The sequence below is a fragment of the Typha angustifolia genome, chromosome 3 (genome assembly GCF_048772165.1).
Source record: "Typha angustifolia cultivar Huaian chromosome 3, ASM4877216v1, whole genome shotgun sequence".
Taxonomy (NCBI): Eukaryota; Viridiplantae; Streptophyta; class Magnoliopsida; order Poales; family Typhaceae; genus Typha; species Typha angustifolia.
The window spans coordinates 6,729,305-6,849,545 of NC_133241.1; the positions used below are offsets into that span (position 1 = coordinate 6,729,305).

The 120,241-nt window shown below is 35.2% G+C and overlaps 16 protein-coding genes and 1 pseudogene across 25 annotated transcripts; 11 read left to right on the forward strand and 6 right to left on the reverse strand.

Annotated features, from left to right (window-relative positions):
• Nucleotides 1-1,219: 1,219 nt before the first annotated feature.
• On the reverse strand, nt 1,220-11,685 carry LOC140758369 (MLO-like protein 1). The gene is made up of 14 exons (XM_073094498.1): nt 4,790-11,685; nt 4,645-4,702; nt 4,334-4,569; nt 4,135-4,251; nt 3,983-4,034; nt 3,803-3,894; nt 3,647-3,721; nt 3,478-3,566; nt 3,312-3,361; nt 2,725-2,765; nt 2,365-2,574; nt 2,158-2,225; nt 2,003-2,063; nt 1,220-1,616 (listed from the first exon to the last, which is right to left on the reverse strand). Exons 1-14 carry the CDS (start codon nt 4,934-4,936, stop codon nt 1,389-1,391), a joined length of 1,524 nt encoding a protein of 507 aa, XP_072950599.1. The 5' UTR covers nt 4,937-11,685; the 3' UTR covers nt 1,220-1,388.
• Nucleotides 11,686-11,874: 189 nt separating this feature from the next.
• On the forward strand, nt 11,875-13,423 carry LOC140758370 (F-box/kelch-repeat protein SKIP20-like). The gene has a single exon (XM_073094499.1). It carries the CDS (start codon nt 12,024-12,026, stop codon nt 13,143-13,145), a length of 1,122 nt encoding a protein of 373 aa, XP_072950600.1. The 5' UTR covers nt 11,875-12,023; the 3' UTR covers nt 13,146-13,423.
• Nucleotides 13,424-13,598: 175 nt separating this feature from the next.
• Nucleotides 13,599-17,077, forward strand: LOC140758371 (uncharacterized; annotated as a pseudogene).
• A 2,147-nt stretch (nt 17,078-19,224) lies between these two features.
• Nucleotides 19,225-21,975, forward strand: LOC140758289 (uncharacterized). Of its 2 annotated transcripts, none has more exons than XM_073094389.1 (5): nt 19,225-19,557; nt 19,656-19,917; nt 20,857-21,015; nt 21,128-21,277; nt 21,596-21,975. In XM_073094389.1, the coding sequence occupies exons 1-5, from the start codon at nt 19,484-19,486 to the stop codon at nt 21,713-21,715; spliced, it is 765 nt and encodes a 254-aa protein (XP_072950490.1). In that variant the 5' UTR covers nt 19,225-19,483; the 3' UTR covers nt 21,716-21,975. The 2 variants fall into 2 exon arrangements, with proteins under 2 accessions (XP_072950490.1, XP_072950491.1); XM_073094390.1 differs by having other exon boundaries at nt 20,860-21,015.
• A 3,417-nt stretch (nt 21,976-25,392) lies between these two features.
• LOC140758543 (E3 ubiquitin-protein ligase CHIP-like) lies at nt 25,393-30,071 on the reverse strand. The gene is made up of 8 exons (XM_073094757.1): nt 29,677-30,071; nt 29,425-29,492; nt 29,287-29,350; nt 27,446-27,517; nt 26,315-26,448; nt 26,033-26,186; nt 25,830-25,940; nt 25,393-25,733 (listed from the first exon to the last, which is right to left on the reverse strand). The coding sequence occupies exons 1-8, from the start codon at nt 29,791-29,793 to the stop codon at nt 25,608-25,610; spliced, it is 846 nt and encodes a 281-aa protein (XP_072950858.1). The 5' UTR covers nt 29,794-30,071; the 3' UTR covers nt 25,393-25,607.
• A 601-nt stretch (nt 30,072-30,672) lies between these two features.
• Nucleotides 30,673-35,974, reverse strand: LOC140758544 (glutathione S-transferase zeta class-like). Its single transcript, XM_073094758.1, has 10 exons — nt 35,901-35,974; nt 35,710-35,794; nt 35,537-35,593; nt 35,378-35,463; nt 35,197-35,268; nt 34,491-34,544; nt 34,301-34,376; nt 32,839-32,900; nt 31,420-31,479; nt 30,673-31,071 (listed from the first exon to the last, which is right to left on the reverse strand). The coding sequence occupies exons 1-10, from the start codon at nt 35,916-35,918 to the stop codon at nt 30,967-30,969; spliced, it is 675 nt and encodes a 224-aa protein (XP_072950859.1). The 5' UTR covers nt 35,919-35,974; the 3' UTR covers nt 30,673-30,966.
• Nucleotides 35,975-37,505: 1,531 nt separating this feature from the next.
• Nucleotides 37,506-42,636, reverse strand: LOC140758545 (glutathione S-transferase zeta class-like). The gene is made up of 10 exons (XM_073094759.1): nt 42,562-42,636; nt 42,380-42,446; nt 42,204-42,260; nt 42,044-42,129; nt 41,862-41,933; nt 41,162-41,215; nt 40,971-41,046; nt 39,522-39,583; nt 38,242-38,301; nt 37,506-37,900 (listed from the first exon to the last, which is right to left on the reverse strand). Exons 1-10 carry the CDS (start codon nt 42,577-42,579, stop codon nt 37,796-37,798), a joined length of 657 nt encoding a protein of 218 aa, XP_072950860.1. The 5' UTR covers nt 42,580-42,636; the 3' UTR covers nt 37,506-37,795.
• A 3,495-nt stretch (nt 42,637-46,131) lies between these two features.
• On the forward strand, nt 46,132-50,052 carry LOC140758503 (ferric reduction oxidase 7, chloroplastic). Its single transcript, XM_073094698.1, has 9 exons — nt 46,132-46,398; nt 46,485-46,575; nt 46,658-46,855; nt 46,977-47,211; nt 47,463-47,790; nt 47,877-48,123; nt 48,574-48,829; nt 48,946-49,378; nt 49,691-50,052. Exons 1-9 carry the CDS (start codon nt 46,167-46,169, stop codon nt 49,858-49,860), a joined length of 2,190 nt encoding a protein of 729 aa, XP_072950799.1. The 5' UTR covers nt 46,132-46,166; the 3' UTR covers nt 49,861-50,052.
• A 594-nt stretch (nt 50,053-50,646) lies between these two features.
• LOC140758172 (protein FAR1-RELATED SEQUENCE 5-like) lies at nt 50,647-54,313 on the forward strand. 2 transcript variants are annotated; one of them, XM_073094257.1, is made up of 3 exons: nt 50,647-52,869; nt 53,152-53,397; nt 53,668-54,313. In XM_073094257.1, the coding sequence occupies exon 1, from the start codon at nt 50,889-50,891 to the stop codon at nt 52,863-52,865; it is 1,977 nt and encodes a 658-aa protein (XP_072950358.1). In that variant the 5' UTR covers nt 50,647-50,888; the 3' UTR covers nt 52,866-52,869; nt 53,152-53,397; nt 53,668-54,313. The 2 variants fall into 2 exon arrangements, with proteins under 2 accessions (XP_072950358.1, XP_072950357.1); XM_073094256.1 differs by having other exon boundaries at nt 53,300-53,397.
• A 2,032-nt stretch (nt 54,314-56,345) lies between these two features.
• Nucleotides 56,346-61,531, forward strand: LOC140758395 (PHD finger protein ALFIN-LIKE 8-like). Of its 4 annotated transcripts, XR_012104102.1 has the most exons (7): nt 56,346-56,648; nt 56,756-56,788; nt 57,077-57,305; nt 58,984-59,107; nt 59,197-59,581; nt 60,379-60,491; nt 61,483-61,531. XR_012104102.1 is itself a non-coding variant. In XM_073094534.1 (5 exons), exons 1-5 carry the CDS (start codon nt 56,546-56,548, stop codon nt 59,470-59,472), a joined length of 765 nt encoding a protein of 254 aa, XP_072950635.1. In that variant the 5' UTR covers nt 56,346-56,545; the 3' UTR covers nt 59,473-60,072. The 4 variants fall into 4 exon arrangements, 1 of the variants encoding a protein (XP_072950635.1); XR_012104101.1 differs by having other exon boundaries at nt 60,379-61,531; XR_012104103.1 differs by lacking the exons at nt 60,379-60,491; nt 61,483-61,531 and adding an exon at nt 59,801-60,072.
• Nucleotides 61,532-61,598: 67 nt separating this feature from the next.
• LOC140758394 (putative clathrin assembly protein At1g33340) lies at nt 61,599-63,279 on the reverse strand. 3 transcript variants are annotated; one of them, XM_073094531.1, is made up of 2 exons: nt 62,963-63,279; nt 61,599-62,800 (listed from the first exon to the last, which is right to left on the reverse strand). In XM_073094531.1, exon 2 carries the CDS (start codon nt 62,772-62,774, stop codon nt 61,599-61,601), a length of 1,176 nt encoding a protein of 391 aa, XP_072950632.1. In that variant the 5' UTR covers nt 62,775-62,800; nt 62,963-63,279. The 3 variants fall into 3 exon arrangements, with proteins under 3 accessions (XP_072950632.1, XP_072950633.1, XP_072950634.1); XM_073094532.1 differs by having other exon boundaries at nt 61,599-62,841; XM_073094533.1 differs by having other exon boundaries at nt 61,599-62,556; nt 62,656-63,279.
• A 5,094-nt stretch (nt 63,280-68,373) lies between these two features.
• LOC140758513 (protein STICHEL-like) lies at nt 68,374-77,266 on the forward strand. 2 transcript variants are annotated; one of them, XM_073094710.1, is made up of 8 exons: nt 68,374-68,487; nt 68,578-68,711; nt 69,199-71,263; nt 71,707-71,926; nt 72,768-73,340; nt 75,143-75,938; nt 76,522-76,591; nt 76,679-77,266. In XM_073094710.1, exons 3-8 carry the CDS (start codon nt 69,287-69,289, stop codon nt 76,775-76,777), a joined length of 3,735 nt encoding a protein of 1,244 aa, XP_072950811.1. In that variant the 5' UTR covers nt 68,374-68,487; nt 68,578-68,711; nt 69,199-69,286; the 3' UTR covers nt 76,778-77,266. The 2 variants fall into 2 exon arrangements, with proteins under 2 accessions (XP_072950811.1, XP_072950813.1); XM_073094712.1 differs by having other exon boundaries at nt 69,284-71,263.
• Nucleotides 77,267-82,582: 5,316 nt separating this feature from the next.
• LOC140758089 (GDSL esterase/lipase At3g26430-like) lies at nt 82,583-84,500 on the forward strand. Its single transcript, XM_073094115.1, has 5 exons — nt 82,583-82,846; nt 83,085-83,294; nt 83,389-83,549; nt 83,616-83,886; nt 84,099-84,500. Exons 1-5 carry the CDS (start codon nt 82,609-82,611, stop codon nt 84,359-84,361), a joined length of 1,143 nt encoding a protein of 380 aa, XP_072950216.1. The 5' UTR covers nt 82,583-82,608; the 3' UTR covers nt 84,362-84,500.
• Nucleotides 84,501-85,776: 1,276 nt separating this feature from the next.
• Nucleotides 85,777-89,624, forward strand: LOC140758411 (NADH dehydrogenase [ubiquinone] 1 beta subcomplex subunit 3-B-like). The gene is made up of 2 exons (XM_073094560.1): nt 85,777-86,077; nt 89,304-89,624. The coding sequence occupies exon 1, from the start codon at nt 85,855-85,857 to the stop codon at nt 86,050-86,052; it is 198 nt and encodes a 65-aa protein (XP_072950661.1). The 5' UTR covers nt 85,777-85,854; the 3' UTR covers nt 86,053-86,077; nt 89,304-89,624.
• Nucleotides 89,625-95,912: 6,288 nt separating this feature from the next.
• LOC140758256 (methionine S-methyltransferase) lies at nt 95,913-105,682 on the forward strand. The gene is made up of 12 exons (XM_073094351.1): nt 95,913-96,262; nt 97,125-97,318; nt 97,827-98,033; nt 98,182-98,277; nt 99,136-99,324; nt 99,543-99,731; nt 99,823-100,059; nt 101,506-101,640; nt 101,803-102,123; nt 102,458-102,637; nt 103,518-104,489; nt 104,981-105,682. The coding sequence occupies exons 1-12, from the start codon at nt 96,028-96,030 to the stop codon at nt 105,269-105,271; spliced, it is 3,246 nt and encodes a 1,081-aa protein (XP_072950452.1). The 5' UTR covers nt 95,913-96,027; the 3' UTR covers nt 105,272-105,682.
• A 453-nt stretch (nt 105,683-106,135) lies between these two features.
• LOC140758346 (B-box zinc finger protein 23-like) lies at nt 106,136-109,222 on the reverse strand. 2 transcript variants are annotated; one of them, XM_073094473.1, is made up of 3 exons: nt 109,060-109,222; nt 108,718-108,937; nt 106,136-106,747 (listed from the first exon to the last, which is right to left on the reverse strand). In XM_073094473.1, exons 2-3 carry the CDS (start codon nt 108,916-108,918, stop codon nt 106,343-106,345), a joined length of 606 nt encoding a protein of 201 aa, XP_072950574.1. In that variant the 5' UTR covers nt 108,919-108,937; nt 109,060-109,222; the 3' UTR covers nt 106,136-106,342. The 2 variants fall into 2 exon arrangements, with proteins under 2 accessions (XP_072950574.1, XP_072950573.1); XM_073094472.1 differs by having other exon boundaries at nt 108,718-108,941.
• Nucleotides 109,223-115,683: 6,461 nt separating this feature from the next.
• On the forward strand, nt 115,684-116,720 carry LOC140758329 (22.7 kDa class IV heat shock protein-like). The gene is made up of 2 exons (XM_073094443.1): nt 115,684-115,974; nt 116,310-116,720. The coding sequence occupies exons 1-2, from the start codon at nt 115,740-115,742 to the stop codon at nt 116,618-116,620; spliced, it is 546 nt and encodes a 181-aa protein (XP_072950544.1). The 5' UTR covers nt 115,684-115,739; the 3' UTR covers nt 116,621-116,720.
• Nucleotides 116,721-120,241: the final 3,521 nt, after the last annotated feature.

Sequence of the window (120,241 nt, forward strand, 5' to 3'; positions counted from 1 at the left end):
GGCTCAAACATAATCTCCAACAAATACCATAATCTCTTTCTAATAGATCACGAAGCATAGGTTAAGCAATTATAGACTAATTATAGGCAAGACAATAACTCTAGTACTTCCCAGTACCATAGATTAAGCAATTGAATCAACCACTGTAAGTACGTATAGCAACATCCAATAAAAGATCTACAGAATATCAACTACAACATCTATGAAGGGAATCAAATCCGTGACATCTATTACGGGCTATTAAGACTCGACTACTTGGCTACAATGATGATCTTAAATATCATACTTTTGTCTAAACAAATCTGACCAACTATATTCTATATTCTTGGAAGCATATAAGGTCCAAATGCCAAGGCCAAGGGCAAGGGAGAGAGAGGACAAAGTCTCTTGAGCCATTCTTGAAATTATTTGATCAACTACTTGGATTGGGTTGGGTCCAGCCATGTTAACCTCCTTTGTGGTGTTGGACCTAATTAACCTTGGTGGGGAATAGGTTGGTTGGTTCACCATCATAATGGTATCTTTCCAATGATTGAAGCCTGAGATGGATTCTTCTCAACAAATTGGAGATCATGTCCAAATCTAACAACCAGGGTAGATAGACTAGGCAAAATATATGACTCACCCCTTTTCTAGTGAAAAATTTAATGTTACTCCTCCTACATTGCATTCAATGAGTTGGACCTTATTCTACATGAAGGGATGCCCTAAATATATCTAATAGGGTTATTATGCTTAAATGGGGGGAGGCTCTTAGGTGGTCTAAGCTTGTTAAGAGAATCCACTTCACAATGAACTCAATGGAAACTATTAGAATATTACTAAATTACTTCAAATTCTATGACCTACATATCTAATAAGGCGATCAAATTGACCCACACCGAATCGGCACTGCAGTCTTTGGTATTACCTCATTAAAAAGAAAAGCATACAGTCTACCTCCTAACTATCTAAAACATTACAATCTCTACTTGTTTGTATTGGTGTAGATTATTACATTATTAATAGTATAACCAATGAATTATGCATTTTATTCATGGGTGTAATGTGGTGAGACCCGGTACCAGGGTAAAATTATAATTTAGCCATTGTAATGTTGTGTTCTCCGACAAAAAATTTGTTATCATAATGAAATATTAGCCGTTTATGATTATAAGTAAAATGACTAATATACCTATGTTTGATATCTTTCAGACTCCTCCGCTCTATTAAACCATACGAGAGTAATTTTGTCCATCCAAAAAGATTGTATGTAACAATTTTTTCGCTATGTAAATATCATTTCCCCCATTCATTTAGGCCTAATGTGAAATTAAGAAAAAAAAAGTTATATAATTACATCAAGAATGAAGAAAAACATGAGACTTTTGTTGTAGTTGAAATCCATATCAAGTGCTTGATGAATTGCCCTCAATGAGCTTAGCCTCTTCCAGTGAGGAATCCTTCTCCACTGCTAGATTTCCCATCTGAACTCCACTGCTTGGTTGTGTGGTGCTTGATCCACCCTCTCCATTGATCACTCTCTTCCCCTTGCGTTTCTTCGCCTTCTGAGCCCAATCCACAAGCCCTTCTTGCACATTCTCCTCAAATACAGTTCTCTTGAAGGAACTCCCCATCTATATTTCACATATTAGAATAAACATGGATTTATTCAAGAAATAAGAATATTATTTGCAATCCGGGCATTCCGGCCCTTTTCTGTTAGCATACTAAGTTTACATTTTGAAATACCTATAATACTATTGTTTTCTCTTTTCCTTTTTTTACCTTAATTTCTAAACGTTCTCTGGTCTAAAGTACTAGAGTATTTTTCTCAACAATATGTGATTTCAGTTGTACAACTAAATATACATTATTCGAAGGTTATGGATAGTTAGTCAAAGTAACAGCAGAGTGATACAAAAATTATAGGCAAACTGCTCAAAGACTGGGTATTAATCATAAAACCGCTAAATATCGGTAAGAAATAAAACATAGCTAATTATGGAGCAATGGAACTCACCTGAGTCACAATGGCATAGAGTGGCAGAGTGCTGTAACTGCAGAGTATCTGAATGAACACACTGAAATCAACAAGAAAGCATAAGAGATGAATCCCTTTAATCATATACTTTTTGTCATTTTTTCTTTTTTGTGTGGAATAAGTTGCTCTTTTACCTGATAATTATTCGAGGAATTACAAACTCTGCTCTTCCCATGATGCAGGAATTAAAACCATATGTGGACTGCATGAAACAATTTAGCACCAAATGATGGTTGTATGGAAGCCATTCAATTTATGGACTGGAAAAAGCAGAGGATTTGCAAAAAGAAAAACCAACATAGGAAGTGATAAAAGAGGATGATATAAGTGGCAATGCATACCAATATCCAGAAGAAAAATGCAATCTCAAATGCATTTTGGAAAAGGATGAAGTGGATGAAGAAGAGGACAACTCGAGGTCGGCGAAACCAAAAGAGACTGTCTGAAGGAGTAACTACTAATTCGCCTTCGATTGCAGAGTGCTTCTCTGCAACCTCATGAGCCAACTGAGTGAAGATATGCTCCAACTTAGTCCCAAGAACAAGCAGAAGCTGTAATTATATAGTTAATTAGCACCTTTTTAAGGGATAACAGGAAAATAATAATAATAATAATGTAGGTATTAATTATACATATGTAAATTCATTGTTCTATATAATGAAGTGAAAGATCTCGAAAAACATTTACTAATATGTACTTACAGTTAGAGGAATGAAAGATATCCAAAAATATGAATGCCATCCTGCATCAAGAATATAGGTTAGTCAATTAAGGTGTAAATTTTAAAATAAAATTACAAGACTGTGATGAGATAGACGTTAATAGAAGTAGTACAAATATGACAATAAAAGAAGTCTTAATCCAAGCAAATGTTCTTGAGACCTCACTGTCCTTAATTGGGCAATAAGAAAGGAAGCTAAGTTGGGAATGGAAGGAAGGATTAAGAAGGCTAAATGAGCTCAATATGAACAAAGGATCATCATAGAGGGAACTCAGTAGATCAAGTTGATTCAGATAGTTTCCTAAATACAGCTTCAGATCTTTCAAAAGATACCTAGTAGAAGAAATGAATGAAAAGGGTAATAGAAAACAAGGTGATTGTGATGAAGCAATACATCAAGGATACAAGTAATCAAGAACAATTGATGTGATAAGCTACCAATTTGCTATCCTTATCTTCATGTAGACTACTTTGCAAGATAACTCTACACATCTGATTTTTCTAACTAAAGTTTTTGATTTTCTTCATCTAAAGAAAGGAAACCACAAGCAGGGAATGGAAACATACCATCAACATTCAGCAGCAAGAATACCATCACAAAAACCCAAAGGTACCAACTGCAGTGAGACAAAGTCTGCCGCTATGAGAACACAAAATTTGAAGCCTATTCTTTATAACATATATATCCTAGTTGTTAATTCCAAAAAAGATTGAGACGTATAGCAATAATCACCTTATACCCACAACTTTCTTAAAATCAGCTTCAAGGGTTCTTATCATATACTTGTGAAAGTTGAATTTTGGATTTGTCCTGCAGTGAGTCTGCAAAAACGACACATTTACACGCATGTCAATGCAAATGGAAGCACTGAAAAAGAATAAGAGAAGGGTGTCATGCTTACCATGATAAAACCAATCCTCATTGTAGTGTAATCTGATTTGCTCACTGGTTCATAGAACTGCTTGACAAAGGAATGCTGAAAAGAATGATAATAATGTAATAAGTGTATGATGTTGTCAGTGTAATGCATGCTCAAAAGCAATTGCATTATACTTACCAACCAACGTAGTATCGACGAACATCTATTGATCCCTTTGAAACGATCCTGAATGAATTCAAATTGCCCGACATGCATGATCTTCTTAGGAACTGCAACATTTATTATGTATGAGTTACCACCTCATGTTTAAAGCAATTAATGTATTAGCTCAAAAGAGGCTAGAAAAAATAATCATACCACTTCCCTCCTCTTCTTGGATTGCATTCTCCCAATGCTTCCATATGCGCATCTAAGATTGGCGAAGATGAAATAAAATAAGCTGGAATGACACTGCTAGTATACAGAGAGAAAAAAAATGAATTAAAGATGAGAGATTTGTTCTCCATTACCTGTGCACTTCCTAAAAGCACAGTGAGTAGGCTGAGAACTACATGAGTGACTGCCAAAACAAAGATAAAGATGTGTATTTCGTGTATTGCATGAAGCGAAAGCAATGGGACTTTTCCCTGAAATCATTGTAAATATGACAATGGCATCATGAAAAACTTACAATTGTACTCATGAACCATATGGAAATGATCAATTTACCTTCTTCTGACAGTGATCTGATCCTCCTCCTCCCCCGGCCAGCAGCCGCCGGCGACTACCGAGGACCCCGGAGGAGAAGCCGACGCTGTAATGCTGCTCGGCGGCGGCGGCGACGTTGGGATCCTTCTTGCAAGGCAGCATGTGGTGAGTGAAACTCACTGGTATGCATATCTTCTCTATTATTGCACCCTGGAATACGGTGAGCCAGAGCGATATGAATCCCAGCAGCATCAACTCTGCCAAGAAAAATAGGAAGTTTTATCTCCACAAAATTCAAAAATGTCAGGGTGTGATGTTCAAATTTGCCGTACCTTCTTTCACTTTGAGGAGGGCTTCGAACAGCGGCTTCTGGTTCTTCCTCTTCAAAATCTACACGTAAAGAACATAATATATGTAGACATTCTTGGATGTTTCTTCTAAGAAATAAAAATTTAATTAGAGTAATTCGCGTCCAACCTTGCCAAGGTGATGGAGGCCGCGTTCGAAGAAGAGAGAGATGAAGACGATGAAGGAGCAAACGACGGCGACGATCCACGTCGGCGTGTACTCGAAATTCAGCTCCGTCGTCGGTACCGCCTCCGTTCCTCCTTCTCCGCCGGCCATCTTTTACTCTCTCTCTCTCTCTCTCTCTCTCGGTATGGAGAGCAAGAAGAAGAAGAAGTTGGCGACGTGCTTAATTAGTCCAAAGATTTGTGCTGGTGGAATGCTACTTATGAAATATTAATATGTTTCATTTTCGTTTAATTTTTCAAATAGAGATCTTTTCTCCTTTAATTTTTCAAATACTTTGAGACAAATAAGATAATTTAAAAGGGTGGTATACATAGAAAAAAACACCCATAATAATACATGGGAAAATGGTGGTTTTTATTAAAGAAAAGAGTGACATCAAATTCAAATGAGCACACCAGATACAAGAAAGGATAGAAGAGAAAATTAAATCGGAGACGAAGGATTCAGGCAACTGGTGCCCACGTTTCTCTTTATACATTTTATTTTTTATTTTTTATTTTTTTTCTTGTTTTGAGATAATCGTTGACATTGCACTTGTACCAATTTTTTTTTTAAAAAAAAAATTAAAAAATCTAAGAAAAAGGCATCATGCAGGAATCAGGATGGGCTTCAATATTCCAAACCTTGCTATTCCATTGGAGTGGATGATAATTTATTTTTCGAAGTTGGATTATCTTTAGCAACCTCTGTAATGGGTTGACCAAATCATGTACTGCTGAAGTAAAAGTTTAAAAGCTAAAACTAATTTATAGAGGCTTAAGCTTAGAGGCCGAGTAATTTAAATCCTCCTGAGGCTTTTAATTGTTGGGCTTGGGTTAAAATGGGCCTAATTTCTTGGGCCCAGAGGCCGAGTAATTTATTAAATCCTCTATCCTGCTAAACATTCATATGTTTCTTTCAGCTCCATAGAAACATCCACTCATGGAATACATTGCTTAAATAGAAGAGGGCAATAATTTGATTTAATGAGGGAAATGTCCTTTATCTATTTCTTATTTATTTAGCACTAAAGACAATTAGGAAATAAGATTAAGAATCCCATCAAGTCACCAAAAAAGTCTCTGTCATTAACTTGATTGATGAAGTATTCCCCACCATTATTAATGTATCATGTCAATAAACTTTACCATCTATTAGCTTTGATCATTTTCTAGGTCACATCAGCTTAACTATTTTGGTACCAATAAATCTGTGGTCTCTCTGTCTCTCTCTCTCTATTTATTTTTCCCAAGCGTCAAACTTTGGTACATATTTGTTCTGTTCCTATTTACTTCATGGCATGCCATTTAATTTCCAATGGCTCGTCACCATCAGCGAAGCTTGCAAACATTAGCTTCCTAGTCACAATTATCAATTAAATATTTGGTAAGTAAATGAATATTAATTTGTTATTATTGGAATGTAGTATTTTTAGAAGTCCGATAATCCTAACTTTTGTCCATTGTTTTCTTTTTTCCATCTTTCGTTGATAATAAGTTCAGTCAAATAATGTTTAAACTATATATACTTGCCCAAATTATAATATCTATTCACACATAGAATGTCCTATGTGATCCTAAACTACAAGAAAAGCAAGAGTATTTTTAATACCATACTTTTATTCCTATTTGCATACTCAACTGTGCCCAGAGAATTAAATACTCGTTAAGTGGAAAAGAGAATGCTTCTCATCTTAATTGAGATTAAAAAAAGAAGAAGTGTTTCCATAAACTAAGAGGATTTGCAAAAATACCCACTACTTATCTTAAAAAGAAAAGAAAAACATTTGCAAATACAGATCCTCATCTTATTCCTTTTAAAAAAAAAATTGCAAAGATGGTTCCTTGCACTCAAAGATTGCAAATTTGCAACTATATATAGCTAATGATGCAGGCAAAATTCTAACAGACCATTAAAAAGAAAAATCTTTTGCAATACCTCTGAAAGTTATATACAAACACCCTAGTTAATGAATCCTCATAACAGCATGCAAAAATTATTATCATGTATATGTAACATCCTAGTTTGGGGCTTTGAGCTTTCTGTAGTATTAAATCTTTTATCATTATGAGTTATGCCTTGAAGCTCAATCATACTCCAAACTAAAAGACAAATGAGTTACTGCAAGATTTCTAGAAGATTAGCACCGACCTTTGTCCTGAGACCTCCTTTTCTAAATCTCATCATCATCACTAGCTATCAACCAACAGTGAGAGGTGATGCAAAACATAACTAGACACTGCATAAGATGAGCTTCTAGAGTTTTTCTTTTCTTTGTTGGAAAAGTGAACAAGTCTTTTTCTCCATGACTCCCCACCCTTTCTTTACCCCATATTTAAGAAGTGGAATGAAGTGCTCCTACTATGCAATTAACTGCCCTAAGAGCCAAAACTCCATGAGGTAGCCAAATAGAATTTTAATTAGAAACACCACCATAGCCTTTTGAGTCACACTCACATAGTACCCACTAAGGATACATATTGTGGGACAAAAATGATACACATGGCATTGATAAATATCCCCTTTGTCATCTTCCATGGCATCCAATTCTATGCATGCCATCAAGTAGGACCTCCTCTTCCTTTTTACAAAGAGGAGGGGGGGTGTGTGGCTCTGGAAATATGGTAGTAGAAAAAAGGTTAAAAGAGGTGACAACAACATCTCAAAAGTCCAATAGGGGCATGCACAAATATTTCACATCCATATTATCATAAATTTATGATTCACACCTTCGAGAAAATTCAAATATCGAGCCCCATAGTCTAGACTTTATTCTTCGAAAAATTGTGTAAGTTAACCATAACAAATAGAAAAATACCCTATCCTATCTTTCGAAAATAGAAATCATAATTATGAAAACAGTATTCTGATTTTTGGTATTTTAATATTCAAACTACGAAGTTTATAATGTAAAACACTAATAAAAGAATTGTGCAGACAATAAATTCAATAAAATACAGGTTGTAAAATGTTATCCCAAGAAAGAAAGAAAAAACAAAGTAAGCATGGGTGCAGGCCGGCCACAGGAACAGAGAATCTCAAACAATAAAATGGAATAAAATTTTCTTTTAGAAAAAGAAATCTCTCCTCTAGTGGCTATTGTCCTAGCTCTTGGCCCTACAATGATCTGCACCATTAGCCTTATCTTCTAGAAGGTCATATGGAGAGCTTTTCTAGATGGATTCTTTGGCACAACCTTTTTGTTTCACCCTACTACTTATCTCCAATTTCTATTTTTCTGGTTGTGAATAATCATGAATACTTTATCAAGAGATAACTATGCTGGTGTAGACAATTGAATTTTATATAGCTTCAATTATGACTAAACATATTATAAATTGGGACCATACAAGAATTAAATGTACAGTAGTATAGTTCTATATGTTTTTATATAGAACTCAAAGTTGGGACCACATTACAGTTCTCAAATGGAAGAGACTGAAGAGTAATACTGAAAGTAAAATTCATCTAAACTAGTAATAACAAAGTCGTAAGAAGGTAAAAAATAGAGTTTTACCTTGTAAAACAATAGCAAATCACAAGTTCTCAATTGAAATATAAGTCCAATAGAGGACCCAACTATCCAAAAAGATACTAGTGGAGATTGAAGTAAAGCTACGATATTCAATTAGATTTCTCTGGTAATTATTGAGGCAAAGGGGCCAGTCTAGTCAAAAACATGTGCATTTCTCTAGTGGATCCAGGTCATTGTTAGGTCACTACTTTTGTACTAACACATTTGGATAGAAGACTCATAACTCACTAGGACATATTCCTGCAAAATAAATTATTTATTTATTTATTGGGAGAATACGAGAGTTTCCAAGCTTTTTTCTATAATAGGTTGATCCACTTTTGATGAAAGCAAATCGCTCTCAAGATCATTGGTTTTTAATAGTTACAATTGGATAATGACATTGATAGAATACCCAACTAAAGAATCACCAATTTTAATAGAAATTCGCTTTCATTGAAAACAGTTACCCTGTTCCTTTAGAAAGTTCGGAAATTCTTCAATAAAACATAAATGGGCTTCGCCCACTTTTCTCAATAAAAAAAAGTTCAGAAACCCAACCATCACTTCAATAAGGTAGAAAAAGAAAGCTTCCAGAGAAAAAGTCCTTTGGATTGAGCTTCCCTCATAGGACTAGGGGTTTCTAGCCAAATTGGGTATGAATATTGAAGAGCACTAATTACTTAATTATATACACATTACTTTAATCTAACATTGGATGAATTATACATTTATACTCCACAATGGGCATGGACATGGACAGATGGAAAAGGAATGATGCTTGTTTGACAATATTTTGTAAGTAATAATTATACTCTTCATAAACATCATTGAATAGTTCTTGACTACCATATTAGTCTGACAGTTATCCACTCACTACCTATTAATCCTCAATCTCCATTATTCATATACTGTATCTATGTACCAATGTACATCATCTACAAGCCCACTTTCTCTTATCAATCTAAAATAAATTTGATAAAATAAAGAGATTTGAAGTTTCAAGAGTCAATAGATACATTTTGACACTAATAAAGAGGTGCATCTGCAGCTCTCTATTCACTATAAAGAATTAAATTAAAATACTGAATCTATATGCACATAATTACGAGATGATTTTCAGAAGACAACAGTTTCTACAGAAAAATTCCAAAGTGATATTGTTAACAAAGAAATCCAGCATAATTTAAACATTACATTTGAACTTTCCAGTAAAAACGCCCTGAACTTTCTTTTGACGTCGGGAACAGAAGGATAAGAATGATATATTAGATAAAAACAACTTATTAATGTTTAATTGTGATAGTTACTACAATAAAAGATAAAAATGATCAAATTGACCTTATTATCTTTTCTTTTGGTTTGATGTAAATACAAAATTATAATTTTATTTAACTACTATTATACTTGGTTATGATTATTTTTGGAATTCCTGCTTGAAAATTGATTTGACTGAATTCACTACAATTTACACAATAAAAAAAATACATCACAAATGGAAAGCACATATCAATACATTTCCATTACATACATATTGTAAAATATTACTAAGTAAATTACAATATTCGACATAGATGGAACCTTCAAAATGTGGTACAATATATCACCGTAAATAGTACATAAATAAATATTCAAGAAACGACGTGATAGAAATCCCTATATTAGGTGCCAAAATGTTTTTAGAAGGGCAAAGTTGTTATTTGCCAAAATGAGATCACCCCTTTATCTCAGCCGAGAGCCAAGATAAAGAATACATAATAAACCTCACTTATCACATGTTTAGTTTTAGTTTCTCTTTTTGCGGGTGGGGGCAGAAACAGATCTATGGATCTACTTTTGCTTCCACAACCCATTAACACAATCTATTTGGCTTAAACTCTTGTGATCGGCAACATAAAAGATATAGGACCCATTTAATTATTTTTTATCTTTTTCATTAATTTTTAATTCTCATCATCTCCTTTTTTTTTAAGTTCGTTCCAAATCCACGATCTCTCTGATATATAAATAAAGCGAGTTATTAAAAGCTCTCAAATCTCATGAAAGAAATTAAGAGCTCTCTCAACCCCTCTCCCTTTCTCCAAACTATTGCCCTCCTCGATCCATAATAATTATTGATTTATTTCTTCATTATATATGAGTAATAGATTTAATTGCAATATATCTTAATTTCTATCATTTTTAAATTTTACGATATTTTTCTTAAATTTCCTGCTAGTTTTCAGAATTTCCTAGAGTTTTTTTATTTAAAAAAGACAAAAAAAATCAGAAATCTAATCCAAAACTCTGAAACTTCGAAACATTTCATTTTTCTCATAACCAAAATCAAAACTTCAAAGAACTATAATCTCAACCGCCAAACAGGGAATAAGCAATTACCATATAAATAAGCTAAATTAATCACATACAAAATGAACTGAATACCCTGAGTAAGTTTGTAAGGTTAAAGAATTTGTTATAAGATCAAACGAGAGATATCTTATAAATATCAATTATGTTTATATTCAAAATTAATATAATATTTTATAAGATAAATCTCAAACTATCTACTTGTAGGTTATGTCTAAAATCAAACCACCCGACTAAGCTTTCATCTGTATCACTTTACTTTCATGCGTTTAAATTAATGTGAAATTATTAACTTTTTTATCTAGACTAATTGAGAAAGTGTAAATTACCATAATACTTCTATAATATTAATAATCTCATTGTCTAAATAAATATAAATTTTTAATCTAAAATTTTAAGATGATTGAAATTTTTTATTCCATGATCATATATTCAAAAGAATATACATTGTGATAGTTAGATAATAACTAAGTCGTGGGACTTGTAATTTTAGATTGGAGAAGATAAAGGTCAAAAGTGAATTTAATTTAAAATTTGAAGAACAGGATATGGTTGGTAAGTTAATTTAATTGAAGGAGAAGGACAATTTTGATATAATTATGGTAGAAAAATTCCCTCTCATAATTTATATATTTTTTGTACTTTTATTATAAAATTTGAATAAAAAAAATGAACAGTTTCATATTGATATAAGCCATGGAAGGGGCAACATGATATAAATCAGGAGGAGATTGATTAGACAAATCCACTAGAGAGGAAATCAATTTGTAAGTTACCTTATTCTAATAATAAGTGACCAAATTATAGGGTGTGACTGATAATAAAGGCAAATTACAAGGTGTTTTCAATAATCTTTTTTAAATATTAATTTATTATTTGATTTTGGAATATAATTTGAACATAAAAAATGGTCTCTCTTCCTCCATAATCTTATCTTCTTCTAGAAGCAATTGAGATGTACACAATTTTGGATTTTATGGCCCACTTGGACACCTAAGGGTGATCAATTGTGAGAAATTTGCATATGACACCCAAACATTAAACAATTTGCTAACTATGGTCCTTCTTCTCCAATAATTACTATCCATGAGGTCAACAAGAAGTCTATTTGCCCCAAATGGGCACTGCCACCCTTATCCATATCCATCGTTATCCCCCCAAACACCTCTCATGCCATCTAATATCCCATGAACGCTTATCCCCAGATTGGTTTTAAAATTAAGATAACTCACTGTTCGCAGTCCGCTCCCTACTTATACCCCCATCTATTACCCAACCTTAGTCACACACATCAGAATAGATAAGAATAAGAATAAGAATAAGAATAAGAAAGAGATGCAAAAGAGAGAGAAACTTGCAGCGATGGGAGACGAGAGGGTTCTCATACCGGGCTTACCTGATGACGTGGCCATCGACTGCCTCGCACGTGTCCCTCACCGGTTCCATTCGTGCCTCCGCCACGTGAGCCGCGGGTGGCGGGATCTGGTAACCGCCCGAGCTTTCTTCCAACACCGCGACCGGATCGGCGCGGCGGAGGACCTGATCTTCCTCGTCCAAGCCGAGGATGAAGGATACGGAGGCGGCCGTGTCGCCTCTGGCGAGGGTGGTAAGGCCGCCGAGAGCCTTCCGCCGGTTTACGGCGTCACGCTCTACAACGCCACCGACGGAGAGTGGCGGCGCTCCCCGGCGCCCGTGCCGCTTTTCGCGCAGTGCGCGGCGGCGGGGGGCAAGCTGGTTGTCGCCGGCGGGTGGGACCCGGCAACGCTGGAGCCGGTCGCGGAGGTCCGGATCCACGACCTCTTCTCCGGGATCTGGCGGCGCGGCGCGCCGATGTCGTCCCCGCGATCCTTCTTCGCGATCGCCGCTGCCGGGAGCACCCTCTTCGTCGCCGGCGGCCACGACGGGGCCAAGAACGCGCTTCGGACGGCGGAGGCCTACGACGTCGCTGGCGACCAGTGGACGCCGCTGCCGGAGATGGCGGAGGAGAGGGACGAATGCCAAGGGGCGGTGGTCGGGACGGGAGGGTTCATGGCGGTAAGCGGATACGCCACCGAGAGGCAGGGGCAATTTGGGGAAACAGCAGAGTGGTACGACGAAAGTGGAGGTGAGTGGAGGAAAGTGGAAGGGGTGTGGGAAAGCGGAGGCGGAGGCGGCGTCGTGTGCGGGGATGGGGTTAGGGTTTGGAGAGTGGAGAAGGGAGGCGTGAGCGAGTACGACGTGTCGGGGAAAGGGTGGCGGAAGGTTGCCGCGGCGCCGACCGAGTGCATGACGGCAACTGCGGCGGCGGCAGCGCGCGGCGATGGCGGGGAGGTTAGGGTTTTGGTGGTGGGGAAGGAGGGTGAGGAGGGGGGTAATGGGGTTTGGGTGATGGAAGCCGGCAGTGGGAAGTGGAGGAGGGTTGAGATGCCGCCGGGTTTCCGTGGGTTCGTCTTCTCCGCCGCCGCGATTCGCCTTTAAATAAAATTACCATCGTAATTGGGTAAAAAACCCCCCGGAATCTTATTAATTTCCGGGGCCTATTTTAGATTATCGTATAACTTTGGGTTCCTAGTGTATATTTTGCGGATAAGAGAGTAATTGGGGCAGAGAGAGAGAGAGAGAGAGAGAGAGAGAGAGAGAGAGATAGTATCCAGATCCTCTACCTCTACCCTCTCGTCTCGTGTGAGTAAGGATTAAAAAGTAAATATTTAATGCTACTACTTTTTTTGTGAATTATATGGGTGCCTTTTTGTAAAGTTTATTTGCTTAATTGTGGAAGATATTTATCTGCTAATGAAAAATTAGCCATGATTAAATCCATGAAGCCAACCATATGAACTCATTTTCAGGACAGAGACACCTAATCTAAATAAAAATGCACCTAAATATATCAATCGCCTTTTTCAGTTTTCAGGACAGAGACACCTAATCTAAACAAATTTGCACCCCAATAAATTATACAATTTATTATATTTTATTTTGATTACGATTAGAACTATTAAATCTACATGATTGATAACATATATTAAATATATATCTAATAAATAATAAAATAATTTCCTTATCGTGCAACCAACGGTGCGTGTGTAGTACTTCAAATCTCTCGTGATTTATTTATCCACATCAATTAAATTAATATCCCAAAAGATTAGGAGTCAAATGAAGCCTACACTAATAATGTTTAGATATTAAGCCGGCTCTGTCTATATCTCTCGTCTTCTTCCTCGTACTCGGAAACAAATGGCAAGAATCTCGAATATTATGTACTACTTTTTTCTCTACATGGAGAAGCTATTAATATGCTCTATGTTTAAAACCTCCCACTCTTAAGATTCTTCTGGTCGATAAGCTGAGCTATAGCTGGAGAATGGAGGAGGGGAATGAGAGAGAGATTATTATGGCAGCTAAAGAGAGAGAGCATGCAATTAATATAGGAGGTGATCAGGAGGAGAGCAAAGGAGAGCAAGTAGTGGAGGCTCCAAGGAGGAGCAAGAAGAGGGTGGGCATGTTTGGATGCCTTTAGAGGACTCACCATAGTTGTATGCTATTCTAAATATAGTCTTCTTTTTTGCATGATATGGTTTTGGTTATATATAATTATATATATATGGATTTAGATAATGATATTGGTTGACGATGCGGGGGAGGCGTATCAGAGGATCGATCATTCACCATGGAACGGTTGCGCGCTCGCAGATTTTGTCATGCCTTTCTTCCTCTTCATTGTTGGAGTTGCCATCGCGCTCGCTCTTAAAGTTCGAAAAATAATAAATAGAACATATTAATAGAATTTTAAAAAAATATTGAACTAATTTATATTTTTATAATTTATAAATGAATATTCTCTTTTTATGCCATATACTTGAATTGAACTAAGCTCAACCTAATTAGCTTGTGTATTTGTAGCTCATTTGCAAAATTTACCTTCCCTCTTGGAACTCTTTTGAACCTCTTTCTTTGATGCAGAGGGTCTCAAGAATCACTGATGCAATCAAAAAGATTGTTCTCAGAACACTGAAACTTCTCTTCTGGGGTCTACTCCTCCAAGGTGAGTCTATAGAAGTTTAAATGCATCATGGTAAATTAATAGAATATAGCTTTCTTCTATTTGTACTACTTTGATGCAATACCGAATTTAAAGTTGTTTTTGTAATGCTATGTTGCATTTGGGTCTTGATGCAATAATAAAGGTGGATACTCTCATGCTCCTGATGACCTCTCTTATGGTGTGGACATGAAGTGGATAAGATGGTGTGGCATCCTCCAGGTTTTGCCTCTTCATTCATGAAATAATTCTTTTTGCAGATTTTTGACATAATTATCATTGAATTTTTTTTCAGATAATATAGTTACACCTATATTATAAAAAAATATGATATCATACTCTGTTGTTGTAACCATTTAGTTAAATAACTTTCTTTCTCAAAGTTTAGAATGTTAAATATGTGTCACAGACTTGTTTTTCTTCTATAAGATATATTGAAGAATGTGACAAAAATTGTGATTTTGAGAACTTTTGAGCCACAATTATGTGAAAACTCCCTTTCTCTGTCTTTGATAAATCACTTCCTGGTTAAATGTTGGATAAGCAGAGAATTGCATTGGTTTACTTAGTGGTGGCTCTGATAGAGGCTCTGACAACAAAATACCAACCGATCACCGTCAAATTGGGTCCTTTTGCCATCTTCAATGTGTATCGTTGGCAATGGTACAGACCCAATTCACATATTAGCAAATATTTGCTTATACACGACCAGTTTCTTGAACTACTAATCCTTACTAGATGTGTTGTTTATGGTTGACTGGTATGCCAGGACTGGTGGGTTGATTGCATTTGTCATATACATGGTCACCACTTTCTCACTTTATGTTCCAGATTGGAGTTTCGTTTTCCACAGTGATGGAGATGTGACTGATGGAAAGAGATTTGTAGTATGTTAGATCACATTATCTCTCCTTATTTGATGTCTACTGTAATAGATTGTTTGTAGTTATTTTTCTAACTGATGTTATATTTTGATCTCAGGTCAAGTGTGGTGTTAGAGGACATCTGGGTACTGCTTGCAATGCAGTTGGTTATGTAGATAGGCAAGTTTGGGGGATAAACCATCTCTATTCACAACCTGTTTGGATTAGATCAAAGGTAGGGCTTGTTTGAGCTAGAGTAGCGATAAATAAAGTATTCTGTATCGGAAAATTTATATCTGTGATCACCTCTTGTCTAGGCATGCACGCATAGTTCACCGAGAATGGGGCCACTTAGAGAGGATGCTGCTAGTTGGTGTCTTGCTCCATTTGAGCCAGAAGGCTTGTTAAGGTTTTTATAAATATCTGCAGTATATATTCAACTCCATGTTCATCTTGCACTGAAAGTAGTATGCACTTTGTTTTCAGCACTATATCAGCAATCCTTTCAGGAACCATTGGAATTCACTATGGTCATGTGTTGATTCACTTCAAGGTTATCCTGCAACACTAGAAGAAGTTATGCAGAATTTTTTTTCCTATACGATGGCAATGATGATCTAAATTGAACAGAGTTCATATTTAATTTTCTGAATATTAATAGACTCATTTTGAGAGACTTAAGCATTGGATGTTGATGGGGCTTGCTCTGATCATTTGCGGCATCATACTGCATCTTACAAATGGTATTCTTGTCATCGTTTCGACTAATGTTTTATAATATCTTATCACTTACTGATAGTAGTAATCTTCTTGCAGCAATTCCTATCAATAAGCAGCTCTATAGCTTGAGCTATGTTTGTTTCACTGGTGGAGCAGCAGGAATAGTTCTATCAGCATTCTATATAGTGGTACTTTCTCAATTCGTATCACATTATTTGGATTTATCTTTCGCATATATAAAAGTTACTAATTTGTTGCATTTATATTGTGATAGATTGATGTCTGGGGTTTAAGAATACCATTCTTGCTTCTCGAGTGGATAAGAATGAATGCAATGCTTGTTTTTGTAATGGCGGCTCAAGGCTTATTCCCTGCGTTCGTCAATGGATGGTACTACAAAACTCCTAATAGATCACTGGTAAGTAATTTGTCATCTTATCGAACACTTAATATTGTCAGAAATATCGATATTGTAATACTGAAAGCCTATGATTCTATCTGCAGGTCCACTGGGTCCATAAGCATGTGTTTGTAAATGTATGGCATTCTGAAAGACTAGGGACTCTTTTGTATGTATTCTTTGCTGAGATTCTCTTTTGGGGAGTCATAGCAGGGATCTTGCACAAATTGGGAATCTACTGGAAACTCTGAAACATAGATTTGTGTTACAGAATGTAATCAAATCATAAAATTAGGACTCTCATTGAAGAACTTTGGAAACAAGTTCATTTTCAACTTCTCTTGTACTTGTAAGTAGTAAACTAAAGGTGGATCATGTTCATTCTGATCATAACTCTTGAGTAATTAAAAAATCCAGAACTAATTATTAGTATATATATCACTCTTGAAGAACTAATTGATCAAGAAAGAAATAAAAAATACATGAGGGAAAAAGAGAACATTACTGTGTATGTCATATACTTGGTAAAATTATTTCTCCCTTGGTGAATCAAATTGAAATGAAGGAATGGTTGTGAAATAGAATATCGAAAACAGAAACCTATGACAGAATTGACATTCTACCAGACAGCATCGAGCACTTATCATCCGCGATATTCATACAAGATTCATGTGAAGACATCTAAATAATGAGAAAAAACAACAACCTTAGACAGGAAAAGGTTGACTCATTTGGAGCTTTCTGCAGATCTACAGACAAGCTTGCCTGTAACCACAGGCAGAGCTTTGAATGCCACAAGACTAGATCTAGCATGTCGAAACATTGACTAGAACCGGCCGACAACGTGCCAATCATTATTCTTATCCTACCTCTTGCATCCAGAAAGGAGTAGTACTTGGATCTCAAGCAAAGCAAGTAGCAGATGAAGGTGGCATTCTTATCCTTCAAGATACAGACATTCGTATACTCTTATCCCATCTACGTAAACCGAACTTTCTATACAGAAACATTCAGTGTATAAATCTGAATAATACCTCTGCTTATATTCAGATTTCAGGTTCTTTTTTGTTCGTTTCGACGAATTAGAAGTAGGGCATAGTTAAATGATAGCTCTCAAGTTATTTTAGTGGATGCAATTATACTAGCTAGCTACATTATTGCAGTCAGAAATGAATTTGATCACATACTGTGCTATCATGATAAGAACAATAACAGCTAGCATTTTGTTCAGATCTTGCAGTGACAGTTAGATCACATCAAATTTAATGGTATGTATTCATCTAGCATCTAGTTGACTCATATATATATATATATATATATATATATATATGAATCCTATGGAATTCTTCTGATATCTTACTGTTAAACTTAAAATTAACAATCTAGTGGGTTTTTTAATCCTCTATAGTACAATAAAAAGTCTTTTTTCTAAAAAAAATTTTCCTATCCTTTTTTATTTTTCTTGTTTCAAAAAGGGAGGTTGGTGTTTAGCTTTCTCTTTCACCAGAGATTGGAATCCTTCTGTGCAAGTGTGGGGTATAAAGTTAGAGAGACATCTTTCATAATTTAGCTTCAGTCATAAGTTTCAAGGACCTTTAAAGCTCAAAGGAACAGATGCAAAGTAATTGCAATGAAATTAGTATCAACTTTCTTCCATTCTTTTAACACAAAATTGAATTCTCAACTAAAGAGAATAGTAAAAGAACAGTGGGGCTGACCTAGATTATAATCTCCTCTAATTAATTGTGCATGATATGAATAACTTCACCTTTGATTTGGTAATTTCGGACCAAAAACAATTGCCAATTGCACAATGGATCAGAATATTCCTCTGTTCTCTTTTTCCACTTTGCATATATTTTTACCTGCAATGCATATTTTCTGAAAGCAGTGTGTGCTCTTGCAAAAGTAAACCCCAACTTGGCCTGCTTTCCTGTTTTTGCAATAAAAAAAAAGATATACTTTTTTATTATTCTGTAAATATATTTGCAAAATTTGATGCCACCTTGTGAGAATTGGCATATGATTATTAAGAGCTAGGCTTATATAAGAAATAATTTGTAGATTAATTCCACTTTATATTCTCATCAGCAAACAAGGTCTACTAGATGCAATTATATGCATTAATATGCATTCCATATAAATAAATAATAAAGTGCATTGCCAGTAAAAACAATTGCATTACTCATTAAAGGTACATATTTATTAATGTGATTATAATCTCAGCTGGGCTTATCTTGTCAATTATTTTATTTTTTTCAAAAAATTTACCCTCCACTTATTTTATTTTTCTCTATAATTTTTACATCCTCAAAAAGTAAAAGTAATAAATTAAGTCTCTCAATTCACGAAACTTTCCGAGAGTTAGGGTTCCACATAGGTGAACTAAAAGATACCGTTTTCTAACAGCTAGCTTAAGCTTTTAGAGTAATTAACGACGAAAAGAGGCATAGTTTAACCTTCTTTCTTTTCTAATTTCTTCTCTTTTATCTTTCTCTCTATCCATTCTTTCCTTGTGGGTGCAACCAACAATCCATGTGCTTCCCCTTCCCCTCTCTTTCTCTTTCTCTCTCTCTCTCAAAGAAAAAAAGAATCTCTTCTTTTTAATCCCTCTTTCTTTAAGATATCACATGCACTTCCAATCATGGAAGCTCTTCCTGTAGCCCACTTCATGTGCTCCACTCTCTACTCCAATGCCCACTTCTTCATCTATATGTGTGTGCGTGTATATATATATATATATATATATATATAAATCACTACTCCTGCATGCTCGATCTCTTCTCAGATGCCCAAAGAAACTCCTACGACATTCGATATCATGAGCAATACTCGGATTTCTCCTGCATGCACTCGCTCTTGGTAATTATTCAAACAATTCCTATCTAAGTAGATATGTTATTGGAAGAAGAAGAAGAAGAAATGAAAGATATTTTGTGTGTGTGTGTGTGTGTGTGAAGGTCTATTAGTGAGGACTCGTTGAGGAGGTATGTGAGCTACGCCAGTGAGAGCTGCATACAGGAGCTGCTGGCCGCGTCGGCGACGGACTCGAGCCGCGGCGGCGGTGGGGATGATGGGTGGAAGGCGGTGGGGTTGGAGAACGGCGCAGAGATATCGAGGCGTTGCTCGGGGTCGCTGCACGTGTTCAGAAGCCGGTGGCGCCTCCGGTCGGTCTCGCCGGAGCAGTTCATCACTGTCGCCAATGCCATTGATGCTGCTAAGGTAATCTAATCTAATGCGTGTAACAAATTGTCAGTGTTTTCTCTACTTTTATTTTAAATATTTTTACATAATTATTGCTATTTTCTTTTCCCAAAAGATAAATAATTTAATAAAAACTATTAATATCTATTAAATAATACTAAATAAAATTAATCGAAGTACGGGTCAATTGTAAGGATAAATTAGTCATATTTTAATTTCTCCCTTTAGCTATATACTTTTTTATAAAAGATAAAAATAATAATAAATTAGTAAAAGGTGACCCTCCAGAAAATAGTTATAAGGATAAACAATAAAAAAATACTTAAATTCCAATCTTTTTAGTCAGTTAATCTAGTCACAGATATAAAATATCTTATATACTCTTTAATTTATTAACAAATAAAAATTAATTTTTTATAACTAATTGATTAGTATCGAATCATTCCTCTATAGTTACTATAAGCCAGTTTAAATTAATTTAAACTAATATGGTGTTAAGATGTAAATCCATATAGTGGAATAATATTATGTTTAATGTGACACAAAAAACTAATAATTTCTCTAATTATAATTACTTTAAAAAGTATAAGTTATTAGAAAACAATAATTTGTGTTCTTTTTATATTCTAAAATTACATCCACTTTACGAGCCGTTATATTTGGATTTCGACCGTACGCATTGGTAGTTGGTGGAATTAGTTAGTGGTCTGGTTGAACTGCTGTTCCAATCATGCTGGTCGGAAACAATAGAATGATTACAACCGATGGTTTGACGGCTCAAAAGGACAAAGCTAAAATAAATTTTAGTATTTCAACTAATAGATTATTCTGCAAAATAGGTTTTTTTATTTTTTTTTTAAAAAAAGTTATGAGAAATGGATGAAAAATCCTAATTAGAGAGTAAAAATTACCAAAGAATATTATGACCAATGCTCTGTTTTGATTTCATCTTTTCAGCAGTGGGATTCTGACCTTATTGAAGCAAAATATATCAAAGATCTCGATGACAACCTTAATATTATCCAACTTAAATTTGGCGACGCATCAAAGCCGCTCTTCAAGAAACGAGAATTCATCGTCTACGAGCGGCGGGAGACGATGAACGATGGAACACTGGTAAATCTACTCTCTTTTATACAGGTTGAAAAAATTCAACCTGTAGATATTACAATCTTATACAATAATGTGAACAAATGATTGATTCTATGTAACATTTGTGTATGGTTAGGTTGTTGCTGTGGCTTCTCTGCCCAAGGAGATTGCTGCAGGATTGCTGCCTAAGAAGAGCAACTCAATCCGTGGGCTTCTCCTGCAGTCTGGATGGGTGGTTGAGAAGCTTGAGGATGATTCATCATGCATGGTGACTTATGTTGTTCAGGTGATTGATTACTTTGTTGTGCAACTAATCTGGTTAGTTACCTGTGGTTCAAAATTTCGGTTTCGGTTTCGATTGATTTCTATTTCAACTCTGAGAAAAAAAATTGAAAATTTTGAATCAGATTTTAGTCGATAACGGTCCAAACAAAGGTCAAAACAAACAATCTTTGCTGGTTTCAGTCTCAGCCATACTGTTCTATCATGTTAATAAATATTGTGAGAAAATTATCCAGTAAAATTTATCTGGTTATTTGAGATATATATATATAAGCAACAAAAGAAGAACTAACATTCTTCTTGTAAATTTTTTTTGCTACAGTTAGATCCTGCAGGATGGTTGCCAAAGTGCTTCGTCAATCGACTCAACACGAAGCTCGTCATGATCATCGATAACTTGAAAAAATTAGCACAAACTTGTCCAATGAATGCTGCAATATGAGCATGTAAATAGGGCAGCAAAACAGAAAAGAAAAAAAGAAATCTTATATGCGAGTGATATATATTATTTGTATATGATGATAACAAAGATGATCTAATTGCTGGATTCATTGCATGCTTTCTTATCACAAACAGAGCACATCAGAAGGAAGTAAATAGCAAAGAGTATATGATAGTATAGTCAAAATGTAAATGTAGCGTGTTATTTGTAATTTTTCTCGCAAATATATTATCATTCCCCTGTTTCATTCATAAAAGAGAAGGAAAAAAATGACACATTCTTTACTTACTGCCAATCCATAGATTATTCATATTGAAGGATAAAGTTTTGTTTCAGAATAAACACATCAAAAGTACCTCATATAACATTCTGGATCCAAATATCCCTGTAATAAGCATATGAATTATTCAGTTATCGGAGAAGCACATTTGAAAATTATCAAAGCTAGATATGAATGTTCTCAAAGGATTGATGTCAATTCTTTTGTTGCTCTTTTCTCCGTTTCAGCCAAGGGATAACAAATGTTCATTTGGACAACAAATAACCTTATGTTCAAGTAAAGGATGCTGTTACATACAAGTGCTTGCAATTAGTTAGCATATCCAGACCAAGATTAGTTTGGTCAGATAAGGGGATTGGTCCAGAAATCTCATTGCCAGTGATATCTAGCCAAATTAGTGTTGACAGATTGCCAAGAGAACCAGGTAGATAACCATGGAAGTGATTCGAGTTCAGAGATCCTTTTAGGGATAATACTATTTTTACTCTCTGAACCATCACTAATTTTCATAATGATCCCCTGAACTATTACTCATTTTTTATATACTATGACCCCCTGAATTATCAGAAATATCTCACTTAACCCTTTCATTAGGTTCCATTATTTATTTCCGTCCATAAGTTGTTATGTGCTGGTCACGTGACAACTAAATGGCCAGAATACTAATATGTGCTAACTCAAAATAGACTTTTATGATAACGAAAATACCCCTAGTTTGTCATACAAAACCCTTTGCCCTCCTCTTCATCTCTTCTCTTGAACCAATCCTCCAAGGGGTTAATGTCGGTTGGACCATGAGGACAGTGTAAACTCACCACCATATGATACTAAATTTATCTCATCTTATTAGAATTAAAAAGAAAAAAAAGAGTCACCATCACACTCATTAAGAGTTCCTACCAAAGTTAGATAAGTTCGCTCTTGATTCCTCTCTTCTACTGTTCTTTTACTTTTTCTTCTTTCATTGTGTGTGTGCTTTCATTCTTTTTCTTTATGTTTGTGTGTGTCTGTGTCTGTGGAAAGTCCTTACCTGCCTGATAAAAACGGTTCTAATAGCACTAACGGCAGATATTGCCAGTGTATGACAAGAAGATTGTGCATAGATGAAGGACATATGTACCTTAGGTTGGCAGTGCCATTAGGAAGAATGATAGTTAAATGGTAATAGCAGACACAATGACTGGCATATCAAGCTTTGTGAAGTATGAAATTTAATGATTTTTCTCCATGTATGAAGTTAGTATTGTAAAAGTAGTGGATGGCATCTTATTGATGACAACTCTGATAATGAAGTTGCTTACTGTAGAACTAGTTCCAGCATAACAGTTTTGTCTTTCAAGTGAATTATTGGTTTATTACCTTAGTGAAAATTAGATTCGGAAGGCTTTGTTACTGTAAAGCAAGTGAAGCATAACACCAGTTGACGCTGGAAAAAACAATCATACTGAACACAAAATAGTAAGTGATGAATGTAAGACCAAATCATTATTGGACAAGTCAGAAAGACAAGGAAGAATTCAGAGAATGTTGAGTATCAGATGTAATGCAATCTAATTAAGCGCTTGCTGACATGAAACAAAATGATTTATGTGATATTGCTTGAAACCTTATATGATATATATATATATATATATATATATATATATATATATATATATATATATATATATATATATTGCTGTTATTCAATTAATTCATGAAAACAATTACTTTGGCTATTTACTTCAACCAACTGGATTACTTTAGAATTTAGATTATACAAATTCTAGGCATCCCAGAGGTACCAAGATATTATATTCTGCAGTCTGCACCTCGGTACCAATTTTTATATCAAAAGTACTATTTCATTTTCTTTTAATTGAGAAAAAAAATAGGCCAGCAGAGTTGAGAGTTGAACATAATAGATAGAAAAGAATATGTATCAAGCCTTTGCCAGGAGTAGATCTGGATAATCTAGTTTTACCATCCTTGGTGATCGAGATTAATATTTTCTACTCAAAACGATACTACAAAGTTTGTGTCTTGAAATTAGAGGGGTAACGGCTTTCATGCATTTTTCCTCTGATGCCTATCTCTTGTGAGTTGTGAGCTATAAGCATGTTACATTTCAGTCAATCTTCTCCTCAAGGCTGAAAGAGCTATAAGCCTGTCATACTATGAAGTTTTGCATGTTACTTCTATTTCATTTTGAACTGCATACACTTTCAATAATTAAATAACACTTTGATAACAGGATCACATTCAAGGCACACTTGAAGAACAAAAGAAGAGAATGAAATAAAATCCTCAAGCAGGAGGCTGATCAAGAATCTCCTAAAAGTATGAGTGCTAGTACAAACCATATTTGTCAAGTTGCACAAATCAACCACATATTGGCTAGGATTTAAATGTTCTCAATTCCCCCAGCTATAACACTGACTGTCAAGTCAAATCTTAATATTATAATGGCAAGTGCACTCCAGTAAAATATATAGGATTTGGAAAGTGTTCAGCAGTTGAATTTGCCCGAATGAGAACCCATACTAGGTCTGAGGGAACTCTAAGAATCAGGAAAGAGCAGATGAAATCAACTGAATTCCAACTGAAACTCATACCTTAGGTATGAGTTTGGTCCTCAGAGAACTATTGCTGCATATCAACCAGCTTCAACTGGCCCCAAACAGCTATCCAAGATATCCAATCTGGAACTGTCAAATTGAGAGTAGTGATGAGTGATACAGGGAAAATAAGGTCCTGGATAAAAGCTTGTAAAAAAGGAACTCATTTATCATCCCTCCAAGCTGGGTACCCACCAACTCAATGGCCACCAGAGGTGGTCATTACTTCAGAATCCTAGGGCCTGTCCGCAGCCTAGTGGTAGACGATGAACTGATCAAATCAACTGCACATAAATAAGACCATTTAAATTGTAAACCATTCGTATGCACAACTGCAGTTGAGTAAGAAGGCAGAATGTGTAAGCTTTCTAAATCAAAGTTAGCAACCTTGTTAGGTGCTATCATAGGAAGATCAAAACAAGGATTACTTTTACATATTTGCCAATGAAAATAAAATCAGATGTTCTGAAAAATATTAAGCTTACCTTCCAAAAAATTGGAGTTTTTCAGAGGCAAATTATTATCATTAAAACCTAACAATAGTAAGTTCAGCTTAGATTCTCAGTGATCTACTTAACAAAATTATAGCAAGATGCAGGGGGGAAATAGCTTAATTTAGAAAAATAATAAAGATTCTCAATTAAGTGATTAACTCAGCGCCAAAATGGCATCAACTTGATCTGAATAATGAAGAGAAATTGCTGTAAGATAGATTAAATAAAGAGCCCATCAAATACCATTAGCAAATCGAGCTTCTTGAGCATCTATTCATTCATATGTACAAAATGAAGTGTCTCAAGTAACCAAATCAAACTGTACACTTAGAATATATATTTATCCATTACAATTGATCATATAGTAAGAACTTCTCATGAAAAATGTGAGAGTTCAAATGCAGATAAAATAAAAACATCATTCTGACCAAAGCCCAGAATAGCATTAGAAGAATGCAAAGGTACAAATCATCTACAGCTTGATAACGCAGTTTGCAGAACCCATTTCTGTGTGCTGACCATCAGCTCGTCTTGTAAGCCCAGCCATGCTCTTTCAGGTAGGTATGGACTGCTCCCTTGATTGCCAGGTTTGGCACTAAATGGTGTTCTTCGAGAGGCTCTCGTGTTAATGGATCAAACTTCCCCACCTATGATGCATGTTTTACAATCAGCTGCAAAGGATGTACATCTAGAAAAAGAAAGAAGCAGAAGATCCAATATAATGAGATGAAACAGAGAATCACCTTGTGAAGATGCTGAAGAAGCACTGCCCTTTCGTATGTAACACCACTTGGAGTGATCACAGGATCCCGGAAGATATCAAGAGTAATCTTGCAGCATAGGTAGTCAGGCACCTAAAATGTAAATAATTACAACATCTTAACAGAAGAAAAGACAAGGGCACAAAAGGAATTATTCAAGTTGATGTATTAACACAAGCTCTCACATCTGTTGGTGTATCAGCTTGAGTAACTCTATTAAAGACTTCCTCTAGAAGTTTGAGTTGCTCAGAGTGGTCATTTGCCGCACCTTCTAAACCTTCTTCCAAATGAGAGCCATCAAGAAAATGATGTTCTTGCAGAGCATTTTCACATGCCTCCCTAATGTATATGCACTATTTTGTAAGGTTAAGACAGAAGAATAGGCACTTACACTTAAAAACTACTTTCTATCCTTTTCCATCTGAAAAAAGTTGGTAATAGTTCACTAAGTGAAAAAAGTAACCCACTTCAAATTCTGCAGTCTCCAGGATCGTTTACTAGATGAATGTTCCCATTCCATGTATTTTGCTTTAGCAAGAATCTGCCAGATCTCTTCCACCATGTAGCCCGCAGGATCCGCACCCCTACCAAGATCGATTGCCTATTTCAAAAGTAAATTAACTCATGTATCATGACATACTTATATATGTGTATATGTGTGTGTATACTTTATATGAGAAACAAAATCAGTATTGCTTTCTTTCTTCATATTTATAGTTACACGCGTGCGCACACATACACAGTTAGAGTACAAACTTCATTATAAAACTTTAAAAACGTTTACCACTTTTGGTGGCCATTGAGTACATAATAGGATTCAGAAAACCTCATTCCCGAGGTGAGAAATGTTGAGAATAATTTTCTGTCACCATCTTAGTGTTAGTTTCTACAATGCCGAGGCACAATGAAAGGCTATAAAAATGTTAAAGATTTTTTTCTGAACTTTTAGTATGAACTTTGTACTTTGTACTTGTACTACAACTCATATATGCATACATATAGTGGGAAGGTAGTCTAGAGCATCACCTTTGATATACCAAAATGTAACGGAACTTTTGTTTTCTAGGTCAATTCAGTTGCCTACATTATTCTTTTTCCTCAAAAAGATGCCTGAGATTGAAACTACTAAAACTGTTGAAACAGTTACAACCAAAACTCAATAAGCTGAGTTGAAGCCAATGCTGAAATCAATACATCAAGACTTGCCTGACACAATGTGGTCAAAAGATTACGAACCTTACTGTAATGTTTCATTACTCTTTCTACAAATTGCAATGCTTAAAGAGCATAAATTTAAACCTCCAAATTATGATACTATATTATCATCAAAGTCCAAGTTACAGAAATCTGGTTACCAGTTACATCAATCAAAAGTTATGCCATGTCGTATCTCCAGCAAAAATTAAGGAGCAAGAGGAAGTAATTCAGAAGATTTTCTTTGTTAAACCTGAGTAGCTAGAAAAAGCGATTAGCATTGTACTGGAATTAAGCAACAGCTAAATGCCATGAAACCTCATAAAAGATATTTATGTAGCAACTGACCCTTTAATTTACTTAGTGGGAATAGAAGAGGGAGACTACAGTAAAATGATAATAACCTTCTCCAATTCTTTAATTCCCCCAGCATATTCTTGCCTCTCAAGCAGTGCAAGCCCCAGCATATAGTGAGCCTGCAAACACAAAGAAAATAATTTGCTTATGAATGATCATAGGTGAGAAAATGCCAGCATGCTTCATCATAAGATTCATAACACACAAATAGACAACATTCATTAATAAGAATACTTATAACAAGAAGCTGAAGCTTAGAAGTTCTCAATACAAATATATGTTTCAACGGAGAAAAAAACCATAGACCTTCGAATACATCAACTTCAATAAAATTGCAACTACAATAACAAAATTCTGCTAATACATAGTATCCCTCAGCAATTAGTAATAGTGTATCACAAATAAGAAGCAATTGCATTAGGAAACATCACATGCTGAATTAGCAAAGCTCCTGGTATCAACAATTGATATGCTCATGTCTTAACAAAGTCCTAACTCCTAAGTATAAGATTCCGTCTCTCCTAGTTAGGGCAACTTCAGTGCTCAAAATTGGGAATACTAGATGGGCTAACAAATGGAGGAACTCATGTTAGGCTCTTGTATCAGTTAGTGAGTTATAGAAGTCAGAGAAGAGCAGCTTAAATATTTTGAATTTGGGAATTCATAGAAGATTAGCATTGATTGGAACAGCTAATACAAAATCATAGTTATACTTATAAATAGAGTTGGACTACAAACATCACATTAAATCTTTGGAAGAGGTTTGGACTTTTGACACTTCTCTAGCCTTTGGTTGCTCCTTGAGATCGTAAAGAAACAATCCCAAGGTGAAGAGAGAAAAGATACACTCAATTTTTTGTATCATGGGGTAAGAATTTTCAAATTCTGAGTTGTACTCAATGGCTGCACAAGTGTTAAAACTTGGTTCCAAGTTTTAATATAAGATGTCTAGTATTTCAGTGCATAATTGTTAAAAGTTGGCTATAAATAATGTTTCTTATAATTTAACTATATCTTGGGCTTATGGATCGGTGTGGAACCTTCTTCGAGAACATTTTATAGTTTCAGTATATAAGTCTAAAGAAGTTCAGATTACACTTACATGAACAAACTTCAAATTAAAGATATTCCAGCTATTGTTTTGTTTTTAAAAGTTGAAATTCTACCACAAAATACTCAGCTCAGATGCCTCCTAAATAACACAATGATGTTACATATAAAGAATGTTTGTTAATAAAGGAAAACTAATGAAAGACAAAGATACATTTTCTTCTATATTATATATTATGGTCCCCATTCAACCAAGCTTGGCCACATTAAGAAGACAACATCTTACAAAGACCTTACCAGCCTATATCAAACTATAGCCAATTAAAGTGCAGTTAGCTTGGGGACTGATTCAGAATTATAGCTTACATACACCGACCTGACATTGTGTTACTGACGTTGACTGATGAAAATTCATAATGAAGCAACCAACTACATTGAGTACACAATTCATGCTCTGGAGATATTAATCGATTTTCCTTATTCCAGCAAAGTTAACAAGCACAGTATAGAAATGTACAGCCATATGGCAAATTTGTATGATGCAATTATACATGTGCAGTTCATGAAGTGTCATCCCTCTGAAGAACTCCACATGCCAGGAATTAAAAGAAGAGTGTGTAAGATGTGAAATCAAGATTGCAAAATTCAGACAGAGTCTGCAACTGCCACCCTATATGAAATTTCTGATAGTGAGCACCAGGGCTAGATTTCAAAACAATCTTCACTCACAAGAGGCCAAAACAGATTTAATAATTCTCCAAAGAAATATAAATATTATATCAAGAATTAGATGCAAAGCATTGAAAAAATGAAATCATCTGGCAACATTAAACAGCACCTTAACCGAACCACTGTCAAGTTCGAGAGCTTTTCTGCAATCTTCTTCAACTCTTGCCCACTCCCTAATAAAAAAATAAAATAAAATCCCATCAAACAATCACACGAAACAATACCAAAATAAAATTAGTAGACGTACTTCCGCTTCCGGAAACAGAGAGCTCGATTGGTCCAGTACACCGCAACATTCGGACATAGCGTAATCGCCTGACAAGATAAGACCAAGAACTCAACTTCGACGAACATGTCCACAATTGACTCGGTCAAGAACAAGAAAAGAAGGGATTGACTGCGGATTGACTTGGAGAGCGAATTAAATCAGACATTTCCACATAATCGAGAAACGGATCGCCAAGAAGTTAGGGACAAAAGTTAGGGTTCTTAGAATTGCCTCGGTGTAGGCGTCGATGGCGGCGCCGAGTCGCTCCTTCTTGAAGTAGGTGTTGCCGTCGAGCCTCCGGAGCTCCGCTTGCTTCGCGACGATATCCGGCACCGGCTTCGCCTCCATCGCGAGTCGTTCTTCTCTCCTTCCTTCTAACCTTCTCTATCTCTCTTCTTCTCGAGTTAATTCTCGACGAGGGAAATGGAGGATGGAAGAGATCGCACGAATTCGGGCACTACCTTCGCGCTAGGGTTTGGAATTCTTCTTCCCTTCTTCTGTATATCGAATCGAAGGGTGGGAGAGAGAGAGAGCGGAGACGAGGGAGGGAGGAGACGAGAGCGTCTGGCTTTTCGCATAAAAATAATAAAAGGAAGGTGAAAGTGGGGGAAGACGAAAACTTCGGTTCCTTTTATTGAAAAAGAAAGAAGGATAGAAAAAATGGGGGGGGGGGGGGGGGGGGGGGGAATTTGCATTTAACGTCCTTTCTTTTCACCTATTTGCGATTTACACCCTATATTTATAATATTTTTATCGAATATTATAAGTCAAGTTAACTACCTAACCCAAAATACCTTATCCAGTCTTATTAACATACCCCCTTATTAAAATATCTTACCCAAAATACCTTACTCAAGCTAAGGACAAAAAAGATTAGAAAAATTACTTCTATTTTTATTTAAGTATAAGTCGTTTTCTAGTTCGGCGAGTTATAGACTATGTGATTAGGTGAAATAAAATTCCCCGAATACTTAGAAGCGATTTTCAATTTTTCATATAAATGACTGAACTGAACGACGACTTATATATTATTGTCTAATATGGCGGTTTTGATGACACAGAAACACTCACATAATAGTCTTGAATTTAAGTTGTAATATACTTGCTCAGCACTTAAAAAGTAAGAAACAGCCACAAGAGAGTAGATTTTGTAGCACAAATGCTTTTGTCACAAGAATATGTAGATGTAGATGCCATGCAAATGGCAATCCAATAGGATCATGGATGTAGATGTCAGAAGAGAAGAATTTTATTATAGAAGTTCCAAAAACACTGTTTCATATGGGAAGAGATCAGTGCTAGTATCTCTAATTTAGATATATATGACCTGCATACATAACCTGAACAGATCTAAGCAGCAGTAAAGGGTCTTTGGTTGGCTTAGTAGTTCTTTCTCTAGATTTGATACAAATAAATCCATAACTATAAGAACAAAAGCAAAGCCAACAACAAAGAGAGCAGAAGCAGCATTTGCTTCTCTTTTATTATCGATCACCTACGAGAGTAAGTGATCTTGACCTCTTAGGACGATGAGGGTGCATCTGGCTGTCTCTCCGGGAGCGCAGCTTGAAATGCAGGAATCTCCATGTATGCCTCATGTAGTCGTTTTAAAGTAGGATATTTGGACTGCAAGAAAGCAAGGAATTCACAAGATTTAATGAAGAGACTTCATGCAAAAGAAGAAAAAGAAATTTTTTTTAACTATGACTAGTTTTAGTATGGAGTTCCACAGAAGGATTAAAACACAGGTCTGCGGAATCTTTTGTTATTTCAAGAACAATGAAACAACTAATGTGTGACAGTAGTGCATAATTCCTCGGTTTCTTAACCTTGTAATGGAAGCCATTTTTCTCACTTCTAGGACTATTGAATGAAACGAATTGCATCATATTCTAATTGGTGGGACTCTTGATTAATATTCTTACCAGGTAAGAGAAGTCAAGAATTTGATACAACAGAAACAAGCAATCTTACCATGTCAATTTGGAAGCGCGTCACTCCTGAATAGATTTGGGGCTCCAGAAACACATCTCCCTGTATATGACATAAATCAAGTTGCGAGCTTTCATTACCTCAGTATAATACTGGTAAACTTACCAGTCAATTAAGATACCAATTGATTTGTACCAGTGAAATATTAACAGTTGACTTGTACCATTGAAAAATTCTTCTTTGACCCCTCCAATATAGGATTAACCATGCCTAGAAACTAATGATGAAATATGGGAAAAGAAATAATCTGGTGAGCTTTGAGAAAGCAAAGTCTATGTAGATATACAAGGCTCATGTTAGAATATAAAATATGAAAATTATCGTTATCTAGTAGCTTAAACTTTTAGAGTTAGTTAATTAACATGATATTAAAGTAAAGTCCTGAGTTCAAATTTTACTAGGCTCATTTGTCATCTAAAATATAAAACCTTCACCCATTTAAAATAAGTCTACTTCTTGTGCTTATCAATATATCTCAGAAAGTGGGTGGAAGTGTTAGAAATACAAAATATAAAAATTATTATTCTCTAATAGTTTAAGCCTTTAAAGTAATTGACTAATTGGTAAGTTCACAGCTCATACTATACCATCATTTTGCTAATTGTGGCCTGACCAACGAGTTTCGGTTATGGCCATATATATAGAGAGAGAGCTCATACTATAACATATTTTTTGTAAATGATAAATGAACCTAATTTCCGAGAAGAAATGTCTATCAAATATCAGTGTCAGATATATGACTAATCATTTCATCAAAAAGAGAACTTCAGCACACTATGATATTGAAAAGATTTTGACTGATCAAATCTATAAGAAGTTTTAAAATCTGCCAACAAGCTACAAACAAGATATATAATACAAACAGAATGTACAGAGCTATGAAAAAGTGAAGTCTATATAGACGATCAGGAGCTAGCAAAATGTACATTCCTTTATCTAGTATTGAATGGAAAGATAGTTCAAGCTTATATGTACCAAAAAAGATCTTGATGGAGTAGGTGATTTCAGATGTTATGCGGATAATATAGAACAAAATAAGATGAGTGTTTCTTATCAGAGTGTTGAGATAGCATGTGGTATAACCCATGAAGCAATAAATATACTACATACAGAATTCTAGGTTTGCATCAACAAACGTCAAAGAGTTGTAGAACTGATTTAGATAGCAAGGATCTGGATGAGCTGCGGTAAATATAAGGCTTTGATGAAGGTTGTCAGAATGAAACTAAATGCTTGAATAGCATGATGGTGGCTATTGGAAATGGTGGACAAGAACAAACAACATTGGGAAGGACATCTTCAAATGTTGAGTTTTTCTCCAGATGACTCTTTTGTTGTTAATGTTCCCCAGAAATAGAAACATGTCTTAAGAAGGAAACAAGCTAAGCTTAATATACGAACCATTTGGACTTCATCTCCTGTAGCATATTTCCCAGCAGAATCTTTCACCAAGTTCTCAAGAGCTGAACCAGAAGTAAATAAAAAAGGATATGATTAGAAAGCTGAATGTAAAGATAGATAAAATCAAAGTAATCTTGAGCAGCCACGACATCAAGAAACAAGGAAGAACAATATGGCTACAAATGACTGCAAAAACAAGAAAGTGCACCAATCCAGTACTGAACCAGCAGAATTGGGACCTAATTTTGGAATATGTGTGCATGGGAAGCACAAAAAAGAAAAGAAACAAAATAAATTTAGCCTAAGAGAGAATGCAGGACAGATTTCAGAGTGCTAATGGAGCAGGTACTGAACCTAACTGAAGCTAGTATGTATAGCATCAACTGATGCTCCAAATAGGCAGAACATGCAATCTGGCAAAAGATTATACGTGGGAGAAAAATAAAATTGGATAACCATTTTATAACGATATCCAAGGTTAGGAGTTAGTCCTCGTGCTCTTTTGTTTTAATATATTCCAAAATATCCTAAACTTTATAGGATGGAGAAAAGAGGATGATTTTACTATTATTTAGAGGAACTTTTACACCAGTAGAATGCCTTCTGATTTGTAGAAAGTAGATTGTTCTCAGCTGCTATAAGTTCGTAAATTGTAATGTTGTAGGCCAAGGAGCAGTTAGGAATCTACAAACAGACAACTTTCACCATCTCTAGCAAGAGATAAATCATGTGAATTTGGTGATTTGTGAAATTATGCGAAATATCCTAGAGCTCGGACAAAGGATCATAGTAGAATTGCATTTTGGAAGGCTGAAAAAAATTCATCTAGGCATTTCACTAGTGCTGGAATAGATGGAACCTAACGTTAGGATGAAACATGGGAGAACACCATATTAACACCAAATAATGATTATCAAAAAGACAAATGAAAGCATAGGCATAGAAAAAGGAGGCCAAGTTCTATGAACCTAGAATAAACAAGACATGGAACAATATGTCTGCTTTGTAGCGCCTTCAAGTTAGGACAATATATGAGTTACTCAGACTTACTCTCTTACTATTTTTCTCTCAGGACTTGAATTCTGGATGACAAGATCCTTGTGGACAGCTAGTACACCTTCAGGCATACATGGATGATGGAACGTGCTAATTCACCACAAATACAGCATTCTGTTAACTACTTTAACCATTCTTATTCTTTTCTATAAAGAGATAAGATAGCTCACCTATCTCCGAGAATGGTTTCTAGTAACTGCACCAGTTTGTATATATTACTTTTTCGCAAGAATAATCATGCATATCAATGTAGTCTATATGAATGTGTAAAGGGCAAGTTCTGGACCAATTACTATGAGATACATTTCTAACTAAGACAATACTGAGCAACAGTAGGATTACATATATTATGACTCTAATTCTTTATAAAATAATATTCAATTAGTAAATTTATAATAAACCTAACCGGCGAAGCCTTTGTTGACATGACGTTGAGCCCATGCAAGTTTTTCATTTGGGCCAAACTTTTCATCAATGAAACTCTGCAAAGAAGCAATGTAAAGAAAGCAGAGTCTTGTATGACATCTCCCAAACAAGAGTACTTGTTCTTGGAAATGAAATAACTATTTCAAGCAGTACTTAAATCCATTACGCACCAGGACAGGAAGATTTTGAAGAGGTTGAATGCTTGAACTAACAATACTTGCAATCTGCGACAAGAAATTCAATATAAATACTCAAGACTACTTTGAAACATAGATTAATTTACTTAAATAAACAGAAAAAAAAAAGCATGCTCATCAAGAGGAAAGACAACAACAAGATAAGGAAAAGATTTAAAGAATCCATGTGTGCGATTTCAGTGGTCATTAGACTCAACACCAATGTCCTAGGCTTCATAAACAACTCTCAAATTTCTAAAGCATACTAATGTTTACAATAAGGTAAACAGAAAGCTATAAATTAATTCAATTGCCAACTTTCTAAATCACTCAACAGATACTCAACAAATAAAAGATGCTGATAATTTTGGATCCTTCTTCATTTTCAAATGGAGCAAACACAAATTCAGGCTCGACTTTGCGTTGTGCAAATAATTTAATGTATTTGTATTTTGTAAAGAAAATTTGAAAGAAACAGCCTATGTAAGATACCATTTCTGAAATGAACTTCCTGCTCTTTGAAAAGGCATTGCTTTTCCTATTAATTAATACATAGTGATTCGAGAGTAGCTAACTAAAATTTTGCAGAAATGTACGACTTGTTTGACTATTAATTAATTACCTCATATGAAGAGGCAATCTTTTTCTGTTCTAAAAGTAAAGGGGTTCACTAGAATGATTTGCAGCACCATATTTTTACCTGGAGATTCAAAGCTTTCTTTTTAAGATCCTGAGGTAACAGAGGATGCTGAGGATACTTGTCTTCCAGGTACTGCTCGTAACAAACCAAAGAAAAATTATTTTACTAACAGATACTGAAGAGGAAAAAATGCACAGGTACCATCACACGTAAGTTACAATAAAATCTCAAGCTATATTACCAATATAATTGCGAAAGAGTCCGCAATTACTGCATCTCCATCAACCAACACAGGGACGTATTTAATCGGATTAATCTTCACAAATTCTACAGTTCAAAATAAAGTTTTAATCACCATATTCCACATGTATTAAGTTCATAAAACATGTAATCCTCCTACCCGGATTAGACTGCTCGCCCTTCAAAAGATTCACAGCCTTGTACTCGTAATCCAACCCTTTGACACACAGAAACTATTATTAGCGCGATTTCGGCCATACCCAATAAAAAAAATTCCATCTTTTGAACGAACCATGTCTAATTTGATTAAAAAGGAGGGAAAAAAAATCGGACCTTTAAGATTAAGAGCTATTCGCACGCGCTGTGAGCAGGAGCTACGCCAGTAGCTGTAGAGTGTGAGCTTAGGCAACGAGAGGATCTGCCAAAAGGAAGAGAGGAATGTAAAACATTGCAGAACAAAGGAGCTCAAAGAGATCAAAAGAGAGAGGAGACTGGGATTTGGGGAAGGAGATTAGCGTGACTACCTTCGATGGGGACGCCATGACTTGGGAGGGGGGAACTTGTGAGCGGCGTTGGATGTTAGTTTGTTATCATTTATATATGGGTTTCTTTTTGGCGTGTATACTCTTCAATAGATCTTTTATTTACTTGTATATCCCTCAATACATATGGATACCATCAATTACTTTTCAAATTAAGAAAATATTATAAAAACACTTCATTTATTTTAATGTCTAAATTATTTAAATTTTATCCTTTATGTTAAAAGTGGGAGGCATAAGAAAGGATTGAAAAATATTATAATTGAAATTAATTCTAAAAATTTTGGTTAAAGTCTTAAACATTATGACTATTTTTTTTCTCTTTTTTGACTCTTGTATTCTTTTATGCTATTTTAGGGAAGCTAATTATGGAGCTAACTGGTTAGTAATGAAAAAAAGGAAACAGAGTTTTGCGGTTCATTAGGTGGGTTCTCTACCATCTGAACTTTATAGTTTGGGTGTATAGAGATGATTCATGTATCGTATTAGATACTTGAAGTTTTGAGCGAGGTGAGATATTAGTTGCCAAATTTATCCACAAAAAGAAAAGTTATACATGCAAATATGACATTTAATGGGGGGGTATATAAGCAAATATAGGATTTTTGAAGGGTATATGTGTATATATGTTATAAAAAAAACCCTTCATATATCATTTTTGACTTGTTTTTAATTGCATCACGAGTTAATGGTAATAAGGTTAAAATGTACCCTTATTAAACGAACCAACTATAGTAGAGTTTATAAGTACATTTCCCATAATTAAGGAGATTATGGATTCAACTCCAATACCAAACAATATTGCGAAGAAATTATTTAGTTGTTTGGTGGCTTGGCTCGATTCGATTGATAACTCTGCAATGTGGTTAGCTCTGTTGAATAGCTTGGCAATGCAACGATTTGAGGCAAATCTTGACGGCGTTTGATTTGGGACAATTATGTGACAACGCATATGATTTGAAGTCTAAACTAGACAACTAAAAGTTTGGTAAGACTTAAATGCATCTATATCTAGAGGGGTTAGTCTTTTGTCTAGCAACCCAAATCTAACTTTTGAGCTCATGAATGATAAAAGTAAAAAAATACCCTTATTAATATATCTTACCCGAAATACCTTGCTCAAGTCAAGGACAGAGAAGATTGGAGGAGAAAAAATCTTCTTTATTTTTGGCGATTTTATTCAATGAAGAAAATGAAATTGCATTAGCATATTTAGTATTTTAAAAAGAAGGAATTAGCATTTTTAAGTCTGCCAAATTTTTTCATGTATTTAATTTACCTCAAAATTAATATACTATGGCTGATTCAATGTTTTATGGGAAAAAAGTATTCCCCCTAATACTTAACAGCAATTCTTAATTTCTCATATTAGTGACTAAATCGAAAAGCAACTTCTTGTCTGATTCAGTAATTTTTGCTGACATGGCAAAACTCACATAATAATTTCATATTTAAGTTTTAATATACTTACTTAGCACACTAACAAAGTAAGAAACAGCCACAAGAGAGTAGATTTTATAGCACACAAAGAGTATGTAGATGTAGAAGCCATGCAAATGTGCAATCCAATAGGATCATGGATGTAGATGCCAGAAGAGAAGATTTTTATTATAGAAGTTCCAAAAACACTGTTTCATATGGGCAGAGATCAGTGCTAGCATCTCGAATTTAGATATATATGACCTGCATACATAACCTGAACAGATCTAAGCAGCAGTAAAGGGTCTTTGGTTGGCTTAGTAGTTCTTTCTCTAGATTTGATACAAATAAATCCATAACTATAAGAACAAAAGAAAAGACAACAACAAAGAGAGCAGAAGCAGCATTTGCCTCTCTTTTATTATCGATCACCTATGAGAGTAAGTGATCTTGACCTCTTAGGACGATGCGGGTGCATCTGGCTGTCTCTCCGGGAGCGCAGCTTGAAATGCAGGAATCTCCATGTATGCCTCATGTAGTCGTTTTAGAGTAGGATATTTGGACTGCAAGAAATCAAGGAGTTCACAAGATTTAATGAATCGACTTCGTGCAAAAGAAAAAGAAAATTTAACTATGACTATTTTTAGTATTGAGTTCCACAGGAGGATTAAAACACAGGTCTGCAGAATCTTTTGTTATTTCAAGAACAACGAAACAACTAATGTGTGACAATAGTGCATAATTCCTTGTTTCCATAACCTAGTAATGGAAGCCATTTTTCTCACTTCCAGGACTATTGGATGAAACGAATTGCATCTTATTCTAATTGATGGGACTCTAGATTAATATTCTTACCAGGCAAAAGAAGTCAAGAATTTGACACAGCAGAAACAAGCAATCTTACCATGTCAATTTGGAAGCGCGTCACTCCTGCATAGATTTGGGGTTCCAGAAACACATCGCTCTGTATACGGCAAAAATCAAGTTGCAAATTTTACCAGTCAATTAAGATGACAACTGCATACTTTGATAATCAAATAGGAAATGAATGTGTATGTATCAATTTGATCAGACAGAAATATTAACAGTTAATTTGTACCAGTGAAAAATTCATCTTTGACCCCTAAAATATAGGATTAACCATGCCAAGAAGTTAATGATGAAATATGGGAAAAGAAAAATCGGTGAGCTTTTAGAAAGAAAAGTATATATAGATATACTAGGCATTTAGAATATAAAATATAAAAATTATTATGCTCTAATAGCTTAAATCTTTAGAGTAATTGGTGAGTTAACAATATCAGAACAGAGGTCATAAATTCAAACCCTATTAGGCTCATTTATCATCTAAAATATAAAATCTCCACTCATTTAAATAAGTCAACTTCTTGTGCTCATCAAAATATTTCAATCCAAAAGTGATGAGAAGTGTTAGAATTTAAAATATAAAAACTATCGTTCTCTAATAGCTTCAACTTTTAAAATAATTCATGAGTTAACAGCTCATATCATACCATCCTTTTGCTAATTGTAGTCTGACCAACGAGTTTCTGGTTATGGCCATACATATAGAGCTCATTCTATAACATCTTTTTGGTAAATCATAAATGAACCTAATTTCTGAGAAGAAATGTCTGTCAAATATTGTTTTCAGATATATGAGTAATCATTTCATCAAAAAGAGAACTTCAGCACACTATGATATTGAAAAGATTTTGACTGATCAAATCTATGAGAAGTTTTAGAATCTTACAACAAGCTACAAACAAGATATATACTACAAACAGAATGTATGGAGCTAAGAAAAAGTGGTCTATATAGATGGTCAGGAGCTAGCAAAATGTACAGTCCTTAGAGATAGATCAAGCTATATATACCAAAGTTAGATCCTGGTGGAGTAGGTGATTTTAGATGTTATGCGGATAATATATAACAAAATAAGATGAATGTTTATGTTATGTTTTTTAGTGTTGGCAAATGTGTATAAAATATTCTAAATTTTTTTATTCATGTATATGAGTATATCTACACGTTTTGATAAAGTTCAGATTAAAAAATTTTGAGTTTTTGAAGATTTTAAGTTGTGCGTTCAAACTTCAAAGGGCGTTTGAAAATAAATAGATAAGTTATTCGAACGCAGCCTGCAGGTGTTCTTAAGAAGGAAACAAGATTTAATACACAAACCATTTGGACTTCATCTCCTGTAGCAAATTTCCCAGCAGAATCTTTTACCAATAACTCAAGAGCTGAACCAGAAATAAATAAAAAGAAGGATATGATTAGAAAGCTGAATATAAAGATGGATAAAATCAAAGTATTCTTGAGCAGCCAAGATAATCATAAAGTAATATCAAGAAACAAGAACCAACAATACGGCTACAAATGACCGCAAAAACAAGAAAGTGCACCAATCCAGTACTTAACAAGCAAAATTGGGACCTAATTTTAGAGTATGTGTGCATGGGAAGCACGAAAAAGAAAAGAAACAAAAGAAACTAAGCCTAAGAGTGAGTGTCAGGCAGATTTCAGGGTGCTAATGGAGCAGGTCCTGAAGCTAATATGTATAGCATTAACCCATGCTCCAAGTTGGCAGAACATGAAATCTGACAAAGACTATCCTTGGGAGAAAATTAAAATTGGATTACCAATTTATAACAATGATATCCATGTTAGGAGTTAGTCCTTGTGCTTTTTTTGCTTTAATATATTCCAAAATATCCTAAATTTATAGGATGGAGAAAAGAGGATGATTTTACTATTATTTAGAGGAACTTTTACGCCAGTAGAATGCCTTTTGATTTTACAGTGCTTTTGTAGAACAGGGAGTAGTTACAAACCTACAAACAGATACAGCTTTCACCATCTCCAGCAAGTGATAAATTATGTGAATTGTTGATTGTTGATTGGTGATTGGTGATTGTAAAGCTTCTCATGCCAAATAGGACAAGCGGATCCCAGAGCTAGCACAAAGGATCATAATAGAATTGCATTTTGAAAGGCTGAAAAAGGTCACCCAAGCATTTCACTAGTGCTGGAACAGAACATAGATGGAACCTGACTTTCGGATGAAACGTGGGAGAACGCCATATTAACACCAAATAATAATTATCAAAAAGCCAAATGAAAGCATAGGCATAGAAAAATGAGGCCAAGTTCCATGAGCCTAGAACAAGCAAAACATGGAACAATATGTCTACTGCGGCGCCTTCAAGTTAGACCTATATATGAGTTACTCTCTTATTGCTTTCTTTCAGGACTTGAATTTCTGGATGATCCTTCTGGATGGCTAATACCCCTTCAGACATACATGGATGATGGAACATGCTAATCCACCCACAATACCGTGTTCTGTTAACTACTTTAACCATTCTTATCCTTTTCTATATAGAGATCAGATAACTCATCTATCTCCAAGAATGGATTCTAGTAACAGCACTGCACCAGTTTGGACATATAACTTTTTCACAAGAATAAGTGTATGTATATGAATGTGTAAAGGGCAAGTTCTGGACCAATCATTATGAGATGCATTTCTAAATAAGATGATATTGGGCAACAGTAGAATTACAGATAGTATGACTCTAATTTTCTACAAAAATATTATTCAATTAGTAAACTTATAATAAACCTAACCTGCAAAGCCTTTGTTGACATGATGTTGAGTCCATGCAAGTTTTTCATTCGGGTCAAACTTCTCATTAATGAAACTCTGCAAAGAAGGGACACAAAGAAGGCCAGTCTTGCATGATATCTCCCAAACAAGATTACTTGTTCTTGGCAATGAAAAAACTATTGCTGAAGCAGTACTTAAATCCATTACTCACCAGGGCAGGAAGATTTTGAAGAGGTTGAATGCTTGAACTAACAATGCTTGCAATCTGCAACAAGAAATTTAAAGAGAAACTTACGCTATTAATATAAATACTCAGCACTATTCTGAAACATAGATTAATTTACTTAAATAAATAAAAAAACCATGCTCATCAAGAGGAAAGACAACAAGAAGATAAGGAAACGACTTAAAGAATCCCTGCATGTGATTCCAGTGGTCATTAGACTCAACACCAATGACCTGGGCTTCATAAACAACCCTCAAGTTTCTAAATCATACTAATGTTTACAATACGGCAAACAGAAAGCAATAAACTAATTGCCAACTTTCTAAATCAATCAACAGATATTCAACAAATAAAGATATTGATAATTTTGGATCCTTCTTCATTATCAAATGGAGCAAACACAGAATCACGACTTTGTGTTGTGCAAATAATTTAATGTATTTGTAAAGAAAATTCAAAAGAGAGTCTACATAAGATGCCATTTCTGAAATGAACTTCCTGCTCTTTGAAAAGGCATTTCTTTTCCTATTAATTACTACATAGTGAATTGAGAGTAGCCAATTAAATTTTGCAGAAATGTACGATCTGTTTGACCATTAATTAATTACCTCATATGAAGAGGCAATCCTTTTCTGTTCTAAAGTAAAGAAATTCACTAGAATGATTTGCAGCACCATATTTTTACCTGGATATTCAAAGCTTTCTTTTTAAGATCCTGAGGTAACAGAGGATGCTGAGGATACTTGTCTTCCAGATACTGCTCGTACCAAACCAAAGAAAAACTATTTTATCAACAGATACTGAAGAGGTAAAAAATGCACAGGTATCATCACTCGTAAGTTACAATCAAATCTCAAGCTATATTACCAATATAATTGCGAAAGAGTCCGCAATTACTGCATCTCCATCAACCAACGCAGGGACGTATTTAATCGGATTAATCTTCACAAATTCTAGAGTTCAAAATAAAGTTTTAATCACCATATTCCACATGTATTCAGTTCATAAAACATGAAATCTCCCCTACCCGGATTAGACTGCTCGCCCTTCAAAAGATTCACCGCCTTGTACTCGTAATCCAACCCTTCGACACACAGAAACTAATATCAGCGCGATTTCGGCGATACCCAACACGAAAAATTCGATCTTTTGAACGAATCATGTCTAATTTGATTAAAAAAAAGGGAGGGGAAAGAATCGGACCTTTGAGGTTAAGAGCTATTCGCACACGCTGTGCGCAGGAGCTACGCCAGTAGCTGTAGAGTGTGATCTTAGGCGCCGAGAAAAAGAAGAGAGGAATGTAAAAAGATTATAGAAGAAAGTAGCTCAAAGAGATCAAAAGAGAGATGACAGTGGGATTCTGGGAAGGAGATTAGCGTGATTACCTTCAACTCGGACGCCATGAACTTGGGGGAAAGCTTGGGACCGGTGTTCGTTGGATCTACAAGCTTATATAATTCGTGATCATTTATACGTACAGTTTTTTAATATTTTTTATAAGCTTCAACTTTTCTTTATTTACTTATAAACCCCTCGATACATATGTTTTTTTACATAAAGACCATCAAATACTTTTCAAATTGTCTGAATAATAAAAATTAATATTAAATAAAAATAAACTTAACAAATAAAAATTTATAAAAACATTTTATCTTCTTATGTCTAAATTATTTAAATTTTAATGATTAATTAAATTTAAAGATATCCATGTAAAAAATAAAAAAATTAAAAATATATATATACTCGTGTTTTGAAAGTTGTAGATGCAAATATGACATTTTAGAGGGATGTACAAGTAAATATGAGAATTTTGAAGGGTATATATATATATAATTTTTTTTAAAAAAAAACCCCTTTGTATATTCTTTTTTGACTTATTTTTATTGCATCGTGAGTTTACGGTAATAAAGTCAAAATGTAGGGAATTATTCACAAAGTTTCCTGAGTTTTAAACTAAAAGTAGTACTCGTCTGCTGTCCCGAATGTAGAAATGTACTACAACAGATCATCCAGGAGATAAAACACTGAAAAAACCTCCGTGGCAGAGAGCAAATAACAGCCTGCCAAGTACTCGACTGTACCGAATTCCTGCATTCTGTTCTGCAGTTAATCGTACTGGGCATGGCCCAGCGGGGCCCAAAATCCGGCTTAAGTGGAAAACAACTTCCACTTAACTTCCCCAATGTTTTGCTAGATAACAAAGGATAGTTATTCACTTATTTGTATATATTAATTCTTAAAAACAATCTAATATAAAGGAGTCAAATATTTCAATACCCCTTTTTTTAATTCTAAATATTAATTCTAAATTTTTAAAAAAAGAGCTATGTTTTATTTTTGTGTTTGGTTGTAGTATTATTATTCATAATATTAGTAATACGGTAGGAAAGTTAACCACAATAAAAGATCTTTAATTCTTGAATAAATTTACTTATTAGTCATCCAAATTGGAGCTTAGTGTTACGAATGGGCCTAATCTGATTCACAATGGTTCTGAAGCTTAGATCCTAGCTTGATAGCCATCTAATGGTTAGATGGATGCTAGGGTTAGTTCTTGGTGTGAAATGAGAGAAGTTGTTGTGGAAAATGGAGGATAAAGGCTAGAAGAGGCCGATAAAGACTTGGACGGTAGAAGAAGGGAGATGGGAGAGAGCGTCAATGGCTAGAGATAAGTAAAGAATGAGACAAGGCTAAAGTCAATTCCAATTATCATCATCATACTTCAATTAGGTTTCCTCCACATATATATAGAAGCTCACCTTAGAGACTCATCAACTAAATTAAACAACTCTAACAAATCTAAACAAATCAACAACTAAGTTAAAACCCTAACAAACCAATAAAACCAGTCTTGCTTATCTTCTTGGATTAACCCTTCGTTTGGACAAGACATGAATATAAAGTCGTAGATCTCGAGGTTGGTGAACTTATTCAACTGGTTTGATATTATTTGGATATGTATAGAATATTCTGCGAATATTTTTTTAAAACTGTGTATAGCTGAATTTAGCTAATTAAATAAAATCCTAACATATTAAGACTCTAACTAAACCAAATAACGAAATAAAATAATTAGATTTAATCTATTGAGCCCAATCTCCCTTCGATGTGATCCAATCTAACTCAGTTCGCATCACTTAGTTTATAAGATTCAAATATAATAAATTGATTCTTTCTTAGTATTTATAACAATATTTGAAATAGCGGTATTTCTCTAGTTAAGCACTCACATAACTCTTATAAATTCCTAGCGAGTTTTGTTGATAATAAATTGAGAAATAAAGTGATTTCTAATAAGTAATTATGATTTATTAGTGAATAATGAAAGTATTAAATGAAAAGAGGATAAAAAAAGGCGATTAATAATAATATTCGATATATATAAAGTTGTGAAGAGAAACTCACTTTCCAAAATTGCCCTTTTATCATCAGACTTACCTTTGCCTTCCTTGAACCCAAACCTAATTTAGTCAAATCAATTTGGCACCTTTTTTTACCGAAGTAAGTTTATGGCCAAATGAATATAACATATAAGTAAATTATATAATATTTATCAGAGTAGGTGGGTTATATATATATATATATATATATGCACACCATGATATATGATACATGAGAAAAATAAGTATATTAGTTCATCAAAAATTATTAATTAAACCATTGTAGAGACCGAGTGATTTAACTTCTTATTTTTTCAGCCATGAATATTAAAATTTACTTATAGAATTAGATATTTATATTAAATATATCTATTAGTTTTATAGTGTGGGCTGACTCTTTGTGGGTTAGTATAAGCACATCGTCAGATATGCGCTAACGCATCGATTATGTGCATTTGATTATTATTATATTTTTTTAATCAAAATTATCAAATGAGTTGTTGGATACGTTGGAGTGTATCTGACGGTGTGCCTAAACTGACCCATATAAGTTAACCCACATCAAATCCCTATCCCTATATTTATGATTATCTATATTTCTGTCTTATAAGTTACAAATCATTTTCTCTCATACATATATATATATATATATATATATATATATGAGTTAAATTTTTTAGATAATTCTACTTAGAATTTTTAAGTAGTGCTCATTTCAATTATCAACATTATTTTGCACATGACAACCTAAACTTTTAAAAAGCCTCCGGTCCCCATTAAAGTATGCTCCTCTAAGAATAGGTTTATAATGAATATTTCAACATTACTTTTTTCTTTTAAAAAAATTAAAAGTATAAAATTACAATCTCCTGAGTTATGTGACAACTAATATAAGAACAAACGGAAGAAAGATTTAAGAAATACGTAGCCAAGAAAAAGTTATCTCTAAACAGTAAATAAGTGGTCCAAGAATTTCTCCACAATAGTGTGGCCTCCGTTCTTGCAACCAATCTGGCATCAGGTCGTCTGCTTTCCCTGTTCGCGCCAATTCCTTACAACCAGCTTCTGGTCCTTGCAGCTCTCCCTAGTTTGGTCTGTAATACTTCCACGCGTCCAAATGTAGAAAATTCACGCATCCGTTGCCGCATGCCATCCCCTAGCTTCCAATCACATCTCTCTTTCAGTCACCTATGTTGGCATTTAATTTTCCATTTTGGTCCCGCTCCCCTTTAATTTTTCTTGCGCCTTTACCAAAATGAAATGCCAACCACCCACTGTTGAACGGACTACCGTTCACGCCATCCTCCACTCCACACCATTTGAATCCTAGAGGACGATGAATTTTTGTGGCAGCTTTTATCTTGGAAGAAGAAATTTAACTGATGCAAGCATCTGCGATCAAGATGGTCAGCTTGAAATCATAGGGTGTTGCATGAATGTTTACCTTTTTATTCTTTTATCTTTATCCATATATTTTGTGGCAATTAATAATCTCGGCCATTCCAACTAATTAGATTGTGACAGAACTGACAAGATTCTTTCACCAGGGGTTTTCTGCTATAAGAAAAGGAACATAGTTGTTGGAACGTGTAAGCGTTGGAGAAGAAACCATGGCTGAGCTCTCCACTAACAGACCACTTCTAGCTGAAGAACTCCAAGAGAAGGACTACTCTGGCAAAACACCTCTCTTGCCATCTTTGTCCAAATGGGTGCTCAAATCTTTGATCTGGGCTCTTTTCTTAACTTGGGCCGCAGCTATCTTCTTCTACGCCAGTGAGTTTGTGAAGGACTTGCAGAAGAAATGGATAAATCTCACCGAAGGAACTGTTTTTGGGATCACAGGTACCAATTAGCCGACTATTTAAACCAAACTCTTCGTTGATGTAGTAAAGAATTTGTACTCAGATTGTTGAATTTGATACATGCAGGAAGTATATTTCTTGCTTTCAGTGCGCCAATTCTGGTAGTTGCATTTCTGGCATTCATATATGTTGCTGCCTTCTCAGGAGACAATTTCAAGTATGGAAAATTTTATATCTTTTCTTGTATTATGTTAGATTGTCATGCCATTTAACTATGTGGATGATCGTTCTGATAACAGGAAGAAGAATTTGAAGTCTTTGTGGTTTCGCCTTTGGACATTCCCAGTTCTTGTTGATGGACCGTTTGGTGTTGTCTCTGCTGCAGAATTTTTCGGCATACTGCTGTTTGTCATATATGTTATCTGGACAATTACTGCTTATACTTTAGAAACCAGTAGCTTGATTTCAAAATTTCCATTGCCCCCAAAAGGAAAATGGTAGGCAATCCTATTCTATATCAATGGAAAAATATTCTATATTGATCTCTTGACATATACTCACTCATCTCTATGTTGAGTTATTTTTCTCTTTGGTTCTAATACTAATACAAACTTGCAGGTATTTGATGCTAGAGTTGACTGGGCTTCGCTTCGGCTCAATTGGACTATTCTGTATGATATTCTTATTTCTGCCAGTCGCAAGGGGCTCAATTCTGCTTCGATTAATAGATATTCCATTCGAGCATGCCACCAGATACCATGTCTGGCTTGGACATCTTACGATGATTATCTTTACACTCCATGGACTGTGTTACATGATCTCGTGGTCGCTGCAGCATCGCTTCAAGCAAGAAGTAAGTTCGCATAAATCTATATGGTTGTTTATTATCCTTTGACATATAACCAAAATAGTATCTGATTCTCTAGACATCAAAATTCCAAAATTTTCTGTCAGACATCAATTGTATGTATAGTTATCGGTAGTGTAGATCATTGATCTCCTAGACCCAGATATGCATATCATGGAGTTATATATAAACAAGAACCCATTTGCAAAGTTTATTGCCAATATTTATCATTTAAAAGAGCGAAAATTTTCATGCAGATGTTAGATTGGAAGGATATTGGTGTGGCTAATCTTCCTGGAGTAATTAGCTTGATAGCAGGTCTATTGATGTGGGTAACATCACTGCATCCTGTAAGGAAGAATTACTTCGAGCTCTTCTTCTACACCCATCAACTATATGTGATCTTCGTAGTATTCTTAGCACTGCATGTTGGAGACTTCATTTTCAGCATTGCTGCCGGAGCAATTTTCCTGTTCATTCTTGATCGCTTTGTGAGATTTTGCCAATCTAGAACTAAAGTTGATATCGTTTCAGCAGCGTGCCGTCCATGTGGAACAGTGGAGCTGATTCTTTCTAAGCCACCAAGTATGAATTCTTCTCCAATATAATTGTGTTTTATATTGTCATATAATTATAACTCTGCAATCCAACAATTGTTTCATTTTCTGCAGATCTTCGATATAATGCTCTCAGTTTTATTTTCCTTCAAGTACGGGAGTTGTCATGGTTACAGTGGCATCCCTTCAGTGTATCATCCAGTCCTTTGGATGGAAAATACCACCTCTCGGTTCTTATTAAGGTGCTCGGGACATGGACCAGTAAACTGCGGGATATCATCTCTAATTTCACTGAGAATCCTGGTAAAATAACAGCCTCTGTTGAAGGGCCATATGGGCACGAATCACCTTACCACTTGATGTAAGTCTTTCCTTTGTAGCTGCCTGTAGGCAATTTAGAAATATATGCTTTAATTGATTGCTTCAATCATGGTTACGATCACGAAGGAAAGGATTCTTTCCACCTTCATCACATCAGAAACCATAACATGGACACAGTATTGTGTAAATTATATTTTTAATAAAGCCTAATTGAACCAATATTAATATACGTAGGCAAAGATCCACGTAAAATCTAGAACATAAATACTGTTTAAGATCAAATCAATTATACAATTCTGTTAAGAATTCCCCCTTTTCTCAAACTATAGTTGAATTTTACATGAGATCTTCTCATCCTCAAAGAGAATTGCAGATTCTGACAAAATGATACTTTGTTCTATGGCATGTTAATTCAGGATATGTTGATTTGTTGCCCTTGCTGTGAGATTTCTCATCTTGTCATCTTTTCCTTCACCTTTTGTCCTCTCAGGTATGAAAATCTTATTCTAGTAGCAGGGGGCATTGGTGTATCGCCATTCTTGGCCATATTGAGCGACATACTTCACCGGATCAGCGAAGGGAAACCATGTCTGCCAAAAAATATCTTAGTTGTTTGGGCCGTCAAAAAATCTAAGGAGCTCTCTCTCCTTTCAGCGGTCGATTTTCAGATGAGTTGGCACTCTTTCTCTGATAAATTGCATCTTGACATCCAGTCTTATGTAACTCAAGAATCAGAGCCATCATTGGTAGGCATACATTGTTCCAGCATTAACTATCCATTTTCTTTCAAGTTTCAGTCTTTTTTTTATCTTTTCTTTTCAGAAAGAACATCTGAACTCTGATAATGTTGTATTAATTTCAGGAAGAGGGTAAGGTTGATGGCAGCATGAAGTCTCCTTCTATCTTCATAACAAATGGAAGTAGTATGTCATGCTTGGTTGGCACAGGGAATAATATCTGGGCAGGAATTTATGTTGTTGTATCTACTCTTGGCTTCATTATCTTATTTGGCATGGTGGAAGTTTACTACATTCAACGCTTCAACATATATGCGTGGTGGTATCGCGGTCTCCTATTCATCTTATGCATGGTTGCAGGAGTTGTTGTCTTTGGTGGAGTTGTTGTTTTCTTGTGGCATAAGTTGGAAAATAGGAGTTCAAGCTATGAAGAATGTCCATTTGACGATGAGAAAAGCTCAGGGCGACGAAAAGAACAAACAGCAGATAATGAGACTACTAAGACAGATCTTGCAAGTTTTCAGACAATTCAATATGGATACAGACCTGATTTCCGAGGTAATTTTCCTTTTTCCAAGTTCTTCCATGCAAAAGACAGCTTAACCTCTCCATGATATGTTCTTCTGCCGAAAACTAACCAGTAAGAGTTTCAATAAAGCTGAAATCTGACACACTTGGATCTTTCAATTTTGTTGGACTGACACTTAACTCATCCATTAGGTGCCATTGATTGCCAATGGTATTCAATCTAACAATTTACTACGAAACCGCAAGAACAAACAAATTTAACTTTTTATGCTTCTTTCTTGTATCTATCTATTCTCTGATCTTATGAGATGACCCATTAATATGTTTCATATTTTTCTTCAGCAATATTTGATTCCTTCTCGGAACAAATAGGGCGCACCGATGTCGGTGTCATTGTATGTGGACCACCAAGCCTTCAGTCCAGTGTTGCAAGAGAGTGCAGATCACAGAACCTAAGAGGAAGAAGGAACAACTCAGTCTTCCACTTCAACAGCCACAGCTTTGATCTATAAAAATCTCAATTTGGTGTACTGTAATTAAATCTTTCCATGGCAAATATCTTCTATAAGTTTAGCATGTGGAAGATATATTATTAATTGTATATATCAAACTACTCTCTCTCTCTCTCTCTCCCTCTCTCATGTATAAATATTGATACATATATGTTCCCAAATATTTCAGCTTATAAGCATAAATTCTAAACATATCGATGAGAGCCCGTGCACTAAAATGCCCTTAAAAATGATCAAAACTTCGATTCCCCAATTGATATCTTCGACTTGCGGATATCAAACTACTCTCTCTCACTCTATCATTTATAAATATAGATAAATATATGTTTATAAATATTTACAAGCATAAATTATGAATATCCGTAAAATGATCGAAGGATTTTAAGGTTGACGTCTAAAAACAAATATCAAGTGCGGAATTCATAATCACATTTTTAGTAGGATTAAAATTGTGAGTTATTATACGGGAAATCAAAATGTCAACGTATTGAAAAGATGAAAATTAAAATTCGTGACCATAGATATATGAAAATTAAAATTGGGTTATTTATAATTTAAAAAAAGGGATTTTTGTGTTTTTTCTTACAATTTTCTAACAAATAGTACCTTCTTCTTTTGATCCGCGACGAATGATAGAGAAAGTTGGGTTATCGGATTACCTCGATCGTGGCCGTCCAAAGTGTGGGCTCCTCTACTGGGCGGCCAAGATCCGTCCTCCTTTGAAGCCGGCACTGGTTAGTTAACTCCAAGTAGCGGAGCACGTGCCTACTCTCACAGTCTCCGCCATCGTTCTAGGGTTCCAACTCCTCCGCCCCCAAATCGATGGTGAAAGGCGCAAAAATCTCCCCAATTTGATCGGAAATTTTCATCGGAAGATCGCATTTGATAGAAGAGCTCGGGAGATAAGTACAATCCTATATTCTTCTCGTTTTGCCCCAATAATTTTGCTTTGATTTGCTCGCGAATTCCAAGATTTGAGTGGTAAAAAGAGGAGCTTTGTTTAGCTTCCGTTTGGTCTTCTAAGATCCATGGAGAATGTCACAACCCTAACCCCAACCATGGCCTTCGACTCCTCCGAAGTCGAAACCCTAATCCCAATCCAACCCCAAGAATCTCACCTCGATCAATCCATCACCGTCGAATCCACCTCCTCTCTGCTCGCCGTCCAATCGGATCCGGCGTTAGTATCTGCTCCGCCGGCGGATTACACCGGTGATCACCGGGATCCGGAGGTCGGCATGGAATTCGAGTCCCCAGACGCTGCCCGCGCCTTCTACTCCGCCTACGCAGACCGCATCGGCTTCCGCGTCCGCAACAGCAAGTCGTTCACCTCCCGAGTCGACGACACCGTGATCATGCGCCGCTTCGTGTGCTCGAAGCAAGGCCGGCCGACGAAAAAGGACCCCTTTGACCTCTCCAAGAAGCGCCGCAATCGCCTTTCCTCAAGGGAAGGCTGCAAAGCCATGCTCCAGGTCAACCGCCGGGAGAACGGCTCCTGGGGAGTGTCAAGATGTGTTCTTGAGCATTGCCACCCTCTCGGCGTAATGCAGAAGCCGTCCGTCACCACCCAGAAGAAGCTGACCAAGAAGCCATGGGAGCTTCTCGTTAGCTCTACTGTTGAAGTTCATCAAAACGGCCTTGGACCTGGCGGTGGTGTCGCACAGAGCTTGTTGGAGTACTTCAAACGGATGCAGGCAGAGAATCCGGCATTCTTTTATGCAATTCAGCTCGATCAGAGTAATTGTGTAGCCAATGTGTTTTGGGCGGACGCTAGGGCGAGGATGGCATATAGCTATTTTGGGGATGCAGTTGTGTTTGACATGACTTGCAAGAGAAATAAACGCATGGTGCCATTTGCGGTGTTCACTGGCATGAACCATCACAGACAGGTGATTGTGTTTGGGTGTGCTTTCATGACTGATGAGAGCGAGGATTCATTTTCTTGGCTTTTTGAAACATGGATGGCGCTGATGAGCAGGCGGAAGCCGGTGTCATTCACCACTGCCTATGATCATGTCCTGGAGGCGGCCGCACTGAATGTGTTCCCTGATGTGAGACATAGGTTCTGTAAAAGGGATATCTTTAGCAAGTGTAAGGAGAAGTTGAGTAATGTATACTCTGCGCACCCGTTGTTTAAGGTTGAGTTGAAAAAATGTGTAAATGAATCACAAAGCTTTGAAGAGTTTGAGTCAAGTTGGAAGATGTTGATGAATAGATATAATCTGGTAGACAATGGTTGGTTGCGAACACTATATGAGATTCGCCATAAATGGGTTCCTCTGTACCTTAAGGACAAGTTTTTTGGTGAACTCTTTGGGGCTCCGAAATTGGAAACAATGTACAAGTTCTTCCAACGGAATTCCATTACGACAACTACTCTGCGTGATCTGGTTACTCAGTTTGATAAGGCCATGGCAGGGCAATATGAGAAAGAAATTCAGGCTGACTTCACATCCAGTAATACTAGACCTGTTCTAAAGACTCCATTGCCAATAGAAAAACAAGCATCAGAAATATACACGAGAACAATGTTCTCCTTTTTTCAGGATGAACTGGCTGAGTCCTCAAGCTTTATGACAGAGAAACTTGAGGATGGTGTGACCAGCAAATTTCGTGTGACTAAAGTTGAGAATGCTAGTAAAACATACATGATCCAATATAATGCTGAAGAGAAGAGCATAATTTGTAACTGTTGCCAGTTTGAGTATACAGGCATTCTGTGCAGGCATGTGTGCAGAGTTTTGACAGTACTTGGCTTTCTTTCACTTCCTGACAGTTATATTTTAAAAAGGTGGACAAAGAATGCCAAGAGTAGTATCTTGTCAATAGTTCCAAGCAATAGTAAAAAACCCTTAAATTGGAGGTGCAATGATCTTTGTCGTGATGCCATTAGATTTGCTGAAGAGGGTGCAACTTCTGCGGTGATATATAAGGTTGCTAAGGGAGCATTACAGAAGGCTTTTGCAGAAGTTTTTTCTGCAAAGAGAGGTTCTTCATTATTATGACCAGGTATGATGATGTTTCCAGCTAGATGGCCATATTCTATTTTGTAGCTGCTATATATGGGAGTATTATTGTGAGGTTTGAGAATTTATAGAGCCGAAGCATAATAGTTTGGCAATGACTTCATAGTTTAGCTGATATAGCATTAAACTCAGAAGTTTCCTTTATCATCTAACGTTAGCCATACTCTTTTTAAAGGATTTGATTGCCATGTAACCTTAATCTCTATGATTAAGTTTTCTAGGCAATGCATTAATGGGTGTTTAAGCATGTACTGTTCTATGCCAGTGATGAGGAGTTTGCTGGTGCAGAATGGTACGCCTGTGGGATGACTGGTGTTGGGGATCACAATATCTTACTACATACACTTCTTATTTAGCAGTTAGTTATGACTGCTTATATATGTTTCTGAAGTTCTTCCAGGAAATTTCTGCAGGTAGTTGAGACCTTTTCCATATTTCCTGGTTATGAAGATGTAGCTTCCAATGGTCACCTGGTCGTGTTTGCGTGCACCTGAATACTGGAGTTAATCATGTAAGATTATAACTGAACATGCATTGTCAGATGAATCTTTTCCTTTTAATAATTCCGTCCACGTAAAACAGTCTTCATCAGCACTTGTTTGTTACCTACCTGATTGCCAATTTATTGAAGATTTTGTTTTTAGGATTGACGTTCTTTACCCAGGGAACCTGAGTCTGTTCATTTCTTCATATTGATATATGGACCCATTTGTATGTACATGTGTTTTTATCCACACATCAATATATATGTATAAGTATTGATTATTTTCTATTCATTCAGTGATCTTTTTCAACTTGCAAATGGCTGTTATTGACGCATAACTTGAAATTTGTGGAGACCCATGGGTGAAGACTAAAGAAGAGGCAGTCGGCTGTAAATATCAGAACCTCAAAATTTTACTGTTAATGGTTCCAGCTTCAGTCCCCGTGGCCCAACTGTCTGATGCTGAATTGCCGATACCCCAGAGGCACATGCAAGTAACGGCAAATGATAGCATGGAAAGTTGCAATTCCTCATATTCAGAATGGAGATTCATAGTCCTCATAGCCACCGACTCTTTGGGGATGGCTTCTAAAGAATCTAAACTACTAATCTTTTGACACTGGGTGCCTCTGAAGCTGTGGCTTGTTCGATTGGGTTTACAGAGGACCATAACATCTAAAAAATTGCAGATTCACCAAATTATGGTAATGGAACATCAAAATTTGTGGCTTCAGATCAAAATTCAGGGGCATTATCTGGAGTACTCTGGATTCTTTTCTGATAGATATAAAGGCCGCCGTCAGAGTGGTCTACTCTATATTCTTGATATTCAACAGTGCACTAAGGATCCTCTAGTGAATTTTTATTTGGATTATATATTGTATGTTCTGAACCCTACACAATGAGATATCTGAAGGACTTGAAAGTAACTGTTATCTTCTCATGCTTACAGTCCTTTGGTGTGCAATCATCAATTTTCGTTTCTAAGTTTTGAATTTTCACTTTTTTTATTATCCTCGGTTCTTTCGAGACTTATTTAGAAGAAGATTCAGTATTTAGATTACTGATTACTTCCCTCTTTCTTTGTTATGACATAAATCCTGGAATGTGTTCGAGCATGAAGTGTTGTAGATTTCAGAGTAGTAAAAATTATAAGTACTCCTCTTGCAGCTTGATCTTGATCATTAAGCACAGTTTTTGACATAGTAAAAGCTCGAGGGCTCGTGGGTTATGTTTGTTTAAAGCTCGGCTCGATTAGACTCGATTAAGCTCGATATTATAGTAGACTAGCAGTATATATCAATATAAAATATAAAATATGTTATATATGGTCACATGAATTATTAGAATTTTATGTTAATTATTTATTTGTATCATTGTATGCATGTATGAGCTAAGTGTACCTTATAGAATTTATATTTTTCTTATTGTTTCGCTTTCAAAATTTCTTTTAATCAATATTAGTCTTCAGGACATCAAGCCCTAGTGAGCCGATTGAGCTATCGAGCCGAGCTTGAGCCTTATCGAGCTGAAGGTGAGCCTAGCCGAGTCATATTTTCAACCTTTAGATGGAAAATTTTCTAATCGAGCCGAGCAGAGCTAATTCCTGATGCCTGCATGTTTACACCCCTAATAATAGGTATGATTAATTGTGGGGATATTTCAAACGAGACATTCCATTTTTTTAGCAATTTTCTAATTAATACCCCATATTTAAGGATTTTATAACTTGTACTCTTCATTTCCAATATAACTTTCATATAGCACTTTACTGGTATTTGACTAATTACTATTAACTACAGTATATGATTTATGTAACTGTACTAATTAAATTCGTAAAATGCTCTTAGAAATTTTTTAATTTAAACCCAAATTTTAAAGTCATATCTCACCTGAATAAGAAGCAATTTTGTGAATCTAACCACCCTATCCATCCCAGCTTTGTCAATTACTATTCTACTCTTAAAATTTATCACTTCAATTGACTATAATTTTAATTATTTTCTCTCTTTTCTTTATCCTTTTTATCTATTCATTAGAAAAAGTATTTCAATAATCACATCAAGTGTAATAATTGTACCACTATATTAGTTTACAACCACAATAGCAGCACTCTTATGCAACTTTAATTAATAAGCATAACTAAACTAAGCATGAAAGGTACTTAGTAATCATAAATGAGTACCCCCTAACAGAACAATCACTGGGTTGATACATTTTTATTTGAAAAAGGTTAGATTTTACTTAATTTAAAGTGTTATTATTTAAAATTAGAGTGAAAAATAAGAGTTCAAATTTCAAAATCTTCAAAGGTCAAGGTAAGTGTTAATACAAAAAATAACCAAAAAAAGGGTGTTATTTGAAAAAAAATCCTCTATTTATTTATTTATTAATGCTGGCATAACTATAAGCCAGTGATGTTTGACTTCAGACTTCATAGGCATTGGATAGACCCCATTTGTGGGGCCCTCTCTGCGCTGACCTGGTACTCCCCCCTATCCAATTTTATTCCTCGTTCTGGTCTCAGCCAATCCCACACTGCCACGCAATCTTCGAAGGGCGAACATACTATATTTAAGCAAATTTATCATTCGAACCCTGTCCTTTTTCATTATTTAGAAACTATGCTCTGCCTTCTTCGTAAAGCCAGCAGAAGAAATTTGTTTGAATTATTGTAGGGTTTAATTTGAAATAAGTTACCTATTTTAGAAATGTCAGGGTTGTATGGGTTAAATTCCAAGAGATTTCCGGAGCGGTGAGCAGACCGCCATTGCCTAGTAGGCGTTCCTTTAGCGTAGTATAGCAAAACGTGATCCCCTCACCGTCCGTAAGCATACACTCCGCTTTGTGGAGTTTGTTCACAGATCGAACCAGGTCACGTGACCAAACGACACGGGCACACGACAACGAACGGCAACCGTCGAAACTAATAAAAAATAAAACCGAAGGAAAGAAGAAATAAAAGGGGGGGAAAATTTAGAGGAAAAGAAATCCTTTAAAAACCCTCTCTTTTCTCGTCCCTCCCAGCTCCTACTTCTAATCTATCTCTTTCTCCTTCCTCCATTCTCCAATTCGTTGGAGAAAACCCTGTATCTAACTCTAATCTCGCTCTTTTCTAGGGTTTCGAGGGCGAATTCTGTGCGCTCTCTCACTTTCTTGCTTCTTGCAGTGGGACATGGATGGGGGTGGGGGTGGTGGCTACAATCCGCGGACGCCGGAGGAGGTCTTTAGGGATTTCAGAGCAAGAAGAGCTGGAATGATCAAAGCCCTCACTACTGGTTACTACATCTCTCTCTCTCTCTCTCTTGGTTGTTGGATTTTTTTGAGGTTTTGTTGGTTTGTTTTGGTTCGTAAGGGTTTCTTTTGGTTGTTAATCTTGGTGCAGATGTCGAGAAGTTCTACCAGCAGTGCGATCCCGGTGAGTTTTATCCTTCTCTCTCTCTATTTCCTTAGTTCTTGGAAATAAAAATATAAAAATGTGATTTTGGAGTGCTCTCTGTCTTCCTTTGGAAAGTGGCTTTCCTTGCTGGAAGTAAACTATGTAGGAGTTTGTGAGTAGTGAGATGGTTGGTAATTGATTAAAGGATCATTCTTTCCTTTTTTTTGCTGTTCATTTAATTTACTCAAAAGTTACTTTATTGTGATCTGTGATGATTCCTGTCGTGGTTGTGCCATTGGATTGCTGAGGGAATTTTACTGCTTGTAGAGAAGGAGAATTTGTGTCTGTACGGACTTCCTAATGAGACTTGGGAAGTGAACTTGCCTGCGGAGGAAGTGCCTCCTGAGCTTCCAGAGCCGGCATTAGGGATTAATTTTGCTCGTGACGGGATGGATGAAAAAGATTGGTTGTCACTAGTTGCAGTTCACAGTGATGCTTGGTTACTGGCTGTTGCCTTTTACTTTGGAGCACGTTTTGGATTTGATAAGGAATCCAGGTACTTCTTTTGTTATTTTGTGTTATTAAGGAGATAAATTGCCCTTCTTTGAGAAGCACATACTTATTTAGCTTATGTTACCGTTTGTGTATCAATGCTTTTGTTAGGTACACTTGGTAATGCAATATGTTGACTACAAAAGTTATGCAGATGGATATAACTTTAATTCACTATCCTTATTTCTTGATTAGATAATATGGTTGAATTGTTCCCTCTGTTGAACTTAGTGCTAGTTGCCAACAATTCACGATGAGACTTTGCATTAGTTTGTTTCTTGATGGTTCCTTTTTCTGGTTGCTTCTGTTGTTTTAGGTTTCGGTTGACTACTTATTCCATGGGCCATAAGCTGATATGTGATTGATTGTTCAAATAGTTATTAACTTTATATTTGAGCATGTGATGTGAGATAAAACTTGTACACTTTGTTCTTTTGTATTATTAGACTAATTAGGATGGCTGCCCATAAAATAGTGAATCCTGAAAATTATGTGGGAAATGATAATACTGGAAGTGAACAATGATTATTTTTCTATCCTGTAATAAAGATGGGTGTAATTTCTTCAAGTATGGGCTAACTTGCACCCCGTGCTTGCCTGCGAGGTGGCAGCAAGATGGACTAATTAGCACCCATGCTTTCCACTGATATATTGAATGCTTTAGCATGGTTTGAAGTTTAGTCCAAAACCAAGATGCTTTGCTGAGATGTTTCGCTGGAACATTTCACATTTCGGTCCTATCCAATCCAAAACAAGCATGACAACCTAGTAAAATTTTTTTAATGTATGTTTCTATTTTAAGTTGGATTTGACTTGAATCCAAATTGTACTAACTCAATATAAATCTGATTACTTAAATGCTATTAGATTTTGTGTGATGCATTGAAAAATAAGATAAATGAGACTATTTATTAAAAGAAGTCCGAAACACATACAATTAAACTGACTAAAAAGTTTCATTTCTTAACCAAGATGAAATCAAAACTGAAACTGAAACTTTGAACTATGACTATTAGTGATAGTTCTCACTTGATGTACTGTTAACTAGCATTTTGTTCTCCCAGTTTTTTATGTGTCCTAATAGTTAATAATCCCTGCTTTTGCGGCTTTCCTATGCTGTTGATCTGTAGTGCTGTTTGTGCATTCTAAAGAACAAGTAATTTCCTTACTAATTGAATGTTGATTTGTAGTTAATCTTTAATATCTATGGTGCAATGCATAGTTATCACTACTAAAATGCTAGTCTCTTAAGTAATTGGGAATTGAAATATGAGATGACAATCACAGAGGTTCATTTGGAGGTGAGCAATCTTCCCATGAGTGTCAACTGCTATGTTGCATCAGATCTGGCTAAAGATTCAACAATTGCAGTTGCATCAATCCGGATGTTATAGTACTGTTCCACAAATAGTATCCCTTCTGCCTATTTATAACCTCATTTGAATCTTAAAATTTCAATATGATGCTATTCACCGCGAGATGTAGTGGTTTTATCTGCCTGCACAACTCTTATATAAAGCCAGATGATGACATTGCTTAAAGGAGAGTCCTATTTATCTGCATTGTTGCCAAAAAGCATTATTGGAGCAGCAAATATATTCTTCTTTAATATCCGAGTGCCAAGAGGCATAGATTTAGACTCAGATGCTTTACTTGTTTTACCTTGTGATCTATAATTGCAGGAAGCGTCTCTTCAACATGATTAATGGTCTTCCCACCATATATGAGGTTGTGACGGGAACTTCTAGGAAGCAGTCAAAAGAAAAAACCCCTAATAGCAGCAAGAGCAACAAATCAGGCTCCAAAGTTAGTAGTTTACAACTTATTTTTATCCACTTTCAAATACTGTATCAATTAACATTTTATCTGCTTTTGTTGAACAATTTTACTTTTAGCAATCACGGCAGTTAGATTCCCACCCTAAGGCCTCAAAGTTGCCACCAAAAGAGGAGGAAGAGAGTCAAGGAGAGGATGAGGAGGATGAGGAAGAGCACGGGAATACTTTGTGCGGTGCTTGTGGAGACAATTATGCAAATGATGAGTTCTGGATTTGCTGTGATATATGTGAAAAATGGTTCCATGGTAAATGTGTAAAGATCACTCCTGCCAGGGCAGAGCATATCAAGCAATACAAGTGTCCTGGTTGCAGTAACAAGAGGGCCAGAGCTTGAAATGTCTGGAGAGCTTGTGGTTTATGCCTTAACTATGGATCTTAAGAAACTTAAGGGAGGAGAACCATTTTGGATGCTGCAGCCTTGGAGTCTGCATGCGTGTCATCATGTCAGTTTAAAACTAGTTTAGAGTTTAGTTTGTGTTTTATTGGACTTACTTTTTTGTTGACTGATGATGTCTATTTAGTTTATTGTGTCTCCTTGACGTTAACAAACTGTAACAGGTGCTTTAGCTCCCTCAGCTTTTCTAATAGGCTGCTTCTTTAGTACACCACTATGTGCTGTGTCTGGATCAGTGATCTTAAGTCAGCTATCTGTAATGTTGTAGGATAGCGATCGAAGGAAGTGAATCAAAAGAACCCCAGTGGCTGCACCTTGATGTTTTGGATATTCCTTTAAATGCTTTGATCTACTTGTGGTGTAAAGATGTCTCTTTGTGAAGGAGCAGGGACATGGAAGATAATTTAGCGTCACTTCCATTAGGCATTACAGATCTCATTGTCAAGTTGTTCCTTTTATTGTTTTATTGTATACTAGTACAAGGGATTGAGCTGATAGTATATGTGTTGATATCATGAAAGCAATGTATTCATTTTCTTTTAGATCTGTAAAGTTGGTCCTTTATTGATGGTTTGGCTCCTGGAGCTTTTAGGTTGACTGGTTTAGGTACCTTATAGAGATTAGTCAGGGTAGTGTATGAGAAACTGAGGAAACAGAAAAGAAAACTTTTCACTATTTTGATGCATAGTTGTGATGCCTTGACTAACACCGTCATTTTATGACTGATTTTTATACTACAGAATGTGACTAGTCTGTTGAGAAGCTTAAATGTTTTTCTTTTTCCAATTACAACAGTGTATGATTTCTTTCGCGCGCATTGTAATTATGTCAAAGTCTTTTCTGTAGGTTATCCATTATCATTATGCTGAGAAAGAGATGAATGTCAGTCTACCAGCAAATGGATGTCCTTGAAAGAAAAAGACATGGGGCCATCTAATTGCTGGTTGCTATGTACAAAGGTGTGCGGTTCCCTTGATAAATTTCTTGTTCATATCTTTGACATTTTTGGATTCCTTATTGTCAGAACTTTATTATGCCTTGTTCATTATATATATATTTTACTAAGTAATTAGATTGTATATGTTGGAAGATGGCCTACCTCATACAGTAGGAAGCATGGCATCACATGGTCTGTCGCTGCAAATGGTTTGGATATCTCTTCCCTATTGGAGTCATTGACTGTATATTTGATTCTCATATCTTTGTCTTCTCTATTGTGAAAAGTTCATGTACAAAACTCCCTCAAGAATATAAGAAATCCAATCCACATTTGAAGTGCAAATCATCATACACGATACATTTCAAACATCTCAAAATCTAAGTTGGATTTGGTCATCTCTTTATAATGTGGGCCCAGTTCCACCCTGTCCAAGAAGTTAATTGATTCAATCATTGAGTTCCACCATAATGATGTAACAACTTTGTAGATCAGTGATATGCTTCTGTGATCATTGAGGCTTTGACATTGGTAATATTAAGAAAATAAGAGTTATTTGAACATACGTTGGAATTTCATCTTTCCTGGATGTTCCATATTTAATTGCTTTTATTATTATTATTATTATTATTATTATTATTATTATTATTGGTAGAAAGGCAAATTACATCGAAAAGGGCACAAAAATACTTCGGGTATTTAGACGAATACTCTGAGTATCCTTATACAGGGTTGCTAACTGATCATATAAGAACAACAGTTATGTGAGCTACCGAGATTGGCTAATCAATCTTGATCATATATATTTGAATTCCTCAGAAAAATATATATATAACATTGAATCATAACATCTTATAGGCAATCTTCAGAACAATATATATATATATAACATTTCAGGAGATGAGAAGGAAAGTTGTTGCCAAATCAAGCATTATTTATTGAGCAAATAACATGTTACTATGGTTGAAAGAATATCAGTATTAATAGCAATTACAAAACCACCTCCATAACAGGAAGAAAACAAAACAAGTTACAGAAGCCAGCAAAAGGAAGCCAAAGAAAGCCATATATACTTCAGAGAACTATTATTTTGGTCTAGAGCTCAGACGAGAGAAGCCCATATTTTGGGCTATAACAGCGCCGTCGCTTGTCTGGTCGGCGAATTATTCTCTTTGGTGACTATATTATCAGCAGCTCCTACTGAACGAACATTAGATTCTGCAAATGAGAAGTCTGAAGTTTGTGAGTCTTCTTCATCAAACTCAACCCAAACCGTGCTTATCGTAGTCTCCAACCTTCCTGAAAACAGATTGTTTTGATCGATTGCAGCTTCTTCTCTTGCTATTTTACCTTCTTTTATCCTGTCATCCTCAGGGGCTGCTGAAGGCTGAAGGTTGCGTCCAGTTGGTAAGAACTGTTCCATTGCTGAGATATTGGAGAGAGTAATGATCTTAACAAAAGGGTACTCCAGACTCTTGCCCACAATGCTTCTCTTGCAATTGTGATAGAATTCTTGAAGGTTGGTTGTTTGGGTGCATGCTTTCTCGAGGATGTTGAGGGCTGGAACTCTTAAAGCTTTGTGGAGGTCAAAGGAAGATCTCACCATATCTTCTATTCCCTCGCGGAAGCTCTCATAAACTCGAAAGCTTTCTCTCAAGATAATGCTGATCGCCGACTGAATTACCTGGCCAGAGCTTGAAATATCAATAAGTGAACAATCTAAGACGCGATCAAGAAGGTCTTGGCACTTTGAGAGCCTAAAAATCAACAATTCGATGACTTCTTCTTCGTAAGATTGCGATATGATGATGGAAGATGGCCTACTTGGCTCCAGATTGCCAGCTTGATTTATGAACCAACCCATCCTCTCTTCAAGAAACGATGAGTAGCTTCGGAGAAAGGCATGCAAGTCATCGGAATGGTCCAAGCACCATGAGAGATCCACCCTGAGGTTCCTCGATGACCACAGGTTGCGTAAATCCTGCTCAAAGTACCGATCGCCTCCACGAAGGAGACGGTGAAGTAACACAAGACATTTGAGAGCAACCATCGGTTCCCGCATGCTATCAAGTCGAATGGAAATCCTTCTAGACAAGAAAGTGATCGACCCAGGAGCGTTTGAGACGAGGAAAAGGATTTCATGCACATACTTATCGTCTATGGACAAGTCATGGCGATCGGTGCACCTTAAAATGGCGGTCTCGATGTTGGTGAGGATGCTCCGGTCGGTGGTTGCAGCTTTGCTAATGGTGGTATGATCCATGAATGTGCCAAGAGCTGCCCAAAGCTTACTCTTCACCTTCATCACTCTACACTGTCAGCTTCCAAGTTCTGAAAAGGGAGAGAGAGAGAGAGAGAAACAGAAAGAGAAGCTGCATGAGATTCATACATGCATACACTCATCATCAAGAAGAAAAAAAAAAGATTAGCCTTAAGGTCTAGAGTTGCACAAAGAGGTTCTTAAAGTAATTAATACTTGAGCATTGCTCGTACCGTGAGGGAAAGAGCTCATGTCGTCTTCACCAGAAATAGTGGATGTGTTATTTTGGACCAAGAAATGTGTTGTTTGTCTTATGACTTGAGGAAAAGGTGTAAGGCAGTAAAGCTTCCACTTTGAGATACTTGTAATCATATTCCAAGGTCAACCCTTTGTGGGCTTCATTGGTGGGAGAATCACATCCTCTAGGAATAGGGTTCCTCATGCATTAACATCTTCCTCCATTGGCAACCTTCTAATGGGTTTGACTCTCTGCAAAGCACTCCTCTTTCTCCCTGGATGCCCACATCAACATCAACAACTGCTTGTGGGGGAATGAAGGGGAACAAAGTTGAAGTTGTTTACTTCCAACTTGAGAGTAGAAGTAGCACAAAAGTTGGTCATACTATTCCCCCCTTCCATAATCTTTACAATCTATATTTCTCCTCCCTCCCTCCCCCCCCCCCCCCCCACCCCCCCCCCCCCCCCCCCCCCCCCCCCTCTCTCTCTCTCTCTCTCTCTCTCTCTTCTTTATCCATCTTTATGATGTGCCATGTGAACATGTTTAACACTATAAGTAGTAGACTCTTTGTCATGCATACTTGATTTATAACACTACAAAGGTAGCATTTGTGAGAGGTTTGAAAAACTTTGGACTTTGAATTATCTTGCTTAGAAAACATCGTGTCGACATGTTTTTTTTTCTTCTCTTCTTTTTCCTTTCCTTTCCTTGAGATAAAGAACATATTATGCTGTTCCCTACTTTGAATTGTTCCTCTGATGGTCTTCGTGATATGCGTTTTTTTTTTTTGGTACACAACGAAATGCATTGCAGGTGGTTCGACCAATCGCATTGCGAAAGGTGTCATCGGAATAGGGAGATGACTTAATATGTCGTGACGAGAAAAGGAATTCATGAGAAAGAAAGGTGTCAAGATAGATAAAGAGAGGAGGTAGGATTCTTGCCATGAAAAAGGTCCACCAAGGTTCATTTCAAGTGCATTCGCCTGAAAGCTACTTTGACATGTTCTTTATAATGTGATAGCTAATGTGGATGAGATAAAGGTTGGTGAAAATTTATGAAAAGATTCAGATAATATATTAGGAGAAAGCAAAATATTCGAGTCATGCATTGTTTCTAGGTGCCAACTTTGATTAATTCTACTCTCAACATGCCCTTTGAAGAACTTGGTTAGTGACATAAGTGGTAATACTCCAAGTGGAGCCAGGAACTTGTCAACAAAAATGTTTTGGTGATCTCCAATCATGCTACATATACATACAAGCATTATGATACTTAATTAGAATCAAGATATGTAATTTCTAGCTTAATTAGAATCAAGATATAGAAGATATAATCTCTGTAATGCTTATACATGAAGAATCATAAGTTTTACCCTTCTTTTTACATTGAATCATTATTCCAGGAAACAATAATTTTACTACAAATGAATGCAGTACTTCAAAACATATGATTTTCACATGAGCTTTTTACACTTATATTCTTGAATTTCATGTGTTAACTCCTTATTAACTTTACCCTTTTTCATATATTATAGTTAGATGTCAATATAGTATCAGTAAGTGATTCTTGCTAAGAAATTTCAACTACTATAAAGCCACACTAAATTGCTTTTAATTTCCTAATGTAATTGAATCTGATTCTTTGGTAAAGTTGCACCCACTTGACGTTTTTTTAATGTACTCTTCAGAAGCTATGGAGCACACACACACACAGTGTATCCCCTAGGCTTTTGATGATTAAAATAACTACTCTTTTTTTTTTTCCCCTATGACATGAAACAAGAAGATAATATTAAGTGGGGGCCCTATTCCTAATGGTGCTTCACTAGAGGCCACTAAGACAAGGTTCCATCAAACAGGGCTCCTCTCCTTTAGTCATGTCAAACATTTATCTTCTAACCTTCAGAATGTTCTTTTGGCACTAGAGTCTCAAGAATAAACTAATTAAACAAAAATCTTATAATTTGTTGGAAATTATAGTCTTAGTATTTTTTTTTTATATTAAAAGTTCTACAAGGGTAAGCTTACTGAGTATAATCAAGTCACTTACACTTCCATTATTAGTATAAACTTAATGCTAAAGTTTCTGCCAAGCTTTCTTTAATCTAAATGCACATCAATCTCTGTTATCTTAAACATGAGATAACTTGATGATTTAGATGATATTGCATTAGCAGCATATTCACCTTGAATTGCACTTATAAACTGATATCTTAGGTATCATCCAAAGGAATAAGAGAGGTATAATCTTTATTTTATATGCTTAAATTTCTTCTTCTTCTTTTTTAAAAAAACTTTCTTCACCAAGAGAGGAATCAAGAAACCAGATGTATCATGATCACAAAAAGAACATTATTTTTTTCTTCTCTTATTTGGAGATAAAACAACTTCTAACCCTGCAATAATTAAGAAAACTACAGAAGATAGTCAACTACTGATAGAGGTTTAAAAAAAAAAAGGAAAATTCTCATAAGTGAATGAACATGCACAGATATGTAAGCTCACATGGTGCTAGAAAGGCTATATGCATACTAAATCTCTAATCTGAATATATTTCCTTGTCTTCTTCCACTGATCTGATCTCATATAGTGACTAAAGAAAGGTTCTTAATATTTTTGTGAGATTGCCTCATGTCAAGGAGACATGCATGCATGCATGTGAAACCAAAAGGCTCAATGTCTCATAGACAATAATTGTCAATAGGGGGACATATATAGCTCAGGCCAAGAAAGCTACTGCAAAGCCTCATGATCATCTTTGTCCTTCATATGCATCCAAGTCAAAGTTTCTTCATTTACTTGTCTTTATATGATATCCATTTATTGAATTCAGAAAGGAGAAAATTAAAGGGTTCAAAGCATCTACTTTTTATTTTTTATTATTTTATATATTTGAAATGCTTAATGGCAAGACTACTGCCTATGCTCTTTGTTTCTAAAGAAAATTTCAGATCAGAAGCATTTTTCACCTCAATAAGAATTGGAAAAAGGTTGGAACTAATGCAAACAAATACTCAAATAATGATTTATATTTATATATGATCCAAGTTCTAGAAAAAGATCTACCCATCTCTAGATGTCTCTAAGGGAAAAAATTATAATTTACCCTTATATAGTTTGGCCTGATTTCAACCTACATTTTTGCATGTCAAAAAGAAAAACTACATCTACACATACAATGTGTAAAAGTATTATTAAATTTTTAGTTTATGGATCCCATGAAGTATCCTTTTCAAGGGCTAAAATGGGTTAATATGCAGCATCTTAACTTTCACTTTAATTAAGTGGATGCCTCAGTATATTCTCTCAACCTTTCATGAAAAGAAAAGAGGAAAAATATAAGCCTTTTATTTTTTACATTAAATTTTTTTATTTAACACTATAATGTTCTATTTTAAAATACACAAATCAAACACCTCTTTTTTAACCTATATGTGGTCTACAAGGGCTGAATTTTGGAAATAAACCTAATAATTCAAATTCGTATTGTAATACACGCTACTATTTTACGTCGTAAGTAAGTAATTAAATGACCAAACTCCTTCTATTATCATCAAACCAGACTGTATTTTTGTAAGGGTAATTAAGTTTTTTTATATTTTTATTAACGGTTAACCGACATAACGACTTAGTGGGGTTACATATTTAAGTTTAAAATATAGGGATTTTTATAAATCACATATTATATTTTACCTATTTTGTGATTCGCACTCTGTCTTTGGGGATTTTATAACGCGACCCCTCATTTTTTCTATAATGTTCATTTAGCACATCAACATTACTTTAGCTAACTGACATTAACCATGTTATATAGTTTATGTGACTCTAGTTCAAAGATTATTAAAATACCTTTAAAAAGTTATGACCTAATCTAAATCCCCACAAAATCCTTTTTTCCCAAATTAAACTTTAAACCCACAAAATCTAAATTCTCTTATCTATAATTATAATATCAAAACCCAAAACTCACAACCCACAAAAATCCCCCAAAATTCCTACCACATACAAGCTTTAGAAGCTTCCCCAACTTTACTTATTTTTCTTATCTCTTTAGCTCAAATCCCTCTTTTTTTTTTCTCTCCATCTTTTCTTAAATTTTCTTCATCTCTCTCTCTATCTTTAAGGTCACAAGCAACAAAATCGGCTTGGCGTTTGCGGAGCTCTAAGATCTCCATAGTTTAGAGTTTGGAAGCTCTAAGATTGGTTTGGCATTTAGGTGATGTTATTTATGGTTTGAGAAAAAGCAACAAGTACGGATGCTCATGTTATGAATAAAATTAGAGATAAGTACAAAGGTAATTTAGAAATGTTATAAATTACATAGTAGATTATAACAGAATATTCTCTTTCTGGTATCATTCAGTTTGATTATAGTTAGCTTAAGTTAACTCAAGGTGTTAAATAAATATTATAGAGAAAAGGAGGGATCGTGTTATAAAATTTTCAAAGACTAGATGTGAATCATAAAATATACAAAATATAGGGTGTGATTTATAAAAATCTCTAAAATATATATAAGAGCAAATTAACATCGGACCAAATTATAATTTACTCCTTCTCTAATTGAAAGAGAATTCCATACTAGTACTAGCAAAAGTACAAGCTTAAGCCACACTATAAGCACACTAAAAAGGGTGAGAGGATGAGTTGTAGAATAATATGGCACATGAGTGTATGCCCCATGCAGCATCAATCTGAGTCATGGATAACATTAATCTCTGCTTTAATAGTGGTGCCCAACTTCTCTCATGGCCTTGGGGGCCATGCAAGAAGAATGAGTCCAATTGCATGAAGGGCAAAGATGTAATCTTGCCAGATTCTTGAGCTCCATTCTTTGAGCATTTGATTCATTCCAAATGGAACTTGGCCACCATCTTGCAAGGACATGGATAAAGTCCATAATGGTAGGGAATATAAATTAATGAACTCAGATTGGATAATGTTTGTGGATAATTATTTCCATTTGTAGGCCCTAATGCTGATGTGAACCTAATTTAAGATTTTATCAGAGGTAATTAGTAATGTTACAGACTTTTTTTTAATATTTATTAGAGAAATAAATGGAATATTTAAGATTTTATGGCAAGTAGGAATATTGGTATTCGAATTTGGTGCCTCTTTCAACTTCAGAGTATGATCATTAAAGACAAATATCATAACAAAATCCCCAAAAATAAAATAGAAATAAAAGAGAAAAGAAAGAGAGATGATTTGGGCATTTAAACAATGTTATTACCAAAATCTAGTGAGAAATTCTCGTTAGGGGTGAAAAGGAAAAGGGGAAATTTGGTGAGAATCTCGGCGGATTTGGGGGGAAAGTTTTAATTTCGGCGCGTGCGGGGGGGCGCCAGCTCAAAACCCTAAAATTAATAATTAATACCATAAAACCAAAGCATCCACATGCTCTCCACTGTAAAAAAATTTCCACCATTCCAAGATCTCTTCTTTCGTCTCTCTCTCTCTCTCTCTCGCTCTCGATCACATTTGTTTCTTTTCTCTCAATTCGGGAGATTTTTAGGTAATTTTCCTCTCAAAAGGTGCCTCCTTTTCTTCTCCTACCGCTTGATCATTTGAAAAAAAAAATTGATCTTTTGGTGCTACAATGCAGGAGGTTTTCGGCTTCATTTGTTGCTGAATCGAAAACCCATTTCGGTTTCTGATGGCTGTGCATGGGTGGGTGATGCTTTTCTGATTCAATGTGGTTGGTGGCGGTGGTGAACGTTGCTGCTTGTGGTTGCTCTGGTGCGTAATTTGCAATGCCCATTCCGTTTTTTTTTTTGGATAATTACTCTGGGGAAATTTCTACGTTTAATTTCATGTCAACTACCGAAAGATTTCTTCATGTGGTCCTAATTATGATAATTTTGTTACTCTTGGACCTTAGTAGTATGTAATCAGTGATAAGATCCAAACGTATGTTTCATGTACTTGAACTTGGTATGCCGCCCCACCAATCATTTTGGTGGCTTGGCATTGTATCCTGTGCTAAATCAGCATGATGTTGTGCATTTTATTTGGATCTTCATGAATACTACTTCTATGGATCTTATGAGTCTTAACAATGAATCTGAATTAGGGACGGTTTTAATTCCTATCTTCAGACATCATCATTTTCTTTCCATTATGATCGCTCATAGCTAGGAGATGGTGACTTCTTCTATATCTTTTTTTCATACTTTGACCCTATTTTTAACTTTTATCGTCTGATAATGTAACAATTTCTGTATAGGTACATAGCTGAGTGAAGGTGCTATCTTTGTGCACGAATTACATTTTTTTTGTCTAAACCTGTGTTTCTCTTGTGGTTGTTGGAGATAATGGTGGAAGGTTGTGTTGGTCCGAGTGAGCTTCACTTGAAGAAGGAGCTTACTGCCCTCCAGAAAGCACGCTTCTTACGTGACCCTGAAACATGTTCATCTTGGAGGTCCCCTTTGAGTTCTAAATCTCTTGCTGCAACTTCCACTGTTTTATCTGGAAATGGTGTTGGAGGGAACAAAAAGAAAAAAGGTAGTGCGGAGTCTCTTGTGTTACCTCTGAGAAGTGAAAACAAAAGGAAAAAAGTTTATCTCTATAATTGGAGGCATCATTCTAGCAAATCTAGTGACAGTGGAATAAAGTTAGATGAGGATAGCTTGCAAGTATCAGTTGCTGGAAGTCCAGAAAGTGTAAGCAGTCCTCAGGATGTAGAATCCAAGAGTGACACATATCTTGAAGTTCCTATGAACATTTACAACATTGAAGGCTCGAATTCTGAGACTTCAGTCAAAAGAACTGTTAGAAGGTTGAGAAGAAGGTCAATTTTGGAGAAAAAAGCAACTAAGCGTTTGGTGAACCAAAAGTTGGTGGATCTCCCATCCAGCTCCTTAGGAATTATTAACTCAGATGATCAGTCTGATGATACTGAGAATTGCACCTCTGAGGATATACGCCAGTTGACTCATGAACTTGCACGAAAAGCTGGTTACCTTTCTCACTCTGCGTCACCGCTCTTCTCTGGATCTGGATGTGGCAATTGGTCAAATTCCTCCAAGATCCTGAAAACTGCTAGAAGAGAGGAGTCATCTCATTCTTGTACTCCTGCATCAACTAGCTCCTATTATAGATATGGATGCCGGAAACCGAGTACTGTCGGTTCATCAGATGGAACTACTTCTTTTGATGGCGATGAATCGGATCAACCAGCTCTACCAAGGACTCAAGGATGTGGTCCTTGTTATTGGTCAAAGAGAACTAAAGATAGGGGATGTGGAGGTTGTTATTCTCCTTCTCTATCTGATACTTTAAGGAGAAAAGGCAGTAGCATTCTTTGTGGTAGCCAGAAATTGTATAATAAGAAGAGGTCATCTGATTTCAACAAACAAAAGTATCCGGAGAAATCTTCTCAAGGAATACCTCTACTGGTTAATAGCTGTGATGGAGGTCGTTCAGCATTAGATTCAGCAAGCGATGAGCTTTCTACTAACTTTGGGGAACTTGATTTGGAAGCACAGAGCCGGTTGGATGGAAGGAGATGGTCAAGCTGTAAAAGCCAGGAGGGAATGGAACTAGCCACACGCGGAGGATTTGATTCAGAGATGCGAGAAGAGAGAAGCTTGAGCCAAAAGTATAGACCAAAGTCCTTTGATGAGATAATTGGCCAGAAAATTGTTGCTCAGTCACTTAGTAATGCCATCTCAAGAGGAAGAATAGCACCTGCATATTTGTTTCAAGGTCCTCGTGGGACAGGGAAAACATCAAGTGCAAGAGTATTTGCAGCAGCACTAAGTTGTCTGGCTGTTGAGGAGAACAAACCGTGTGGATTTTGCAAGGAGTGTACTGACATTTTCAGTGGAAATGCAGCAGATTTGGTTGAAGTTGATGCTACCAACAAGAATGGAATGGACAGAATTAGGTACCTACTGAAAAATATTTCAGCAGCTACAACTTACTCACGATACAAAATTTTTGTCATTGATGAGTGCCACATGGTATCTTCCAAAATGTGGTCAACATTTGTAAAATTTATTGATGAGCCATTACCACGTGTTGTCTTCATATTCATAACAATCAATCCAGACAACTTGCCACGTGCCATCACATCACGGTGTCAAAAGTACACATTCTCCAAACTTAAGGATATTGATATAGTGTGTCGGCTGAGAAAAATTTCTCTTGAGGAAAAGCTTGACGTTGAAATGGATGCTTTAAATTTAGTTGCTATGAATTCAGATGGATCATTAAGGGATGCAGAAACCATGTTAGACCAACTGAGTTTGCTGGGCAGAAAGATAACCACTTCTCTTGTAAATGATCTAGTAAGTTTGTTCTCCAAATTCTTTACTAATTACATTTATAGCTCCTTTCCTTTACATCATTAGACTCAAGATACCACTTAGTTGTTGCTTATTTGGAAGCCTTTTGTATTAGCTTAACTAGCGGCCAAGCCTGCAGTGAGTGATAATGACCTGATATATGGATAATTGGCAAGGTAATCAAATCCTAGAATATTAGTGATGGTTCAACATGGTGGGGGCTACTTAATTAATTGATAGATTCTTGATAGAACATTTTTTTAGCTAAGATACTGATTTGCCAATATGTGTTATTTTATTACAAATACCCACTGATTTATTTATCTTAATCTTCCAAAAAACAAGATTTGTTGAGTTACTTTCTGGACGGAGCTTAAGATGGTTCTCAGTAGGTGCACATGTTGTTCTGCAGTATTTCTCACACTGTGTATAATATAAAACTCCAGGTTGGTGTTGTCTCAGATGAGAAGTTACTTGACCTTCTGGAGATGGCTATGTCTTCAGACACTGCTGAAACAGTAAAAAGATCCAGAGATTTGATGGATTCTGGTGTTGATCCAATGGCATTGATGTCTCAGTTAGCTGGGCTGATAATGGACATTATTGCCGGCACTCACCGGTTAGCCAACTCTAGATGCAGTGGTACAGCACTTTGTGGGCGAAGTTGTGAGTACTTCCATCATACTACATGCTTTCTTCCCTAAACTTAGTGCTTTTTAAAATAGTGCATTACGTACTAGGGATCTCATCCTGTTAACTGCTTCCATTATTTGTGATGTCTGATGCATAATCTCACAGGGGCATGTTTACAGAAAAGGGTGTAGTTAAACTTTTTATTATGTTTATATGCATTTTCTTTTTTTTTCCTATTTTTTCCTTTTTCGAGGGTTAGGTTGGGGTGGGGTGGTGGTTGTTTGTTGTTGATGAGCCTGTCAGGTGCAGACATTTGTCCATGTAGTGCTGCTTTTGGATGCTGAGTTTGTCATCCTAAAATGAGTTTTGATTCGATCATTCATCGGATCTTCTAGAGGAATAATCCTATTAAAAACCAATCTTGAAGATGTTAATAAGATGCTTCTGATGGTTGCCACATTAGTTCATTCGTTTTGGAGCTTGAGAAGTTCTGTGACAATAGCTTTATCTTCCACAAATTTCTGCTGCGCAGAAATGCCAGTTTATTAAAGATGTAATTGATTGCTTTATTTCCTCATAATCATTGATGGTGCTGATCTGCAAGCTATTGACTGTTCCTACCTGACACTTTCTATCTTGCAGTAATTGAGATGCAAGATTTTTTGTCTTTAGTTTACAAATCTTAACCTGCTCTTTCTATCCATGGCCGAGTTCAGCTGTATGCTTATACTCTTTTATCAAATAGCAATATTCAAGTTCTTATTCCATTTGTGTACTTCTTTGGTTATACACTTATATAATTGTCTGTTGGCATTAATATTCTGGGATAACTGAGCTCCCATATATTTTCCTTTCCTGTGGGTATCTTCTGTAGTGACTGAAGCTGAGTTGGAGAGACTGCAACAAGCATTAAAGATTCTTTCTGATGCTGAAAAGCAGCTGAGGCTTTCGAGTGAGCGATCTACATGGTTTACTGCAGCTCTACTACAGCTTGGTGGTCAGAATTCAGAAGTAAATCAATCAAACAGTAGCAGCAAACAGAGTGCTAAAAAGACTAATGATAGTGCAACAGAAATAGTCAGAAACTCCTCTGTTGGCAGGAACTCTTCTCATCCTTTACACATGTTTCAGGAAACAAAATCAACTTTGGATTCTGTAGCAACCAACGGGCGTTCAAGCCCCAATGGTCTTTCTTCGTCATATAGGATGCAGACAAATGAGAAAGATTGTGAAGTGTTTTCTGCAAACTTTAGATCTACTGATAAAACCATACTAGATTCTGCTCGGATAAGTGAATGTGAATCTTCTGAGAAGAGAACTGTCAAATGTTCAAACCCAGACAAACTAGCTGAAATTTGGAGAAGGTGCATTGAGAGATGCCATTCGAGGACATTAAGGCAATTGCTTTCTGATCATGGAAGGCTAATATCAATCAACGGAAGTGAAGGTAATATTTACTTCAATCCTATTAGCTATTGCCTGCTGCCAGTAGATTTTACATGTAGATGACCTTATTAAGTTTTTTTTTTTTTGCCTGTTCAATCACACTTCTATTGCTTCATCATCTTTGTACCTGTCCTTGGGAATATATTTAGTTCTTGACGATCAACAATCATGCTTTTTATGTTATCTATTACCATCTTTTATTAGTATGTGGTCAATAATATAATTGTAAATCATATTTTGGATCTACAGAGTAAGAGTGTATGAGTGAGGACATTAGTTCACCCGGTGGCTGCTTTCTTATTTTATTTTATTTATTACAGATAAAGAGAATCTCCTTTATTACTTAATCAAGTCATGATTTGATTGGCTCAGTAATTCCTATTGTGGACAATGTTTGAATCAATGTATTCAAGATGAGTGCCATGAGTGCCCTATTGTAGATTTTAGAGGCATTTAATCTAATGGAATTATGTATCAGACAGTGGATCATGGGATTGCTTTTCTCAATTCCTTATGATATTAAACTAGTGTACAAATTTTAGAAGAACTATAAATGGAAATAGAGAATAATTTATGTTGATGAAGGTGCAAATCATAAACTAAAGATACATATTTGCACTTTCTACATCAAAAAAGTATACTTGGGCATCCCTAGTTGAGTCCCACATGCATACACATGCAGATAATGTCTTGATCTCTATAACCACTTATCATCTTTAGATACTTCTACTTACCGTACATGTGCTATGCTCATATAATCGTCGTGCAACTTAATCAATCTTACAAGAGAGGGTTGCATTTTCTTCTCTTCTTGCTCTCTAAATTCATAAGGAGGTGAACATTACTTGAAGTATGAAATAATTCAGCGACATACTTATTTGTAATTATGAAGTAGAAATCTCTAAGGGGGACTAATGTTGTTGTACAAACAATTTATAGAAATAAGCAACTATGGTCGTGCCAATATTGGTACAAGGCGTGCCAGTTGCACACATTTATAATAAAATTTTTAGAATATCTAGATAAATTTTTGGGTCTTCAGTTTGTCGATATTTGATTTTTGATTTAAATATATGGATTAAAACCTGCATTATAGTGTTTTATTTTTAGATTATTTTTATAAACAACCTATTTTATTAAAAATAAAGTAACAGTTAAATATAAATATTATTTAACACATAATATGAGTGAATACATTTATTAAAACTATTATTAATGATTGAACATTTAAATTATGATTAAATATTTTATAATAATTGAACATATAATAACATTCAATATATAATGTTAATTGATAGTAATTTAATAATTAAAACTAATATTTAGTTGAATGTAGTATGATGAGGGAATCAAATATTTTATTTATTGGTATAAGAATAATACGAGAATGTTGTACTAAATACTGTCGATAATTTTTAAAACTCATCTACTAATAGTATTGTTTGTTATAATGTTTCATATAGTTTTCATACAAATAGGAATTTTGTAATTCTTCTATAAATATTGAACATGCACAGGGACTAAAGTCAATTTGATGATTATTGATGAAAATAGAAATTTTTTAATAAAAAATATACCTAGATGCTGTGCTGGACAACAGGGAGCGTGTTGACCTGCACGACCATCCTTGGAAAGAAGTATGATAACATCACTGTCCAAATGACAAATTGCACATCATCTTGGATAATTGCTATACCTTTCCTTAAGCTCTTTTTATACATTAACTTTGATGTCACTTCTCTTTCACTTGTGCCATTATGACCTTCCTTCATAAATAGGAGTTTCACCACCTACTATTTTCAGGTGCCTTAATTGCTCTGGTAGCATTTGAAGATGGTAATATAAAGTGTAGAGCTGAGAGATTCTTGAGCAGTATCACAAATTCAATGGAGATGGTCTTGAGACAACGCGTGGAAGTTAGAATAAGCCTAAACCCTGACATTTTTTCTGAGGGACTAGGACAAGAGCAAGAATCTCAAGCGAACAACCTGGCAGAAAAGCTAAGATGCTTGGACAAAGAAAGAAGAGTACAATCTGAGTTATTGACTGGGTCATCCAATACTGACAGAGTCAAGGGATCCTCTAACTTGCCTAGGGGAAGTTTGGACAATTCAGAAAGAACGCTGCAGAGAGCACTTGAAAAATGTGACAACCTTCGCACAGCAGGTGAACGCTTTCTGGTTGCTGGTGTCCCCATGCTCCTTTCTGAAGGAAACAGTGGAGAACCTAGCACCAGACTAGATGAAGTTTCTGCGCAAACGACAAAGGCAGCAGCTATTGATGAGCAAAGGCTGGAGAGTGCATGGCTCCAAGCTGCGGAGAAGTATACACCTGGATTGGTAAGTTGTTTGAAACCTGAGAAGAATCAAGTTCTGCCACAAAATGGCCTTTGTCACAATCAAAATAAGTCATCCGTATCACTTGATGAATCCTCAAATCATTGGGAAGATGAGTTGAATCATGAGATCAAAGCTTTAAAAATTAGTCATAATCATGGATGCCAGAAAGATCAAACAGGAGTAAGAACCAACGGATATGCCATTTCACCAAGTTTGTTGCATAGCAACAGCTACAAAGCCAATTTTGACCAAGAGAACTTGTAAGTTTTCATTACTTCTTGCAGTCTTCATTAAAGCTGCTGCATCATTTATTTCATCATTCATTTAGCTCTCAAAGAATGCTGATTAATCTAGTGCTGAATTCCAATTAACGTCTTGGGTCTATTGAGCTTCCATGAAATTCTCATAATCATCTTGGTAATACATAGACAGCCAGTTTTGCTCTTTTGCTCTCCATTAAATTTATGCCTTGAGGTTTTAAGATCTGATATGTTAGAATTGTCAACCGTAAGTCTTTTCCTAATGTTTGTCCATGCGTAATAATTTAAGGATTAGGGTTTACTTGACAGGAATTCACTAGTGTTATTGTTGTCTATTGATCTAAATATCAGATAGTGCTAGATCCTGGCATTTGTAGACAAGTTAGCAGGTTGAAGACCTACTCATTGGGCCTGGCTTATTTTGGCTTATGTAATGAGTGAGCTCCTTTTTCAAAATCAAGAATTAAATATCGTCTCCCAGTGCAAACTGTAATCATCCAGTTTTCAACAGATTTCAGTACCATCTCCTATTTATCCTCACTTATTTTACTTACCTGGGTTTAAACTGTGGTGAATTTTACAGAGGTTATGAGTCTGGACCTGGTTGCAATGGTTTCTTTTGTTGGAAAACACACAATTCACATGAAAGAAAGGTAGGAAACTAAAGTTTGTTGCTCGATCTATATCTTTCAATCACACCATAAGACTAGCAACTTGACCAATTTCTTTGCCAATATCAGATGACGAAAGGAGTGCGTGTAAGATCAAGAAAGTCCCGCCGTCTTTCATTGTTTGGACAATGTGGGAAGTCAAAAGCAGAAAGCAGATTCAAGAAATGACTGAAGAAACAGAGGAGTTCAGGCCTCAAAATGCATCAAAATTTCTGTACATGCTCCACAAATCCATTCTTCTAGTATAGAGCTAATTGCTTTCCATTTGCTAGTTTTGAGGTCCTCTGGTGCAAAAGTAAAGCCTCCCATGTTCTCTCTTGAGGTTTGGCCATTTCCAATGGTGGGTGAATAATAGAATAATAGAGTTAGTAAGAAGGCTACTTGAAGATAATCTATACAAGTTCTTGTGGGTGATGTGGTTAGAAATTTAATGAGAACATAAGACACTAGCAAGCTGGAAATAGATGCCATCACAGTTGAAATTCATATATATTTCAGATGAAATCTTTTGTTTTCCTGTGTCTGGTGCACTGAGCATATGCAGTCCCTGCCTTTGGCTTGCTCTCTTATACATGCATGTCATGTTCTATTCAATATGTGACAGATTGAGACCATGTAAGTAATTTTGGAATCTGTGAGGATGATTAATTACCTAATCAATACATAGATGAGTGTAATCCTTTGTTCAAATATGTATCAAAATGAAGGTAAAACTTATAAATAGTTCAAAAAAGAATCAACATGCAGTCATGCAGAAGTCTTTTCAATTTATTTTTTTCATGAGTAGGTATTAGTTCAGAGACATAGTTGTTAAGCCTACATTTTGGTCATATTATAACTTAAGCCTTCACTTTATTAACAGATATTCAACAGGATAGAATACTAAGTAGAATGTTTCCTTAATTTCAAATGATATTTTTATGTTCACCTAAATTACTCTCAACTCTTTTTTCTAATATGATCTTTTCAAGTTTTGATTCTATGGTTAAGTTAACTTAATGGTTGGATTAGATTATATCCGTCTTATGTTATGAGACTTGATACTATTTATCAAATTAAGGACTCTATCTATAGCAGACGAGGCCCTTAAGCTATGTAGATTAATCAATAAGCAAACGGTGTTCGAACGGCATAATCTTTGTTTCTTTTTCTTTATTTTTCTTGCATTTTATGGTAGATAGATGATGAGTAATTATTCACTAATTGTACTAGTACAATAAAACTAGTATCGAGATAAGTAATTATTTACTTATTATACTATTACAATGAAATAGAAATAATTTGTTTGTTATTTTATAACGAGGAATAAACCAATATGCTTTCAAGATCCATATTCATCTTAATAGATTTCATTCGGATAATCCACATCTAGTTATATTTCTTATTATCATATCCTACTTAAAGTGACTCTAACATCTACGAAGTTCTAGATTGGGATTCTCATAGACTCTACTAATTTATTAATGGATACTAAAACGATCCACCAATGTCTAGAATTATTCTATCCTATTCTACTCGGGCATAATAAATTAGAAAATTTTAACATAATTATCACTGAATTTTTCTAAAATGTTATTATATAATTGTCATCGAAATAGTTTTGAATTCTTTTAAAAATGTCATTCTATTACAAATTACAAATTACTCATGTAATTATGCCTAAAATCAAACTATCACACTTTAAATTACAAATTACTCATGTAATTATGCCTAAAATCAAACTATCACACTAAATTTTTTATTTTCATTATTTCACTATCTGTGGTTTAGACTAATATTAAACTGTTACGAACATGCCTAATCTAATCCGCAATGGTTTCGAAACTTAGATCATAGCTTGATAACCCTCCAATGGCTATATGGATGCTAGGGTTAGTTTGTGGTATGAAGGGAGATAAGTTGTTGTGTAAGAGGGAGATTAGAGGCTGGAAGAAGCTGATCAAAGACTTGGGCGGTAAAAAAAGGGAGGTGAGAGAGAGCGCCAATGGCTAGAATCAAGAGAGAAAGAGATAAGGCTAAAGCTAATTCCAATTCAGATAATCTCAATTAGGGTTTCCTCCACATATATATAGAGGCTCACCCTAAGAACTCGTTAATTAACATAAAAAAATTTCAAACAACCATAACAATCCCTAACTTAACCTACACTTTCGCCGCGATGCGTTCGAACATGCTCGATTGCGTTCGAATGTGGAATTTCCATTCTCTGTCAATACGAACGCGATGCAGGCGTTGGAAAGGTCCCGTTCGAACGCACACTGGCAAAAATTGATTTTATTACTTCTACATACTCAATTAGATAAATAAGCTTATTTCCATGAACCCAATGTCACACGTAGAGCCAATATGAATCGAATCGTATCATAAGCTGTTAACTTTTTTTTATCTAAACTAATAGAAAAAGTATAAATTACCATAAGATTCATATAGTATTAATAATAAATGAGTAAATATTAATCTTGTACCTATATTGTGATACCTAGATTTTAACTTATATTTGAGACTTATAATCTTAGATTAGAAGAGGTTAAGAGTGTATTTTATTTTAAATTTGAAGCATATGTTAGTGCGAGTAAATTTAATAGAGGATAAGTGCAACTCTAATGTTTTAGTACATATTATAGTGAGAAATTTTCTCTAATATTTAAAAAAAATTTAAGTTAAATGATTTAAATTTGTAATTTACTCTTATTATATAAAAATTTATTTCTCGCTCATTTGATATTTATAATTTAGTGGCAACTATGATATTTTCATGAATAAATAGTAATTTAATATTTTAAAAGTTTTTAAAGAAAATTATCTAAAAATCCGAATAAATTAATAATATTAAAATTTAAATTTGGTTAGCTATAAATTTATTTTACCCCACTTTAGTTTTATTTCTATCACTTAACATCCTTATTATTAATAAAATACTGATAACAAAGATATAATAAAATTTATCATTATTTAGATGCATCATAAATCTTATTCAAATTTGACATCTAATTTAATCACTTATACATTAAAAAAAATAACGATTATACTTTAGTCGAAATCATCGGCCGTCGGTAAAATAATACAAATAAAACTAAATTAAACCTAGGTGCATAAATTAGGCATTTTGTCAATGTGAAAACTTTGGCTTCTCTTCTCCGGCACATCTTGATAGCATTCAAAAAGAAATCTATATATAAAACAAAATGTCTTCCAATTGTCTTTTGACAGGATTTGAGGCGTGCTAATCTGCTGTCATGAAAGGTTGAAAACAACCTCTTTGGGGAGTTGACTTTGGAGTTATTTTCTATCATCAATTGAGAGTTTGTACTCTTCCATGCCACTTCAAATATGAGGACCACTTGTTCTTTTTTCTATGCAACTAAGAGTACATTATGATATGTGGAATATAAAAACTATGTATAGAGTGCCCCTAAAGTAAGGGTTCATTTAGTTAGTGCCTAAAGATTTTCTTAAGAATTATTTTGTGAACATCTATCACATATAAATTAAGTGTATTTATTACTTGAATAAAATTTATGTTTAGTTATAATTATAATAAATTTTTTATTACGGAACGTGCATAATTCTATCGGACCTCTCTGCATGTGATAAGATTTTGTGTATAACTTATGGCCTGACTTATTTTATACAGGGTTTAATTAAAATATACATAAATACGTATTTAGTTGTAAAATATATTTCAGGCGGACTGGAGTGACCATCTCATTACTCGCAATTAAGGAAAAACTAGCAGAAACCTGCCCAGACGGAACATATGGAATGTATATCATAATTACTAATATATTATTTAGAATATTACAATTACTATTGAAATAAAAAAAAAATTATGCCTTACATTTTATATTTTACTATTGAAATAAAAAAAACATAAATATAACAATAATTTTAAAAGAGTCATTGTTTCGTCTTGAAAAAAGAAAAAATTATACCCGACACTTTAATCTTAACAAAATTATGATTTACACTCTATATCTTACTATTTATAAATTGAAGTTCTATAATTTAGCGAATATATGCAGAAAATACTTTATTGTTAGATCCGTAACCTATACTAACTCTACCAAACCTAATTAAACTAAACCTAACATATAGTAAGGGCATTTTAGTCATTTAAAAAGTAAAACACAAAATAATTTCTCTATATTTTTACTAAATTATAAAGTTCTATTTATAAATATAAAAAATATAGGGTGTTATATGCAAAGTTTCAAAAGAAGTTTGGGCACCGGCCATGCCAAATGGTCGATTAGGATAACGTCACCTTCGTACATCCCCTTTAATATAAGAAGTAAATGCCGACTTCTTAAGTAGCCGCCAAAATGGCATTACTTTATCGTGTGCCGCTAATGTCCTAGATTATGCCCCTAATACGATAAATTAGCGAGTAAACCAAATGATTTAGCCCTCATTAACTAGTATTCTGATGTAAGCATTCTTATATTATTATAGAAAATAAATAACCATTAATCTCAATAATACTATTGCTATTTTTTTATTCACTTTTTTTTCTCTCTCTCTCTCTCATCTTTTCATCCATCTATTATAAATAATTTTTTAATTATTTCTCAAATTATTATTTCAATCTTATAAATTTTTAAAGAACTTAATAGTGATTATAATATTTTGAAAACCTCTCTCTCTCTATATATATAGAGACTAAACAACGGTAGACCGACATTGTCCAAGTTGTTGGAATACGACATGCCATCACAAGATGAGGAGGACTTGATTTTAAAGAAGCAACAATTAGGTTAGGGAGTTTTTGACCAAACTACACTTCTTTTAACACTTTATTTACTCAAATAGAGTATACCCAAAACTTAATATTAAAAAGATTATATTTCACTCTAGTCCTTAAGTAAAATCTTAAACGGTTAGGTATTTTATCCGGTCAAAAAGTAAAATGGTCGTCTTAGTAAAACACTGATATGATTAGTATTTTTATTGAAAGAAAATATACTGAATAATTTAGTGTTTCGTTAGAAAAAAAAATGATACATATTTAGGCGTTTTATTCGGCCAAAAGTAATATGCTGGTCTTAGTAAAACACTGATATAATCAGTATTTTTATTGAAAGAAAATATACTGAATAATTTAGTGTTTTGTTAGAAAACAAATGATACATATTAAATGCTAATCTTTACTTAGAAAAATAAGTTTTAAAGGAGAGCTAATTTGGTTGGAAACTCTCACCTTAGGTTTTTCTTGATGCCACTCACACTATTCGCTGTCACAACTCTCTCTCACTGCCACTCAACTCTCCTCTCTCTCTCTCCCCCTCTCTCCCTCTCCCTCTCTTATCTCATATATATATATATATGTATATACTTGTTATATTGATGAGTGAACTAGAGTGCAAACAAATCACATCATTGGTGGGTCTTGGCAAAACTTTTAGAGAAGCAAAACTTTAATTGTAGATGTGAGGATTGGCCAAGTCAAACTAAACTTCCTTTTGCTGTTAGTCAACTTGTCTTTAAAAAAAATGAAAAAAATTCTGCAGTTTAGATCTGGTGTCTAGGCCCATGTTCAGCCCCAATTCCAGGAGCAGTTTGGCAAGATTGACCTGGAAAGGTCAATAGAACCCTAATTTTCTTGTGGTTATTAGTTTCTTTTTTCTTCCTTTTTGGGGTTGGGGGTTTACCATTTAGCACCATGAGTTTGTATTTTTGTTGCAAGGATGATCACTGCGATAGATTTTTGGAATTCAAATTGAGGATATTCTGGTTTCAAAATCTAAGTCGATAGAGAACGGTGATTCCTTTTAATCGGCTTGCGACCTCTTTAAAAAGGCTTAAAAAATAGATATCATACTATAATAACTCATATGCTATTCTAAAAACTTAAAGTTTTGAGCGGATAAAAAAGATTAATTGAATCCTTTTTTATTTTTATTTTCTCTTCTAGTGTCACTGTTTTATCTCTCTATATAAACTAACTCAACCACCAAAACAACCTCCTTTGTTCTGTTCCAGCTACCAGTAGCTACTCAGTTATGAGACCTCTTCTTCTTGGCCTCCTCTTACTTCACCCATTTCTTCTCCTCTTCCTCCCTGTTTCAACCTCTCAATGCAATTTCCCAGCCATCTTCAACCTCGGGGACTCGAATTCCGACACCGGCGGCCTCTCCTCTTCCTTCTCAATTGGCCCTGTCACTCTACCATATGGAGAGACCTTCTTCAGGTACCCGGCCGGAAGATTCTCCGACGGCCGCCTCATCATAGACTTCATCGGTGCGAATTCATCTCAACTTTATCCTATTGACTATGTACTCTAGTTGGTAATTGAGTAGATATGGCAATTGGCAAGCAGTCACAGTGTGAATGCAAAGTTGCATTGGTTGCAAGTATCATGCCATATGAATTAGTGGCTATTATGGTTTTTGTTGGTGATGCACATTAGCCTGATCTGATACCACTAGTGTATCTAATCATCATATCTAATGGATGGAGTGTTGAAAAATAATTTCAGCTGAAAGACTTGGATTGCCTCGTGTTAGCTCATACCTGGATTCACTGGGCACAAACTTTAGCCATGGTGCGAACTTCGCCACCGCATTATCGACGATTTCGCCGCAGAATTCGATACTTCCTCTTGGTTCTTATAGCCCTTTCTCTCTAGATGTGCAACTGAAGCAATTCTTGCAGTTCAAGTGGAGGTCTCAATTGGTCTACAAACAAGGCGAGCCACTATTCTTTTCTTTTATTTTTAACAGTAACTTGGTTGTAATGTTCTAAATTTACCAGTGCTTTTGTTGCAAATGGATTGCACATAGGTGGAATTTTCAAAGGTTTGATGCCTAAAGAGTACTACTTCTCGAAAGCATTGTATACGATCGATATCGGGCAGAATGATCTCACTGCACTATATTTCCTCAACAAATCAGTGGAAGAGTATCTCCCAGGTGCTCTGAAAGAGTTCTCTGAAGTGATCAAGGTATGTATGTCACACTGTGCAATGTCTTCCATTCAGTAGTATGAACTAATGCAATTAGTATCGCAGAGCATATATAGAATAGGAGGGAGGTACTTCTGGATTCATAACACTGGTCCCCTAGGCTGCTTGCCTTATGTTCTCGTCCAGCTGCAACTCAAACCTACGCAATTCGATCGAATCGGATGCAGCATTTCATTCAACGATCTGGCTAGAAAATTTAACAAGATGCTCAATGAAACAGTGATCCAAATCAGAAAGGATCTGCCTCTCGCGGCGATTACGTTAGTCGACATTTTCTCGGTCAAGTACTCACTGTTTAGACATGCTAAGGAGTATGGTAAGAGTTCCTCAATCTTTTTTTTCTTTCAAAATTTATTTCCTATTGATGTAGTGTAAAGGAAATTTGATCTGGAATCAAGGGAAGATCTAAGACCTATGCACTGAGGTGGTACTATATTATTAAGCTGGTTATTCCATCAAAGATTGTATAGGTTTTAAAGAAGATTCTTATTCTTTATACATATGCTAAGAATTTTCAGATCATTTCAGGATTTGAGCATCCACTTAGAGCTTGTTGCGGATTCGGGGGCGGTAAATACAACTTTAATCCGACCGCGAGGTGCGGCAAAACCGCTAACATCAATGGCATTGATGTTTTACTAGGAAAATCATGCAAGGATCCTCTGAAAAGAATCAATTGGGATGGAGCTCATTACACTGAATCTGCAAACAAATGGATCTTCGACCGGATATCCGCGGGTCGGTATTCGGATCCTCCGGTTCCATTAGGGTTCGCTTGCCATCTGAAGTGATCCAAAAGAACACAACAGTGTAGTACTAGTCTTAATACTTACTTACAAGCTACAAAAATTGACTCAGGATTGTTGCCTACTTTCTTGTAACTGGAATAATGCACAACAAATTGGCTCTTTGCAATCAAACTTTGGATAATTTCACAGAAGACAGAATGACAGGTTGGGGCAGGTGGATACAATCATTTATTCCTTTCTTGCTCACCTAACTTTAATAAGTGAGGCTGAGTTATCAAGGATGGTCAGCTGGGATGGGGGAAGCTTCCAAGCTATTCCAAGAACTGGAATGAATTTATAACTTGCAAGCTAGCCACTTTGATCAAATTGATCCAGAAATTGATAGCTTCAAACAATTTATTTGTTGTGTCTGCAAAAATAATCAGTAAGAAAACACTCGGTCGACGACCGATGAGAAAAGAATGAAATAAATCAAAACAAAATAGTAACTAAGATTTACGCAGTTCGACTATATTTTTACCACCAAAGTTCAGATTGTATTTGAGAAGACTTCCACTATTGTGATCGAACTGTAGCAAACAAACATAAGTAGAAAACTTCTTATCCTTTTTGGATTCAGACTTTAATGAGCGATAATTTATAATATACACACACATCACAGTTCTTGCCTTTATATGATTGTTGTCCTCAATCAATGAAGTTTATGAGCATTACTTTGCGGATCAACTCACAACTGAGGCAAGCAAAGTGTTCATTTTTTATGGAAAAGAACATAGAAACCAACATTCTATACTAGAGTTGTACTCCTTGAATGCCACAAAGAAATCCTCTCTCTCTCTCTCTCTCTTCTCTTTTTGTGAGCAAGATCAAGATCAAGTTGCATTATGAGAGGTTACATCTTGGAGAGAATCCATGAGTGCAACTTGGGTTATGCATCACTGCAGGGCAACCAGAACCTTGGGAGGTGGAAGGATTGGTCAAGTGAGTGTGAGTGTGAGGCACACTTGTTCCACATCCCAACAAAGTATATATATATATAATAGTATGTATATTTTTTTGAGTTTTATCTAAGGCAAATTGATATATTACCATTGGGAAAATTTAATCAAAGATTTAGAAGGGAGTTTAATCAATTTAAACATCTCCTTTTTCTTTCTAAACTATGAACGTGGATTAAGTAAACCAGGGGCATATTAGTCTTTTCAAGCCAAAAGTCGTGTCTGAAAAAAAATTTCCCTGTGATTTTACCATAGTACCCCCACAAATATTTATCAAGCCCAATCTGGTCAAGGCCCAATGGGGGCATATATATATATATATATTATATAACATAGTTCCATTAAAAGGTCAACTTTGCAATTGTGGGCTCGTAGGCCTATTAAAGGCCTAATTTTGCAACGGGCCAGCTCTATTATTAGGCCTGATTTGCTTGTTGAAAAAGATCGGAAACTCTTGCATCCAAGTCTCGGTCTCGTTCGAAGAATCTAAGGAAGAGATCGGAAGAGAGAGAGAGAGAGAGAGAGAGAGAGAGAGAGATGGGGAAGCCATTGGGACCAACGGGGGAGTTCTTCCGGCGGCGAGACGAGTGGAGGAAGCATCCGATGGTGACGAACCAACTCCGCCACGCGACCCCGGGGCTCGGCATCGCCCTCGTCGCCTTCGGGATCTACCTCGTCGGCGAGGCCGCGTACAACCGCATCTACCAATCCGATCCCGGCTCCACCCATCACTGAGAGGGAATCCAATCACCGGAGAAAGGTATCTGCTTGCCGTTGTTTAAATCGTTATTGTTTGATGCTCTTGTGTTTCTCGAAAAATCTGAGTTGGGTCGTCGCCCATACTGGTGTCGAGGGGAAAAAGCTAGTTTTTAAATGGGTATTTGGTCGATTTTTGGGTTATCGATGCAGATGGAGATTTTTTCTGCAGTTCAATTTATTTTCGGGGTACATATGATTCTTCTTTTAGGGGAATGGATTTCTTTTGTGGAAAATGGTGATAACTTTGGGCGCTTCGTTTCTCTATAGTTGATCAGTTCCTTGTTTTTTTTTTGTTTACGTGTAAAATTTGGATCTTGTTTCTTGTATAGGGATTAGGGTTTATCTGAATCTTCCTATTACTTCAAATAGTAGCTTCATCCCGGCCTGGTTACAACTATTTATATATGTTCTAGAATTAAATGTTGCTGAAGAAATTGGGGATAGTGCTTTGCATCTATGTTTAGATTAGGAAGTTATATTTTATCAAGTTTCCCCTTTTGTATCCCTTATAAATGATTGTTTTACAAGAATTGATGGGTTATATGTAATAGGTTTATGGGCTGTTTGGTTTGTTGTATTTAGAAATACATATGCAATAAGAAATATATGTTTCTCTGGATGTTATTTCTAGAGAAACAAATAGATTGTTTGGTTGATTGTATTCTATAATGCTGTATTTGTTAAACACATGTTTGATTTGTTGTATTTTATAATAATGTATTTGATAAATATGGATTTGATTGTTGTATTTTATAATACTATTTTGACATTATAATTATAAGTATTTGGTTGTATTTTTTAGAACCAAAAGACTCGAACTAATATTTTCAATTAAAACAAAATTAAATTTCAGTTGAAATAGAAAATTAAATTTTGGTTAAAATGAGAGAAGAGAGATGGGTTAAGTTATGTTAGATGCTGTCTTTTGGCATCCACTTGGATCAAATGGGTGCCAAAAAATCATATATGAGTTTAATTAGTTTTTTAAAATATAGTTTTTTAAATTTGATACACCAAATAAAACAATGATTTTTGGGTTAGACATGTATCTATTAATGCAGCGTTTATAAAAACCTCCAACCAAACAACCCCTTAGTTATAACCACAACGATTATCTATTAATGCAGCATTTATAAAAACCTCTAACCAAACAGCCCCTTAATTATAACCACAACATTTAAGATAGACTCTTGTTGTGGTAGGAATACTGAAATTTTGAGATTGAAAGCTTTCATTCTCTATAGTATATGGTGCCAGGTTTGATCTTTGAATGTGATGTCTATATTTGATCTTGGAAAGGAAACTATCTTTGGTTTTTCACTTTTCCTGGCATATTTATCAGCAGAGCTAGCAATGTTATAACCTAATTAGTGTGGATGCTCTGGAGATTTCCTTAAGAATTATCCTGATTAAAACGCTTCATTGCAGGACTACAAAAGTTCAATCTTTTATACATTTTAGTGCTGAACCAATACTTGGGAAGTGAAGCCACCAATATTGTGAAATTTATTGGCATGGATAGGCAATCAAGTGAACATGCATATTAGTTGAATTATAATCAACTAGTTCAAGATATTCTTATCCATCTACCAACCATGATCAGATAGTTTGGACGGCGTTCTTATCAAGCAAGTGTAAATCTGGATGTGTGTATCTGCCATGCCAGTGATCACATAAAGACTCTACAATGTCTCAGAGTTGAAAAAGATGACAAATTTGCCTAACTGATATGGTCATGGGAGAGCTAATTTAGGGATTTACAGTGTTTTGAATCCTTTTGCCAAATTTACATATTGGTCTATATAAAGTTGTCCAGTCCCAGGAGTCGGTTCATATTTTACCCAAATTATAGCCGCACAAGCCCTTATTTTCATATTCTCATTGTCCTGCCTTAATTCTGAATATTTTGACATTTTTTTTTCTAGAAAATCTGTCACTTGGCACCAGAACTAGTGAAGTAGGTGAGTAGAGGATTGAAGAGTACAAGAGTTTTAGTTGGCCACTCTCACTAGGCTATGTCCGTTATCTGGAGTTAAAAGATTTTTTGATTGAAAGATTTTAAAGGAATCTCCGTGTAATCAGGTTTTTGTGTGTAACGACTAATGAATAGACTTTCCTCCTATAATCTTGAAAGCTTTAAGTATCCTTAGGATATTGTAATTCTGATAAATAATTCACATCAGCTCTTAATTGAATAAGTTTCTGCAACGTAAGTTAGATGTACCTTTTATAGTGAAAGATCCTATACGAGAAAATTGCAAGGTATGTTCATAGCACAATAGAGGGAGAAAAAGGATATTAGATCTTGCTGTTGCAAAATTACATGTTTATAGCAAAGCTGATTCAGATTATTATCAATTGTTAATTAATAATATCTAATGTGTACTGTTCCCTTGTTGGTCTGGTCTACTGCATGACATTCGCCTATGGATGCTTTGTTGTAGATGGGGCTATTGGACCATAAACTTAACCATGATCAAAAGGCTCAATCGTCTTTGGTTGTGTTAAACTGTTAATTGATTTCCAACCTAGTCAGTTCCTTTTCAGGTGATGTATTATTCAATGCTTACAAAGTAACTAAGGACTCTGTAGAGATGGTCTGTATGAACTCCTCTTTAGACGACAAATTATGTAGTGTTGGAAAGCAAATATTGATTGGGTGTGATTTTTATGAAGTTTTGGAACACAAATAGGATTTCTCAAGTACTAAGTTCATTGTTTTCTGTAATCAACGATTCAGGAACAGCACGGTTAGGTTCATATGTGGGAGATTAAAGGTCTCTTTTTCTAAGACAGTAACTACAAAAGAAGGGAAAGTGGGGTACTAGTTGATGCAGTAAGGCCTTATGATAATATGCATTTGCTTGATTTCATGTGTGGTTTCCTCTGTGTATGTGCCTTGATATTGTTCTCTTACTATCATTCTTTTCTCACTTCGGCTATACAATGTTGCCATCTGTTAAATGAGAATTTCAAGTGCTTATATAGAAATAACACCACAATGACGGTAATTCCATCTCTTTAGTTTTTTCTCTTTCAGGTCAGCAGTATCATTGTATCTTCTACTACAGGAAACATATCTTCTTTTTAGTTTTTCTTTTTTTCTTTCTGGGAGAAGAAGTGGGGACTAAGCTCCAGTTATTTTACAGTTATCTTTATCATTCATTAGGTTGACAGTTTGTTGCTGAAAATGATATAATTCTACTAAGCATAATAATGTTTTGCAGGTGGAATAACTGAAAAGAAAGTTTGTCATCTTCTAGTATTTCCTGCTCATGGTCTTCTTCCATCTGAATGGCACACTATCATTGTATCTGAACTAAGTTGTTTCCCTGAACCAGCTTCATAATCACCAACCAGGGACAAATTACTGGTTAACTTAGTGAGTTTATCTTCTATCAAACAAGATATTTTCTATTGTCATGGTATGTTGTTGTGTTCTTCAGTTCTGCATAAGGCTTGTGGCGCTCAATATTTGGCCAACCTTGTACTCTCCTTTCAAGGAATCAGTTAAAGTGTTTATGTGGTTGAAAATTTTCATGGTCTAACTGCTCAAATTTTTTGGCTCTATCTCTGTCATGTTGTGATGTGGGCATCATCTTTAATTTGACCAAAATAAAGTTGTTTGAGTCCAATTTTAGTCTAATTGGTCTAATTAAACTCAACTTATCTTCACATTTAATTTGTTGAGTTGATTTTTAATTCAAATAATCAATTGAATTAGTCAATTGATAGATATGATAAGCCTATATGCGGGGGATGTCCGCATTGAGTTATTATCTAAATTGGGTTAGTCAATTTAGGTAAGACCTTATCAATTAGGATCCTATTAAGAAATGAATTCCTGATAAAATCTCAATTGATAATTATGGCAAGTTTATATGTGGGGGATGTCCACATTGATTTATTACCTAAATTTGGTTAATCAATTTAGGTAAGATGATCAATTAGAGTCATATTAGGAATTAAGTTCCTATTAGAATCAGTTAGAATCAAAATTGTTAACCTATTTAAGAGTTATTGCATGAGAACAAGGCACAATTTGGAACAAGATTTATTTAAAATCTCTTATTTTCTCTCATGCAGTCTTCTTCTTATTCTCTCTCTCTTTCTTTCCTTCCCTTTCTCCTACTCTGTCTTAAGATTTTTTTCTAATCTCTTCTACTTCCTCTCTCATTCTTCAATCTCTACTTTTCGTTGGTTACTGTTGTTGTCCAAATGATTTCAGTAGTGAAAGAGAATCTTTGAGTGCGCGGACGTGAAGAGGACTTGGTTTCAAAGTAAAAGCACTACTATTCCATTTATTGGTAAACCTAGATTCTAAAGTCTTCCCTTACACCATATTTTAGGCTTTTTTACTATCAACGTACTTATTTGATAGTTGAAGAAGCTACTGTCTTATTTGAGTGGTTTTCTCTTCTTCAGTCTAGTAGGATCTTAATCAATTAATTTCTTATCAGTTATTGCTTACTATATTTTTCTTTAGTTACTTGTTTGGGTCGATTGTTCTCCAAAACATTGCATTCATACTAGATTTGCATCATGTTGCTTGTGCTAATCAGTATTCCGCCTATCGGCTTGTGTTACATGATGCATGTCTCAGGGATTCACCTTCCTTTACCCCCTTTCCTTTGTGTCACACCTGCTTCCTCCAAAAATTTCCTTGGAGAGAATGGGAGACCTTTGTTTAAGTTGGAATTAGAAATTTAGAACTCCCAATCTTTAAGAACACTGCTATGCTTACATATGCTTTAAAAATATTCTACAAAAAGTGATGATGTGATATATTTATACTCTTGATTTTTTTTTCCTCCTCCATCTCACAACCATTATACTCTTGATGTCACACTGTTACTCTTGGTCCATTTGTAGGCATTCTTGAGCTAGGAAAATGAAATATGCCCAAGGCTTGCTCTTTCATGACACTGATTAAGACTGTTTTACCATTAAGACTTTTGAGAGCCTAATATTTGAAAGCACCATTCATTGTACCTACTGCTGGAAATGCCCTTGACTTATCTTTGAAAGCCTATTCACTGCCCACCTTTTATGCTACAATTCCATCATTCATAAAAGCCTCAAATTCTGAAAGATGTAGCTATCCATGCACTCATGAACTGTTGAAAGGAAACATTGAACTCATTCAACGCGTGCCCCCATTGCATAATTCTTGTGGGTCCCCATGGCAGCACATTTGTGAGGAAGGAGATGATGCTTCCATCTCCAAGTGGACTGAGCTGTGTCTGTCTTCTTCTCTTTATGTGGTTAGTATCTTGTGCACTTCTATGGAGATAGAATTTTCTTTGAAAGCCCTCAATCATACATATGACCTTAAACACTTAAATTTTGAGTGCCTTTGGTTGATAAGAAGTGGATGAGAGAAAGGAATGAAAGTTTTTAGTGGGGAATAACTTCTAATCATTAAACTTAGATTTATTGGTGTATGGTAAAAATTTAAAGTGTTTATTTGAAATTAATGATTGCATGCACTATATATATAAAAAAAAAGTGAATTTTTTTTAACCCTCCTTATAGAATAGAAATGAGGGAAGTAATGTAGTTCTTGCTTCCCACTCCCCTTTGTCTATCCGAATTAAATAAAATAGTAGACTCTTAGAAATTATTCTCTAGTTAAATATAGACTCTTTTTATTTATTTATTTTCTACCACCTTGACCTCATTATACATGTACAACCTCTGAAATGTCCATCTCATTACTAGTCTATTTAACTTTACTTTTGATTTTGAAGCAAGTATCCTTTATAGATTCTCTAATGACTATTTTGCCTTTTGTTTTAACCCCCTTTTATTTGTAAAGTAAGAATAGATTTATTTTAGAATAAGTCTCTTTATTATGGTGTAGTAAATAAATGATGCCTTACTTTGTTCTAGTATATTAATTAACAATCTCTCTTTATCTTATTTCATACAACTTTCTAAAAATTATTTAATAACTTTAGATTATCACTTTATCCTTTGAGATGGATAATATATAATTACCGGTCGTATCAACTTTAATTACTATCTCCTCTCTCTTTTCTCCAATCCCTTATACCTACGCAATGCAGGACATGACCTTGCATATCTAAGTGCGAGATTATAATCTTGCATATCTAAGTGCGAGATTATAATCTTGCATATCTATACAATGCGATGTTATAACCTCGCATAACCCCATAATATGAGAAATTTTTTGAAATATTATTTCTCGCCAACTCAAGAGTATTTCCATTATTTGGATTAAAACATTACTAATTCTTAATACTTTTATATCAACTTTATATTACATCAAATGTAATTATTACTCATTATATTAGTATTGAACTAAATATTATAATAACTTATATTAGTACTAGCTTTTTTTATAGTATTAAAAACTAAAATAATTATGCCTATTCCACCTTTATTCTGAACACAACTTTAGAGAAAAATAAAAGAAAAAAAGAGAAAAGTTAAGGGTAATGTGGTCCTTTGATATTTTTATAACATTATTAAGAGAGCTAGAGAATTAAATGGTTGAGAAAGCCAAAATATCCACACAAAATAGAGAAGATGTATATGTGACAAAAAAAAAGAACAATATAAATTTTTGGAATAACTCAATCACTTATTCTAAGACCTAAAAAGTGATTCATTTGCCTTCTTACTAATATAATATAGTAATATATTGTAGTATATATTTGGTTGAACGACAAATTGTGACAATAAGATACTTGATAATATATTAAAATATATTTGTAGTTAAAAAATCATCTTATATTTTTATTCTAGCACTTATCCATTTTTTACAACTAAACACTAAATTTGAAATAAAATAAAATTTTCTTTATTCTATAATAAACTCTTATTTCATTTTAATTCTAATTTTTTTTATATTTTTCAACCAAAAAGTAGGTAGGTTGGATGGGAAAATTACTTATTTGACATATAGGTTGTTCTAAGTCTTTGTTAATTTTTCCTCACTATACTCCTAAAAGGGATGGTTGAAGCTATATATGAATTATGAAATCAAGTGGTCTAAGTTCTAATCATGGTCCTTTTCTAGGTTCATATGAATTTCTCAAATTAAGTTGGAAATTCCATTGAATAATGCTACCCACATAAGAGAGATATGAAACCCTAGAAGGCGGATAAACTATCTCCCATTTTTATATAGATCTCTTTATTTATTTTTTGTGACACATTGGAAATTTTGGAGACCATATTATTCTTTTTTTAGAGGATTGAGAAAAGATGAAAATTATTAGTAAAATTATCATATAATATTTTTAATTAATATAATAAAAAATGTGAGAGTTATTAGATAGTCGAGAGAGTTAAAATATCACAAGAAAAATGAACAAAGAGGTCTACGTAAATATAGACTATAATTCAGAGCCTATATATAATTAACTCAAACAAAAAGCTCTATCAAACTAATCTTATGTTAAAAAGAAAGTCAAGTAAGTCCGGAGAAGAGTCCTCGGTAAATTATCAAGCTAACTTTATCTTACTAAGAAAGTCAAATAAGTTTCAAGAAGCGTTCTTAACCCTCGATCTCTTCAAAAATAGTGTTGCTGTTTCCCGGGGGAGGGGAGGGGAGGATGAGAGCCCCGTCTGATCCGGACACTGTCACACCACCACGAGGCATTGTCGGTGGTCAGGTGATAAATTTTGTTGAAAGCTAAACACGAGAAAAATAGAGATCTCTAGCGAGAATAAGTACCGCAGTTGAAAGATAGAAGGTACCCAAAAAGAAAATAAAGAAAAAGAAAAAGAGAAGCCAAAAGTAAGTAACAGTGGTCCTCTTGGTTCTTCTGCATGGGGCTTCTCCATCATGGCATTACCATCAACTTAGCACTTTATATATTCTTTAATGTACTTTTAATGAAGGGATGGGAGATAGGCAACTTTTTATTTTTTTAATAAAATATCTCTATCAAACTACCCACTTGGAATAAGATTAGATTCTGAGGCCCATAAAATTTCCCTGTGATAGAACACCTGCCATTGTCTAGCTTTATTAAGACAGCAATATTATATTAAAATTCTTTTTTTAAACAGATTTTCTTACATAATTTTAAGGAAATTAATAAATAATACTTTGCATTTTGCCATCATTACTGTTCACACTCTATCTTACACAACTAATTTATTAATTCTCATTTGATTACAATATTTTTGATCTTGTCTTATAACTATACTAAAATATTATGAAAATATTCTCAACCAAGTTATACTAAATATATTTTAGTAATTTTAAAAATTAAATATCTTTACTTAACAGAATATTATTTCTGTAGTTCGAATGTGGCTAAAATTTAAGGGATTATTTTCACCCTTATGTAAATCATTATTAGATATTTTGATGTCATACTTGATCTTTTTAAAATAAAAAATAAAAAATAAAAAAAATAAAAAATAAAAAATCTTCCAGGGAAGATTATGGCATCATATTTTCCTCTTTATTTGGATGAATAAAATTCTTTAAGTTGTATAAATTAACCAAAGTTTGACTATAGGCCAAATTATTAAGGTTTTTTTCTTAATTTTTTATAATCACCGCTATATTAGAAGATCTTGGACTATTACTCTAATATTTTAATTTAATATCACATCAAATATAATTATTATTCCTTCGAATGTTAATATACAACTAAATATTGGAATAATTTAACCTGATAATTAGCAATTTGGCGTAATCTTCTAAACCAACCGCTTAAACGTCTTCGTCGTAGCCAATAGAATTCAACCATGAAATTATTTGGGTGATGTAATAAAAATATATTAAAATTAAATTGACTGGTGAGCAGTGACCAAAGGATCAGACGCTCCAGTTGAGGTCCTCGATGTGAGAGCGGGGCCCACAGCTCACCGGCCCACGTGGCCATACCTGACTGGTTGCGGGCTTGCCAACGAAACAAAGATTCGCGTACCTACGCGAAAGCCAACGAGGGAGTAAATAAATGAATAAATAAATAAATGAAATAAATAAAAGGTGGGGGGGGGACCTATTTCGCTATCTAATAAATGAAATAAATAAAAAATTAAATTATTATTAGATAGCGATTTTTCACGTAACATTAAGCTGTCAAGAAATATAGTAGATTTGAATAAATTTGAATATTATAGCATTTTAAAAAATATTTACAGTAGCAACAGGAATTTTATAAAAAAATTATTATTATTATTATTTTACCAAACTGAGTTTTCTTATGAACTCATTAAATAGCCCACCCAAAAAGTTAATATCTGAATAGTTCTTCACCAGTTTACGAGGAGAGTTGATTCTTTATCTAATCATAAATGCTCTTAAATAATAAAAATAATTTATTATTTTTATAACAGATCTCTTTGGACCTTATGTGGAGTCTTTATTATAGTCTTTATATATATATATATATATATATATATATATAAATCACACTTTTTTTCGTTGTGATTTGGATTGAAATTTGATATCTATTTTTTAGTAGTGTGTGTTTAAAATTGTAGTCATTTTACTTATAGGGTAAAATACTAATTAAATATTTTAATATAAATTTTTTAACTTAAGTAGTTGAAACAATAACTTAAATTACAACTAAAATGCTTAAATTATTTGGCGTTTTAGCGCAGATAAAAATAAACAAACTAGTCATCAGTTGGGTCTAAAATATAATAAAATACTTATGAGTTTAGCTGTTCTAGGGTTATAGGTAAAATAGACCTATTTTCGTAATAAATTTGAGGGAAAAAATTATTTTGATAAATAAAATTTGGTCAGTCGCTCCTGTATCCAACCAAACTGCCCTCGGAGGTAACCAACCACACTGCGGTGACGCGATACCTCTTCAATCTTCTCCTCTGTTCAGAACTCTACCCCTACTATAACTCTTCCACCCCCTCCCTTATATATATATATATATATAACCTTTCCTCCCCGTTCATTGAATCCACCAAGAAGAGGAAGTCCTACTCCTAAATCCACCAATGGCGATGGAGAAGGAGATGGCGGCGTTCCTCGCGGAGTGCGAGAGGTCCGGCGACGCGGCCTACGGCGCCCTTAAGTCCCTCCTCGAGCGGCTGGAGGAGCCGAGCACGAGATCTGAGGCGCGCGTCTTCCTCGCCGCTGTCCAGCGGCGGTTCGCTACCAAGGAGTCTGCCGGCCGATGCTTCCAGACCTACCACTTCCGGATCCACGACGTCGTCCTCAGCGATTTCAAAGGTCTCCATCTCTTTAATCGGTTTCACTTTGTCCTGCTTTGTTTCCTGGATCGTTGATCGGCTCGTGGTTTTGATCGTTGCTTTGGATTATATTCATCTGAGCGCTTCTTGCGGATTTTTGGTAGAAACATGATGTTGACGTTGTTTAGTTTTGGATGATTTAGATAATGTTAATTACCACGTGATTCTATTTTTGTGTTCTTTTTGTAGATATAAAGGTACATAGAGTTCTGAATCGTTTTGACTATATTTAGAATTTAGAATTGAATCGAAACGTCAAACTCTTCTCCAACTCTTGTATTGCGGTTATTGATCACTTCTTTTAGGAGCTTGAGAGTTATCACTTGAATATTACCGCTTTTCTAGTAGTTGAATTGCAACTAACACAAGCTTGAGAGAGACAAGGGCTGGATTATTGACATTAGTGGACATACCGAATGGTTGATGTAAATTTAAGGTATATTATATTTGCATTTTGCTGATGTATTTGTTGAGGTACTCTTGGCAAACATGAGTTAGTACTATTCTGAGGTGTAGGTCAGCTGGATATTGGGTCGCATAGAGGTCATTAGTTTCTGGTCTTAATTGTAGCTTTCGTTGAAAATAAAAAATGTTTCAAAGAGGAAAGTAAATTATATCCGTGTGCCATCATATGATCCTTTCTCTGCATTCACGTTTCATTACTGTTGGATAGCTGCATTAAGAATGCACACATTCTTATAACTTAGTAAATTCACTATTAAATGGAGGATCTTGGTAGTTTGCTTTCTCAAACTTCAGAATATGAAGTGGATTTTCATGTTCACTGTGCTCTAGTTATTCTGTTTTCCAGTCTTTCACTTGCAGTTATCTATCACATGCAGGCTACCAGAAGAGGAAGAAACTGACAATGATGGAAATCCCTAGTATTTTCATCCCAGAAGACTGGTCTTTCACTTTTTATGAAGGCATAAATAGGCATCCTGATTCCATTTTTAAGGACAAGACAATGGCTGAATTGGGTTGTGGAAATGGATGGATATCCATTGCAATTGCTGAGAAGTGGTCCCCTTTAAAGGTTTGTAATTAATATGTCGTACTAACGAAGGGTTCTCTTCTTCAAGTTCATATCACTTGGATTCTTTTTTTCTTTAGTTAAATTAGTAATAGGAAGTTGTTTGTTACCTGGAAATGAATCAGAGTCCTATGATATCAACTTTAAATTAAGCACTGATTGTTAGTTAAAGCATTTACAACTGTTAGAAGTCTAATTCATTTGTAAAGATCAATTCTCTAGCAAGTCATGCTAAACCACCAATCTAAACGGAAAAAAAAAATTCCAAGGAAACCATTACTAATTGCTACTTAAGAAAGAACAACTATAGTTTCCAGTAATTGATGGTTAACAAAGATGTCCCATAATGAGTTATGTTGTGCATCAAATGTTGTCGAACTACTCTGGAAGATTTATTTACTCTCTATCTATTAGTTTCTTATGTTGCATGCTGAATCCTGCACAAGGTATGCATTTGATCTTTCATTATCTTCTTCAGACTACTTCAATCACTTCACATGACTCTTCACAGGTATATGGGCTTGACATAAACCCAAGAGCAGTCAAGGTTGCATGGATGAATCTATATTTGAATGCATTGGACGAGAATGGGCATCCAATCTATGATGAAGAAGGGAAAACATTACTTGATAGGGTGGAATTTCATGAATCTGATCTTCTAGCTTATTGTAGAGATAATAGAATAGAGCTTGAACGTATTGTTGGATGCATACCTCAGGTAATTAGAGATCTTTAATCGCCATATGTTGAATACAACTGTAGTAGCTCCACAAATTTGGAATCCATGCTAGCAGGTCTTGTTTTATTTGAGGCCAAATTACTTAAGGTATCTTTTGCTCATATTCTGGATCTATTTTGTTGTGCAGATTCTCAACCCAAATCCAGAGGCTATGTCCAAAATGATATCTGAGAATTCAAGTGAAGAGTTCTTATATTCGTTGAGTAATTACTGTGCTCTTCAGGTTAGAATACAAACTCCAACTATAACTTTTGTTTTGTATGTTGATATTGACTGTTGATAGATAGTAATTAATCTAGTTCAGATAAAAGAAGATGGATCTGCAAATTATCCCTAGCTGAGGTCAAGAGGTCCACAAAACTTGCCTCATTCCTCTAGACCACTTCACCTATAATTACCATTCTAATAGATTCTGTATTTCTATGTCTAAAACAATCATGGCTGCAAGCCCGTAAGTCTTTTCATAATCAAGCTTTTGTTCCTCCACTGTACTCTTTAATCATTATTACTGTGACAAACTTATACCCAAGCAACAATCTTAGATTCATAAATCTGATACCACTTTGTAGGCAACTCCAGTTAATGCCAGTATACTCTATTTGAACCAGTATCACCCTCTTATGTTGTAATGCCATAAACTTATCGTATCTAATACTTGCCACATTTAATATTTGGTGTGATGCATGAAGGAGATATTCTCCACAACCAATTCTCCATAATAAAAGGACACCTTTATTCTTATGAATAGGTAAAATCTCAGAAATTCAAAGATGGAGGCTAACGTTACCAGTATTATGCGTATTTCTTAATCCTACTGGCATGGCTCAACAACATTGTGTTATACGAGAAGCTGTATGAAGGAAATAGTATAGTAATTTTCACCCGGATAGATTCAATAGCATAAAATTATGCGATTGATATTGTTTCTCTTGTAGCTTTCAAATCCATTATAAGCTGAACCTTGTTAAGAGATTTTTTCTTTCCATTTTAACTTTTTGTTCATGCAATTTTTGCATATGTGACTTTTGTATATATGCAGCTATCCATACTTATTGACTTCTGCATATTTCATTCTATTCAGGGTTTTGTTGAGGACCAATTTGGCTTAGGCTTAATTGCTCGGGCTGTTGAAGAAGGAATTGCAGTCATAAAGCCCATGGGAATTATGATCTTCAATATTGGAGGCAGACCAGGGCAAGGTGTCTGCAAACGCTTATTTGAACGCCGTGGATTTCGTATTACAAAGCTTTGGCAGACAAAAGTCATGCAGGTGTTTAGCATTGAAAAGCCTTAGTGATTACTGTTAATCTAGTTTCCTGATTTTGTCCAGAGGATGGTTAGAGGCATATATTAATATAGCTATTGCTGAACATTGGTTTTCCTACTTTGTCATAAGCTTTTCTGACTGGCTGGGTTCTTCACTTATTCTTCTTCTTTTTTCTCCATATTTTACCTATTACTTAGTACCATTTAAATGAGTTACTGCAGGCTGCTGATACAGATATATCAGCCTTAGTGGAAATCGAGAAGAACAGTCGTCATCGCTTTGAGTTCTTTATGGGTCTAGTTGGCAATCAGCCTATTTGTGCACGTACTGCCTGGGCATACGGGAAATCTGGTGGCCGTATTTCACATGCTTTGTCTGTGTATAGTTGTCAACTTCGCCAACCAAATCAGGTACATCATGTGCTTGGTTTTCTTTCATTAGAGGCATTTTTGTAGAAAGGCATGAAAGGTAGGATTCTAACGATGCAATGAGAATTTACAGGTGAAGAAAATTTTTGATTTCCTAAAAAACGGATTCCAGGAAGTCAGCAGCTCTCTAGATTTGTCATTTGATGATGATTCTGTTGCTGATGAAAAGATACCATTTCTAGCAGATCTTGCAAGTTTCTTGAAAGAAAATTCCTTTCTTCCATATGAACCTCCAGCAGGATGTGTGCATTTCCGCAATCTTGTTGCTGGATTTATGAAGATATATCATCACATCCCACTATGTACTGATGTAAGAAGTTATATCCGCTTTAGTTACACTTCTTTTATAGTATATGCAGTATTAGAGCTTGTCATGTTTTAGATGGGAATTATTTGAGGTTTTTACATGCTTCAATTATGATTATACATTCATTAACCGATTAATACTATATTATACTCTTCTTTTCACTCCCTAATATAAGTAAAAAAATTCTGAGTAGTTAGCTTATTATTTGGTTAAATTTTTTTGGTATTTCCTAGTCTGGCTTTAAGTTTCTGGAATCTGGATAGTGATATATTTTGCAAGATGACTTTCATTTGTCTAAAGACACTAAATATTAATATTGATTATTTACATCCTAAAAATGGCCTCACTCGTACCACCCTCAGAGATTAGGCATCATTATCATGGTTTTCTTCAGGGATGGAGATGATCATGATTGTTTTTGACAAAAGAAATATTTATTCATCAATATCTGAAGAACATTAAAAAGGAAATTTTGAAGAGAAGGCTCAGAAATATTACTAAAATTTGACGGTATTAAAATTCTGCAAATTGAGGTTTTGCCTATTTACAAGAATGCTTAGTATAGTATAAAGTCTCTTTAATTGTTGTTTCCTTGCACATTTAGTGGAATTGTGGGGATTATTGCAGTGTAAGCATGTAACCTATTGTTTGTTTGTGCAAATTTGAAGATGCTGATGTTTAAAATGCCAGCAAAGGGACTGAATTGTGATATTGTTGTCTTTGCACATAATAGCCATTCCTAGGTTGACTAGTTGGCTTAACAACTTTGCTCAAGTTGATTTCCTTTCCTATTGGTTCTTTATCCAGTCAATTCTCTTACCTGCTGCCAAAAAGTTTGCTTAATTGATTTCTGCATATAGAGTTCCCTACCGTCGAGCATGTGTAGAGTTTAAATTTGAGCAGTAAAATAAGACTTGCAGTTTCCTTTTTTTGTTCAATTTTACTTGCCACTGGCAATCAACTGGTGCTATGCACTTGGCTTTAATAATATTGAGGCACACTACATGTCACCTTTAAATATTCGTTATTGAATTTTATAGAATTGTTTTGTTGGTCAAGACTTGATGTTCATTTGCAGTGGTGCAATTTGCGATCACTTTTCTAATATTTTGTTTCTGATATAAGTAAAAGTAACTCTATTTATATCTGGATTCAAATTATGACTATTGAATATGCAGAATAACATCTTCTTCTGTCAGAAATCTTTGGCTGATCACTTAGAATTTTTTATGAAAATTTTGAATCCAAATACTTCTATGCAAATGATAAAGTTCCATGAAATTCTGATATACTAAGAGATTCCGGAAAATTTTCTTTTGGCAATAATGATATTGATCACTGGATTGAAAGCTTTCATACCTTTGTCCTTTGAACTCTTTTTGAGAAAAATGATTGCTCATAAGTTGAAGTAAAGGTGGTTTCTGACATCTAATTTTTCTGATTCACAAGAATGTTACAGTATTTCCTTCAAGAGCTGTGGCAATAGAGAATGCTCTCCGATTATTCTCACCAAGACTTGCTATTGTTGATGAACATTTAACGAGACACTTGCCCAAGCAATGGCTAACGTCTCTAGCGATCGAGGTAGACTACTAACTCAACTGCTCTCTCTCTCTCTCTCTCTCTCCAATATGCATATGGGCTCTATTGGATAGATTTTAGCATGACAATATTGTTGCATGGAGCTCTGATGATAAAAAGTTAATGCAACTTATGGATGCATAACAGAGCATATTTCTTTTCTAGGGAAATGCTGATGATGACAGAGCAGAGGACATTCTTACAGTTATTGAGGCTCCACGCCAATCAGATTTGTTGATTGAATTGATCCGGAAATTGAAACCCCAAGTTGTTGTAACAGGAATTCCTCAATTTGAGGCAATTACCAGCTCCGCATTTGAAAATATATTAGATACAACAAGAGACATTGGTTCACGCCTTTTCCTAGATATATCTGACCATCTTGAGCTGTCCAGTCTGCCAGGATCTAATGGAGTATTGAAATATCTGGCTGGAAAGACTTTGCCTTCTCATGTCGCAATCTTGTGTGGTCTAGTGAAAAATCAGGTATGTACTACTGGATTGGTCTTCAGAGGATAGACTTGAATCATAAGTCCTTAATTTGTCTAAACTACCTTTCGCCTTGATCTTTTGATGATCATATACCTGAATTTTTGGCTGAACTAATGAACTTGACTCTTTTTGAGAAGTATATGTAGTGGTAGATTAACCTGAAAATCAACATCATATACTGAATATCTATTAATTCATCATGGTGAACTCTTTGGTGTTTATAGAGTCGACATTTGGTAAAGCTGAAAAGAAACTGTAACGACTCGAAGTGTCAATCAAATTATGTGTCTGCATATTATGTTGGTCAACATTACTTTTTACTTTTCAGGTTTATTCCGATTTGGAAGTTGCTTTTATCATTTCGGAGGACGCAACCATCTATAAGGCATTATCAGAGACTGTTGAACTACTGGAAGGGCATACACCTTTATTTAGCCAGGAGTATTATGCTTGTCTATTTCACGAGCTGTTGGCATTTCAGATAGCTGACCGTCATCCACTAGCAGAGGTCTTCCCAACCCCTTTTTCTCCCCCTGTGTGTGTTGTGTGTGTGCACGCGTGCATACACATCTAAATATATAAGTATGTATATATGTATATATATATGTGTGTGTGCGCGCGTGCATTTTGGCTAGCTATCAATTGATAAAATCAGTAAAGATAAGTAATCAAGTATACACTCTCTATATTCCAACTGTCAGGTTGAATAGTGTAAATCATGGACCACAAAGTGTTGTGCAATGTATTTTTTTCACTAAGATGCTGATATTTATTTAATGATATATTGACCTTTATACAGATTGACATTTAAACCATTATCCTGCCACTCTCGCATCACCACCAGCAACAAACTTTACTATGCAAATTGGGATGACTATACTTACATGATAAGATATCTTCAAATATCATATTTTCAAATCTATCAGTGTGTGTAGTCGTACTAGAAATATTTGATTGTTAATCATTTGTACAATCTTCTTTAAATATTTATAGGTTTTTAAGTCTTTAGAAGTTGAAGAAAAAAAATAATGTCAGCATGCAACAAAACATGTCTTGATGATATAACTTTCATCAAAAGAAAAATGTATGTTATGGGTGATGAGTTTTACCTCATCCAATATTAAGTTGTTGGCTCAATGGTACTGTGATTGTGGAATTTGTGAGAGCTTAGAAAATCAGTAGTAGATGAAGCAAACCCACTGAAGATAGAACATTGGAGTTTGAATGGAGACAGACAAAAGTGTTGTTCTGTTTATTTATATGTGAAAAACTTTTTAATAAACTGACAAATTTATTTACAAAGTTCAATCTCATTGTGCTACTAAGTAATGAAGCAACATCTGAATTTTCTTTATATTGTCTTCACACTGCTAAGCTTTTCTTATCAGAGGGAATGTGCTGAAGTAACATCAGCAGAGATGATAGGCTTTTCAAAGTCAGCCATTTCTACCTTAAATGAAGCTGAGCTCTTCACTAATGGTTTCAACAAATCTCCAGTTCCAGTTATTCACATGGATATAGATCAAAGCTTCCTACCTATACCTTCTGCAGTGAAGGCCTCCATTTTTGAAAGCTTTGCGAGGCAGAACATGATTGAATCTGAAACTGATGTCCGTTCTGCAATTCAAAAGCTAGTAATGAATAGCTATGGCTTCCCATCTGACAGTTCTTCAGAGTTTATTTATGGTAACTCTCAGCTTGCCCTCTTCAACAAGCTTGTTCTTTGTTGCTCTCAAGAAAGAGGGACTTTGTTATTCCCCTCTGGCACCAACGGCCACTATATCTCAGCAGCAAAGTTTATGAAAGCAAACATTATAACTATTCCTACGCACTCAAATGCTGGTTTCAAGGTTGTGCCAGAGACTCTTGATGACTTACTCCAGACAGTAACAAGACCATGGCTGTATATCTCCGGTCCCACAATTTGTCCAACAGGCTTTCTTTACAGCAATGAGGAGATCCAGGAGATACTTTTGGTTTGTGCTAAATTTGGAGCTCGGGTTGTAATTGATACTTCCTTTTCAGGTTTAGAATTTCAAACAGATGGTTGGAGTGGATGGAATTTGCAACAATGTTTTTCTGGGCTAACTTCCTCGCAACCTTCCTTCTGTGTTTCCCTTCTTGGTGGTCTGTCATTTCAGCTGCTGTCAGGAGGGCTTGAGTTTGGGTTCTTAATTTTAAATGAACCAGCTTTAGTTGATGCATTTTATAGTTTTCCAAGCTTGAGCCGGCCACACATCACTGCAAGATATGCTATCAAGAAGTTACTGGGTCTTAGAGATCAGACAACTCAACATGTCTCTCAAGCCATAGACAACCAAAAGGAGATTCTCAAGGATCGATCCAACCACTTGATGAAGGTTAGCTTTTCACAGCATTCTGGATTTAAAACTTTTATCTTATAACATTTTTAATGTTTCAGACTACATAACTTGGATACTTTTAATTCATACAAAAGTAGAACTCATGAAACTAAAAGGGCTCTATGTAAGTATGTCAATTGCTAATTGGTAGAAGTAAAATATAGACGAGTCCTTCATGTTTACCTTTTGACAATATATCTCAATTTAGCACGAAGATGTGTAGAACTCTTATAACATTTCTCTTATGTATAATTTTTGGAGCACGCATGTTTGTAACCCCAAAAGCTAAGAATTATTTTTGTGGATGCAACCATATGTTAGTTATGTAATAATAGAATATTTCAAAGCTTGCCAGACAGCCTGTTAAATCATAATATCTCTACAAAAGAAGAGATCATAATTTGGTTATTCAGCAGAAAAATTTCATGCCTTCCCCCTTTTTATTTTAATTTCCTCCGACTTTGCTTGATGTTGATTATTGGTGACAGACACTAAAGAGCTGCGGCTGGGATGTTGTTGGATGCTGTGGTGGTATCTCTCTGGTGGCAAAACCAACAGCCTATCTAGGCAAAATGCTTAAAGTGGAAGGCTTCGAGGCGAAGCTCGAGGACACTAATTTCAGGGAGGCTGTTCTTAGAGCAACGGGTTTGTGTATTAACAGTGGGTCATGGACTGGAATACCCAACTACTGCCGACTCACCTTCGCGCTTGAGAGTGCCGAGTTCGAAAAAGCGTTAGAATGCATCACTCAATTTAAGAAGTTGGTTCTCGGGGATTGAGTTTGACAACACTAATGTTATATCCCAGCGCAATGACACTGGTGTTGCAGAAATAATCGAGTCTGTACAGGTTCAGCAGATCTTGCAGTCTCTTGTATCTATTTTTCTTTTCTTTTTTTCTTTTCTCTTTGTAAAATAAGAGCTGAAATGAGGCAGTTACAAAACCTGGCTGACTAACCATCAGAAACATCAAAAGGAAGGAGATTACACGACATCACATAACTCCATGACAAACCCATCTCCTGACCAATTTACCCCATATTGGCAACCCGATTTCTTCCAATGTTATTTAAAGGGTTTGCATGAAGGTTGTTTCCTCAGTAAAACTACTCCTGTTGCTTGGTTTATGATTGAATCAATAGCATTTATGTGTTCGTAGGGAAGTATAATAAACATAGCTTTTATTTTTGAGAGGCTGGTCAAGCTGTGTTTCCTGGTGGTTGTGGTTGTGGTTGTGGTTGGATGCTCTTTTCTTTATTAGTTGAGAAAACATCTTCTGTCTTTCTTGAAGAAAATTTCGTTATTTATTCTTGACTTTCTTTTTACCCCCCTCTAATCGATGGTTGTCAAATTGATCGAAATGATCCATCTATTCACAAATAATTCAGCGTTAACCTTGACAAGTATATTTGAGGCATGTAGTACTTAATTATTTATTTATTTTTTTTAAATTCATAATAGAAGATATAAAACCGATAGAAAATGAAAAACAAACAGGAGCCAGTCTGATTATTTCCAGAATCCATTGCAAGCTTCTACAGATATGGTGATGAGAAATATTCTATACATGCTTGACATGTAAAATTACTCTCCTAACATAATTTAGGGTTTAAAAATTCTTGGGAGCTTAGGGCACTCTATATCTCAAGAAGCCACGCCACTGTAGAGCATGTTAGATGCCTTGATAAACTGATCTGTATGGCTGAGACACTAGTTGGCTTTCTTTAATGAATAACGTATTGACACACGCCATAGTAAATAGCTCGCTTAATAACAGACTAATATATTTCCTTGTCCTTAATTTCTTTCTCTATGCGATGCAAGAAAGGAAGACTGAACTCTTTCAGCAACTTAACTGGAAGAGCCAGGTTCTGAGATGCCATAACACGGATCGAAGTTAGCATTTTCGAGGACATCGTTCCAGGGCCACTGTGACGTGAAGCCCTCCGCCTCGTCTGCAGCTAGATTCGTTGTTAGGTTTTCCCGCAGCTTTTTGCGAGCTAACAAATTGCTCGGTGCGAGAGAATCCAAAGGGTTGCTGCTACTGCTGTTGCCATTGCTACTAGAAGTGTTGCCATTACTGCTGCTGCTATTGTTGCTGTTATTGTTGAGGCAGTGTTGAAGTGCGACTTGCACACCGGTTATTAAGAAGCGCTGATGAGTTGATGCATAAGGACTTGCAGTGTGAACAGATACATCGCAATGCCTACATAGAAGAGCCCGGTCCTCCAAACAGAAGAAATATCCAGGTTTCTCCTGTAAATGGTCAGTATAAGGATCAGTAACAATTTGCAACATAAGAGCTAATCTATTTCTTTTCAGACATATTTTTCCTTCCAATGCCAAAAACTCAGTCCACCACTATTTCTTTCAAATACATCCTTCTTCTGTAAGTCTTACTGATTAGCATGAAACAGAACAGCTCTAATTTGAATTTGCCGCTACTGCTTAGTTGTTTGAATGTGCTTACTTTATTACAGAATAGTAACTCCTAGACACATCAAACATTGAGTGGCTATCCCTCTATGGTATAACACAAAGATCAAAATATATTAAAGACTCCAGATGGAATAAAATTGAAGCCATGATTTATAATTTACCAAATTCTTTTTTAGAAAGTAACTTTTCCAATCCTTATGGACAGTAGACTATTTTCATCTGATAAAAAAAGCCTCTTCAACCGACCTAAAAAAGCTTAGCTCTCCAAATGCACCTAACAAAGCACTTCCAACATTGAGCTTTTATTATCTTTATACAAGCGAAGTTATTATTGAATTATTTAGATGGACAAGACTTTTCCTAATCAAAACTAAATCATTATTGTGTAGGTGAAAGTACTTACAATATTCCAAGATACAAAAAATGACACAAACATTGCTGGTGAGGCCACTTTTCTATTAATTCATTCATTAAACAGGAGTACACCTCTTCATAGATGAAATTGGTCACGATAAGCTCATGAATGCAGTGGTCCTCCACATAATCAAGCATAACTAATGATGTGTCAAGTGTCAACCCACAATAAAAACCAATCACGGAAAGGAACAGCAACATATCCTTGTCATCTGTGGCTTTCTTAGATGTTCCATAGCTATCAAGAACAGTGATTATAATGAGGAAATCTTCTGTCACGACAACTATGATCCATCCACCCTATTCTAGAGGATGACATGAGAACAATATATTTTTATATAGTTTCATATGAAGAAATTGTGCGTAGATGGGCTCCTAATGCATCTAAACAAGAAAACCAAGTAAATTCTATCATATATCCTCTTTTATTTTATTGGTAATAGTCAATGGAGCTTTAAATATGCTTAATATTATCAATTAAGCCAAAAGATCTAATATTCACAATGAAACAGAACATAGCGACATTTCACCAAATTGATGACACTAAGTACCATAGTTCAAAGTTTTACTTTTGGTTTTGGCTTGGTTTAAAAACGAAATATTTCGGTCAGTTTCGATTGGTTTCAGTTATAATTTTGTTATATTAATTTTGGACTTCTTTGAATAAATAATCTTCTTTACCTAATTTTTCAATGCATTACATAAAATCTAATAGCATTTAAGTAATGAGGTTAACATTAAGTTAAGTACAAATTAGATTCAAGTCAAATCTAGCTTAGAAATTAAAATATACATTAAAAGATTGTCATTAGAGTTGTTTCGGTTGGATGGTAGTTTTGGGGGGGCAGTTTCAGATCAGATAGGACTCAAATGCAAAATGTTTAGCGAAACGTCTAGATCTTGGATAAAACTTCAAACCTAGCTAAGCACAACCTACTCATCTCGAAGTATTGAAACATCCTCTTCTCGCAAGATAAAATTACCTTAGTTTTCGCCAATGGGATGGTGCTCAGATAGCTAAGGGGCTCATGGTGTATGGGTGCTCTTGGGTTCTGACTCCCAAAGACATCCCTCTAACTGGTAAACCAGTAAGTTCCCAATTCTCTCTCTCAAAAAAGAAAAAAAAAAAGACTACCTCAATTTTCCTCTTTGGACTTGATTATATAGCTAGATGTCACATCTCTAAAAATATTAACCATGTTTCAACGCTTCATTCTCATTTTCCACACAGCATCCATTTGCATATTTGCTAGATTACAAAACTATCTTCGTTCTTGTTTCACAACAATAGGTTTCCAACTCAAATATTTCAAACAAGAGCAGCAAATTCCTAAACTATGGCAAAATGCATGATTTCCCCAATTCGCTATTACCTGGCAAATATCGCAGATGGGGTTGGAAGAGGAGGACGAATTGGGCGGCGCCCGTGGGAGGAGCGGGACCCGCTGGTGCTTTCCGGCGAGCTTGTTGGCGGCGTGGACGGCGTCGTCGCAGCTCCAACAGAGCGCCGCCTCGTCAGCGCAGCACAGCACCGCCGCCTCCGCCCGCTCGCACACGTCGCACTGGATCTTCATCTCTCACTCGAATCCCAAGCTATCTTCCATTGGAGGAGAGAGAGAGCGTCGAACGGAGAAAGAGAAGAAAGAGAGATATTTTGCTAAATTTAATAAATAAGATCTATAAATATAATATATTTATATAATAAACTATTTTACCTCCCACCAATCCGCTTATTTCCTTTTCTCCACTGTTCTATCGAGAGAGTCGAGAGAGAGATTTGGGAAGTGAGCAGGAGGGGTTGAGTGGGTTATTTATTATGGGGAGTAGAGGTGGGGGCGGAAAGTGGGTTTCGAGGGAAGTCGGCGGAGGAAGTGAGAGGGAAGGAGAGAGAAAGAAGGAAGAAAGCTAAAGAGATATTTTGTTGTCTATCTATTTATCATCTTTTACTTTTGTATTTGAATTTGATTTTATGGAGTTTCTTTCTTTCTTTCTTTCTTTCGTTGTTGTTGTTGTCATTTGAATAAATTTGTGGCTTTAAGGACATGAGATGACTAGAAGCTATTGACCCTTGCAAGAGGGCAAAGAGAAATATTGAGATTCCTATGATCTTTTAAAAATACTGACGCGTTGATATCTGATATTATAATAGAGAATATAAATAAAAACTTAGCTATTACTATTGGTATTAGAGAATATCTAAAAATTGTATTCTGTTGGCAAAAAATATCATGTACTAGTTCCGTCGTACCACTTTTCAGTTTATGATTACGGTGTATAAAATTGCAGGAGTATAAGAAGGTCAGAAAAACTATATAAGATCAATATCATAATTTTAAAAAATTAAAAACAAAATTAGAATAATTCTCTTTCAAATTTAATGACACTAATAAACACCATAATCTTATTATTGGCTTGCCAAAACCCAAATGGATAAGGCAGTGCATTAAACAAGATAAGAACAACACAATTCATAGAATATACTCATTGAATGAATGGCTTCCTTTAGAAACGTCTGAGAATGGATTGGTTCTATTAATGAATTCTGCTAAAATTAAATTTTTTTATCACCTGTCTAATTCATTTTAAAATTTAAATACGAGATTATATGAATTGAGAAAATTGATGATTGGGATAGTGACTTCCAAATATAAGTAGTGACTTATATAAACATATATAAATTGCTACGAAAAGTACCGAGTCTCACGAAGAAATTTCCATTCAATGACTTTCATATTAAATGATTTCAGACACTCTGCTTTATAATATAATTATGATTTACACTCTATATTTTTATTATTTATAAATTGTGTTTTTTTAATTTAGCGAATATATTAGAAAACACCTTAGATTGGATTTAAACTAACACCGTTAGAATATTCCGTTAAGTAGAAATATTTTATTTTTAAAATAACTAAAATATCCTCGGTACGACATGATTGAAGATATTTTTATAATTTTTTAGTTTAATTAATTTAACTCAGAGATTTTATTAAGTTTAATTAACTGATATAACAAAAGGGTATTTTTTTTACATATATTTACTCAAAAAAAAGAAAAGAAAAAAGAAGCCTATATTTTATCTTTATTATTGTTCACCATATTATAGGAATATATATATTACTTGATGTCTCCTCTTTTATTCTTAATGCCTAGTAAATATGTGAGTTAACTTAACTACATATACAAAATATCCTTAATAACTTGAGTAACTTTTTCAAAGTTAAGAACAAAAGAAAACAAAAGAAGAACCAAATTTTAAGATCAGATGAGAAGTATTTTTAGATACTTAGTTTTTCATTTTTCAATGTAATAAAAAAAATATCTTCTATTCAATATTTTATGTTAAAACCAACTCAAGGTATTTTTGAGATATTCTATATATATATATATATATATATATATATATATATATATATATATATATGATCTTGATAGCAATACGATATGCATCACTATCATGTAGATAATCTACCTACCAACCTTCCACAATGTCCCAAGCTGGATTTTTTGGTTGGCTTTATCTTTCATTGGGTTTGCCTCTTTTTGTTTATGGCTTTATGGGTCATCTGATATTATTGTCCTCATGGATGCCCTACCAACATATTAAATACATTTATTACTAAATTTAAGATGCCTTCCAACTTCTTCTATGGAGTATAGATGTTCTACTGAATTATATAGATATTAGAGAATCCATTTTATAGATTTAAATATAGCTTTTGTAGTTTTAAAAAACACGGGCTCTTCTCACAAAGACCTCATAGTTTTTAAAAATTAGCACAAATGCTAGCGCTTTACATTAGATATGGAGTAAATTTGATCGTAGAGTATTGAAATTGAGTGCGTGCGGAGGGTTTGAAACATCTCTAATATAATCTGTTCTGTGACTCTTACATTGACATTAAAAGAGTTAGCAATATACGCATTATCATTATATACAACAAAAAATAGCGAAAACAACATAAAAATTTGCATGTCTTAGCAAATTCATCAATAGTATAAAAATAGGTAGTGTCATCGAATATAAGAGTACATGCTGAAAATAAGGTACTAAAGAAAAAAAAATGTCCATCTACAATGCTATATAAACTTAGTAATAAAGAAGCATAAGCATTTACACCCGACATGATAAGTGCATGAATAACAAAAACAAATTTGTTGTTAAGCAATTTCCACTATCTCCATGTTATATGCAACTCATGCTAAAGGATCAACCAAATAAACAATGTATAAATGGTGTGCGCATCTTCATTTATCTTTATATACGACATAAGATATGCATGGACTGATATTAGCTAGCACTGTTCGACTCAAGTGTATGCTAACTTTCATCACAAGCTCATCTGATTCACCTATCACTAAACCTATCAACCAACACTAGGCCCATAGATAGACATTTGTACTCGTCCTAAATAGAAGCTCCCAAAAGAGATAATATATTCTAGAGGTAGAATTGCATGCTCATCATCGGCCAAACAATTAATTGATTGTCTGCCACCAAAGATTAGGAACCTTAATCATCGACCCATATGCTCATCTCCATCATCACCGTCACCGCAAGATTATGACACTAAAAGAAAATCATGAGCCAGCATTTAAGAACGTCATAACCCTATGTTATTGGGTACCACTAAGTCTATCACATCATATCTTTAAATCTCTAATATAAATACCACAAATAATTTGACTATCATCACTCGATAGTACAATTGCTCGTTTAAGATCAGGAACAACATGTTTGATTGTCTAGAATCCACAAACTTAGGCCTCAAGCATAGTAATACTATAATATAATACTATCATCACTTACTCTGGGCTAGAGAGGTTTCAAATAATGTTAGGAAGTAGAGATTATATTCCTAAAGGTAATATATGTGTGCTAGTGGCATGCTATCAAGTAAGCATAATATTAACAGTAAATTAGTAAATATGATAGCAACAACATTATCATATATCGTCACTGTAAAATATGCTATCATAAGGCTCACAACTATCATGAGTAATGCAAGCAATGTGAAATGTGTGAGTTTAGAAAAAGGAGAGCACCAAACAGCGAATCATATCACTAGTAATCCATGATACCCAAATGATTAGGTTTGCCGACCTCAAAAGAAAAGAAGGTGGTGCACCCAACCATCTTTGATGGCACAGACAATTGACTCAATGATCAATCAATAAGAGGGAGGTGGACCCCAACAACCAGTAGTGTCTAGCAAGGGCAAGGTTTGTTGTTGCGGAGGTCTAGGGCATGTGTTGAGGGAGGATGTATTTTATATCGAATGTATTGTGATTTTCTAATTAGATTTAGCCTATTATAGCTCACTTCTGTAGTGGGTAATCCCAGGTAGAGTTTCTAAAGTGGAGTGATCATTGCTTGGAGACCTGATGGATGGGAGTCTCCCCCCCTATAAGAGTGAACTTATTCCCACATTCTGCAAAGCTTTAAAGGGTCCTGGTTGGTCAGTTTGGAAGGTATCTCAGGTGATCTTTGACCCCTGGCTGATCACGTACATCAATGTCTCCCCACTAAGACGACGGACCAGAGGACATTTGTTGCGCAACACTAATACTGGTCATTATGCATAGCCAAAAAAAGTATACTAAATGTACTAATTAAAATAAGCCTGACTGGGTCTCAGCCCTAGTTGAAAGTTCAAAGTAGTCGAGTTTTTATTAAGTTGTTCAACCTAAATTGTCAAGAAGGGTTCGCGTTATTTTTCCAACCTATAATATTTGAGCTTTAAATTATATATAAGAAAAGGGAAATTTATCAAAGACACTATGCATTTTACTTTTTTTTTTTATTAAACACCCTATCATATGAATATTATCAATCGATCCCTAGATTTTACTTCTCATGCCTAAAAAATAACTTGATGTTAGTCTTTTGTGACGGTCAATTACCATATTAGTGAGTTAAGTTATGTACAGATGCAAACTAATCTTAATACCTTTGAGTAAGTTTTCAAAAGTTATTGCAAAAATAAAAGAGATACCAAATATTTAAGTAAAATGAGAGGTATCTTTAGATTTTGTTTCCAAAAATAACAAAATATTCTCCATTTTGTTAGTGGTTGTTAGATTAAACTTAACTTAAGGTGGAAAAAGATATTAAAAGCAAAATGAATAATTCCCTTTTCACCCCTAAACAATCACCCATTTTCACATTGACTTAACTCCTTCAGGGTGGCAATTGGTCACAGGTCTTAGAGCAGTGGACGGATGGATCTATCTCATCTTGATTGGTTGCAGTCGTCGAAGGCGGCTGCGTGGCTACCGAAGCTGTGCTAATCCAAAATCTAGCTCCGACGAGGTCCTCGACGGAGTTGAAGTTGAAGAGGATGTAGATCTTGCGATGGATCCGAGCTCGAGCACGCCGCTCTTGACCGACGGTAGGCTCCAGAGGAGGTGATGGTGGTCAATGTCATGGACACGGTGGCTATGGTAGTGGGTTGTGGAAGAGGCGACGACGGTAACATCGTGGAGGCTGCGGTGGGCTAGGTTGTGACCGCAGGAATAGAGGGAGAGAATGAGGGGTATTTTTGTCTATCTAAAAGTTTTTCATGACTTAGCATGTGACTTGCACATATATAAGGGTAAAATTATCATATATTTGTCAAGCGATTATCACATGACATTTTTAGATAGAAATGGATAACAGAACCCTAACGGAAAGAGTCAAGTGATGTATTTTTTTAATAATTTAGGAGATTAGCGTGTACCAAAAAAATTCAAGAGGTCATTGTAGAAATGGGTGATAGTTCGAGAGATGAAAAATGAATTATCTTAAAGCAAAACACACAGGTCGAATTATAAAATTAAATGTGGAGTGTTTGTGATAAAATTTCAACAAAAGAATAGAAATCGATAGTAATTAAATAGTATTTACACCATACCGTATGTGCATGATAAGAGCTAGAGATCGGGTGTAGATGCATGCTACTATTTAATGAGGTTGGCACTTTTGGTTGCACTTGCACCAAGTGGGCGACGCCATGGAAGAAGATCTTTCCTCCATAAGCTGTAAAGGTTTCAGAGCCTCATGCAAGTGGTGGCCATGGACATTAAGAGGACCACGACACTAATAATGGCATGGACTGCTACCATACAATTGACCTGAGGACATGCATTGCATGTATATCTCTCATGGAGTCATGGGCATGAGAGTGAAAGAGAGAGAGAGAGAGAGAGAGAGAGAGTCTTGTGGTGACTAGGTTAAGCAAGTAGGATCTTTAATGGATTGCTTCTTACTCTTTCTATTTTCCTATGCTTTATTTATATTTATTTTTTGTTGTTTTCTGATATTTTGATCGCGATAGGTAGAAGATATTAAGATTTACTTCTCTTTTCTTTTCATTTTTATTTTAATAGAAATATTGAAGTAGGCTACTACGACTTTTATAATTTCTTTTTAACTTGTTATATATGAGGAGGAGGAGGAGGTGAGTGAGTTTTATATATATATATATATATATATATAAATTTTTAGCACCCTTGTATACGTTAGTTTGGTCATATTTTGGGATATAAGTATGATAGTATGAGTTAGATAGCACAAGTAACCTTTCTCGAGTAACAAGATTACTATTCTTTAATACTAAGAATTGTTTTCTTTAAAAATCATACAACATGATGCCACATAATATCATTGAGTTCTTATGCTCAGCCCAAACTCACTCGATTTTAATCAGACTAAGTCTGGCCCAAACCTAGTGGGATCAGCCTAATCTAAGCCTTAGATAGTGATGGGTGGTATGAGCGGTCTTTGCTCGCCTGGCTCAAAAGCCTACGACTCGTGGTATAATCCATTACGATCGATTGGCTTAAAAAGCTTAGACTCAGCCCGTCTGATAATCACCTCTACGTGTTATCGAGCAGAGCTCTAACTAATCGGGCTTAGACGAGCGAGTACCTAAGCAAATTTAAGGTTGAATCAATTTAAACTTAAATCGAGCCTCATAAACCTTAGAATAAAACATGATTTAGCGGCTAAGATATAATAATTAATATAGTAATATTATGAGCCTTTAATATTAATCTAAAAATTCATACTATTAAGCTTAAATTGGCTCACCGTGGAGGGAGGCTATAGCCCGTTTAGTCCAACCCACTTAGTCTAAGATTAATATGAAGAATTGTTATTTTTTTAGAGAGAGAGAGAGAGAGAGAGTCCGTAGACTCCCAGAAGCTCCCAGAACCCTCTCTCTCTCTCTGTCTCTCTCTATATCCTTTCCACAAACTTAGAGAGAATTCTGGAAAGAACTCCTCCCCCATCCTCCTACTATAAAACCCCACCAACGCCATTCCCCTTTCCCAATCTAAAGATCCAACCAAGAAAGGGAAGAAAAGAGCAATTTTGCGATAAAGTCCAGTCCAGTCCATATTATAGACAAATATGAGGGCCTCGTTGTTAATTGTAATGGCCGTGGGCTTCTTGGGCCTGGCTCCCGTGATGGGCCTGATGCCGTACTCGAGGAGCCTTTGGGATACGATGTTCCCCATTGACGACCCGTTTCGGGTTTTAGAGCAGACCCCGCTCACCGTTCCCAAGGCCATGGACACGCTCGCCCTCGCTCGTGCCGATTGGAAGGAGACTCCGCGGGCTCATCTTATCTCCTTGGATGTCCCAGGTGGCAGCCTCCTCATGTTTTTATTACGGGATTTTTATAAATTATACCCTATATTTTATCTATTTTATGATTCTCAATAACTCAATTTTTATTTTTTTATATAATTCTCGTTTAACACTTTCATATTATTTTAATTAATTAATATTAAATTATTAAAATATATTTATTATTTTTTATCATACTGTAAATTACAAAATAAGTAAAATATAGGATATAATTTGTAGTTATTTTATCCTATAAAATTTATTTATTTAGACAAAATTATTATTAAATTCTTAGTATAGTGAAAAATACAGGGTTTAAATTATAAAATTACTAAGAAATATTTAATTCAGGGGTGAAGAGGGAAGACATCAAGATAGAAGTGGAGGAGAACCGGGTGTTAAGAATCTCCGGTGAGAGGAAGGTCGAGGAGGAGGCAGAGGGTGAGAAGTGGCACCGAGCCGAGAGGACGGCCGGCAAGTTCTGGCGGCAATTTAGGCTTCCGGCGAGCAGCGACATGGATTCTATTAGAGCCCATCTGGAAGACGGCGTGCTTAGAGTCACCGTGCCCAAGTTGGCCGCCGAGAAGAACAAGAGGCAGCCCAGGGTGGTGAACATAGTGGAGGAGAGTAGCAAGGGTGAGGATATCAAGGCTGAGATGTGATTATATTAGTGTTTTAATATGAGAGATCCTTTGCATGTATACTCTACTATTGTGTCACCTGAAATAAACTACCAAGTGTCGAATATCTATCTATAAATTGGTGTATTATGTTTATTATTTTAATATGTTAATGATCTTCCCTATTCCTTATACTGGGCTGGGCCATGTTGATCATCATAATTTGGGCCGTAGGACAAAGAGAGGCCCAAGTTTATCCATGGGGACGGTTGACCGTGGTCTTAGACGAGGCCACCGCGGTGGAGAGGGAGGTGGGGGTGGGGATGGGGCGGGGCCACCTGGAAGGACGCTGCACGAGAGGTACACGTAGCGTAGTCACAATTCGAGGTCCACTTTCCCTTTTTTCTCGGTCGTCGGATGATGTGACAAGACCGCGGTCGGCTTGCGGGCCCCCCGGAGGGCATCGGATTCAATAAAGATTTTGTCGCGTAGCAGATAAGGCTTCGCCCCTCCCCTCGAACAGAGGTGGCGATGCACGCGCCGCCTCGGATCACTCACCGGCCCCACCGCACGTCTCTTTGGGTCCCACTCTCTCCCCCCTTGGGTCCCCTCCTCTAATTCGCCAATTGAGATCCACTCTCCCTCTCTCTCATTTTCCTAATCACATCCAATATTTTATAGATTTTATAATTTACACCCGTCTGTATTTATAATTCTATCCTATTTTTTTCTTATAATTTTTATTTAACACCCTCTATTAATTTAAATCATATCAATAAAAAATATTTTATTATAAACATATAAAAAAATTTATAAGTATATAAATTACTTATACCTTCTTAAGAGGCGAAAAAATAGTGGTGAAGATATTTTAGTAATTTGATCAATATCAGTGAGTGTTAAACAAAAATTATAGTGATAAATGACGGATTAGATTTTATAAAATGGGTAAAATATAAAGCGTAATTTGTAAAATACCTCTATATATTTACACAATTTAAAATATCATAATTGCTAATATATTCTTAATCGTATACAATAATTATTAGTAAACTATTTAGGCTCTTTCAACATAAAATTTATATAAATGACTTTTCTTTGAAATTTATTTTCCGATAAAAAAGGAAAAAAGATTTTTTTTTTAATCGGTAATGTTATATAGCTAAAAATATATTTAAAGTAATTTATACAAGAAGAAAATAGTCTTATGTTAATCTAAATAAAGGTGATTAGTTAGATTTTAACTGATGGAACTATGTTTGAATGAGTTCCATGATTTTATTTGGCAATTATAGCATTTTAAAACGTATTTGGGTTTTTTCTGCAACTAAAAGATTACTCTATTATGATATTATTTTCCTTTTTATATGAATTATACCCTCAATACTCTCCTTACTAGTGTGTGCCTTTTAAATTTTTTCTACTTACTTTTATACTTTTTAAACCTATGATTTTGCGTAAATGGACTAAACAATATGCAAAAAGACACAAATGCCCTTAGCTCTTTTTTTTCAATATATATATGTATTTATATTTATTTTCTCTTTCTCCCTATCTGACTATAAGCATTATTCACTGGTTGTGGGGGAAGGATTAAAGCCAAGGTGGGAGCCAAATTGGCATGCTTTCCTTCACTTTACCATGAAATGCAATTATAATGTCTAATCTAAAGTAAATTTCCAAAATAACACCCAATATATTAAGGATATATATATATATGAATTAGTCCTCTCTTGTTAAAAAATTAATGTCAAATATATCTATATTTTACTTACTCCCCCCCCCCCCCCCCCCCCACAAGTCTTCACAATATATTTTGACATAAAATTAATATAAAAAAATTACATATATATATATATATATATATATTAATTAATTAAATAATTAATTGCTTTGCATCTCTCCTTTTAAGTAATTTCAGTAAAGTGGATTAGGACCATGATAAAGTTATATGCTCAAAAGCTTATTTGGAAGAATGTTTTGTTAAATTTTTTAATTTTTTGGTGCAGGGTATGATGTTTTCCTGCCTCCCTCCCTCCCTTTGCACTTTATTTGGGTCCTCTTAATTAGCCTTTAATATATTTACACCCAATTGTAAGATTTGTCTGATCACATAAGTCAATCAATTGAAATAGGAAAGGCAAAGGTCTATTCTTTGACTATTCTTTGACAAACCCTTGGGGTCCATCTCTCCTCTTTATTTCTCTTTAGCCCTTTATTGGATCCCAACATAGAAAGAGGACAGGAGTACTAGGTTGAGGGGCAAACCACTATAGTCTATAGTAGATGCCATTAGTATTTTGATTCCTGTTTTTGAAGATATTCTAAGTCAAGGGAAGGCATTTGGAGAATTCCCCATGGATGGACCCATTTAAAGACTCAATTTATTATGTTTGATGTTGACCTCCTAATCTTGATATTCTTTTCTGTTGATTTTACAAAATATTGAGAAAGTTTTGATGATCTCATCTATGTGTCATCTCTTTCTTTTTTCTTTTTTTTTATATTTATGAAAAAGATCGTAGGCAAAATATTTATTTAACCGTAAATAAATTTTATTATAAATTTGATAAGAAAAAAAAAGAGAGAAGAGAAAAAATAGAGATGAAATTATGTAACGTAGCCCTCGGACGTCGGACATTGACCCAATAGCTAAAAGCATGTATAAGATTAGAGGTGTAACTTGAGCCGAATTTAATCAAAATGAGCTCAGCTTAAGTTTGACTTAAAATTAATTTCAAGTCTAAGCTATGAGATCAAGCTTGAATAGATAAATTTCACTTGGAGCCTACTTAGAGTCGCTTGTCGAGAAAACTTAAGTCTATTTTAAATCAAGCCTAGATCAAGTTTGAATTAAATTGATCCAAACTAGTCTGATTTTCTTCTTTATAGTTAGATAAAATTACGACCACTCATCCAAGCTACCCCTCTCCTCCCACTAAGCCTCACCGACCGATCGAATAGAGGTCGGATGGGCTTTAGGAAGAGAGAAGGGGATAAAGAGAGGAAATGTAAGGGATCTAGAAACCCTAGAGGAGAGAGGGGAAAATGTCTTTGCAATAAAATTTCAATTCTACTATGAGTGAAGTATTAGTAAATATCCCGGTTATTAATACTCAATTTCTCACTGAATTCGGTGAGATTTCGATTATAAAAAAGTATCACTGAATATCCTATTTTTTATGTATAAGCATTTTTGATCTAGTGTTTGACACTAATAATCAAAATTTAGAAAAGAAAACTCTTTATGGTCCTTTGAATCTTGCCATGGAGAAAAAGAGTGTCTTTTCCATCTCAAGACAAAATTTTAAAAGGTGGAAGGAATTTCCCAAAGTATATTTTGCCTCTCTCTTTTCCCTTGTCACTCACTTTAGCTTGTTAAGAGAGCCCAAATTAAGGAAATGTTGTTTGTGTAGGGAAAAGGAGAGAGATAGAGCATCTTATACCATCTTTATGAGGTCTAAAATTTTCCATTCATCATCCTTATTTGATGAATGTTGTACATCTTTCAGTAGTCTAGTTCATCTCAACTTTGTGAAATATAATTTACCAAATCTCCTAATAGGCTTTTAGAAGGTAATTGGAAATTTTGCATTTAGGATATTATTTATTATATATATACTTGGTTATTTTGTCATATGAACTTTATTGAGCTAATGCAAC

Bases quoted from the DNA above. Each gene is read 5' to 3' on its own strand.
- LOC140758543 (XM_073094757.1), bottom strand. From the start codon at position 29,793: ATGGAGGCGAAGCCGGTGCCGGATATCGTCGCGAAGCAAGCGGAGCTC. The intron at 27,518-29,286 runs GTGCTGTTTAAT...TTGTGTTTGCAG, and splicing joins TTGACAGTGGTTCGGTTAAG to GCTCACTATATGCTGGGGCT. The intron at 26,187-26,314 runs GTGGGTTACTTT...CATATACATTAG, and splicing joins TGGAGACTGCAGAATTTGAA to GGAGGCATGTGAAAATGCTC.
- LOC140758369 (XM_073094498.1), bottom strand. From the start codon at position 4,936: ATGGCCGGCGGAGAAGGAGGAACGGAGGCGGTACCGACGACGGAGCTG. The intron at 4,703-4,789 runs GTTGGACGCGAA...CTTTACGTGTAG, and splicing joins GCCTCCATCACCTTGGCAAG to ATTTTGAAGAGGAAGAACCA. The intron at 3,895-3,982 runs GTATGATTATTT...TAAATGTTGCAG, and splicing joins CCAAGAAGAGGAGGGAAGTG to TTCCTAAGAAGATCATGCAT.
- LOC140758513 (XM_073094710.1), top strand. From the start codon at position 69,287: ATGGTGGAAGGTTGTGTTGGTCCGAGTGAGCTTCACTTGAAGAAGGAG. The intron at 71,264-71,706 runs GTAAGTTTGTTC...ATAAAACTCCAG, and splicing joins CTTCTCTTGTAAATGATCTA to GTTGGTGTTGTCTCAGATGA. The intron at 71,927-72,767 runs GTGAGTACTTCC...TATCTTCTGTAG, and splicing joins AGCACTTTGTGGGCGAAGTT to TGACTGAAGCTGAGTTGGAG.
- LOC140758346 (XM_073094473.1), bottom strand. From the start codon at position 108,918: ATGAAGATCCAGTGCGACGTGTGCGAGCGGGCGGAGGCGGCGGTGCTG. The intron at 106,748-108,717 runs GTAATAGCGAAT...GACCATTTACAG, and splicing joins CCATCTGCGATATTTGCCAG to GAGAAACCTGGATATTTCTT.
- LOC140758411 (XM_073094560.1), top strand. From the start codon at position 85,855: ATGGGGAAGCCATTGGGACCAACGGGGGAGTTCTTCCGGCGGCGAGAC.
- LOC140758394 (XM_073094531.1), bottom strand. From the start codon at position 62,774: ATGAAGGTGAAGAGTAAGCTTTGGGCAGCTCTTGGCACATTCATGGAT.
- LOC140758256 (XM_073094351.1), top strand. From the start codon at position 96,028: ATGGCGATGGAGAAGGAGATGGCGGCGTTCCTCGCGGAGTGCGAGAGG. The intron at 100,060-101,505 runs GTAAGAAGTTAT...CTGATTCACAAG, and splicing joins ACATCCCACTATGTACTGAT to AATGTTACAGTATTTCCTTC. The intron at 102,638-103,517 runs GTCTTCCCAACC...TTTTCTTATCAG, and splicing joins ACCGTCATCCACTAGCAGAG to AGGGAATGTGCTGAAGTAAC.
- LOC140758545 (XM_073094759.1), bottom strand. The intron at 42,130-42,203 runs GTAGGGGAGATT...TTTGAACTCTAG, and splicing joins GGGCGAGCAGTCTAATCCGG to AATTTGTGAAGATTAATCCG. The intron at 39,584-40,970 runs GTTAGGTTTATT...TTTCTGGTTCAG, and splicing joins TGTCAACAAAGGCTTTGCAG to CTCTTGAGTTATTGGTAAAA.
- LOC140758329 (XM_073094443.1), top strand. From the start codon at position 115,740: ATGAGGGCCTCGTTGTTAATTGTAATGGCCGTGGGCTTCTTGGGCCTG. The intron at 115,975-116,309 runs GTGGCAGCCTCC...TATTTAATTCAG, and splicing joins TATCTCCTTGGATGTCCCAG to GGGTGAAGAGGGAAGACATC.
- LOC140758503 (XM_073094698.1), top strand. From the start codon at position 46,167: ATGGCTGAGCTCTCCACTAACAGACCACTTCTAGCTGAAGAACTCCAA. The intron at 46,399-46,484 runs GTACCAATTAGC...TGATACATGCAG, and splicing joins AACTGTTTTTGGGATCACAG to GAAGTATATTTCTTGCTTTC. The intron at 46,856-46,976 runs GTAGGCAATCCT...ACAAACTTGCAG, and splicing joins TTGCCCCCAAAAGGAAAATG to GTATTTGATGCTAGAGTTGA.
- LOC140758172 (XM_073094257.1), top strand. From the start codon at position 50,889: ATGGAGAATGTCACAACCCTAACCCCAACCATGGCCTTCGACTCCTCC.
- LOC140758370 (XM_073094499.1), top strand. From the start codon at position 12,024: ATGCAAAAGAGAGAGAAACTTGCAGCGATGGGAGACGAGAGGGTTCTC.
- LOC140758289 (XM_073094389.1), top strand. From the start codon at position 19,484: ATGCCCAAAGAAACTCCTACGACATTCGATATCATGAGCAATACTCGG. The intron at 19,918-20,856 runs GTAATCTAATCT...TCATCTTTTCAG, and splicing joins ATGCCATTGATGCTGCTAAG to CAGTGGGATTCTGACCTTAT. The intron at 21,016-21,127 runs GTAAATCTACTC...GTGTATGGTTAG, and splicing joins CGATGAACGATGGAACACTG to GTTGTTGCTGTGGCTTCTCT.
- LOC140758089 (XM_073094115.1), top strand. From the start codon at position 82,609: ATGAGACCTCTTCTTCTTGGCCTCCTCTTACTTCACCCATTTCTTCTC. The intron at 83,550-83,615 runs GTATGTATGTCA...TTAGTATCGCAG, and splicing joins AGTTCTCTGAAGTGATCAAG to AGCATATATAGAATAGGAGG. The intron at 83,887-84,098 runs GTAAGAGTTCCT...AGATCATTTCAG, and splicing joins TAGACATGCTAAGGAGTATG to GATTTGAGCATCCACTTAGA.
- LOC140758395 (XM_073094534.1), top strand. From the start codon at position 56,546: ATGGATGGGGGTGGGGGTGGTGGCTACAATCCGCGGACGCCGGAGGAG. The intron at 56,649-56,755 runs GTTACTACATCT...ATCTTGGTGCAG, and splicing joins GATCAAAGCCCTCACTACTG to ATGTCGAGAAGTTCTACCAG. The intron at 57,306-58,983 runs GTACTTCTTTTG...CTATAATTGCAG, and splicing joins GGATTTGATAAGGAATCCAG to GAAGCGTCTCTTCAACATGA.
- LOC140758544 (XM_073094758.1), bottom strand. The intron at 34,377-34,490 runs GTGCGTAATGGA...GCTTCTTTGCAG, and splicing joins TTCAAAATCTTCCTGTCCTG to AGTTTCATTGATGAAAAGTT. The intron at 31,072-31,419 runs GTAAGATTGCTT...GCTTTCTTGCAG, and splicing joins CGCGCTTCCAAATTGACATG to TCCAAATATCCTACTTTAAA.